At 44.8% G+C, this 117,500-nt stretch overlaps 4 protein-coding genes and 1 pseudogene across 5 annotated transcripts in view; all 5 read left to right on the forward strand.

Annotated features, from left to right (window-relative positions):
• Nucleotides 1-18,183, forward strand: part of dph6 (diphthamine biosynthesis 6) — a 61,361-nt gene extending 43,178 nt beyond the window's left edge. The window contains exons 13-15 of the mRNA XM_079751735.1: nucleotides 6,684-6,929; nucleotides 12,481-12,874; nucleotides 17,823-18,183. Coding sequence (XP_079607861.1) covers nucleotides 6,684-6,929; nucleotides 12,481-12,874; nucleotides 17,823-17,941 — 759 coding nt within the window. The 3' untranslated portion in view covers nucleotides 17,942-18,183. The remainder of the gene's footprint in view (nucleotides 1-6,683; nucleotides 6,930-12,480; nucleotides 12,875-17,822) is intronic.
• Nucleotides 18,184-20,173: 1,990 nt separating this feature from the next.
• On the forward strand, nucleotides 20,174-23,872 carry LOC307087444 (uncharacterized protein). The gene is made up of 2 exons (XM_079753033.1): nucleotides 20,174-20,312; nucleotides 20,667-23,872. Exon 2 carries the CDS (start codon nucleotides 20,715-20,717, stop codon nucleotides 23,718-23,720), a length of 3,006 nt encoding a protein of 1,001 aa, XP_079609159.1. The 5' UTR covers nucleotides 20,174-20,312; nucleotides 20,667-20,714; the 3' UTR covers nucleotides 23,721-23,872.
• A 372-nt stretch (nucleotides 23,873-24,244) lies between these two features.
• Nucleotides 24,245-76,946, forward strand: aqr (aquarius intron-binding spliceosomal factor). Its single transcript, XM_079751800.1, has 36 exons — nucleotides 24,245-24,343; nucleotides 25,031-25,139; nucleotides 25,602-25,658; nucleotides 26,018-26,058; nucleotides 26,159-26,194; nucleotides 26,280-26,400; nucleotides 26,838-26,978; nucleotides 27,815-27,883; nucleotides 28,094-28,194; nucleotides 28,322-28,398; nucleotides 29,539-29,603; nucleotides 31,434-31,550; nucleotides 31,698-31,811; nucleotides 33,169-33,272; nucleotides 36,512-36,614; nucleotides 38,554-38,674; nucleotides 39,166-39,307; nucleotides 39,816-39,994; nucleotides 41,089-41,256; nucleotides 44,659-44,828; nucleotides 46,307-46,548; nucleotides 47,001-47,150; nucleotides 48,065-48,134; nucleotides 49,937-50,047; nucleotides 50,790-50,899; nucleotides 53,548-53,683; nucleotides 55,571-55,780; nucleotides 58,858-58,995; nucleotides 59,127-59,198; nucleotides 61,131-61,318; nucleotides 62,158-62,329; nucleotides 65,942-66,112; nucleotides 70,042-70,127; nucleotides 73,664-73,838; nucleotides 75,363-75,467; nucleotides 76,458-76,946. The coding sequence occupies exons 2-36, from the start codon at nucleotides 25,065-25,067 to the stop codon at nucleotides 76,815-76,817; spliced, it is 4,497 nt and encodes a 1,498-aa protein (XP_079607926.1). The 5' UTR covers nucleotides 24,245-24,343; nucleotides 25,031-25,064; the 3' UTR covers nucleotides 76,818-76,946.
• An 8,286-nt stretch (nucleotides 76,947-85,232) lies between these two features.
• On the forward strand, nucleotides 85,233-89,293 carry LOC307086908 (actin, aortic smooth muscle-like; annotated as a pseudogene). Its single transcript has 6 exons — nucleotides 85,233-85,236; nucleotides 85,844-86,005; nucleotides 86,485-86,643; nucleotides 87,053-87,244; nucleotides 88,723-88,912; nucleotides 89,108-89,293. The product of its transcript is annotated as an actin, aortic smooth muscle-like (transcript).
• A 3,636-nt stretch (nucleotides 89,294-92,929) lies between these two features.
• Nucleotides 92,930-94,713, forward strand: LOC307087431 (gap junction delta-2 protein; the record flags this gene model as incomplete). Its single annotated transcript, XM_079753017.1, has 2 exons — nucleotides 92,930-93,000; nucleotides 93,870-94,713. 2 exons carry the CDS (start codon nucleotides 92,930-92,932, stop codon nucleotides 94,711-94,713), a joined length of 915 nt encoding a protein of 304 aa, XP_079609143.1.
• Nucleotides 94,714-117,500: the final 22,787 nt, after the last annotated feature.

A 117,500-nucleotide genomic window follows, 5' to 3' on the forward strand; every position in this document is an offset into this window, starting at 1 on the left:
TCTGTCTATTTGTCTTGTTTAGCTGTATGGTGTCTGAACTCTTCTACTCTACTATTTAATTCTGAATATAATATCATACCAGACAAATATAACACATTCACACATAACACACAGGATTAAAAACAAATTGAAGAGATTCAAATGAACAACAGCAACACAGTTGTGTGTGTGTGTGTGTGTGTGTTTTTGGGTGTGTGTGTGTGTGTGTGTGTGTGTGTGTGTGTGTGTGTGTGTGTGTCCATAGTTTAAGGCCTACTAGCCCAAATGAAAATACCAACGGGTACATATATCTGAACTGAAGAACAAGACAAAAAATGTAATAAGAAAATACGAGAAAACATCCTGTCCAAAAAGGACAGGGTGGTCGCAGCTGTACTGCAGGGAGGGGAGAGGACGGGGGGTGAGAAGGGTAACCGTTTCAACATCATTCAACCGGACAACATGCCCCTCAGCGGAGGTGGCTAGAGCCTACGCCATGTTCGCGAATTAGGGAGATTAGCAGCAATGCGCATAATGCAGGATGATGGAATTTGTCATAATTTAGCATTGTCCTGGAAAGATGCAGTTTGATAGAGCGATGCGTGGAGGCTCTTGTCATGTCCCGCGGGCAGGTCACACAGTGGATGCATGGCAGGAGGGTTTTTTTTTTTTGCGATATGTGCATCAGTCATAAAAAAGATAATGCAAAAAAAAAAACCTCACAACCAATTTGTCAGAAAATGTTAGGCAGAGACATTTGAAGCCGGTAGGGCATTTGGCCCGAACGCAACGCAACGTGCCCTTCCATCACTCCGCATTCACAGACTATGACTAACACTACAATACACTGGTGAGCTAAATATCCTGTATTACCATGCAACATGCAACTGTCACTATGGGCAGTCGATCAAGCAGCTGATCAAGTACTACGAATCTTTGCTTTTTTATTTTATATATTACAATCCGGCTCAAATATGAAACAATATTTATTTCTGTCTCATTCATATGCGTAACATTTGAACATTGAGTGATTCTCTCCAATGTGCTTGCGGTCAGACTTCTGTCTGACCTTGATGTGGGGGCAGAGGGGAGATGGGTGGGGGGATCATCAGCATTAAGTTGACCAGAGCAAACGTGACAGTGGTTCTCTTCCACTGCGCCGCTCACCTCCCCTCCATTGGCCACCACGGGGGAGGATGGACAGCCAATCAGATAGGCTCGGAAATATACAACTAAATACCATCCAATGAGAAAACGACAGTCTTGGGGGTGTCTAGGACAATTTCTCCCCCCCCCCCAGCACCAGACCACACGTCATGAAAATGCTTAATCGTCAGAATTACTGTGTGTGGGTGTGTGTCTGTGTGTAAAGGGGACAAATAACTCCTTGTGTTCCATCCCATACTTCATAATTGCGTTTTGTCCAAGTACTATTTTTAAATACCTAAAATAAATCTGTTGAGATTTTGGTTCTATTCGTCGTTGTTGTTGTTGTTGTTCTTATGCTGCGTGCACTTACTATGACTATTTGTGTCGCTGTGATGGTGATATTTTCTGACAGTTGAGCAATAACAAGGGTCAGGCTCCAACTGGAGCACAAAGAGAGCTGAGAATAGAACTTGCATACAAATACGCAAACTACGAACCAGGTAGATTCTCTCTCTCTCTACATTCCTGTGAAATCCCATGTTACAGGGAGAGTTGTAGCAGAAAGGGGGGTGATGAGGTTGGTTGTAGTGATGGTTGTGGTGATGGTGGTTGTTCTGGTGGGATAAGTGGGAGTGTTGTTAACAGTGGTGATGGTGGTTGTAGTGATGGGGGTAGTGGTGGTGATGGTGGTTGTAGTGATGGGGGTAGTGGTGGTGGCGATTATAGTGATTTTAGTGAGGGTGGTTAGAAGAGATGGGGGTGATGGCAGTAGAGGTGATGGTGATGGTGGGTGGAGGGGTTCTTCCGAAAGATTTGTATGTGTAGAAATAAATAAGGTGTCAGAAGAAGCAAGGATTTCCTTGCGGCGGGTTTGGGGGGGGGGGGGGGTGGCTGTCGTACAACATGAGCCAATCTCATACGGTTTCTCGCTCCCTGACGTGATCTGCTTTGAATCCGGCTAATGCTGAAGGAGAGCCTTAGACTGAAAGACAGTTTTTACCAGATCGAATCATGCACAGCACACAGAACTGACAAACTGCCATCCGCCACGCACAGATTAAACAGTCACCGCGCGTCAAATCCCTGGCCAAAAGATATATAAATATAAAAATATATATGAAGTAATGAATTAAACTCACACCCAATACATTTTTGCCTCCAAGAGATTTTTAATCCATTAAGGATTTAATAGAGAACATATATAAAATATTGTTTTTAACTTTAATACCTGTCATATTCTGGAAAGCCATGCCACTAGTGTCCAGGTGCACTAACCCCTTCCTTCCCCTTGTCTTTGACCACAAACACTTTCATAGGTCCTGTTGACCTGTCTTCATACTGTAAACACAGACAGAAAACCATTGATTCGCGGACAATTTAATACAAGGGCATGTATTTCGTGGGCACCGATTGCATACCCTTTCAGCTCGGTTACACGTGTCCTTGCATTAAGGAAAAGTAACACCATACTAATCTCAACCGTTTTACACATTTTGTATTATCATTTTCCCCCCCGCTTAAATTATGCATGAGGCCTCAGCGGGTGGGTGGGGTGGGGTGGGGAGGGTGAACGTGACTATTAGCATATCTGATCGGTAGCTCTAGAGTGGGTTTCCACCTCTCTCTGTCCTTGGGACGGTGCAGGGGGAGAACCTGACTGTTTATCGATACCACAGGTCATTCTACCCAGGCCCTGTCTGGTTCATCCATACCGTCGCACAGCCTTGCTAATGACCCTCCGAGACACCCCCTGGGTGAGACCGGGTGAGGGATGGCCTCCAGCACTGGTGTGAACACAGCCACATCCCGTCTGGTCCGGCCTTCAAGCTCTCTGATAACGTAAAGAAACAACCTGGAACCAGCAACTCAAAACTTCTTGTGTCTTCCAAAACACTTTTTGTTGAGGGCATGGTTGGCATTGTCCAACTGCATTTACATCTTATGTCCTACTGACTGGAGAGAGATATTGAGAGAGGGAGAGGGGCAGGAGAGGGAGAGAGAGATATTAGGAGAGGGGACTAGAGACAGAAATACAGATTGGTGCGGAGCAAGGAAGAGAGAGGGGAGAATGGAGTGATGGAAATAGAGAGAGACGGAGGGAGAGAAAAAGGAAAACAATGTCTTTTGGGCCCAAAGACCTTTTGACACACAATTGGGTTTATGGAGAATGATGGGGTTTAAACCATGAAATAAAGGTTGATAAAGCATGAAGACAAAATATAGTTTTAATTAATGCTTTGCAAGGCAAAGCGTTCTGCGATTGACAAGTTGTCGAGGTTGTTTAGCTTCGAGGGATTGTAGTGGAAATAAGGTTGTGGGAAATGCTGGTGTCAGAGTCAGTGTAATTGAACTATAGTTTTAAACTCTAAATGTACAATTAAAATTTTTGTCCTCCAAACGTTTGACAGAAAATAATTGTAGAATAACTTGTCAAACGAAAAAAAAAAACATGTAGTATTCTTTATACATTCATATTTAACATTGAAAAAATGATTGAATATTAATGAAATCCATTTCATAAATTCTACATGCGTGCGCTAGGTATCTTTGGAATGTTGTAATACACTGTTTCCCTTTCTGTTCTCTGTGGGCCATTTAGATTGCTAAAGCCCCAGCATTTAAAAAAATACTTATCTTGGTAAGGAAAGTTTAATGTCATATGCAATTGTTTGACCCTCATGAATATTAAGGGTTCCCATCTCCGTCTTATTAAAAATGTATGTGGCATTGTGTGGTTGTTGATCACGTTTAGAACGCCCATGCAAATTGGACTGTCTATGCTGTCAGGGCCCGGGATGAATAATGTAGTTATGTTGTATATTCAGGGACACGCCATTGACAGTCAATTAACAAGTTTGATTGGTGTGTGGACTCATTCTTTTGAACTGTTAATTTTATGTAAATAGAATTCACTCCTACCTTCGCCTTGCCCCCCACCATCCTTGCAGGTCTACTGTTGAAGGATACACCCCCCACAACTCCCAGCTCTGTTGCACTCCCTAGTCCTGTGTCCCACCTCCCACCAAGAGTAACCAGAGTGGGATCCTTAATAATTGATCATCACACACCTGCTTGCTGGATGCTGTAGGGAATTTAACTCTAACCGTCAAGGGGCCCGGCGCCAGACCCCTTTTGATATTCAAATCAACAAATGGCAGCACTTCTCTCTGAATTCCAAATCGAGGGAGAGGGTTCCCCTTCCTGATGGTTATTAGGGTGGGAGGGGGATCCTAGACCCTCACACACCCATCCTGATCAAGCATTTCTCAGTAGATAGTACTAGTAGATGTGATGGCTCATAGTACATATGATGGCTTATAGTTGGATGGCAGTAAAGTTTAACTTTTCGCTATTTCCTTATTTAGCCATAGTTGTAAGACAGCCACAGCTGTTATACTGCCGTTATTTAGACATTGTTATCCAAAGCGTCTCACAGGGAACCTCCCATTTATCTTAAAGATAAATTAATGAGCAGGCAGCTGTTAGGCCTCTTGCTGGAGGAGACTCTCTGCACCACTGGGATTCAAACCAAAACCTTTCAGCAGGGCAGAAGTAAAATGAGCACTAGAATATCTTGCCCCTTGTTGTTGCTAAGGTGCAGATGTCGGTGCCGTAAGGCCAGAGGCCTTATTGGGGAATTTGAAAGAAACTATTGGAAATCTTCAAGCCGCTCCATCCTTCCTCAAATCCCCTCCATCTCTCCCTCTCTCAACCCTTGCAGTTGTTAAGGTGGGTTGAACTAGGGTCCTGAGCTCAAGATCTGTGACCTCTGGAAGCCCAGAGTCTGAAGGGGGAGGGGGGGAGGGGGGAGGCCTACAGGTGGACACAGCGGTCCAAACCCTGAACCCTGACCCAGCCAACCACCCTCACCACTCCATTATCCTGTCCCAGCTGGGAGGTGCCAGCCTTGGTCTCCGTCGGTTTGACATCAACAAAAAATGGTTCCACATACAGGGTGTTAAAAGTTCCCCCTTCCTCAACATGCTACGCTTTAAGCGGCTGTCAGACACGGAGCGTGTTTGCCATGTTTAAAAGGGGTTTGATGTGTGTGTGTCGGGGGGAGTGTGTGTGTGTGTGTGTGGGGGGGGGGGGGGGCACATAAGAAGGTGCTAAATCTCCACTAATACCCCTGGTCAACTTTAGCCCTGGTAATCTGCACTGTGAAACGCGATACCCGTGAATGTGCCTCTGCTAATCAGCTAAGCGCGCTGTGTCGGACCGTGTATCCATCGATTTCAGAAGTGTGTGTGTGTGTGTTGGGGGGGGGGGGGAGGGGTCGGCTTGATCCTCTCTGGGGGTCTGAACGTGTTGCTCACATAGGGCACCAATTATCATTGTGTCACTCGCAGCTGTTTGCATTAGGCCGGGGTGGATGATCGGCGTCCTTACGCCGTCCCCACGTCCTTACCAGGGGGTCTCTGTGGACCCCTGACCCTCCCCAAGTGCCACCAGTCATTGCTGCTCTTCTTGCCCTTTGAATTAATCACATAGATTATTCTCTCTGGGGTGCATTATTTAGTTGAGGAAGTCGAGGATCCAACCAGGAATATTTACCCAAGGATATGGGCTAATTATCACATGGCTAATTATCACGATGAATAACAGACACACATTGGCACGCTAAACAACAAAAAAAGGGTTAGGTAGTATGCTCGTCTAATCAGCTTTATTGGTGATAGCAAACTGCCAAAATTGTAATGAAAGGGTGGAACTTGATAATTGATTCACGGCTGTTTAAATACGTGCTGCTAATTAATGTTAATTTGATTATTACACCTTTTCTGGGATGCTTTTTATTCTGTTATTTTATCTTCGACATCTCTAGTGCTGCCGATATTTCTAATTACGTTTGTTTGATGTGATGTGAAGAATGATTTACTTAGTAATTAATCTCTTGAAATAAACCAAAATGAATATCCAATGAACAGTATTCATAGCGCTTTGGATTTGTCATCCAAAAAATATTTGTGAACGCATAATGGGAATCTAGTATCTGCGTGAAATCTAGTGTGAAATGGAGTTTTGAAATACAATAAATACATAGCCTTAATTACTTTCTTAATACTGTATGAAATTACTGCTATGCAGCTGCATCATTGCTTCAGGAGATGATACCTTCATAGAATAGCCTGTAATTGAGTTCTAAACAATGAAATCATTTGGTGGAGATTACTTTGTGGCCTGTGCATTTCTGAATATGTGTAAGCAGAATTTCTTCAAGTGCGCCAGGAATATGTAGGCCTGGTATAGGATAAGAAAGTCTAGAGCTAAGGGACTTTAACTCAAAGGCAAAAGGATCTGTGTTCCGGACCATTCTCTGCAGACCTGATACCATAGCCCTGCTTTCTCTTGAATAAAATCGGAATCTACTGTTGCATACCAATAAACACTTATTTGCTTTGGAATAAATGGTCAGCTAAACGACTAAACAAAGCAAATATAATATTCTAATTCATATACAACATGTGTCATTATCCATAACCCTTGATATCATTGTTTTAATCTGTATCCTATTGTTGAGCTTGTTGTCCTGACCATATGCTTCCCCATACCAGGTGGGCGACTGTGTGTTCTGCGCGGGGCAGGTCGCTCTGGTTCCTTGCACCATGGAGCTAGTGAAGGCCTGCTCCAGGGCCCAGGCCCGCATGGCCTTCAGCCACATGAGGAAGGTGCTGGAGGCCGTCGCCAGCTGCCTCACCCTGGGACACATCCTCCAAGCCCACTGCTACGTCACCAAGCGGCAGGACGTCAAAGGGGTGCGGGACGTCTGGGACGACCTGCTACGGACCGCAAAAGAGGAGGTCAGCCATTTTTTGGATGTTTTTCAGAAATTCGACCTTGATACCTTGATACCATATTCATGGAATATGGAGTCGGGATGACTGTTGTTTCCGGTCTTAACTCTCTCAGATCTCTTGTTATCTGTCTCAAAGGAAAAATATCTGTTCCCTTTGATAAGCGGCGGAAGAGTTTTTGTCTTTATTGTAGTCTTGATTAGGGTGTTACTCCGAAGGGAATATGTTCTGGGTGCAATTCCCAAAGTCTGCAGTTAAGCTCTAGGTACCGTTGAACAAAATACCTAACCCCTACCGGCTCCTTAAGGACATGTCTAGTAGTAAATATTAAAATAATATAAAATAATAAAACAAAGGACGTAACCGAAATGAAAATAACATAAATTGAGCATGCAAAAAAACAACATGTCACCATAAAAAAAACCAAATGAACTGGAACACGGTATTCAAAATTGTAAAGATAAAAAAGGCCTTTCAGGATGATATGTGAGCACAGCGTAGTTGTTAAATAAAGCCAAAGTTCCCGTCTCGCTGGCCTCCTCTGAGACCCTGGCTGCTGGGGAGGATATTTACCAGCGAGTGCACTCATGAAATGTTGATGATGTGGGAAAACGCTGGCGTCTTTGATAATGCGGCACTTGGCACAGAAGCAGATGTCTTCCTCAGAACCCTCCCCCTGTCCCCCTCTTAATCCTTAGCCCCCACGCGCCATTTTGGAGCAGCTTATCCCCCATCCTCCTCCCCTCAACCTCCCCCTTTCCCCTGTCACCCCCCACTTCCAGAAGTCCCCTCCGTTCCTCCTCCTGCCCGGCTCTAACCCTCTGCTCCCCACGGCTAAGAGAGGAGCACTAGCCTCCCAGTCTGCCAGTCCTGCTCCTCCTTCAGTAATCTCTCCCCCAGCCGAGGGAGGAGGGGGCCTGGGGAGAGGGAGAGAGAGAGAGAGAGAGAGAGAGAGACCACCTCCTGTGTGGATCTGGTCTCTGTGTGGTGGAAGCTAGCTGGAGAGACTAGGGTAGGTTGGCAGTGGGTAGGTTGGCACCATTGCCCCTTTTAATGGATCTTGCCATGGATTTAAAAAAGATCCATTTAAAACAAACTTAAATGATTACTTTTGAAATGTCGTTTTATTCAGTGGAGGTAATTCAAAGTGCTATTATTAATGAAATATGCATTGTATTTTATATCAATGATTAATGAAGCAATTCATTATATTGACTTATTGGCACATTAATAGGCATCCCCCGGTGGTACAGAAGCCGTCCTGTCATTGGATGCTGGTGGTGTTGTGTTTGAGCTTCAGATCACGGTGTAATGTACATAGCTCTGGGAGACAACCCAGGACCCTCCTAGAGGGGCTCACAGAGCTCAATGGTGTCCCTTTCCACAAGCCTCGTCAATGCAAATCAAAATATTTGTTCGCGGCCTCACCTGAGTTTTCCCAAAGGAGGGGATAAATGGGCCTCTGAATTGAGCCCATTTCTTGATTGACAGCGCTGGGGATGGGGGCGTGTCACCTTGGTCACCAAACAGGTGAGCTGGCCTCCCCCTGAGCACAGCCTAACCCAAGGGGATCACTTCCTCCCTGACCTGATCTCCCACTCCCCCACTATCCTCACAACACTGAGGCAAGAGGGAGGAAAGGATGAGGTGGGGAGAGGAAGGGGGGCGAAAGTGGTTGTGGTGGTGGAGGTGTTGGTGGTGCTGGTGTTGGCAGTCGGGGCTTTCTGTTTCATTCAAACGCTCTCGTTCCCTGGGGTAGGGATTACACAAAGCGCCGGTACTCATTTGAAGTAGAGTATAGTGGGAATATTTAACTTGGGTCAAACGCCAGTAACACAGCTCCCACTGAGAGAGAGAGAGAGAGAGAGAGAGAGAGAGAGAGAGAGAGAGAGAGAGAGAGAGAGAGAGAGAGAGAGAGAGAGAGAGAGAGAGAGAGAGAGAGAGAGAGAGAGAGAGAGAGAGAGAGAGAGAGAGAGAGAGAGAGAGAAGGGAGTGGGGTTACCACAGATGGAGGCTCCAAACAAAATAAGAACTGTGCACTGATACACTGAATGGTGTAGATTTCTACTACTATATGATCATTATAATCATTTCATGATGACAAAGTTACAGTTTTACGCAAAATAATGATTGGAAAATAAGAAAATTATTACATTGTGATGTATTTAAATAATTTTTGCTTTTCTGTTTATGCATTACATTTACCATATGTTATCCAAACCGATCAAATAAATAACCGCAAAAATATGCCACATAACACTACACAGCTAAAAATCCTTAAAACCCCCCTTAAGACGCTTTCACATTTCACAGTTTGACAAAAGTGGCCGTGCTACCATTTTGTTTGCAGATCAAATTTCAAATGGAAATGTATATTTAATACGTCCACGTCTCTGTGCATGACTTTGCATGTGAAACAAAGAGACTGTCCACCACTGTGGATCCATCGGACAGGATGGATCCATGCTACGGATAATGGGTGAAGCGTTCTCGCTCAATACTGGACCAATGTGAAACATATATGTCCGCAATAGCCCCTTTGACCCAAAATGATCTCAAATCAGGCTCCAGGTTGAAAAGCCCCGAAGGTTTCCTTTAAGATAATCTTTTATATAAACGACACCCTCACAGATGCACGCACACACTTTTTTAAAGGTTAGTGAAGTGCATACGTCTGAAGTTAACTAGTGCTCCGAAAGTCATTTAACGTGACTTTGAGTCAAAGCATGAAGGGTTAATTGGGAGCATGCACGAGTTGCAGAGTTTAAAATTGTATTTATGGTGTTATTGAAATGTGTTGAGAGCACGTGTTTTTGTGTGTGTGTGTTTGTGCATGCGTGTGTCTGTTTGTGAACAGGTATGTATATTTGGCACTACTGCTCCTGCAAGGGGGTAGAAACAGGAAAGGTGTTTATGCGATCAGTCGATAATTGTTAAATTGACTTGTTGTTTCCGTGGCGATGATGTTTCTTTGACAACATGTCAGCGACACATGTTCATCTACAGGTGATTGTTTTTGTTTTTCCTCAAGCGTTTGAAAGTCGGGCTATTTATTATTATTGGAAACATTATTTGCAAGACAAAAAATATATAATTCTGTACTTACGGCTTTGATGGACACTTTTGACTCTTTTTTTTATTGGCAAGATTTATTTATTTATTCCACAAAATTGTTTTATCTGATCGTCTTTACAAACGTGGAAGCGATTAAGGCGGTTCCTCCCGCCCCCATGGCTCCTTTGCTCTCCTTATGCACTCAAATCGTGAGTCCCCCGCAGAGTCCCGCTTTCTCTAAATACATTTTTAACAAAATGGTTTGGACGAATGATGTGGCAGAGACTGATGGAGAGCGAGAGGGACAAAGTGAGAGAGGGTTGTAGAGAGTAAGAGAGAGAGAGGGAGGGATAGATTGCCAGAGGGGGGGTAGCTATAGAGAGAGAGGGAGGCATCGACAGGCAGGGAGTGCAGATATTTGAGAGTGAGAGAGAGAGTGTTTTTGTGGAGGTAGTAGCAAGAGGAGGGGCGGCCGGGGGACAGATCTACTGTAATGTGGACGGGCGGTGCAGTAGCGCGGAGGCACAGAGCCACATACTGAAGGCCCCCCCGCCGGGCAGGAAATGTAGGGGAACTGGCTAAACGGGCCGGCCCCATCAGCTCCCCGCTGCTCTCCGCCTTTACACCACTTCCTTATTACCGTGTTTACCGTTCGGCTTTCACGCCTCCCGGCCCACTGACCGGGACCCCGGCGCACGCTGCGGGCCCCCGCCACAGTGAGGGTTAGCGGGAGAGGGGAGGGAGGGGGAGGAAACAGGGGAGAGAAGAAAACAAACACAAAGAAGCAGGGTCACACCCCCTCCACCCTCCCTCCTCTCCTCCGCTGTGCAGCAGTGTGCCGAGCCCAGCAGACACCGGCTGCAGGTCTCTGGCTTTACCTGTCGGCCGTGCATTGGCTGGGGGTGGGTTGTGTGGGGGGAGAGAGGGAGAGGGAGAGAGACCACAGAGCAATTGCCGTACATCAAAACCTGCTTAATTTTATTGGATTCATCCATCGATGTCAGGCGCTACTATCTCTCTCTCTCTCTCTCTCTCTCTCTCTGTGAATCTCTCTCTCTCTCTCTGTGAATCTCTCAGGGCATACACAAACCCATAGGCCATGTAGTTGTCTGACTAGAGCCCCTCAGACAGGTGGGTTGGATCCGGCCTAGCAGGGGCTGGGACGGGTCGGCTCAGCCTGCTGGGAGCTCCTCAGATTCCTCCCCGCAGTGGACGCTTGGCTGCTCCTATAGTTCCCCAGCACCCAGGGCCTGCAGGGTGGCCTTTAAGCATGGCTGAGCAAGGCTCCTTCCACACACCCACCCCGCCGCCGACTTACATGTTGTCACTTCTCTCTCTCCTCTGCTCCCTGGGCAATCACTATTGACAAGCACATGAGTTCCCCCCCCCGCCCCCCGCCTCCTCTCTCCCTCCAGGAGAACACTGGAGGGTGTTTGCCCCGGAGTGCTAATCTCGCACGTATCAAAGCAAGAGGGCGTGTGCGCGCCCCACCTCAGTCCGTCAGGCAAAGCGCTCCATGCTGATAGCACTGTTGTTGTTCTGAGTGCTCCGCCGATGCCAACGCAGACCGGGTCACGCCGGGGTCGGTCTGGCGAAGTGCAACAAATACTAAAATCCTGCACCGTTCTGCGCCTCGTCTTGTCAATGATTTCTCTTTTCTTTTTTTTTTTTGTAAATTTCAAAATAAAAGCGCATGCACCCTGTTATTATTCTGCACTTACGAAGTGCGGTGTAAGTGGATGAAAATTGATCTGGCAAATTGAAAAGGGGGGTTAAGTGTTTTCGGCCAATCGACTCCAGCCGAAATGACAGTTGTATAAAACAACTAATTTCTCTCCCATTAGCCGATGAAGCCACCAGCAAGTATTATTAAAGGGCCACATTTTGAGGGCTGCTTTAGAACATTTCGTTACTGATAATGGCCCCAGAGGTCCGGAGGAAAAAAAAGAAAAGAGATATGTCTGCACTCCGAGGCAGGATTGCTCCTAAATGTATCGTGAAATGGTGTGAATCTGCCATAACATGTCAAGAAAGATCGTCTGGGAGGTGAAGAGCCCTGAAAGAAGCTGTCATGTTTGTAGATGCCGTGGCTCAAAATCAAATCATTTTGCGCATTTTGTTTACAGTTACCCGTATGCCGCATGCATTCTTCACGGCCCCCTTTCACTGCTATTATTGTACTACGCAATCTTAGCCGCTAATTGATATCCTGTCAGTCGGTGAGAAGGGCCTGCTCTGTTGGATGATTCAAGAGAGCTTTTATACTATGTTATTTATAATAACGTTCTGCGTTGATGGCCCAGCAGGCGGGGTCCCCAAGGCTTTACATTTAATTGTAGAGCTCGCCACGCACTGTGTGCAGTTTGCCATCTAGTTCATTTAAAAACGCTCTCTTTTTCTCTCTCTGTCTCTGTCTTTATGTCTCTCTCTCTCCCTCTGTCTCTGTCTTTATCTCTCTCTCTCTCTCTCTCTCTCTCTCTCTGTCTCTCGTCCATATCTACAGGATCTTCTGAGTGAGCAACATGGTGGCCGCTTATTGGTTGCCGTGGTGCCCGCCCTTCCCAGGGGAGCAGCAGTCGAGCTCCACGCCACCGCCGTCCGGGACAACCCCGTGGACAGGACTTCCTGTCAGCTGACCTCCAAGGTGGCGTGCATGTCGATAGAGAGCCACGCGGTGGTGTCTGGCGATAAACAGAACGCCACCCTCACTCTGTCAGTTTTCCCGACCGTGCCGGGCCCCGAGGCCACCGGGCCCCAGGCCGCCGGGGCCCTGCTGGAGGCTGTCGGGGCCACGCTCGGAGACGCCCTGAAGAAGATGACGGCCGATGGGCTCGTGGCGCTCTGTGCCAGGCTCTTCTACACACATGACCACCCTCTGGCCAATCAGGTTGCTGCAGGTATGTCGGTTGAAGTGACAAACGGCAGGGAAGCGTTTAAGTGGGGCGGCAGGGGATCAGGAGGTAGGGCGGGTTGATTTGTAACCAAAAATTTGTGCTAGTTCGAACCCCGGGTCCTCCCAGCTGAGGGTTGAGGTGTCCCAGAGCAAGACACCCAACCCTAAGTGCTCCCGACGAGTCGGGTTGTGAATGTGTGTATGATGGTCAGCTAAATGTTAAATGTAAATGTAATGTGAAGCTGCTTCAGAATCATTTTATTTAAAGAGCATGTAGGGCGTTATCTTGCGCAAGGATGCCTTCATATACCGGATCAAAACCAGTATCTTTCAGCTTGCCACTATACTGTATATGCTGGCCTCCAATGGTATAGGGAAGAAATATTGTGCAACTCGATGTAAATATAGTTGTTCTTTTGTTTTTGTTTGTGCAGCGGAAATATTATTCAAATAGTTTCTAAATCAATTGTGCGAATGTGTCCCCTGTGTGCAGGAGCAGCTGGCAGTGTATTTTGTCATCATTACAGATATATATATATATATGTGTCATTGTCTTCCTCAATGCTAGTATTCTCCAGCCTCCACCAAAAGGCAAACGAAGACGCTGTTTGTTTCAGAGGTTCCCTCTAGGTAACGACGGGACAGCGAGAGAATCAATCAGGCCGGCTGAGACGTCAAATCATCTCACACAACAATTCATTAACATTTTTGAATCTGCGCCAAACCCACCACCTCCCTGTCGTTACTTTAGCCTTGACATGCATCCTCTTTATGGGGGCACATCAAATTACAGTCAGCCGTGATGAAGAGGAATTAGCTGTTCAGTGTTCACACCGCTGCACCTATGTTCTACGCATCCGGCGAGAGCGTTCTTTGTTTCTTGTCGAGGGCCATAATTCACTGTTGTTTCAGACAGACAATCTCGGGGGGGGGGGGAGGGACATCATTCCTAATATAATTATGCTAAGGATACACATACAACATACATACACACACGCATGCACAGGCACGCGCAAACACGTACACAAACACACACAGACACACACACACGCACGCGGACAACCACACTTTCAAGGCACACACATGTCCCTTGATTGACACCCATGTCCTTACAGCGTCTCTGGGCATGCAGGGTGTGACCCCCAGCCACCGTGCTCATAACCATCGGTCGTTGGCGCGTCACTCAAGTGGAATCCTCCGTTACATCCCCCTGCCTGCCCAGCCGGGCCCCGCGGTGGGCCCACACACCCACAGGCCGCGTCTTCACGGGTCAAGGCCCTGGCTCGCCGGTCGAGCAAGCCCCCCAAAAGTCAAAGGGGAGGGAAAAGCAACACCTCTGGCTCTAACCGTCACAGCTAACGTGGCTACCGCTACTGTCAGAGAGCAGACTGCGCGCGACACTGCGGCAAATGTGACTGCACACGCACACACACACACCCAATTGCGCACACCCACCCCCCCTGTCATTCGATTATATGCGTTAGGATTCACAGCTGATAGACACGACATATGCTTCGCATGAGACACTAAAACATCTTGTCTCAACGTATTATTTACGACGCAAAGGTTTTGGGCCCAAAACCTCAACTTTGAACGGCGACAGCTGACAGTCTTGCAAGAACACTGTTTATAACAACAGAATGTTACTTTTTCTTTTAAGGAAGTTTTGTTTCCTTAAGAGAAAATAAATGTTTCTTTTCTCTTGAGGAAACAACACTCTTAAGTGTTGTTTATATAATGATCTTTCAAAATGTTGCTTGCAGACGCATTATTATACGGTTTTATATGCATGTTTAACCAAGTGCATCCATCATGAATACGACTTTCCTAATGGTATGCCCCCTCTAAGAACACACACACGTTGCTGGACTCTTGACCACAACGCACTCACAAACACACACAGACTCTTTATAGACACAGACCCCTTTACCATTACACACACAGAGACACAGACTCTTGACCAGAACACAAACACACACACACACACACACACACACACACACACACACCTGGACTCTTGACCAGAACACAACTCGATGTAAACACACACACCTGGACTCTTCACCATAACACTCACACACCTGGACTCTTGACCAGAACACACACACATTCCTTGGATTCCTGACCAGAGAACACACACACTTGGTCGTTTGGCCAAGTCGTGGTGGTTCTCCCTGACGCAAACGAAGTCTCTCCACGAACCATCGTTGGCTAATTGCTCCATCGTTTAGGGGTTGATTTGAACCAGTTTGAAAGGCAGCGCAGCTTGACCAAAGCACAGTGGCTCTGGCCTAATGCCCCGAGTCCTTCATGTCACCCAAAAATCCCCCATTCTGCACTTTGCACTGCGTCTTGCGGTAACAGCCCCTCGCTCCAATCCCTCCGCTTCTCAACAATAGCTTTACAGAATTCCTCCATTAATCAATTTGGAGGAGAAAAATCACTTTAGCATAAAAAGGATAAAATAAATGGTGTTTCTGGGGGGGTTTGGTAACACAGAACGATTTTAACTGCGTCCGTTCCCCACTGTTGTGTGTTCACCGTGAAGCAGAATAATGAGCGTGGATGGTTTAGTTCCATCCCAGTGCTAATGTGATTGCTTTTAGGATCTAGTGTAATGGCCTCTGTCCACCGGGGCCCCTCCTCTGTCTGAAGCCCCAACACGGGTTGCCAGGGTGTGTGTGTGTGTGTGTGTGTGTGTGTGTGGGGGGGGGGGGGGGAGTGCCTGAGTGTGTGTGTGGGACAAGAAGCACCCCACCCACTTGTACCACTGCTGCATGTGCTTTTTACCCCTTTGAACATGACAACCCCACCCTAATCGCGGAGCCACTCTGTAACTTCGCTATCGCACGTGTCACCTTCACCCTGTATTATGCACTACTAAGCGTGTGTGTGTGTGTGTGTCTGTGTGTGTGTGTGTGTGTGTGAGCGTCAGGCATCAGGCATCAGACGGATCCACTTAAATAGAAGAGATCCCATTTATTTCCTCTCTGGTAGCCTGAAGATAAAAGGGGCATTACATGAAACAGGGCCTCAATGTGCAAGGTGTCATAAAAGGTCATGTTTCTTCTTTCCTCCGCTACAGCCGTCACCTCTCTTGTGTTCTCTGTGGTCCGTCCAATTGCTCTGAACCGCATTTCCCAGGGTGCACCACATGCATTGATAAAATAACACACATATAGGCTTAAACACCCCCTCCCCCCCCATATTAAAAAGAGAGAGTGGGGGGGGGGGGGTTTAAAGCTGCAGTGCATATTAGCTAATTAGGCATGTTTGTGTGTCTGTGTGTGTGTGTATGCATGCTGCGTCTCCTCTTAATCGGAGAGCATGCAGCATTAATAAGGGCTGTTAAACCGCCCATGTGACCTGTCCTCATTTATCTCTGTATTAGTTGCCATAGCTAATGAAACGTGGCTCATCAACTCAACTGTGACCTGTCCACAGTTACCACAAAGGGAGATGATAATTTAGAAAGTCAGATGTATTTCAGTGGAGAAAGGGTTTGAAATGGCACATTGGGGCTTCACAGGCTGCAGGGTAGCCTTGCGTTAGGGTGTTTGACTCAGTCCTGGTGTCAAACCTTGATGTCTGCAGTCTACCTATGGACATCCTAGAGCTTATCCCCTACCAGCTCATTAATGACAAAAAAGTCACAAAAAAGCAACTAAAGTACTGAATAGCAAAGATATGTTTGACCTCCAAATGTGGGTTTCAATGACATTTGCATTCAAGCAATCAACAAGGAAAAGACCCACAACCCAAACCCTAAATTTAACCCGCCAGACACTGGATTTACTTCTCTGCCGCAGCCATGTTTGTTGTCCCCAAGTCTCTTGTTCAGAACCCCCCAAGTTGTTAGACTGGGTGGAGCAAGTTAGGACGGCCGAGCGTATGGCACACAACACTTGTGACCAATTAGAAGAAAAGAGAGCGGAGGACCATCCCTGCGGGCTCCTGCTAAATGGACAGGCTGTCATCAGGACCGGGGCTCACAGACGCTCGATGAATTCTCCCATGTCCACTGTCTGTCTGCCACACACACACACACACACACACACACACACACACACACACACACACAAACACATGTTCAGACTGAGACACACTCACACATGGTCAGACTAAAGCACACCCACACACCCAAACCCACATACACATTCAGACTGAAACACACACACATACACACAGCGGTACTGAGTGAAACGCACACACACACACACACACACACACACACACACACACACACACACACACACACACACACACACACACAGACAGGGTTTGTGTGTGTTTGCTCCAAGATGGATCTGCATGCTTTGTGTGAGGCCTTGCAGTAGCACACAAGTGACCAGTCCTTGTTGACCATATGCCTGCTCTGTGGGGGGTGAGACAGAGGGGGTAGTTCTGGATCCTGTCTGTCAAGCGTCGGAGATCGGGAATAATTGGTAAACACATCTAGTGTCTGATGGCAGATGAGCTTAAATCTCGGTGAACAGGGTGTTTCACCTTCCTTTGTTTCATATTTTTTTCGACCAATCATGTGGCTGGAAGCGGGCATTTTTAAGCTCATTCTTGGCGAACCCAAACTCGGCCAGCAGTAGTAAACTGTATAAAGTGTTTGTTAAGGTTTCAATATGAACATCATGTAGAGTGGCCACTGTAGAAATACACTTATTCAAATCCCCTTCTGAATGCTTTACCCACTTGTGCCTTTTAGGTTGATTATTGCCGTAACAAAACAGGAAACTTGAAAGTTGTTACTCTTTCCATTAAAGATTTTGGTTTTCGGCCCAGACTCTGTGCCTCCCCTCAAAGTTCTGTTAAATGACAGTAGGACTGCTGGATCCAAGATCACATCCTACTAAACTTTTATGAGGTTATCATCGGATCCTGCCCATATCCTAACTCTTTATCTTTCTGTTCTCAATCCTTCTAATGTCTCCTTCTACCAGGTCTCGGTGACTGCTTAAGAACCTCTCTCGACCAATCCAGTCCAGCGCTTGCCTTGGTTCCAGTTCTGGACTTGTCCGACTCCAGGATACTCCATCTGTCCTGCTGGCTTAGTGCGTAGCCGGAGAGGCCCTCTTCAGCCAGGCCACGGATCTTTACTGCTCAACCAAATAATCTGATTTCCTTGATGCCTTCTAACCAAACACACGCAAATGTGGAGGAAATGCTCAAGAAACTCCATGATATGGATTATCAATCATTTTGCTGGATGGTTGGCATGCACATATGTGTACATGCCCCAGTGGTACTTATGATGTGTGTCTATCAGTATGTGTTCAGTGCAGTGCCTGTCTGGGCAGCTATGGCAGGAATTCAACCGCTGCTCCAGCAGAGGTCCCTAATGCTGCAGCTGTTACTGCCGGGGGAGTAACAGGTCCGGGGGTCGATGGGTTGGGGGGTAGCTTATAGGATCTAAAACAAAGAGAGATACCTGCATTGTCCCAAAAAGACTGCATTAAAATGTATATTCCTGAACACCCCTACTGTGTCTGTTACACTCTTTTAACTCACCGCCTCTGCCCCCCCCCCCCCCCCCCCCCCCCCCCCCATCAACCCTTCCACCCTCATAAAGGCCCAACACCATCTGGTCACCGAGAGGTAAATCTATAGGTTTACTTGTTGACTGATGGTGGGTGGGTGCGTGGAGGGGGGGGGATATGTTGACTGTCCCTCCCTGTCGTGCTCCACAGGACCTGGGTGTGTCATTATCGCGTAATAGGCAATCAACACGGAGCACCTGAAAAGATTAATCGTCTTTATGCTCGCCATCGATTCTCGGGGGCTAGGTCGGTTAATGGTAGAGGGTGGCTACCACATACAGCTGCAGGGAAAGGGTGTGTGTGTCTGTGTGTGTGTATGGTTGCGTGAGACTGATAGGGGGGTGTGTTTGTATTGACATGGCGTGAGGGAGAAAACAACACTATTAGCCATTGCTCCTGGAGTATTTCTCCTTTCAAAGATCATGAACGGTATTGACGAGGTGAATTGGCGTGCATCTTCTCCACCCAGCTACGCCCCGTTATTCTGGTCATTGTGCTTCTGAAAGCAGCAACAGAGTGCTCTATTGATCTGTACCCGACTTGATGTGTTTACATTGTTGCTATCAAAAGAGGTTACAATAGATGGAGGCTCACAAGCCAGAGCAAAGGGAGTTTATCCAGGGTTGTAAAGAGTAGCAATGTGCTGTTTATGTATCGAACTAGTTCAACCTTAAATGTATGTGACATGTACTAATGTTTGTACATTTGGCTTTGAAGGACCTGAATGTTGTATGTGCTGAAATTGCACTTATGACCTGCTGGTTTTGGTCCATATCTTTTTTTGACTAGTTATTTAAATTCCACCTTTATTATAACAGTGCTACACATAATATCTGAGATGGTGCAGCCAGGAACAAAAACATTAAATATGTTGGTTTCGTTAACACATTGACTACTCAGAGACAAGGAGTTGCCTTTTTCAGTTTTTTCCCTAAACGAATGAAGACAGGGTGACATTTAGCTCTTGTTTTGTGTTTGTACAATGTACAGTTTATTCCATGTTGACCTGAAACCGCTGTATGCACAACGTTAGCGGTCGTGGCTAACATTGTCCCTTTGTGCATGCAGTCCCTGTCACCTCCCTGCGGCCCTTGTCATTGTGGCCTGGCACATGGACCTCAACTGAATGTGTCCTCCTCTGGGGCAACCCACGCTGATGTCTGTGGCTCCCTGTCCCTCTGGCAGTAGACTCATGGGGGAAGCCATACAGTCACTTTGTGCAGAGGTCTCCCAGGTCCAGACTCTTTTTGACATTGCTATGTATTGTGTGCGGGTTCGTGTACTACTGTGTAATTTTATGAAAGCCTGTTGTAATTTGTCTCCCTCTCCTCGCTATTGTGTGGTGTTTGTTGCCCCCCTGTGGTCAATTTAGTTTCTACAATTTAGTTTCTGTCTGAGCCTTCTTGAGTTGTCCTTCTTTTGTTGCATATATACGAAAGTATAGTTTTAAATGTTTTTACGATTCGTTATCATTAAATATGTATCTTAGATATGTTTTATGTATTTGGTGGTATTATCAATCATATTGATATATGAACCGAAAGGAGAAGCCTTCAATCTCTTACATTATTATTTTGCAGTAGTAAACATCTCAAAATACAAACGTTTTTCTTTCAAACAAATGGATTTCCAAAAAACAATTTATTTTATCTTTCTTCGTTGTGGTAAGAAATGTTGCTCAATGTGGAACTAAACTAACCTTGGTACTGAATATATTGTTTCCGACCGTGTTGTTCTAGAGGCGTACGTGAGGGATTTTGTACTTCGCAGTCAAGCTATCGCGAAGCTACAGCGACAATAATGAAAACGACAGTGGCATGATTATGTTATAACAAACAGCGAAACTCGATGATCATTTAAAATGCATGCTGTCATTCATAAAAGGCAGTAAAGGTATGGTTGTTTCATATTCAAATGAAGTGCTGACTAGAATAAGGTATAGGCGACCTATTAGACGCTATGTTAAGATACGTTAGCTTACTAGTTTGTTTGAATTGCCACTTTGAACACCAAACAACGATTATATTGCTATTAGGAAATGTATTTGCCTATTTATAATTGTGGTTATTTATTTGTAAACGAACTCTTACGTTGGATGTAAATCAAGTATTTGATTTACATCAAATACTTGATTTACATTTGATCAAGTATATTATATATTCCATTTATCCAGTGCAGTTACAGTGAGTTATTTGGGTAGTAGTATTGTCATGTATTAAAAATATCTATTTTACTTTCCTTGTCTAGGTCTGATGAGATTATCACAAACAAGAGGAAAAAACAAGAATAACAGACATGCATCGGTGCCCGGTTTGTCTGAAATATTTCCCTTCTCCTTCTAAACTCCAGAGACATAGTTTCATCCACACTGGCCTGAAACCTTACTGTTGCACGGACTGTGAGAAATCATTCAATCAGCCTGTCCATTTAAAAAGACATTTGCAGAAGTGGCATCAACATCCTTCTACAGAAACCTTGAAGGACAACATATTTGCTAAGGACATACCTTTTCTACCATCAAACCACATTGACCAAATAAGCCTAGATGGTGGTACTGAAAAAATATTGTCATCTGCTCAATCTGTTGTATTACCCCAGACCAAACAGAAAAGTGATACTCTACCAACGGAGGTGTGTATTTCGTCTTCAGAGAGTGAAGGTGAAACAGAATCCCCCCAACAAGTCAACGACAACTTAACACATTGGAACCATATTGCAATTGATGGATCATCACATTCGCAAGCTCAGTATGAAGTTAATTTTGCTTCAGATGAGGATTTATTCTATGTCCAACAGGAGAAGGCCTGCAAAGTGTGCTTCAGAACATTTAGTTCAGCACATCAACTTCAGATTCATTTGGAAGTTCATAACAAACATAAACATTTGGATGATGGATGCAAAGCAACTAAAAGCCACCAATGTCCCACCTGCCTTAAAGGATTTTGTGCACCTTCCAAGCTACAGCGCCATTTTTTGATTCATACTGGCCTGAAACCTTTTTCCTGCATGCAGTGTGGGAAAACATTTCGGCAAGAAACTCACTTGAAATCCCATCTTTACGCAGCGCATAGAACAGCGTCACCACTGAAAGATCCGGAGGTCGATCCAGGAAGTGCGAGAGACAACGATAAGGGTGCACTGTTTTGTCATGGACTTCCAGCTTCTCAGTCCCAGTCCTCGCTACACTCCTCCCGTCCCCAGGAGGTAAATCGGTCGGTGGAACTTGAGTTACAGTGTAAAATAAGCTTAAGTTCCCCCAAAGACCAGGACAACACAAAACAAGGAAAATGTGGAACAATTGCTACTCCTGGAGCAAGTGTGAGTGATGGTGGGAAAAACCACCAAAATATTGACTCAGACATGCAGAGTGAATCAGTTGGATGTGAACAGGTTCAAAAAAATAATGGCCGTAAAGTTGTAAAGCCTTTTCAATGTACTTTCTGCAGTAGATCCTTTCGCCTGGAGCTGAATCTACTACGACATTGGTACACGCAGCACAGGAAACAAAACAGATTCCAGAGCTGTGATTCAGTGTATGGAAACACAAACAGCACTGCATTACTATCAGCGGACCCAATAACCCTTAATTCTGAGGAAGCGACATCACGAGAACACTGCATCACAGATGGTTGTGATCCTGACGTTGTTGTTAAAGATGAGACATGGAGTGAGGATATTAAGGATTTCTTTCCAACTAATAATACCACAGCACCAGACCAGCACAGCGAAACATTGCAAGCCCCAAGCCACAGTCCGGGAATAATGAGTGGAAAAATTATACACCAGTGTAATTTATGCTCCAAAACATTTCCAGCCTCATCAAAACTTCAGAGGCACATGATGTCTCATACGGACCAAAGACCCTTCCGGTGTCAAATGTGTGAAAAGAGTTTCCGTCAGAAAACACACTTACGAGTCCACTCTCGTACCCACCTGTGGTCCAAATATCACAGACAACGGTCTTTTTATATTAGTAGGCCGCCTTCGCGCATGGCTGGATACAGCCCAAAGCCTGCAGTTGATGTCCTGTTCCCAAAAACATGTCTACAAATTGATGCTTTTGACAAGAAATCTGTGACACATGCATTTCCCAAAGTAAACCGTATTCAGACTCTGGCTTTACCAAATGTGGAAAATTCCAGTAGAGATCTTATGCCGAGTACTTCCTATATGAATACAACAGTCAACACAACTGTACATTCTAAAGGACTTCTGAAAAAGGCACATACTTATAAATGTGCACGCATAAGAAATGGCTCTCAGCACAGATGTCTAATTTGTTTAAAATGTTTTCCCTCCCCCTCCAAACTTAGAAGGCACGAGATGGTACACACTGGCTTGAAACCATTCAAGTGTCTAGTGTGTGATAAAAGATTTCGCCAGTCTCCACATCTGAAAGTCCATGAGAGAACTCATTCTGAGGAGAGGGTGGCCATGCCTGTTCCACAACACAATGGACACGGTCAAGAGCCTTCTAGTGGAGATTATAATCATGAAGATTACACTACAAACAGTCATGTGCAGTTTAAAAACAAAATCAAGGAATTCATGCCCAAACATGGCACCTATTCTGAGTTTATTGAAACTCCTGAAGAGGAAACAAGAAAGGGTCAACCACTTTATGACAGTGGCACTGACTTTTTATCCAATGGTCTGACCCCATCGTTTAAAATAACAGACACAAACTGGCAGCCAAAGTCGGAAGTAGATGGACTTGAAGAAGACGTGGATTTGGAGGGTGTGCAGAAGGAAACCTGTAATGACCTTGTGAACACATTTCCCTTTGAACTTGCCCCTGGCATTCAAAAACTGGTTCAAAACGAGGGAGCGATTCGCCCACCTTCACTGCAGCCAGAGATGGGGGCGAACACACAACCTTTTAGTACAGAGAAACTCTTTCAATCCAGCAGTTTTGCTAATTCTGATGATCATGTAGATGCACACATTGTGGGAACAGTAGGTTTAATGGCTGAGAAACAACCCTGGGAGGAAGCAGAAATGACAAACAATTACTGGTGCGCACCAGTGAACACTTTGGAATGCAAAAAATGCGCAATAACTTTTGAAACGCAGCAGGATTTTCAGTGCCATGCATGCGACAGAAGTGCCCAATCAGAAACCAATCAGCTGGCCCGAAAATATCACTGTGATGTTTGCTTGAAGGGTTTTGCCTCTCCCTCTAAACTTGAGAGACATTATATAATTCACACTGGTCAGAGGCCGTTCCGTTGTGAGATTTGTAGTAAAACTTTCACACAATCATCACACCTTAGAACACACCAAAAATCTCATAAATTATGAATATAGGCCTGATGATGTGGTTGATGCATTTTGGCTATGGTATAGACATGGTTTGGAGCATATTTTGTGATGTACATGTAATAGTATGTGTTTTAATGATTGCTGGGTATCTTTACAAATTGTACAGTTGTTTTTTTCAGGTCCCCTATATATGATGGTTTTATGCATTGTTTTTATGTATTGTTTTTATTGATTCAATGATTTTAAGGAGTGTTTTTTTCATTTGAGTATGAATAAAATATCCTCAATCAAATCTATTATGTTTCCTTATGAATTCTCTTTTATTATTTACTTAAGGGGGGTTATATATTTCCAAATAACTCACTCCAGTATTGCAATGTGGAAGTTGGGAAGATACATACTAAAATTGTTTTGATTACCTATAATTATGAATATCATGAATTATTTTTTATATGATAATTTGCATTTTATTTGTTGTAGCGGAGGTGGTAGCACATGTTAGTAGGAACCAGAGACATTGGATTTTGGTTACCGGGAGGAGAACTTACATTGGTGCACTCGTACAGGAAGTGAATTGAAATCGTGCTCAAAGCGTTTAACCGGGCAATGTGTTGCTAGTTGGCAAGCGGTGTTTACACAGATGTAAACAAGAACAAAACATTGTGAGTTATTTTAATTATCAATGAAGTAGCTTTACGTTTGAATACACATACACCTCATACCCATTTAACATTGCCTCGTGTTTACTAGCCTTAATTACTCAACATGTATTGCTATGTTAGCTGCGTCTTTATATCGATACGCACACATCATACTGAGATCGCATTTCAAATTAAAGTGAACTTAAGTGGGGTTGTAATTATAATTTAGATTAGTATTACGTGTGGGATTCATTTATTAGCTGTATAACTAGATCACATAGCCGTAAGCGAGTACGAATAAGTTCGCATTACTTTGATCTCTTGGAGGCAATTCCCTCCATAACGTAGCCTAACTTTGTGTATGACAATATAATTCGTATCCGATTGTATGCAAAGCGTTAAACTCTTCAATATTGTACGTGTACAGACAGCGATGGTTCTCATCCTTCTGTCGGCATCCAAGCGTTATGTTTTTGTGTGTAATGAAGTGATGGAACACTGGTGAAACCAAGTGCATAAGTAAGGGCACTCCATGATTGAATTGCGAAAAAGATGTTGCAGTAATGTCAACATCCTCTTACTCGCATGCTGTTAATGAAGAGCTGAAACACACAGATAAACTTTACATATTTACAGATCCGCTGCGATTATTTATACAACAAATAAATATACAGCTGTTTTAACCTTTTTCTGTTCTCTCTTCTTAAGACACCATTTTTCTAGTTGTTTCCTGGCAGTCATTATGGCGAAACAGCCACTTTCAAAAAAGGTTGCAGCACCATCTGTGTCTCAGATAAATGCAGAATATGTCACGCAGGTAACGTTTATGAAGTCACTTTGTTTAAAGAGGCATATCTTTTTATGTGTGTATACTGTAGTTCAATAATGTTATTTTGTCCGCATAGATAAAGACTTAAAGGTCCCATGACATGCCACCAGTTGTGGGTTGATTACCCGTTACAAGCTAATCAACCCACACCTGGTGGCATGTCATGGGACCTTTATCTCCCACCATCCTCACCTGATGGTGACCTAGAAAACCATCACAGAATATGACTAAACCCATATAACACACACATAGAATATTAACACAATGCAAGGTGGTACATGGTAACAAAACAGACAATACATATCATATTATACATACAATAATCATGTTATGTAATCATCATAATCACAGTTCCTCAACAACCTGCACATATTCACAATTTATTTAATCACATGGGAAAACCACAGGTAATATGTCTATTGAAACTCTTAATTTTTCTTTGTGTTTCAGTTGGCCAATAAATATTGGGCTCCCCATGTTAAGAACAAACTACCCTTTGACCCCAAGGTAAGTACATTTTTCGCATAGTAGTAATACCCACAAGCAAATCAAGAGCAGTGTAATGCATTAGTGTATAATTTAGCATTTTGATGGGATCTGCTGTTAGATAATGTCAGTATTTTGCTGGTGTTCCATGTCGGTAATAAAAGTTTAGCATAATTTGGAATTGTAAAACACCAATGCCAATCTTTTATGACCAAAGATATGTGTTGTAATAACTGGTTTTGAAGGCCTTTTAAGGTTCTCGAGTGAGAGATATAAGGACATCATATGTTGTACTAGGTTACTACCAAAGCTTCTATGTATATATTATTATGCTCTTTGTTATTTGCATACTTTTAAGGATGATGTTCTCCCTTGTTTAGGTGCTGGAAGATGTTTATGAAAAGGAGATTCTCAGTTCGAAGTAAGTTACTGTTAATGTTCCGTCTGGAACGGCTTCATTCTTCTCCATTGTGTGTTATTTCAGATGTAGAATATAACCAATTGTCTCCTTTCTGTTTTAGATTTGCCATTAGGAAAATCATGCTTCTGGAGTTCAGGTAGGTTATTTAAAAGGCTTTCTACTCAATAACCTGTGTCTTTGCTCATGAAAGGAAAAACTGATATTTTTTTCGTTGTCAACAGTCAGTATCTTGAGAACTACTTGTGGGTTAACTACACACCCAAGCGATCCAGCAACGCCTTTCTAATGTCCATCAGTTGCATTGTGAATGAGAAATTCAGAGAAAATGTCCCTGCTTGGGAGGTAAGAAGACAATTTTCTTATTTCTGTCCATATTATCACTCAACTTTGTGTGTGTGTGCATGTTGCATTTCCCTAGAACCCTTTGCTAGAACATGCAACATTTGTTTTTTGCTAGAACAGTGCATTTGAATATAAAGACACACAATATGTTGTACAAATGTATAATGATGTGAGTGTTATGGTAATTTGTGTTGTACTGCTGCAGTATAGGTCAAGATAAAAATAATTCTGAACATGTAAGGCAACATGTAACATTAACTATCAAGTCACACGCTTTTATCCAAAACGTTTTAACTATATTCAGAGGGAATATAGTAGGCATCCTGCTCAAGAATGCTCAAAAGTTAGGTCGGAATTACACAGCCACCTAACCACCCTAATGAGACCCTTCATTTCCGTTTTTGTTGTCTTCTCCATCTCTCTTTCACGCATCCCAGCCGTTCAAGAAGAACCCGGGTCATTTCCCCTTCTTCTTCAAGTGTGTGATGGAGGCGGTGCTGGCGGATGAGATGGCGGGGCTAACGCTGAGGGAACAGACGGTGCTTCTGGTCTTCCTGGACCACTGCTTCAACAGTCTGGTGTGTTCCACGCCTCCCTGATGTAGTCTGTGTTGACGCTCTGGATAAGCTTTGTCTTTGACTATTTTGCAAATAATTTCAATATGAAGTTATTTTGCTGAATTCAGTTCCATTATGGGGATGGGTCAAATCTGAATTACTTAATTTCATAACCAAAAAATTCATTGTCATTAATGATGTTCCTTAACTGAAGGTTTATTGTGCCGTTGACAACCTCGTGGACCAACTGAAAGGCAAATAGATATGGCAAATAGATATGCAAATAGATATGGAAGGTGGTTTGAAGGTTGAAATAAAAAAATGTACAGACACTTGAGGTGTTCAAATTCTGTTTGAAAATGTAACTAGTCCCTCGTTCCCTTCTGACTTTCGAGTGGCATGTTGTGAATAAACCAGCCGTTGAATTTGTTAAAAGTGAACAATAGAATATTATATATTATGCAAGAGAATAATTACTTCTGAATTACTAAGAAAGTCCCCGATCCATCATAAGAAATGCAGGCAATGAAGCCATTACGTGCAGCACCCACAAGGTGGCAGTGTGATACCACAAGACGGTGGTGTATTAGCAGCACAATCCGCATGAGGTGTCACTGCGGATATCTTCCCCGATGTCTGCTTCCATAGGTGGGAACACCTAAAATCTATCCTGTGGTGCTCTGTAAATGGTTTGTTTTTTTACAGACTATTATCAGGGCCTCAGGTGTCACAAAAAAAATCTTTCTCCAACAATTTTTATGACATTGTTATCTCTCCTCCTGTACTGTCTCTCTTGCATTTCTGTCTCTATCCCCCATCCCCTCTATCTCTCTATATCTCTGTGGTTCTTCTCCTAGGAGGTAGATTTGATCAGAGAGCAGGTGCAGCAGCTCATTTCTCTGCCCATGTGGATGGGCCTCATACCAGTAAGATCCAACCCCATTTTCTCAAACTTTCAAATATCCCCCCACCAAGACATTTTTGTAATTCTACCACTTTTCTTTACAATTTAATTAAACTTTGATTGATATTGATCAATGATTATACGCTGATTCCAGGATCATACTGAATCTGAACGTCCTCTGTCTCTCTCTATCTCTCCCTCTCTCCTTGCATCACTTTTCCTTTTGCCTCAGTCAAGACTACAGCACGAGCTGAAGAAAGTCCCGAAGCTGCAGAAGTTCTGGAATCTGATCAAGAGGAAATACGATAAGATGGATGCCGACGCAGCAGAGCAGTGAGTTATTATGTTTTTGTCGTCCCTTTCTCCGCATTCGGTTGCAACACAGAAAGAAGTAAGGAATGTAGGTGATATTCCACACACTCCTAAAAAAACATTGTTTTTCCTATTTTCATTCTTTTAGGGCCAAGAAGGAACAAACCTTCCTCTCGGCACTGATCGACAAATTCCTCGGCGTACTTGGATCCATTCCTCCGTCAGGTAACATTTGTATTCAGTTAAGTCTAAGATGTCTTGACTGACTCATGTGCTGTATCGCTGCCGTATGGAAATCCCTTTTGCACTACACAATGATTCTTGAAGCCTGAGGTGCTTCCCACACCCACACAGGATTAAGGTAATAACAGTGTGAGCTCAAAAGTAACCTGCCTGGGACCCTTGTGATGGCCCAAGCAGACCCTTTTCATCACGTGTTACCTGAACCACCCAACCTCCCTCCCATCACTGTGTTCTAGCACCATCCTCACTCTCAGCAGGAGGGGGCTTCCCTTCTACTCTGTGACCCCTCTTCTCGTACCACAGAATTTCAAACAATATTTCGCCCAATCATGTCCAACCCCGGTACGGCACGTGTGCTAGCACCCACTGCAGTCTCACGCTGCCCACACTGTACTGTAATGCAGGCCGACACTGGGCCGAGGTGGGAAGGGGGATGCATTCGAGCACCAAGAATAGAATGCGCGTGCATTCTTACACGCGTCCATGTGTATATATGCTGCTGCTGCTTCTCCTCCTTCAGAGGAGGAGGAGACCAGGCCTGACAGGGTAGATTACCATCCTGGGCCCAGCATGAAACCCTACCCCCCCCCCCCCACCAACACCACTAACACCCACCCACCCAATCCACAACCAACAACGCACCCGACCCATGCTACCTCCTCCCCATCATCATCATCTTCCTCCTTCTGTGCACATAGCCTTACCCCAGAGGAGAGCATGACCAACACACAAACATCCATTGAAGGTCTGTGTGATGGTGGCAGAAGGGGGGGGGGGGGTGGGGCAAGTGCTGTCCGATGCGTGTTCAGTGGCGGGTCACGCTCTCTGCGTGGTGCCGCAGGGCTGTCTACACGCGTTTGGTGCTCTCATGTCCCCAGCGAAAGACCCCCCACCGATGGTGCTGCCCCTTCCATCACCGCCCACTGTGTGGTATCCCCAGTGTGGCTGTGTGTCTGTGGGTGTTGTCTTTGTCATCTGCAGAGGTTTAATATCAACTTTAATCTCCTGGGTGTGAGATAATGCAGATGATGATATTAGTGATACATAATTTGATTATTGATGGTGGTAATAATAGTAATCCATTTGATTGAGTTAATGGTGATTCTCCCTGCTGCTGCCTAGGTCCGGTGTCAATGGACAAGGTGCACTACTGTGAGAGATTCGTTGAGCTCATGATCGACCTGGAGGTAAGATCCAATGTTTATAAATAACAAACCCTTAATGCGTCCCCTTTCGTCTTGCCATGTGGGGCGAATGAGATTCATGAATGAAAGCATTTGAGGCGGCCACTGAAGGAATACGCAAACAAATGCATTACTTGGTGTCGGAAACAAGACCATCGAGGGTACAAGCAAAATATCTGGCAACAATACCTGCAGTAAAAAGATAAAAGCATAAAAAAAGAGTAATGAATCTCAGAAGACTGAAAACTGGCAGAATAGGACCCCTTGATCCCTACCTTACTAAGATTAATTTTGAGTTTCTTTTCTCTTCTTTTCTCTCTTAGTTTTTGTGCTTCTATAAAAAAATCCCCATGATATCCATCTCTTTCCCCTTCATTTCATGGCAGGTTATGTGCTGGCTGGCATGATCAATGTTGTCCAGATCAAAGATGGCTCGAATCCCAGTGTCATAAAGTCCTTCACCTGATGAAGGGTTTATATGTCCTGTATAAGTTGCACTGGTATCCACTCCTAGTCCCCACACCTCTTGCCCATCCAACGGCCACACTGCCCCGTAGTCACGCGGGCAAGATGGCGGCTCCCCGCAGGTTCTCCTGTTACCAGCGGGAAGCGGGAACCTGAATAGATTACCTCTGGCGTTGTGTTGACAGGCCGGGGGCCTTGCTGTTCCTGGCAGCGGACAGTGGCCCTGGCCCGGCCTGCTGTCTCCAGAGATGGCTCCTCTCCGTTGATGCTATCGCCTTACAATCCCGCACCATATCCTCCCCCGTATTGATGTCTCTCCCAGAGGGGGAAGACATCTATACCCCCCCCCCCGCCTTTGCCAATGATTATTTCCCTTTACATTTCCATAGGGGAAAGAAAAAAAGGAATATTAAAATCAAACCTCACTCCCATCTCTTTCCACTTCATTTCATGGCAGGTTATGTGCCTTCTGTCATGATGAATGTTGGCCAGATCAAAGATGGCCGCGGGACATAAAGGTTATACACTCGATAGCCAGGCATCGGCTGTTGCACCTGCTGCCTTTGAAGTGCTCTTTTGTTTTTTAAATGTAAATGTACAATTGTTTTAATTGGAGTTCGGGGTATACTTCAACTTTTATTCATGCCTTTGTTTCTCCTTACTCCAACCTTTTTGGTTTTGAATATGAAGATAGCTTTTTCTCAATCATATTCACCCTTTAAGCTGCGTCAACATGTCAGAACCCCCCTTTTATCTAAGACTGACACCACAAGCATTTGCTGGTGACGTGCTTTAGCAATCCAGCCCCCATTACCACCTAGATGTACTTCCTTCTATTGTTCAGGCTGTCCCCGTTTACTATCAAATGTTTCCAAAAGCAACCTCTGAAAAAAAAATAAAGACAGTGGATCAATAAGGTGTATGGATAATCTCAGGATTGATGCAGGGAACTGTGGCTGTTCCTGGGTCTATCGATTCCCTTCTGACCCTCAGAAAGAATCCATACCGTGACCCGTGTGCTCTTTTCAGTGGTGGAGGGGGAAGTTTCAACTGGCACCAGACTGCTTTAGTGCTCAGGCCTGGCTCCGGGGTCACTATCCAAATGTCCACCGTTATCTCGCAGTCCTATACCAACTCATGGCATGCTTACCAGATCTATTCTCTGTGTTAGGTGCATTTTAAACTGAAGTGCGGCACTGTTGAGTGTCAATAAAGATATTCTATATCGTGTTTGCATATGTATTTTTCAAATTTTGCATATTCTTATTTCAAACGTTTCTTTTATAATTGTTATTCCTGCGCTGTGGCGCCCACATTTCCTGTCTGGAACTGACATAGCACGTGTGACTGTGTCCCCCCTGTCTCCAGGCCCTGCTTCCCACCCGGCGCTGGTTCAACACTGTGCTGGACAACTCCCACCTAGTGGTCAGCTGTCACCTGTCCAACCTAATCAAGAGGGAGAAGGAGGGTCACCTCTTCTCTCAGGTAAGGCAAACTCTCCCACACACATGTGCACCATCCAGTACACATGCTCACACTGAAAAATGCACCACCAACAGCACATTCCAGTAACCAAGTAAGTGAATGTGTGTGTGTGTGTGTGTGTTTGTTGTTGCTGCCTCATCCCTCTAGTTGCTGGACATGCTGAAGTTCTACACAGGCTTCGAGATCAATGACCAGACAGGAAACGCGCTGACGCAGAAAGAGATGACCACTTTGCACTATGATAGAATCACTTCCCTTCAGGTAAATGGAGGCAAACTGGCAGCCCGCACTCCAGTGCCACTTTGCCCTTCTTTCTTTACTGCCTTGGCTGCATCTCGCTTAGCAGATGCCCCCAGGAAACCCAGGTTTATTTATCGGCGGTGGATCCACTCACTGGATATTGATGTTCACCTGCAGTGTAGGATTATGTGGCTGGGAGGGCAGACAGAGAAAAAGGAGAGTATGGAGACAAAGTTGTTGCTTAGTTGTCAGTGCAAGATTCTGAAGAAACATTGTTTACCAAAATGTTGATTTTGTTTCCCTCGTTTAATTTTCAAAAGGTCACCCTCTGGTCAATATGTGCATAATTTGCAGCAGTATGTAAACGGTATGAGTTTTCTGTGCTGTTCAGTTTGATGTAATTCGGATTTTATGGCAACCGTTCTTTTCCGTTATGTAGGTTAGTCTGGAGAATACCTGTGGATACAAGCGTTTCCCAGACAGATTGAGATCACAGTGTTTTATCATAAAAGATATTCAGCACATTCAGTAATACAGGTGGGGTCGGTGACACAGGATACATGTATAAGTGATGTTGTGATAATGATTTGAGGTGTGGATGACATACCAGTCCAAACTATGATCAGGATGCTGCTATATTCAACACCAGACGCTGTATCAAATTATTTTGACACATGTAAAATGCCTCCAGGGCATTTCATTACATGTCCACCAAGCAAATATCCATACTGTATATCAGTGTTTTCCAAGCTTTTAAGGGCACACCAATTTAAATTTGCCGGAAATGATTATGACAACTTCAATATTATTATCATAACGGTTGTTATTAATACAATTTTTCTTAGCCGCAGCAATTGGATACATAAAGTCACATTGACACATGGTCTGAATGTGATTTAGAAAAAGAAAGTTCAATGTGCTGCGTCTGATGGAAAGGCTGTGGTTCTGATGGCCCGGCTGCAGCTAGCATAGGCCTTGTGCAGGCTCTGATATTGTGCCAGGCAATACAGACAGCTCTGTGCACTCACCTGGAATGGGTATTGTTTTCCCCACAGTGCCCCCTCTGTCTCATAGACCTGCTCTGTGACTAGCTGCCGTATAGGATCTGCATGGGGCAGGTCTGCTTGTTAGTACTCAGCCAGGAACATCCAAATGTCCCCTGACTGTCGGAGCTCCTCTATACTATGTGCATAGATGCTGCCAGGATTGAACAAAGAACTAAGAAGGAAACAGAACGTTTGAGAGAGCATTCAATAGACTGCATCCACATTTGAACATGCTCCTGCATGTGTTTTAATTTCTGCATGGAAACCTTTCTGCGTTTTCATATTTTTTAGTTTTCAATCGAATTTCAATCGTTTCTTTTTCCTTTTTTCAGAGAGCAGCCTTCGCCCATTTCCCCGAGCTTCTGGACTTTGCCCTGTCCAACGTGGCATCGGTGGACACCCGAGAGTCTCTGACCAAACAGTTTGGACGGCTCAGGTAGATACATGAGGATTCAACTGCCCCCACACATCTGAAAGGACCGTTACACAGGATCGTATAATACACAGGATCGTTTGAAACGTTCTGCCGGTGTTTTAGGCTAATGTGTCGTGAATAATGTGATGGGGATGTGTGTGTGTTGAATTGCTATCGGCCAGAGCCAGCCAAAGTGCTTCCAATTTGTGTCAACAGCTGTGAAGGAGGCTGTCATGGCTGCCGGGACAGTAACTATATGTATTTAGCAGTTGGAAGGCAAGTCCCCGCTGCTACTGTCATGCCCCCCCCCCCCCACTCGAAATGCAATCCGCATACCTTTCCCTGCGTCACGTTAAACGCTGCTCTCAGATGAGTGCAATACCCGACACTCTTGTTGTAAAAGCAACAGAACGGCAGATCATCCTCCAGCTCTCTCTCTGTTTTGGTCCTCATCCAGACAATTAAAAAGGAGGTCTTGTTATCGTGATGGTCATCCTTGAGGTTATCAGCGTCGCGTTAGCAGGGCTGTCTCTGCTCTGCTATACAGAAGCCAGCCAGCGTTTGAACAGGCAGCCGGTACCAGCCAGAGAGGGACACACGCCTCATTAATTGAATCGATTTCCCGCGGCTGGAGAGTAAACTCTTTGAACAGCTGTGTTTGTCAGATCGCCTTGGTCCAGTAGATCCGCTAAAAAGCCCTTGTTTGGATTGACAAACCTGCCCCGTGTATCTGTGGTGTTTGTTTGTTTACCGGTCGCAGTGATAGCCATCTCATTTTTCTTTTTTTCCTCTTGCTTTCTCTCACAAAAAGAAGGTTAATTTACCCATTTCCCTGCCATGAAAAAAGCCATTTTGCATCTTTTAGAAACGCGGATATAATAAAAGCGCGGACTTGCCATCTCCTTCTCCCTTGCTCAGTGCTCACTTCCTCTGCCTGCTTAAACCTCTGTTTTGGATTATGAACATCAAAACCCCTTTTTGGAGTCACCCAGCAGAATGTGAGCGAATTGGGCTAGGTATCGACTTAGCAGCGCTACACTTTTCCCCCTCCCTCACTGAATTAGCTAAATGACTTTTAGAAGTCCCTCCAATTGTTAGGATGTTCCTCAACTGTCACTAAGGCTGCATGGGGGGGTTTGTACTTCCCAAATTCCTGATCATATTCAACGAGGCACTTTCTCATACAAACATTTTGACGGTAATGGCGGTTTATTCCAAGTGCGTTTCCCTAGCGACTAAGCTCCCAGTCAGCCGCCACTCAGAATCTATTCGCTAAGTCCCCGGAATACACCGACACGGCATTACCACGAACACACATACACTCTCTTTTCAGTTGAATCAAACATGCTGGGTTCTCTCTATGCAATGGAAACGTGAAAAGGTTATGACACAAGCAACATTTTGAGAATATTTTCTGGTGTCACGGATCAGAGTACTTCGGGTTCCGTGTCAGGTTTTCCCAAATACACGATTTTTAGAACACACAAAAGATGCACGATCATGAGCATGTACACATCTTCAATGCCTCATTAGTGTGAAATCATTGCTGAGGGTGATACGGCTTGTGTCAAGGTGTTCTTCGGAGAGGAGCAACATTTCGTCCTGACGGGCACAATGTTTTGACATTTTACAGCGTAGGTTGCTGCGGGCATGGTCTCACCATTTAGTTCAAGTACTTGACTAAGGCAACCTGACACTGTTAACTACATCAGGTTCCTACATCAGGTACACGTACAAAGGCACTTCCCTTGTGTTAATATACAAAATACAGTATAATACAGATGTGGGATTAAGTAGCACATTATTCAATACAAATATTATAATATTGTATTTCATTGGGCCGTTTTCTGAAATGACTGAATGCTTGTTCTTTTGTTATTATCTCTGAATTATTGAGGAAAGGTGCTGTACCAGTAGGATCACAAGATTGCATTCTTTATTTACGACCTTGTCCATCGTATAAATGCTCTTCGGAAATGCCACAAATGTACAAATTCGATAAACAAGAGCTTTCCGACTGTAAAAGTTGTCCATCGACTGTGGGGGCAGATATCAGCGGAGGTCACACTAATGAGCCAGCCGGGAGGTCAGAGGAGAGAGGGGAGCGATTAGAAACCAGTGGCTCCCGAGGAGCCGCGTGTCCCGCTAGTTTACCTTCTTTCTGCCAGTGGCTCAGCTGTCATCCATGACCTGGTCCAGTCTCCTCTCATCTGCACCCCCCCCCAGTGAGCTACTGTGCCGCCATTGCCTCATAACCGAGAGGATAAAGAACCCATACCAGGGCCGGGCGCTTGAGTCACGCGGACTGCAGCATTTCACTTCCTCCTGCTCCACCATCACCACCAGCTCCACCCACAAGTGGTGGAGCTGGCCACACTCGGGCCACACTGGGGCCACACTCGCATGCAAACGGACACGTGTGCATGCAATCAAAAACACACAAAATAAATGCACACACAAATGAGCAACTGAGCATACACCGATCCCAATAATCCCACATGCATGCAAAACGCACACACGCTTGCTCAAACACACACACACACACACGCGCGCACGCGCGCAGTCAACTCAAGCACTGCGCGACCGCCCGCGTCGTCGCAGTGTGCGCGTGGGCGTGCCGCTGTCACAGCGTGTCAGCACGATGAAGACGGGCCTGCATGCGGAGAGCTGCGCCTAGCTGCTCCGAGACGGAGAGGGGCTTTGATTTTGGTAATCCACATCAATGGACCGCGGCCCCCCCCCCCCCAACACACGCGTGCTGACATGGCAGGATGGTGGCGGCGGTGGTGTCGGAGCGGAGCAGTGGAGCACCGCAGTACAAGGAGAATCCCCTTCTGGGGTTTCATGCTGCAGGACAAAGGAAAACCCTGGTGGTGGTTTTGTTTTGTCAATCAGCTGGCTTAATTGTTGGGGAATTGACAGTGTCAGTAGCTGAACATAGGCGGAAGCTTGATGACATACTAAATTAAGATGTACTAATGGAAAAGGTTCCATCCCCCCCCCCCGGTCGAAGCTTTAACATTTACCTTTTTAAATCATCAATACCTTTTCGCTTTTTGTGGGATTCTGTCGCCACAGAAATAACCCAAGTGCACTATCGATTTGTACCGTTTTATGGATTTAAAGTGCAGGACTTCAGTCGAAAAAACGGACTGCATGAGCGTGTTGATTTTTGCTTATTTTGTGCTTTTTTTTTTCCCCCCCCACCCCTTCAGTTAACCACACCCCTTTGTTGTCGTTGTCATGTCTTGTCTCTACAGTCCCGACACCCTCCACCGCGTGGCCTCATACCTGTGTCTGCTGCCAGAGCTGCCAGAAGGGCAGGGCACCACCTTTGAGTTGACTGTTCTCCTTGAGCTGCTGGTGAGTGCTGAAATATCCCCTCCGTCTCCTTCCACTGCCAATGCGTATTAAGGGGTGTCGTGGGATACCACTATTTTACTGCAGTTTTTCGGTTACCTTCAACGTTGTGTTTTGTGTGTCTAGACTTATGTTAGTGCCTTTAATCAGTCCGTGAACAAATAATCGTGGTTTGCTTAACATCGTCGGTTAACTGAGAAAGTCCTTTATGTGGATGAGTAACTGCCCAGCCAGCATAATGATATAATGGTGTGTTTTGTTTTGTTCGGTCACTAATTTATGCTGTTGCCCTTGGAATTTCTGCAGTCCCTCATTACTGCATGTACCCAGAGAGAGAGTGCGAGAGACCTCCTTTCCGAAAAACATTATAAATAAAATCGTAGGGCTCTTTCAATCCAATGTCCCACCACGTCCTCCCCCCCCCCCAATGCAATACACACACACGTGCACACGGCTGGGTGCCCTTCAAAGGTTGGGGAGTTGGCAGGCTGACCAGTGGTTACTCCTAATTACCTTCTCAGCGCCTCCTCGGGTCAGCGCTGAGAGGAGGAGAAGGAGGAGCCCTTCTTCATAATTAGCTGATTACGTTGTTGCAGGAGCCAACGTCAGGGTACTCAATTGGGCGAAACCCCGAGCCACCCCACCCCCCCCCCCCCCCCCCCCCCCCCCCCCCCCCGCTGTAACTGACAACAATAATCGGACTGGGAAATCTGGCTGCGTGCATCATGCTCTGTACCAGAAGAGCTTCACCCGCCTTAAGCTGACATAGGACAGAGAAGCCATGCATATTGAAGCCCACAGTGTGTGTGTCCTTTCGGTAGAGAGAGAAAGAGGGAGCCGTGGTGTAGTTTGACCAGTTAAGGCTGTTTATTTCCTATGCTGAATAGATGAGCTGGTCTATATTCAGCAAATATCCCTGGCTCTCATTTCCCCGATGAATAATTGAACAGCAGACTCTAAGACTGCACACAAAAAAACCATTGAGGTGTTGTGCCTGCCTGGTCATTGCCGAATGTAAATATATTTTTGTAAGGGAATTTGCTCGATTTACTCAAAATCCCTAGACTTGGGATCCCACTACTGACGCCCGATTGGTACGGTTTACTGAACGCAGCAGTTTTTTAAGGGAAAGTTTCAGATCCAACAAAATTATTATCACAGGAACAAATGTGCAATGGGAATTTTACATGTTGACCGTGTTTAAGTGTGCATGAGTCTGCGATGGACGACCAATGTGGTAAATTCTTCAACGACAGACATTTCAATCAAGGGATACTTTCGATCCCGAAATTCTGCAGTTCATCAACAGCCATTTATCACCAACATAGACTATCACAACAACTTCAACTATCAAATACATTTAAGAAAGAGTGGCCGAGGATCCCCTAACCACGTTTTTGTTAACGGCTCATGCCCTAGTTTTAGTGTGGGTTCATACTTGATTAAGACTCCCAAACAGTCCTAAGAGTGGTGACACCAACCTGGTTCTCCATCTTCTCGCAAGGGACCGCCACAACGACATATAGGCTGAACAGGAAGCAAGAGTATCACACCTCCAGGCTAGATAATGCGATTGTGCTTAGTTATGGTTGTACGTCAACGCAACGCAAGGGGGTTTACGAGACATTACGCCCTAGCGAACCCTCCTTGCATCCACCGCAAGGGTCTGACGTGCTGCTCCCAAAAATTGTATCCTTGCATCGAGGCGATGCAGCAGTAAGGGCTGTGATTGGTCCGCTAACATAAACCTGACGCAGAACCAAAACAGGTTCAACAGGTTCGAAGCGACTGTGTGGTCATTGCGTTACGTCAACGTCCAACCATAACTAAGCCTTAACATGGAAAGACTGAAGTTATATTGTTTCAATATCCCACATTTCCCTCACTTACTCTTTGTCATCCTCTCTCTCTCTACGTCTCTCCCCCCACGTCACTCCTCCAGGTCTCTCGGCATGAGCGCAGGATATCTCAGATCGAGCAGCTCAACCAGATGCCTCTTTATCCAACGGAGAAGATAATCTGGGATGAGAACATCGTCCCCACTGAGTACTACTCAGGCGAAGGTGTGTGTGGCAACTTGCACGCTCTCGAGATGAGAGTGTGTTTCTTTTTGTGTGTGCACAAAAGCCCGCCGTTTTGTTAGCGTGACTAATCGCTGCACTATCACAGAATGTGTTGTGCACAAACAAAGACACACGCACGCGACAAAACACACACACACATACACACGCACACTCAAGCCTGTTATCTCTTGTTGCAAAGGCACTTAACTTGCCGCAGATCACAAACACTCCTTACAGGGAATCCTCTTTAGCTGGCAGGGGCACCTTCACCTGAGACACCACCCATCTTTCAGAGCTGCACACTCTAAGCGCATTACTCGTGTAGCACTCTCCATTGTCTTTCAGAAGTAGGAGAAATGCATGTTCGTCTACAATGTCCGTGCCACGAGGAAAACATCATAGTGGTGTATCACTCGCAAAACATCTCATGGGAAGTCCATAAAAATGCAGTATTCAAACACAGCGTTTAGTTTTACCCTCCTCCCCCACAGGTTGTCTCGCTCTGCCCAAGTTGAACCTCCAGTTCCTGACCCTCCACGACTACCTGCTGAGGAACTTCAACCTCTTCCGCCTGGAGTCCACCTACGAGATCAGACAGGACATCGAGGACGTGGTGGCGCGCATGAAGCCATGGTGGGCCTCTTCCTTGTGATGTTTGCTTCCTGTTGTTAAAGTAGAATTGCATATGAGATAAAGGCTGCAGGATACTTTGGAGTGGATAGGGTGTTTAATTCCCAGCCATAAGGTAATTGGTTGATCCCTAATGGCCACAGTCTAGACTATCTGTAGGCATCCTTGTGCAAGAAACCTAACCCCTAAATGCTCCTTCATGACGTGTATCTAAAAATACTTTAAGTGACGACAACATTCATGTATGACTACTGCTCTGCTACTGATCTTTCAAATGAGAAAGTGATGTGGTAAACCAAGCACTGCCTAGGTGAAACTAACCATTGGCAATAACAGTGCATTGCAACACCTGACACACACAGTGTGCACAGGCTGCATAGCAGCAAAACTGTCCCACTAACTATTTGGTGCAGTGAACAGGAACTAAAAAATCCATCGAAACAAGCTTGTGGTAATGGAGCCAAATCCAACCTCCTAACAATTCTTGTTTGTGCGGCCCTCCCCTTCACAGGCAGTCTGAGTACGGGAGCACAGTGTTCGGGGGCTGGGCCAGGATGGCTCAGAACATCACCGCCTTCTCCATCGTGGAGGTGGCCAAGCCCAACATCGGGGAGAACTGGCCTGCCCGTGTGCGCGCTGACGTCACCATCAACCTCAACGTCCGAGACCACATCAAGCACGAATGGGAAGGTACGCGTGTGTTTATGAATTACATTATTCTCTATTTTGGTCCGAACATTGGAAGATTGATGATGCAACACACAACCGCTTACGAGATCCATTATTGACTTTCTCCAGAGTAGGGTCATCCCTTTTGGAATCTTACTTTATGATTCCTGCCTGCAACTTCCTCTTCCATGTTCCCTTTCCCTTTTCCGCCCCACCAGTCGGGTGTAGAGTTCATGGAACCTTCCTTGGCTATCCACCATGCAGACTTTCACTAATGCCTTTGGCTTCTCTCTGCTTGGCAGACCGGGACACTGTGCACAGTGTTGGGTGTAGCAGGTCAGCCTTGCTAATTTTGACTCGCACTAGAGCCCTATAGAACCTTCAAGCACAACAAAATATTACTAATGTTATTATCACGAGGACAATATATATATATCACTACATTACATTGCCAATTTATAGCAGTTGTGTGTGACAACCTGGAAAAACAAAGCTCCTATTTTGGCATGCTTCTCAGAAAATTTGATTCAACGAATATTTCCTATAATATTGCAACATCATTATATAAGGATATATTGTTATTTCTTTCATTCTACACCACCCTTGCACAAATCCCTATTGCCTTTTCCTTTCTTTTAGGTTATTACTTTGGTGGTTGTGGAGTGCGATGCAATTCTCTGCTTCCTTACCTCTGTCCCCATTGTACTATTTTAGCTTCATGTTTTAAACATCAGCTGAACACTGACTGACTGGGCAATTTATCTCCCTGTTTCACTATTCCTAACTCCTCCAACCCCCTTCCCTCTCTTCCTTTCTCCTCTCTCACTCTCAATTTCTCTATCCCTACTTTATTTCTATATATTTGTCCAATATATATCCATACTCTTCTTCTCTCTTTCTCTCTCTCACTATATTTATAAATCTTCTGTCCCACTGCTTTGTCTCTTTCTCTCTCTCGCTCCACCATCTCTCTCTCTCTCTCTCTCTCTCTCTCTCCGTCCCTGTCTCACCTGTTCTCCGTCCCTCTCTGCTCTCCTTCATCTGTGCTTCCCTAACTCCCCACTGTTGTGCCCTCCCCTCCCTGCCCACCCCCATCCACGTCTCTCCACCTCCAGGGCTGCGCAAGCACGACGTTTGCTTTCTGGTCACGGTGCGTCCCAACCTGCCCTACGGCACCCGCTTCGACCGGCGCCAGCCCTTTGTGGAGCAGACGGGCCTGGTGTACGTGAGGGGCTGCGAGGTGCAGGGCATGCTGGACGACAAAGGGCGCGTCATTGAGGAAGGTGCGTACCAATGTGTTGCCCATGACCTCGCTCGTACACGCATCAACACGTGGGCACATCCCTATAGGCGTCCATACGGACAAACTGTATTTTGTTTGTCTTTGAGACAACAAATAGAGGTGGAATATGTAACACGTTTACTGTGCGAAATATATACGTAAAATGACCAGGATACTGGTCATTTTAGAGCGAGATATCCATCTCTCTTATGCACAAGTGGGTACATGCGAATAGGCATACATACCTACAAACGGTATTTTGTTTGTCTTTTATTAAACGAATATAGGTGGAATAGGTAACGCCTTAACTGTACTAAATCATAAAATGTAATTGGAGATTAGGGAAACATGCTTATTAGAAATACCGGGATTCTCCGACGGCAATGCTCCAGTGTGTTCTCCTTTTTAGCCGCAGTTCCAGGGAAAAACATGTTTTAGTTCCGGCCTGTGTGTTACGATCCAGTATTCTCTGAGCTGCCTGATGTGAGACAAATTGGCACGCAAACCCCAGCGTGCTGTAGGGGGAGCAAGCAAATGAACATGATCCACTGAGATTGTACTAGATTCTCCCCGACCTATAAAGCCTCACTCTCTTTTTGACAAAGCTCCATGACCAAGCTGTGCTGGAACACTGGCCAATCTTGAAATTGCATTGCATGTTTTCAGAGCTGAGAGGATCTCAAGACGGATGCCGCATGAGCTTGTTTTTAATTGTACAAAAATAGAATTACGTTGACGATCAACACACTAGCACAATTGGCATTAATTATCGCTTGTCATTGTCTAAAATGAACTAAAAATATAACGTTGCGCTCCGCCCATCTTGCGTTCTGGTTCGATCATGGTTCCCTACCCGGCAACCAGTGAGCTTCATGTCGGGGGGCGGGGCGGCAACAACAACTCTCCAATGTGGTGAATTCCAACGGCAGTACCAATTTTAAACACTCGGTATCCGTCTGATGTGTTCCTATAACCAGGATCGTTAACAACACTTTCTCATTCACAATAATGGCCATACATGCTGAACACACAAGCGTGCTCTTTATTCATACGTACTCCTACATATGCACGTTGGGCTGCCATGTTGCTGTGTGCACATGGGACTGGCTTTTGTTTATTTTTTTAATGTGGAAAAAGCCACCAACACTCAAACTGACTCTCACACACACACACACTGGGGCCGCGGACACAAGTGGAGCACATCGCCCTCAATCCGGTCGGACCGCTTACATCACCCCTCTGCACTCCTCTTGAAGGGGTCGGAGAGGTGTTGTCATGGTGATGGTCACACGGTGACCTCACCTGTCTGTATTACCATTCCATTAACCTGGGGGGGTCGCCACGGACACCTGCGCACACTCTCTCTCTTTCTCTCTCTCTCTACATTCTGTATTGGATTTAAGAGCCGCATGCTTCTCTGACTGTTTGTTGGTTTGTTTAATGGCTGTGCTCGTCAGCGGACATGGAAGGGAGTGGATTGTTTAGGCAGGCAATACCTACCACCCATTACCAAACAAGCTGCTGCCAATATTATTACGTGGAAGGTGGGGTCTGTGACCTAGTATGAGCATACTACTTTGGTATTGCTACTGTAATAATGACCTATGTTTTGACTAAAGACATTATTATTACATTAGTATCGATTTACCTAGGATTTAGTTGAGGCGCGGGGGGGAATGGGGCTAGCCACATACATCTGTCTTAGCTTTTTATGGCAGACATGTTTAGCATCGGACAGATATCCAATTTAATTCTAAGTGCCAGAATCCGCGTTCGAATTCCCCTCCCCTACCTACCTCCCTCCAGATGCATATCTCATCCACAGCTGAGAACGTTCACTCCAAGGGGGACTGCTTGTATCCTATTCTAAGTAGTTGTCTTTTCAACCCCCCCCCTGTTGAAACATGTGTCCTTGTACCTTGATTTCCCCTGCCCCCCCCCCCATACCCTCTCAGGATACTAACTGCATACCTAAAATGGGGAAGAGATGCATCATATCCATGTCTCGTTGTTAGATTTCAGTTCAGGATCCATTGTTTTATTTACTATACTTTTGGCAACATTTAAAGGGGGCATATCATACCACCAGGTGTGAGTGTGATTAGCCATTACAAGCAGGTTTGAAAATGTGCAGCATTGTGACATCACAGGTTGGCGTGTCCATCTATCCGTCACACATCTAGATGGACACGCCCACCTGTGATGTCACAATGCTGCACATTTTGAAAACGGCTTGTAATGGCTAATCACATTCACACCTGGTGGTATGATATGTCCCCTTTAATTATTCAATAACAGCCCCGTCTACATATGAATGAGCAGAGGCATCGGGGCGATCCATGCGATTTACTGTATGCACGGATGCTTACACTAGGACCAGAGGAATGGGTTTGTCTGGCTTGCCGGTTCAGCTGCAGCGACACACGGCGAGCCGATCAGGATGTCTGCTTGAGCTTTCCGCCGCACCACACCGGCCTCCCATGGGAGCCAAGCCCTGCTTCTGTCTGTCCGCCCTGTCACCTCTAGTCACTGCAGCCGAAGCAAGGCCACGCTATGTTTGAGGGAGGTTTTTGTTGCTTGTTTTGTTTTCTGTGTGTGTATGTGTGTTCATTATTTTGACTATTTGTCTGTCTGTGTCTGTGTTGTCTTCTTCTTTTTCTTTTTTCTTCTGTTTTTGGTTGTTTATCTGTGTGCGTGTGCGTCTGTGTATTTCCCTCTGTGTTTATTTGTTGATGTGTTTCTTGTCAAGACGGTATTTTACATGCATATCCTCTCCGGACCGAGGTGCCTGCTTAATACCAGCCCCATCCTCTCTTTCCACTTGCTACACATTCAAGAAATCTGAATTATGCAACTCAGACTCTTAAGCCCAGGGTTAAACCTCCGTATGTGTCCTACATTTGGCAAGGTTCCTGAAGTCGCTTGGCATACAACACATGCCCCAATGTCAACACGTCTTTCAATGAAGGCGCCGCTACCACTTATGCTTATTCATAGTCTCTGTTGTTTTTTTATGTGTGACTATCTTTTGTTCTTTTTGCATCCGTCATGACTGTAAACGCGTCAGTCATCGTTTATTCTGACTTAATTCCAGTGATGCAATAAGCGGAGGGGTTAGGGGATTAAAAGGCACTGTGATGGGTAGAGGTTGGGGATAGGGGTCTGCATTGACCAGATGCTTGTGGACTTATGGGGGACTGCAAACTTGTTCTATGTGTGAAGCCAGTACTTTTAAAAGCTTCTCAGCAACTGGCAGATCAAGTTTTATTCCTCAAGCCGTCTGAATCTTGTGTTCGTATTGCCATATTTATTATTTTACTGCTGAATACTGGCATGCCATCCAGTGCAATATTGCATCCAGATGGTAATCTGTTATTGTCTTCCCAATCCCGTTTCTAATCAGGCCCTGATCCAAAGCCCAAGCTGCGGGGAGACTCCAGAACCTACCGAGTGTGGCTGGACCCCAACCAGTACCAGCAGGACATGACCAGCAGCATCCAGAACCGCACCGAGGACCCCTACGAGTCCTTCAACATCATCATGAGACGCAAACCCAAAGAGAACAACTTCAAGGTTTGTGGATGCGGTTGTTCAAGGAAGGTTTTCTGGTTCTCAGGCAGCCATGGTGCACCGCCCACAATTCCCCCCTCTCCATCACTTTTGTTCCTGATCACTCTTTCATCCCCACGTTTTTTTCTTTGTCATTCCCCAGCTTTCTTTAACCCAGTCCATTTTTTATACTACCTCTTTTCAGCCCCTTCCTTACATTCTAGACGCCTCCCTCTCAATTTTCAAAAGGAGACCGTTCTGCTTCTTTATCTCTCTCCCTTTTGACACAACCCATCTCTTCCAATCCCCCTATGTCTCTTTTACCCCCTCACTTCACCATAATCGCTTGCCTGCGCCCTTCCTATCTCGATCTCTCTTCATCTCCCTCTCTCTATCGCTCTCTCTCTCCCTCTCTCTCTCTTGCTCTCTCTCTCTGAATTGCCTGCCGAGGCCTTGAGCTCTCGCCCTGCCCACATCAGCCCTTGGTGATCACTCAGCTATATTGGACTGGTTGGGTCGCGCTGCACTGGGGTTGGGGGCAGGGCAGCTCCGGGGACTTCCGTCCCCACCCAAGGCCACTAGCAGCAACTACTAAGCAGCAGCACTCTGTGGGTGACCTTGTGATATACAACACCCTTCACCTTCCTTGCATTCTCCCCCCTCCCCCCCCCCATGCATACTGTAGGTTTGAGTTGCATCACTCAGGAGCCTGCTGTCTTACACGCTGGTGTTAAAATGACTTCCATGTCCTTCCTTTAAGAAGAGATGGTTATGTGGGTGTTAATGTTTAATTTGTGGCTACTGTAGCCTTGCTTTGATCTGTTTTTGCTTTGATCCATTTTCTGGCTGACTTCGTAGCACAACATTTCATTTGAAGGTTATTTCATTGAAAAATGAATATAGTGTTGTTTATGCCTAATGTGTTAAATCGCAATCATGTCTGTCAGAGCTGCTACAGTAGAGAACCCAAAGCTGTTTTGTCACACAGAAAATATGCTTGAGTAGAAAAAGTGAAGCACCTCTTACTCGTCGTTGACGGCGACCGACATCAAAGTTTTCATGTCCTCTGGCCATTAGAATGTTTAAGACTGGTACTGACTGCTTCCAAGAATATAATGGCCAGCATAAAATTCTCACATAACTCTCAATCAAAGTATTACTGGTACCAATTATATGAGCCATTGAAATTGGTACAGATGTCCTTTTTAGTTCTGCATCCAGCATTAAAGGCAGTTAGTGGTGGTAATGCACCATAATGTTTGCCAACCACCATGAAGATCAAGAAAAAGAACAGTGCGGAATAGGAATGAAAAATACCACTCTTTTGCACGATTTTCCGCGAGGATGTCAGGGCTACTTGGCTGTCTTTGTATCCTTCAAGGACATATTATATAAATGTGGGTAACAGCTAATCTCCTGGCGCAATTGGAGCCCTTGCTTTGCATACAGTTCAAAATGTACATCACATGGACCTTTTTGTTTCCTTTTTCCATCCACCCCAGGCTGTGCTGGAGACAATCAGGAACCTGATGAACACAGAGTGCGTGGTGCCCGACTGGCTCCATGACATCATCCTGGGCTACGGCGACCCTGGGAGTGCCCACTACTCCAAAATGCCCAATCAGATCTCCTCCCTTGACTTCAACGACACCTTCCTGTCCCTGGACCACCTGCGCTCCTGTTTCCCTGGTTACACGGTGGAGGTTGCCGAGGACAACCCCGAGCTGCAGGTGCCCCCGTTCAGGTGAGGAGTGGTGAAACTAAATTTGGTCACCTTGTCCCTCGGACCCATTGGGCCAGTGCTGAGCAAGCTTGCTTCAACCAGCTTCTTGATCTGTGCTGCAGTAGAATACATTGGCTAACTGCCCGCAATTAAAGGAGTTTGAGCATTTATTCTTTAATATAGGTATTTTGTACCTGTGTGGTTTGCCGGCATGAACAAAGGAATTTTTAAAGCAACATAGCCACACATGCAGTCTAAAGTGAATGAAAGTATCGTAACTTCCAAAGCTCGCTAGACATTGTCACCAATGAATGAATCGTTGGGCACTGCTGAGAATGGCTTTAATCAGTCACACCCTTAAACTGCTCCTTTTTCCCGTTGTATTGAATTATTCATTGGTCGTTATCAAGCCTAATTCTCTTTGTGCCCTTGGGCTTTCTTTGTGTGTGTGTGTCTGTGTCTGTGTGTTTTAGAATCAAGTTCCCTGTTCCCAACAAGGAGGACAAAGGCAAAAAGAGGAGGGCGGACGGGGAAGAGGAGGAATCGCCCGCTGACAAGACACTGGTGGTCTTGCCCCACGTGCCCCTCAACCGGGGTCCCTATCCTTACAACCAGCCCAAACGGTGAGACACACAGGGCACACCCCCCGCTGCCATAACTCGACTGCATTGGCGACAGGTATGGCGTAAGTCTCTCAACAGGTGTTCACCCTAGCCTTCGCTAAGTGAAGAGGGTCCACCTCCTGTTCCAACAAGGTCACACCTCATCGTCGACAGGTTATTCACATGCAATGCACACACACACAGGAGCTCTGATTAGAACCTCAGCCAGATGTGTTTAGCTTCCATTTCAATACATGGCCCATGGGCTCAATGCAATATAATCACAAATGAAAATACCTACGTTTTAGTATCGCCAACTTTAGCGCAACCGTGGCGCATCCCTTAGCATCACCACTGTTGGCACTGCCGTTGCGGTTTCTCTTTGATTTCATGTGAACATATAGTATAAATGATGCCAGTGCTTATCATCCTCACCATTAAAGCAACCCTTGCTGTTTGCATGTCTCTTGTTGCATATCTTAGCCATAGCAAACACATGCTTCTCATATTGGCTTCTTCACGCATGCTGGTGACTCGTATGGTTTGTTGGCTGTAGGCGGTTATGTTACTGCTCTTTTGGAACGGTTTAGTGATATGTTAAGTGATATATTTGAGTATGTGTGAAGCTGGATGCATGAGGGTGAATGTGGATGGCAAAAGGCTGGAAGAACATCTTGGAATTGCTGTCCTTTAGATAATGGAAATACGAATTTATTGACTGAAGCATATTTCTTAATGAAATATCACCATGATCTTATCAGCATGGTAACATATCTGATGAAAAGTTTGAGAATAGACACATCAGCAAGCTTACTATGTGAAGTAGCCTGTTTGGGTGGATATTTTCCAAATGTCAGTACCTGTCATGATATTGTATCATCACATTGTGCTAATGTTTAACATGATGGCTTTTCTGTTCACCGCTCTCCTTCCAGGAACACCATTCAATTCACTCCCACTCAGATAGAAGCAATCCGAGCTGGAATGCAGCCAGGATTAACCATGGTAAGAGTATCTCCCTACACTCATCCACACTTAAGATACACTGTAGGGCTAACATCATTCTACAGCCGCTTCTGTTAGCTAAAGTCATCAAAACTAGTTACACATGATCAGTATTTTACCTAAGTTACCTTTAAAGGACCTGTAACAGCAGGTTGAAAAGTCCACTGCATTTCCTTTGTCAAATGGAATTTTGTTCAAATGTGTAGCTGACAGATTATCGTGTATTAATTGGGAGTATTGGGACTAGTATTATTTGTCATTATTTGACTCTCCTGTAATGTAATAGCCATAGTTTGATGGCCTGCAAGGTGATCCCGTGTGAAGAATGGCAGGCTTTAAAGATTCATTGTCCGCACTGCCTGCTGCTGCTATCATCTGTACCTAATTCCTCATACAGATGTTAAAATGCACTTCGAGGATACGTCCTTTGTATAAATCGACCGTGTAGACAGCCAATACACAGGGCTGGCACACATACAGCCTATACGGGCATATCCCTATGGAGAAGTACGTAAGTGCTTGTTGCGTTCCAAACTTACGACCATAACCGTAGACATGTCATTCTGGCCCTGTATGGATTGCACTGGTGGTGGCAGCTCACCCAGGCTTGTTTGACAAACTGGCCATTCCCACTTGGTGAATGGTGGCTGGCGCTGGGCTCTCACTCTGTGCTGTTATTTATTGTCCAATGAGAGGTGGTAAATATAAATACGGCAGGCCGGCAGCAGTCGTAAAAACAAGTCGCTGCTTTGCGCGTATCACACTCTAGTTTCATCTCTCTCGCTCTCGCCCCTCTCTTCGCCTCCCCCACACACTTCCTCTCTCTCCTCACATTCCCTTGCTCATGTGTAGCTGCGATGAGTTTGTCTGTATCTCTTTCTCCACATCTCTATAATTCTCTTCTCCTCAATGTGTCTCTTTCATGTGTGTCTCTGAGTTGCTACGCTGTATCTCTCTCTGTATCTGCCCCCCTCCCCTTCTAACCCTTTCCCCTCCTCCTTTCCCGACACCCCTCCCTGGCATGTGTCAGTGTCGTTAGCAGCCAAGACAGACCGCCCCACAGACCTCCTCCTCCACCCCCCCACCCCCGCTCTCCCTGTTCGCCTGGTGTGCCTTTCATCTCGCTGAAATCAAGGAGCAGTTTATGTGGCGTGTTATACAGAGGAGTCTACTAATTGTACTCCCAACTTATTTTTAGCTCACCCCGGGTAACACTGCACAAGGCTAAAATGTTTCATAAATATTCACCTAGTAGATTAGACGAGCATTATGCCCATAGTTGAGTACAAGGAAGGTTGTTTTTGTTATTATAATTAAATATGCGTATGGATGCAGCGGTGTTATCTGGATAATGAGCACAAAAGGGATACCAACTATATTCTGCGGTATAATGCCCGGCCCCCTTCCTGTGTGAAGGTGGCTCTGTGTTCTTGCATCCCTTGGGCTCTGACCTGGTGCACCGTGCACATAGCATGCTCCCGGGCAGGCCTAAACTGCACATGCTTGGCTCACTTCACACAAAGTTTGACTTAAAGGCCCCATATTTTACCACAAGCTGTGAGAATGATTAACCGTTTCAAAATCGTCCCTGCCCTGTTACTTAGTGGCATCCCAAGTTGGCGTGTCCAACTTGGGATCCCATGTTAGTAAACTAATTGGGATTTCTAAATATTTCCTCAAATTACCTCAAATTGCCAGACACTTTAATATTCACAAGCATAAACAGTGGAAAAAATAAACCTATTTTTATTTTGTGTGAACTATTCTGTTCCCTACGTGATCCCCTCCGCTCCATCCCACAGGTCGTGGGTCCACCCGGCACAGGAAAGACCGACGTTGCGGTCCAGATCATCTCCAACCTCTACCACAACTTCCCCGAACAGAGGACGCTCATTGTCACACACTCTAACCAGGTAACACATGCTTCCACACTCCAGACACACCAACACATCGTTCAAATAACACCAAGGACAATAAATTGTACTTAGTCCAAGATGGCGAATTAGGATATTTTTTTTTTTTCAGCATTATCAGGCCTTATTATCCTATTTCAGATTTCTTTTTTCTAGAGGCGTTCAAATAAATGGTATAATCTTCTTAAAAAAACCTGGATGCAAGTCTGTAGCTCTGCATTGTTCCTTAATCAAGTGGAAAGCTGAATGCTATATCAAGCAGAGCTCCCCAACTTGTTTCCTCTCTATTCAATCATGAAGTAATCTGCTGGTGTTTTCACACTGGTGGCCGCTCAGTATCCAATATATGTCAAATGTATCCAGAGAAGGCATAGCTGAAAGCATTATGAAATATTTTGGTTGGTTTTTATTTGTCTTTCTTTATATAGTATGGCTTTTGTTTGACTATTTTTCATACAAGTAAGCAAAACTACTATGTTGTGTACCCCAGAATTTTCAATGGTTGTTAGTCCTCGGACATCAATGGCTCAAGAAACTTGGGTTTTTTCGGCGCACATAACCCAGTTGCTAGTGTGTGTGTGTGTGTGTGTGTGTGTGTGTGTGTGTGTGTGTGTGTGTGTGTGTTCGTCCTCATGCTCTTCTGCATGGATGAACAAGAGGTTTTTTCTGGTCACATAAACACATTCATAAGTCAAGTGGACCTTCCCTGTCTGAATGGGTTTCTGTGTACCTCGACCCCCAGGCGCTGAACCAGCTGTTTGAGAAGATCATAGCACTGGACATCGACGAGCGTCACCTCCTGCGTATGGGTCACGGAGAGGAGGCGCTAGAGACAGAGAAGGACTTCAGCAGGTGAGACTAGAGCCGGGTAGGGGGGCACACACACACACACACACACACACACACACACACACACAGACGCAGGACATGCTCAAACAAAGATGTACAGAAATGACGTAAATGCTTATAATAACTTATCAAATAGAATGTACTGACAGTGAAACTCAGAAGCCAGACTAAACACACAGAGACTACACACACAGAGCAACTACAAAGACACACAGGGACTACAAAGACAGCTGTTCAGAGCAGTGTGAGTGTAAGTGATCTCCCCCAGCAGTCAGTGGCATTGTCTCCCAGATTAACCCTTTGGACATGGGTGTGGCCAGGCTAGAGTAGACCTTGTACCCAGACTTAAAGACTCATTTGAAGCGGAGCAGGTGCCCCTGTGCCACACATGCCGATCACAGCCTGGGCAGCAGAGTCCTGCCTTTGTAGCCATCCCCAAAAGCCCTTAAGACATGGGGAGTTTGGAGCGTGTTCTAATATTCTATTTAAAATCGCGTGAAAAGTGCAGAAAGTTCAACCACTAAATAATCAAAACCAAAGTGGTTGAAAGCGTAGTTTTCTGCTCTTCTGATTCCCGTGAAATATATTGTGAGCCTAGTTTGGTGAGTATTTTGGATTTCTGTTTGAAATCGCATAAAAAATGAGATGCCCCAGTAAGCACAAAGTTCAACCACTGAATCATGAATACCACAGTGGTTGACAAAGTCGGTGGCTGCTGGTATGATATCTGTGTGCGTGTGTTCAAGTGTGTGTGAGAGATGCACCTTGAGGGACATGACACAGGCCTGGCTAGTGAGTCATCGAGGGGGCGAAGGAAGGGAAGCCTGTACACTTTACTCCCTCAACCTGAGAGAGATGCATACACAGACAATACCTCAGGATAACCTCAGCCTTAACTGACACATGGCTGCAATCATACCCCCATCGCATTTCTGCATGCATCAGCCAAAACACGTCTCCCCCTCCCCCGTAACTAACCACCCTCTCCTCAGAACAATTACGGGCCCTTTGAATATAAATTGCCCGTTATCATTGAATATTAATTTAGCATTTTCCATGCGGTTTCTATTTTTAAGTGCCTCGTAGCCTACATTCTTAATCACCATCTGTGGCACTGAAACACGAGTATAGCTCTTAGCGATGCTTGGAATAAGCAGACGCACAGCACCGCGCATGTCACTCAGATTTGCCACCCCGCCAGCAACCGGTGTGAAGCATGGCATGTGATGGATGGGGAACACCAATGCACGCAATGGCGCGCATCGCCATACCTGTAAATTATGCAGTGGCTACCGGCAGAACCTAAAGGGGAAGACGAAATGTAGGCGGAACAGAGATACCTTAGTGTTCGCCGAAATGCTAGCTTCCCTCACTGCCCCCTCCATCCTTCTCTTTATCTACTATACTGCGTACACCCACTTTTTTTATTGGCATCAAGAAAAAGGCAGGCAGAGCCGCCTGCCCTGCCTTGCAAAGGTGAAAGGCTGCGGCGGCATTAATTAGCCACATTTCCTCGACGGGGTGACAATGAATTTGTCACCCCTTTGAAGTTTTAGGGTTCCAGGGTTCTTTATTTTGACAGTGCGCCACTTTTAAGATAACGAAGAATCGTGTTCGTTGTATTTAGCAAAAGAAATGCGACTTTTTGTAGCTACAGTCTACTCCCACTCCCAGCCGCAGTCAGTGATTAAGTTTAACACCGCACCTTTCATTGTTTTATTTTGTTTTTTGGATTACAAACAAAACAATCGCTGCCAACGCATAATGCTGACAAACCAACATTTGTTTAAAAATGCAGACACATATACCGTTTTTATTTAAGTTCCTGTTCCGGTACTGACAGAGCGCATCACTGGCTTTGTCATACTGGGAAAGGTCACTCCACACACATATTGAATTGTACCCAAGCCAAGCCAGGCACGACCATGCCAGGAAGGGCCGTGTCATTGTGTCTGAGTAACCTGCTGACTTGGGGACCTTGGCGAGGAGTCTAAAAATAACGCGTTTAACATTTGAAACAGCATGTTCCCCTGTATTTGTGCATCATGGCATGGTTATTAGTGGCACCTTTGCATCCATCCCTACGTGATGTTATCCTAGTTTATCACACCTATAGGAAATATACTCCCCTTAGGTTTTACAATAGAACATGTATTGTCAGGCAGAATTAAAGGCGGTAAAGGAATACTACAGGCTAAAACATGTTAAGATTTGTCTATTGGTAATGTACAAAGCAATCCATGTTCTATTTCAGCCTTTTGTGTCGTATTTTCCTTTTCCTACATTTCTGAAGACGATACTATATCATAAGGAGACATTTCTGCAGTGGGGTTTAATTAGAGATGATGTTTTCAAATAGCTGGAGCATCAACCATAAGCATCAGATATTAGTTGAATTTGAAATTCAGTATCGACAACAACACATTCAATTGCGGTAGTCGTATCTTGTGCCTTTTACTAACCAAATCGAATGCGTTCACACTGGTGCTTACCTAGTTCGCTGCCTCGGCTGTGATACCTATCGCAGGGATTGCTATTCTAATGTGCTCACTCAGGGGATCACAGCAAGCTATTGCAGGTATGGCTTGGCTCATCTGTTCACACCGGTGCTAACCTAGGGGATGTGATGTGTGTGTGTGTGTGTCTTGCAGGTATGGCAGGGTGAACTACGTCCTGGCAAGAAGACTGGAGCTGCTCGGGGAGGTGGGAAGGCTGCAGGAGAGCCTGGGTGTGCCGGGAGATGTCTCCTACACATGTGAGACCGCCGGACACTTCTACCTCTACCAGGTAACCCATAGACTCCCTCAACTTACTCCTGTTAGCCTGGCACCTGCACATTCTTGGGTTGTTTGACCTCATGAGTGTCTAAACAATTAAAAGTCCTCAACCCAGGGAATTATTCCTCATTAAAATGAACATGTGACAATCCAATTTTGATTAAAACGACGGCTGCAGTGAATATATCGTATAGTGTAGGTCTCACTTTCATGAGGACAACTTCTCCCTACAGTGGTGTTACAACCTCAATTTAAATGAAGCAATGTCAAAGCGGATGGTTTGCAGTTCGGTCAAAGAAGGCCTGAAATGAATCTTTATGTATTTCATGTCACGTGAGCGTTTGCACTAGAGAGCAGTAGAAAATCTAATGCCTAGTCTAAGTCACACATTTCTTCATTGTGTTATGCCTTTCAATTCCTAGTCACCACAACATGGTGTAAAGCTGCTGTTCTGAGGACTAAAATAGTCCTCGGGCAATTCTACAGAGAACACTGCGATAGCTCTGTCACCCAACAATCCGCCAGCGGCTCTTATGGCACCGAGCAGACTTTTCCTGAATAGCTAAACATTGATAACCATATAGAGTGGTCTGCGAGAAGACAGAAGGCATCCCCATCGTAGATCTTGATACTGCTGATCCATGCGGTTTGGCCTGGTTTATTTATACCAGAGCACATCCAGTTACCCATACCAAACTTCCCTTTATCCAAAGGGGCCACCGCTGCTCCATCTGCCCAGTCGATGTACACCCGGATAATATCCTTCCGTGTTTATTCTCGTCACCTAATTATCACTCTCCTCTCGGGGCCCCGGGAAGAATAAAAAGCCATTGCAGACAATTGCTTCCTCCTGGTGCGCCGCATCATTAGAAGGCCCTTAAAATAGCCGTCTGTGGCAGAGGAGGAACTGCGGGTGTACCTTGTGTCTCCTCCTTGCCCGTCCCTGAGAGTGTGAGTCTTTTATGTAATGGCTCGCAGGCTGCGGCAGTAGGAGAATGCCACTGATGCAGTGCAGTCAGTTGAAATAAGATACGAGATTTGATTTAATAGAATTTCATAGTGTGTGTGTGTATGTGCCACTTGCGTTCAAAATAACATGGACGTTCATATTCATATGCTTTTGGCCTATGATGGCCGGGCTCTCATGATTCCTGCAGGACATGTTAATTAGGTAAACTAGTTATTAAGTGAGGTAATCTTCATCACGCATTACCAATATCATCCTAAATAATGGCACTCATTTGTACACTTTCAAATTCCCAATTATAACAATGGAGGTCACCTTCTTTCCTACAGTAACTGTTAACATTACATTATTATACATTACATTAAAAAAAAGGGTTAGGGTTAGAAAGAATTGGTGGATCATGATTCAATTTTCCACACACCATAAAACAGAAACTGGAATTCATGTTTCTTAATTGACATATCACAACAGTTTATGTATGCTCTGTTGGATTCATTTGCGCTCCTGCAAGTGTCGTTGTATGTGTTAAGGCGCAAATCGCTCTGTCAATTTCTCTCCACCATTGATCAGACCTTTTAGAAAGAGGTGTTGCCCGCCGGCCATAACAGCAACTTTGGGCAGATGGTAACCCGTTTGTCACACCAATTAACCACTGTTTGTTTTTAAGGTGCTGTTTAAGGTTATTTATAGAGCAAGGTTGTCGTGCACATCCTTTTTTCAGTTTGATCAGTTTTACTTTTATCAGTTTTACACTTGATGTTTGTGTGTGTGAGTGTGCGTGTGTGCGTGCGTACATTTGTGTTTGTACATTGTACACATTAGTGTAGCTTTCCAATTGAGAAAAGGTAGCCCGAGTAGTAATGTGTTGCCAGTTCAGACTCCTAACACCCTGGAGGGGGGGCTGCCGCCTCTACCCTATGCCCACCGCAGGTGATCTCTCGCTGGGAGCAGTACATGAGCAAGGTCCGGCCAAAGCAGGGCAAGCAGGTGGAGGCTGAGGCGGTGGCCGCCCACTTCCCCTTCCACGAGTACTTCTCCAACGCCCCGCAGCCTGTGTTCACGGGCCGCACGTATGAGGAGGACATGGACATCGCCGAGGGCTGCTACCGCCACATCAAGAAGATCTTCACTCAGCTTGAGGTAAACAAACACTAGAGCACAAGCACTAGCACATTTTCAAGTCTTCGAAAATAATGTACGTGAAATGAGAGTCTAAAGGTTCGAGAGTTTGGCTCCAAGCCGAGAGGTTCTGGGTTCCAGCCCAGATTTCCATAGTCTACCCGTTAACTGCCGAACCCTTTACCTACACTGCATGCAAAGTTGGTTTTGAAAAAGCATCTTCTGAATGACTGCTGTTATGAACGGTACAAATACACCGACACACATCAACATACCTGAAAACAGATGGAACTACACATACCTCCCCCGTAATTGTTTCACATAATCAAACAAACAGCCACAAATGTGCAAATTCTACGTCAGCTGGTTTTCCTTGCCGCTCCAGGACAGTTAGCTTAAACTTGGGTTTCTCGGGCAGGATAGTCTTGTTGTGGTCTAGCCCTGACATCTAACCTAGAGGTTTTCAATTCAAACACCAATGTCAGGAGACTACCTGTAGGCATCCATCCTTGAGCAAGCAGCCCAACCCCTACCTGCTCTGTAATGACTGAATATATCTCAAAATAGATTCACTGTACTTCGCTTTCGACGCAAGCGTCTGCTAAATCGCTTAACGGTGAATAGTTTGCAATTGTTCCCCTAGTCCCAAGGATGTACTGTCATTCCCGACTCAAGAAAGGCACAACAATAACGCAGCAGATTTATGGGGGATAGCGAAGGCCCCTAGAGAAGCAATATAAAAGTTATTGGCTGGATGTAATATCCCACACATGTGTTGACCTTGCTTTCTCCTGCCGTTCCCCCTCACCCAGCCGCCTCAACTTCTGTCCTCCTGCTGTATCACTGCATCAGACACCAGGCTCTAGAGCCAAGTCCATGCCCCGCCCCTGCAGCAGTGCATCCGTTTGTAGGGACGCCACTCCTGTCTCTCTGACACACACACACACACACACACACACACACACACACACACCTGCAGAGGAGAGGAAGTGGAATGCGGATGAATCTGCCCGCCCCTCCCCGTTCCCTCATCTTTTTTTTGTTGTTTTTTTTGCTAGCTAAACTCGATTTGGAACACGGCGCTTTTCGATGAGCCCGCAAGAACATTCTGGCTCTCTGTTTTTGAGTGCAGTCGTGGCATACGGGTAGAGAAGGCACATACCGGGGACGGAAGGACATACTGTGTCTGCTGCTGCTAGACATTCCTCCCCCCCCCCCAGCAGTCACTCTGTCTTCTTACTGTCATTATTCGCCACTCTTCAAGAACACTTTCTCCCTATCTCTCCTGGCCCACTTGTATTGTGTGTGTGTGTGTGTGTGTGTGTGTGTGTGTGTGTGTGTGTGTGTGTGTGTGTGAGAATCCTTCCATTCTCATGGTTTCACTTCACCCTTCATCTGCTCTGGAGCCTCCAGGGTGGTAAAAATAGAGCTCATCAATGTTGCATGTTTTGATCGGTTTAATATTTATGTTAAAATAGTAACACATCAAATATTTATGCCCTGACATCCTCAGAGACTATCGCTCTCTTTCCACTGCTCTCTCTCTCTCTCTCTCTCTCTCTCTCTCTCTCTCTCTCTCTCTCTCTCTCTCTCTCTCTCTCTCTCTCTCTCTCTCTCTCTCTCTCTCTCTCTCTCTCTCTCTCTCTCTTTTTTTTTTTTTTTTTTCCCGCAGCCCCCTACACCCCTCTTTCAACCCACATTCCCTAATCACAGCATGAGTTTCATGGTGCTATGATATGAGCAAACTCCCTTTTCTGAAGGCAGCAGGCATCCTTTTTAGTGTGGCTGGATGGGATGAATAGCAGGGTAAACAGCCTGCCCCCCACCTCACCCGACCCCAATATGCCTGGTAAGAGGATCCGCCTTGAAGTGCGTTCAGGGCTCGTATCGAACGGTAACCCACACCCTGTACTCCTCCCTTTCTCCTCCCAACCTCCCACCCCAGGCAGCCGCCGAGGATATGGGAAAGGGAAGAGCATGGAGTCCCATTAGGTGGAGAGATTGGGTTCATGATTGGGATGGGGGGGGGTGGGGACTCAGGACCCCCGCTCAAATAACTGGGCTTGAGGAGTGTATTATTCAGAGGCTGGAGTGTGTTCCAGGGGCATCTTCTAAGACAGACACCTGCCGCCACCCTGTACTCATGCATACACATACTTCCTTTTGTTCATGTCTTCATGCTTTGCCAACCCCTTGTTGCTATGTATAGCTTTTCTGACCCATACAAGATGCATCCTTCAAACATGCTCTGCACATGTTAACACATGTTGCATGTTGTTCACAAAATCTGGGAGGCCTGAATCGTTCTTACCCTTATGGTTCTAGCTTTCAGCGCTGGAATAGAGAGCGCTGAATCAAAGTGCTGTCTTTCCAAGCATACATGTCATGGAAGGGTCCGATTTATTTTTTTCACGATTGGGTGACAACGATGTCATAATTAGATTGGTCATTGTCAATTAAAGCCGCTTCCCTGTATGCACTAACAGTGTTTAGTTTGGGAACTTGTGGGCATTGATGTATGGGTTGTGTTTTAATCCAAATACTGAGGTGAACCTCTCTTCTATGACGATCTGCTGCTATTACTTTACCTAGCCTCAGATAATGACACTATCCATCACTTTTACAGGGTGTCAAACATAATCAGCTACAAATGGTTGGAGGAATGGCACTGTAAATGCAATTAACGTTCTCTAAACCCCATTCATACGCGAGTTGGGGCCAAACAGAAACCATGTCACTTTTTGTAAGAGGATTGAGTGTGGTGCAGATTTCTGACCCCATTAACTAAAACATTTTTTTCAGAGGAAGATTTGTCGGCTACTTTGCAGCTGGGTTGTAGTTCACATACCTTTCGTATCAAACCCATTGACGCTCCATCTAAGATGTGTTAAGTAGCAAACACATTTATTTCCAGTGCTAGTGTTAAGCACTAGAGATAACACTTTAAATGCCAGGCGGGAAGTGGAGGCGTTACAGGACCAAAAAGTTGACACTGCGAGATTCTGAAATCACTTTAGATAGAATACAATCATACCGATCATTATTGCTTCTTACTCATAGTCCCTCTACCCTTCCATCTCTTCCTTCACACCCTGCAGGAGTTCAGGGCCTTTGAGTTGCTGAGGAGTGGTTTGGACCGTTCCAAGTATCTGCTTGTGAAGGAGGCCAAAATCATCGCCATGACCTGCACGCACGCCGCCCTTAAGCGCCATGACCTGGTGGAGCTGGGCTTCAAGGTAGGTCTCCAGCAACCCACCAACAACCCCTGACACAACCAACTTTAGACTGCATTACTTATGTTTAAACGTCTTTTAAATCCCGTTAGTTCGATTTTTTTTATTCAATCCTATGTTTTTGACCCCTTCAGTACGACAACATCCTGATGGAAGAATCGGCTCAGATTCTGGAGATCGAGACCTTCATCCCTCTCCTCCTACAGGTAATTAAAATTTGAGGCCTCTGTCATATACAAAATGACAACATGCAAGCTTAAGTACTAAAACCTCTTTTAAAATCATAATCATAAACTGTCTTCGCCCGCTAGACAAACACTGCTTGTCTAGGGCTGACAAAACCCGCTTTCCTGACGATAAAGTGCACTAAATGTACTGGCGTGCAGATATCACTTCCTAGCTCCCTCCTCCCCCACTCAGCGTGACGCCATCTCTGCCACCTCTCTCTGCAGATGATGTTCTGATTAATGAAGCTTGAGCCGAGTAATGGGGCCTGTCTTTGGCGCTGGGCCCTTAATTGTGTGAGATAGTCCAAATGCATGTTTACCGACGAGGGTATTAAGCACACTAGCCAGTCCAAGGACCTCGACGGCTACCCCCCCCCTCTTCTCCCCCCTCCATCGCCACCTCTCCTCCTTCCTCCCCTCCCTCCGCCCCCCTCCCCAACCCCCCCACCAATACAATTTCCCCCATCCCTCCCTCCCCCCCACCTCCTTTCAGAGTGGGAGACGATGCCACGCTACAAAGCACTTATTCCTTCTCCTCCTCCTTCTGTTGCATCACATTGTACTCCCTCTCTGTGAGCTCTTATCGGTGATTAAAACCAGTGCAGGGCTTATTAAGGTTTGTGTGTGTGCCGTTTGTCTGGGGTCACACTCCAATTAACCCTTACATTAAATTAGCAACAGCACTGCAGCAGTTACATGGTGGCCTGTCTGTCGAACTCAATAAGCGGACAATGTGCACTTGCCTTGAAAAACATTGGTTCACTTTAGCTCAAATGGAAAAAAATCAAAAAACTATCAAGGTTTCTCAGTTGATACAGAGCTAGATGGGACACATACACACATGCTGTCCGCATACACATGCCTGCATATTAAACAGTAAATGAATGACTGAATGAAAAGTAAGACTCAACACCACCGTCCACTGCAGAAATAAGTCAATGTACTTATTTAAACAGCAGCAGAAGAAAAACATTACAGTTTTGGTAAATTGTGTGAACTGAACCATCGTCTTAATTCACCCCAATCTCCAAAGATTGATTGCATATTTCCCTCTTAATTAAACCCATGCGTGGCTGTGCGGCCGCTTGTGTCTTTGGAAAGACCACGCACGAGTAACAAACCAGATGCTCGCGGCACGGTTGACAATGAAAACAGCAGAGCGAGTAGAACAGGTGGTGCAGCTGCGACGTGATAACTGGCATCTCGTGTCGGTTGAAACTCGGAACTGCTCGCCACCAACAGCTGCCCATATAGGTCAACCTTAGTCAGAAAATATTTTAGAAAGGGAGCAAAAGGGATGAAGACACTCATGTGAAGAAGTGGGAAGAGTGATCAGAGATGCATAATGTGTCGTCCTCCCCCCCATCCCATCCCACCCTCATTAATGGTTAGTTCCTGTTAAAATGGAAATGTGATGATTTAATTATTCAGCAAGTCATGAAGGAGCACTAAAATACCCCATGACTCTGCTGAGGTGTCAAATAGCAAGGCACGGAATATGTCACAGAAATGGAGAAATGTCTCTTTGCATTCTGTGTCCATCTTCCCCCCAACCCCCTCACTGCTTCCTTATTAACGATCCCAAAAAATGAGGGGTCTAGTCTATAATGTGTTCACCCACCAGAGACGGGTTTGGAATCGACAGGTAAAAAGATCATTAATTTCCCACAGGCCCCCTGATGTGCTCATTTGTCCAGAAGCAGATTGTTCATTAGAAGCTTACAGAGAAGCCTGTTTTTGTATCTTATTCCATGGAACAAAGTCATTATAAAGACAATGGAGAAAAAAAAAGATGGCTCTCTATCAATTTACTGCTTTTGAAGAGTAGCAATACAATCATTGAGGCCTTGATGTTTTCGCACTGGATACGACCACACATCTAGACTCACTGTACAAATCGACTTCTACTAGAACCCAGCAGACGGCTACAGCCGGCTGAAGCGGTGGATCATGATCGGGGACCACCACCAGCTGCCCCCCGTCATCAAGAACATGGCCTTCCAGAAGTACTCCAACATGGAGCAGTCCCTCTTCACCCGCTTCGTCCGCCTTGGGGTGCCCACCGTGGACCTGGACGCCCAGGGCCGTGCTCGCGCCAGGTCGGTCATATCGTGATTGATTCTTCAACGCCGTCAGGGCTAATGGTCCTTATTGATTCTCAATGATTGGTTGTAGGACATGGAGGCCAGTGTCCCTGGGGGGCGGGGGATGGGTAAGTGGCTAGGTTGTGTTGGCTTCCAGCCAAAATATACTGGGTCATCACCCAAATGTATTTCTTGGGCAAGATACCCTCAGCGCTACTTGCTCTGATGTCTGAATTCATTGCAATGTTTTTGGATAGAATCCCATGAATAACTATTTGGTGATACTGAAATACTGTCTTTCCAAAGGAACTTTGAAATGATCATTTTTAAAGCTGCCACATCGAAACAGTTCTAGAAGGAACTTGTTCTTTATAAGTAATAGCAATAAGACTAGAGCAACATCGATCAGATAAACTTGACTTTGTCTTTATTAGTCAGACCGTGAACTGGAGACTATTATCTGTAAATGATGTCTTGGCAACAGAAGGTCCGGGGGGGTTTGGTGTAACGGCGATGTGTACCATTAACTCTCAAGCCCTCTTATTATATTATGATATAAAATCGCCGATTGCCAGCAAGCCGTAAAATAAAGAACAATAAATTGGCTCATTTAGGGGATCAAAAATAAATATAACGATAAAATAAATATATACGTAACGTATGTAGGGTTTCATGCTTACACACAGTGTAATCATGTTTGATCAACTTAAAATTAGATGGTGATTAATTAAGTTTGTTTGAACCCTAGAAAACGACGTCACCTAACAGAATGAATGTTTTACATCCTTTCTAAAGAAGGGAGCTTTTTCGTCAGTCTGGCTGAATGTTCATGATTCCCCCCCATGTCCTCACAGCCTGTGTAAACTGTACAACTGGCGCTACAAGCAGCTGGGGAACCTTCCCCACGTCCAGCAGCTGCCCCAGTTCCAGGTGCCCAACCCCGGCCTGACCTACGACTTCCAGCTGGTCAACGTGGAGGACTTCAACGGAGTGGGAGAGTCTGAGCCCAACCCCTACTTCTATCAGGTCAGTTACAGTCTTTAATGTGGACGCACACATGTGTACACACACATCTGTACCATGTTCGCACAGTGCTATTTCTAAAACAAACACACACACACAAATTGTGTAGACTGAGCACACATCTGTAATATGAGGAGATATACATAATACCATTTCAACGTCCGCACATTATATCAACTGTTAACAATATATCAGGCATACAACGACACACCTTTTTGGGATGAAAGTCTACGGCTGCAATGCATTCAAAGGTCCGGTATCCGTTCAAACTCACTCTGTACTCCACTGCGGCATGAAACCACCACTCTCTCTTTCCCTCTCCTTACTCTCTCTTTAGGTTGTAATAAAAGTCCTCATTAATTTTTCAAAAGGGTGCAGCATGTGATATGTACTTATCTCTGATAGCGTAGCGCCCATTGATTGCTGCTGATGCTAAGTCACCAGGTTGGTCCTCTGATGATGTAACTTCTACTACGCTAGACTCCAAACTCAAAACAGTTTTTTGGGGAAATCATGAAATCATTCATTGATTCATTGATTTGACTGATGTAAGCGTTAATGTACAATCAATCAATTGGTAAATACAATAGATACAATATTGTGAAGAAATGGGTAGGAAAACCAATGCATTGATGGCAAGTGGCCATGTTTAAGCTGCAGTTCTGCTTAAAGTACATCACAGTACTGCTTGAACACTAGCATAGGGATCTCTCATTCCCCAGTGACTTGGTGTTCTCAAATACTGTGTGTGTGTGTGTGTGTGTGTGTGTGTGTGTGTGTGTGTGCGTTTGTGTCGACAAAAAAGATCACATTAACCACTCTCCATTTGCCTGTTGCCATTTTCAGTTCCTCAAGGGGCCGGCATCATTCAAATGTTCCCCAACAGTACACACACGTAGGCTTATTCAAACACACCAACACATACACACTTATCTTAAAACCCACAGATACAAAAGCCCACACACCAACACACACACTTTTTAAGGAATCCAGGGAGGTAAATTGGACACGTCAGATGCAATCGCCGCCAGTGAATTCTATCACAGCTGTACAAATACTCCCATGACCTCTCCATGCATTCACATTACCCCACATGCACACAACATCAACAGAACACACATATATACACCCACCTTGGCTAGTGCTATTAGCCCCCAAGAATAAATCAAGACACTTCATTGGCCACTAGCAACAGGAGTCGACCAGTGGCCATCTATGGCTCATTTGCCAGAACTCATTTTACACCCCCTCTCTCTCCACTGTGAACAGCACACTGTAAGCCCCTCCCTGAATGGTGCTTAAGGAATCATGATTCTCTTAGACCATGTCTTCTCATTCAATACCAATATAACTATTTGTTTATTAATCTAAATTATTAAACCACGCAACAGACAAAAATGTGCAGTATCACCCCTGCCTCTTCCATCCTCCATTTTGCAAAGCATTAACTTCACTCTGAGAGAGTAAGTGTGGACAGAGATACCCCCAGAGCCTCTCTCTCTCTCTCTCTCTCTCTCTCTCTCCCCCCCCATACACGCACACACACTTTTGCTCTTTGTCAGCCTCGGTTCTCCTCTCACTCGCTCCTCTTTGACACTCTCTGTCCCCGCAGACCGCGACACGTTGCCCGGGGTCATTAAGCCTTAGCAGCATCCAGAGGAGCAGGCACCGAGCCTGGGCCTGATCTGTCGGTTGTCATGGTTACCAGGGTTCTCCCGGGGTTGCCGGGGCATTGATCGCGTCCATGTTAAACAGAGTCGCGGGACAGACGCCGCTGAAATGGCGGCAGTGCCAAATCATGTAGATGGTAGTATGATACTCACACATAGATCTGTGTGTGTCTTTGTGTTTCCTCCCAGTATTTTATATCTTACACAGAGGCAGTCACAACAGCTTCTCTTCTGTATTGAGGTCCAGAAATCGGCGCTGGTAATCATGGCTATGTTTAGGGGGTTTTCTGTGGGGGGTTTATTGCACCAGGTAATTGAGGGCCGTAGGAACAAAGGCGAGTGTGGTTTTGATGTGTCCTCTGATGTGGCTGGCTCTGGGTCTGTTGACCACGGCCCATGAATTATTCTAAAGCCCAAATGAGACGCTGTGGCGTGGGCCTTAATTGAAACTATGTGAATAATGCATAATGTTTTGGGGGTTTTAGGAAAAAAAGATTGAAGGGGGCAGAGGTCAAATTATATCTCCGCTATGTTGACCGGGTGTAAGAGGAGGGGTTGAGTTAGGATCCACCTTTTTCGGTTGGATACTTTTAATATCTAGCTCACCCTGGCTGGGGTCTCAAAATTGCCTACCCTTGCTTTTATATTATCATGTAAGTATAGATGACAGGATGTTTGTAAAGGATGATTCACCAAATATGTGATTCAATCGTATTTTAATCAACCCTTTTGAAATTAAAATTACTGTAAAAATAATGATGTAATGAGATTTGGCACCCCTGTTACTTTGAAATCCGTCACAAGATAATTTCTGATCATTGATGCATAAATTAAAGGGACAAAATACTGCCGAAGAATGTAGTGATGAAACGGTTTGCAAGACCTAATCGTTTGAAACCGTTTGAAAATCAGCTCATTGCAAATCTTTCCTTCATAAAAATCACTGGAAAAATGTCAAAGCTTAACCAGCTTTTCAATAGGCCTTTACGTCATTCTCCTTACCTAAAATGAGAAACTGTTTCCCAGCTATGCAACAAAAAAGAGGGAGTTTCCATTGTGTTGTTGAGCCAATATCTGGATAAGAAACCCTTGACTAAGGGGGCGCAGGCTTTGTCGAGAGAGTAAGTCAATGTTTGGGTTCAGCCTGTTGGAAGGTGAAAATTAGACTGTGCCATTAGGGGATTAGGACGCCAGCAGGGAAAACAGGACTTGGTGCACAGCTGGCCTTGGTGTGCAGCTGGCGAACATGACTGGGTTGTTTGTATGTGTTGGGTTATTTGTTCCTTGTGTGTTTGTGTGTGTTTAAACGCTCAACCAAGCAGTGGCGGCCCAACCCTACCAATGCATTTGAATGGCTGCTGAAGCCACCCTGAGGTTCAGGCATGGTCCAACAAGCTTAGAATAATACTGTATAGGTATTACGTCCACACAAGAACCAACAAAGGGGCTTATTACTCCCACTTTCCCTGCAGTATTTCTCTAAAAGCATGAGCAGAACTTTTTTTGTACAAACCCTTTTAAGTTCCCACAAATTGTAAAAGGAGCTCTCTTGGCGCCAAATGTGGTTCCCTATCATTTAATTACTTCAATGCTACAATGCAGACAGAAGCCCTTCCGCAATTTGAAAAACTATTCAGACTTCTCACAAAGGACATTTGAAAAGTACAATTTGCTGTGCGTTGGACAGGACCTTTGAATCATTCCAAAAAGGCACCATTCTAATCAACTCATTTTATGCATATCTGAAAGACCGAGGTAAATACCAATCTAACTTGGTAACCAATTCCAATATAGAACCGGATTAAACTGCAGCACGCACACCCACACACATCACCATCTCAGAGAAGAAGCACTGCTCCCGATCTCCCCTACTTTACATGACCCGTAACCACCTACCGTAGCGACACGTCTCCCCCGACGTCTTCCTTTGTCCCCCGGTCTACAGAACCTGGCAGAGGCGGAGTACACGGTGGCCCTCTTCATGTACCTGCGCCTGCTGGGCTACCCCGCCGACCGCATCAGCGTGCTCACCACCTACAACGGGCAGAAGCACCTGATCAGGGATGTCATCAACCAGCGCTGTGCCGGTAACCCCTTCTTCGGTCAGCCCAACAAGGTAAGCGGGCGTCGAAAGTCAAGCAAAGAGTTGGGAGTAGCTGAGCCTTGTGTTTGTAAGGAAATAAGAATGAAACGGAGAGAGGCACGTGAGCGTTTTCTATTTCTTATCGTAAAGTTGTTGGTAATTAACATGATGTTATGTGCGTCATGTTCATAACTATGTCCTGGTGGCCTCATCAATGAAAGAAAATAAACTCGCGAAACGGGTGTTGTCATCACATCATATTTTAGAAGGATATCACTTGAAGACAAACACAAATACCCACACACAAGCATGTCACTCAAAGAGCTACACAAACAGACAACATAATACACATGTCCAACATGTATGTGTTTGAAGAACGCATGAAACTACACAACACTAACGAACACACACTAACAGTCACACACAAACAAATTCCTAACACCTCATGAGAGTTGTGCATGTGTTGCATCCTGTCAAGGAGCTATGCTAACTCCCCCCTGTGCTGTTTGAAGCTTTTAGACAGGCAAGTGTAGCAGGAGAATGAAAGACACACAAACAACATCTACAGACCTCAGTGTCTGCAGTCTCCCCACATTTACCGCCAAACCTCTGATCCTCTGATATGCTCCTCCTCCAGTTCCACACTCTTGTGTATACAGGTAAGACACATATGAGCTGGAAGTGTGAGTGTGGAGTATTATCTATTCCAATAAAATACATTTGGTTAAATTCATTATGTCATTGTTTTATCATGACCAACATCTTCCAAAATGTGTCAACCAGAGAGATACAGTATGCAGTGCATCCAACGGAAAAACCACCACACAGACTTATGGACAGGTTCCTCCTCTTGCAACACGCAGCAGACACGTTGCTCCCCTCCCACTGGTAGGATCAGGGGAGGGTGGAGAGAACTCCCTCTAAGAGCCTTCCAGAACCAGAGAGAACGAGTTGGAGAGATGGTTAACCTTATGGCTCAAATCGGAAGCCAAGCACCCTGTTAATCAAGTCTCCATAGGGAGCTCGTCGGGGGGGGGGGGGGGTCGTGGGTTAATTACTTTGACTGATAGAATCGGAAGTGAGCGTGATAAAATGAATGACTTCTTATTTCAGCATAAGAACTAAGTCAAGCAGCGTTAGTGTGAAAATGTATGGAGGCGGCTAGCCTCATGGCGACAGGGTCGTCTGACTCGCAGCCGCAAGGTTCTGGGTTGGAAACCCCAATCTCATGTCTTCCTGCAGGCCTCATTGAGCCTGATGCCTAAACCCCTTCCCTGCTCAGTAATGTTTGATGTAAGTCGCTTTGGATCAAAGCTTAATCACTAAATAGTGCTGTTAGATCTCAGCTTATTTCTAAACTGTTCGTATAGACTGTTATCTTTTTTTTGTGCAGATATATTGCAATATACTCGTGGTGAACAGGACAGCGTGATAAGGATATACCTGAGATGAAGGTGGCATAAGCCCACCAACCCAACACGACTGCACCCCTTCAGCCTTAGCCAACCCATGGGCAGTTAGTAAAAAAGTGTCATCTTTGTGGATTACATTATGGCTGTCAAATGATCAATTTCCACCTGTATAAAGGGTATGAAAGTTTGTAGTAGGGCGTCATGGCAAACGCTGAGACAGAGTTCAGTTCAAGAACAGATAGCCGCTTCTGCTATCACAAGGAATCAACTCGTGTCCGTGTAAATAGTAAATAAATAGTAAGTCGAGTCCAAGAAAGAGTGGGGGTGATGCATCAATGGGGAAATCCACTCAAACACCTGCATCATCCTCCTTCTCCAATCTTCTGTCACACTCAAAGGACAACGTATCCCGCTCCTTGAGTCCCAATTAGCAGTGGTAGCAGGGGAACAACACCCCTGCTGAGATGACAGGAACCCTGGGCACATACACACTTGCTCTCGCTGTCAGACAAGTTCACTGATCCTTTAGATGCCTCGTTTCAGCACACCAGGCCACGTGCTTCCTCAACCCTTCAAAAGATAACAAGGTGGAAAGTAATGACTTTTTTTTTTTTTTTTTAAGTAAATTTGAACCGCGTATGTCCTTTTGTATAGTCTTTTCGGAACAAGGATATAGATCATTGGAGTCCTATCCTTCCTTAATTGTAATAGCCATTGTTCAAGCTAAACCAGACCAAGGGATTGCGATCTGGAAATGAAACAAAGAGAGAAAGGTGTTGAATATTCAATCACAAGGTCCTTCACTGACAAAGGGAGCGTTATTGTCCAAGTTGCAACCGACCATTTTCACCTTGCAGCCATCTTGATTCTAAATGCTAGCTAGCTGGGGGGAACTAACACGTTCAGTTCCCCCAAACCAGCTTACCTCTAGGATCCAGATGGAACCAAGATGGCTCCAGGTGAATAAGGCTTTTGTAGAAGAAAAGGGCAAAGTGGAAAAGGTAGAATGCTTCTATTAGTCTGGCACGGGCTTTAATGAGAGCAAATCTTTGGGATTACCTACATATATAACATTTTGCGCAGTACACAAGTTCTCTATGTGCCTTTGTATTCAAAATGGTGATCTTGTATCCATAGACATGCATCTGCTGCTGCTGGGACATGACCTCTGCAATTCACTCGCAGGAAGATTTCACATAAATAACTAAACACCATGCAAAACGCTATGCCCTGAGGGCCCCTCTATCTGGGCCCCTCGTCGTCTCCGTTCTCTCACACTCTCTCTATCTCTCCCTCCCCAACTCTCTTTTCTCTCTCTGACTCCTTCAAGCTGTCTGTCTCTGCCTGTCTGTCTGTCTCTTCTCTGTGTTCTCTATATTTGTCTCTCTCTGACTCTGTCTTTCTACTCCAAAGTGTACACCCAGTAGCTGAAATCATTGTGCTCTTCCTAACTAAACCAGCACCATCTGGTTGAATCCCTCCCAATGTCCATGCATGCATTACCAGAGATGGGGTGGGGGGTTGGGGGGCTAATTTTAAGGTCAGATGCTGAGCGTGGTGGTGCTGCTTGATTCTTGTGCAGAGAGACGTCCGCCTCACGCTACTGCAAAACCAACATACTGTTGCCCCCGGTGCTGCACCTGTTCTACATGGCAACAGGAGGTCCAAAATAAATATGTCTGTACTTGCGCAGAACCAACCCATCACTCTCTTTCAATCTCTGTACCGCTCCCTCTTCGCTTTTCTTGCTCTATCTTTTTTCTCTGTTCTCTCTTCCAGTCCCTTGCTGCCTCTCGCATGCAAAGCGTTCACACTGCAGCTCTCCAGCCCTGTCCTCTACAGCTGGGAGCAGTATGCCAATGAGCGTCCACTGCTGCATTAGACCAGTGGAAAAGGGCCATGACCGTGGGGTGATTTATGTAGCACGGCTGTGTGTCGCTGTGGTGTTTTGATGCGTGGTACCTGGGCACGGTGTGTACCACGAACACGAAGGGTTTCTTCGCATTGGGTCCAAATGGACAACCTGTTAAGCTGAAACATTTATTGTACATACCAACTTTCCACGAGATGCGAATATCGCTGCACTCACTCACAAATTCATACCAAAGCACAATGAGGCGGTGCTTTTTAAGAGGTGTAGCGCAGATCACCACATTAAAGATGCATACAAAGCTGTTTCCGCTGAAGGGATAGTGATCCAAGGCTTTTAGCCGCTTGCTATTTGATCAGTTTAGTTTGCTTTTATTATATATATTCTTGCCTTCCCCCTTAATATGTATGCTCTAGTGAGAACAGGGACAACCGAAAGCTTCAGTGCAACACAAGCAAATCTCAGACTTTTTCAGATATGAGTTTATTATTAAATGTAATAGATTGACAAAATGCAATGTATGAAGTAATGTATATATATTTAATATAGTGTGTGTGTTTGCTTGACTGTATGTGCCTCTGGGGGCTTGTGCGTGTGTGCGCTCATGCACCTGTGCATGTGTGTGCGTGCCTGTGTGTGTTAAATAAGGGATATTCATCCATCTGCATGTGCTTGTGTAGGTGACAACGGTGGACAGATTCCAGGGTCAGCAGAATGACTACATCATCCTCTCACTGGTCCGCACCAAAGCTGTAGGACACCTAAGGTAAGCACTTCAAGTGATACAGCTTCCTGTTCCTCACACACACACACACACACACACACACACACTGCAGGAACCGAACGGATCCTAAATATATACCGTACGTCACGGGGACATTGGTTAAGATGCACATCCCCAGAGGAAACAAGCACAGAAGAGTGGGCTCTGGGGCCCTAGGAGACAGCCAATCACAGGTTCCCTATTCCTGTTTCCTAACTGTGGAGTTGGCTGAAAAGGGATGGGAGCTCTCTTTATTCTTTGTGTTTTTAAGGGTTTAATTTCAGCCACCATTGGTCTGGGGGAGAGGGGTTGATGTGGGACTGCGGTAACAGGGTAGGTTTAGGGAAGCCATTGTGGAGCGATGATTGGGGTGAGAGCGCCGAACAAAGACACACGTTTGGATCAAAGGCAAACCTTGGAGCGGAGCTATTAGGGACTATTAACAGCCCCGTACCTGTACAGTACCGTTACCCCTACCTTCCCATCGCCGTCGCTCAGCTTGACTTTCTTCTCCTCCCTCCTCCTCAGGTCTTCCTCTTTCGTACTTGATGTTCCCAATCAACCCATTCTTCCCCTCCATTCTTATAATTCCCTCTCTTTCTTCCGGCCTTCCCTCTGTCCTTATTTGGTCATTAGAGCTGATTAGCAGGTTCCCAATGGCTCCGAGGACTTTGTGTTCATCCTGCTTTTATTCCGCTGATGAATGTCTTTGAAACTTTATAAGACAAACCGGAGCCCAACGACCAGTGCACTGTACTGTACAGTTGCCTGTGCCATTATGCAGGCTTTGATGTATGAACCCTGCTTGTGGAACTGGCTCCTTTACAGATGCACCACCAGAGCATCACTGCCCCCCAAAGGTCGTAGCAAAAGGTCTCGGTTGCGTGAAGGCATATGCAAATGATGGCCCTGGTATCCTAATAACCCGCCTTTTACACCAGCCTGTTCACAGAAGTGGTTCTTAAAGGGAAGAAAGAAACATGGAAACCTCCATTTTTGTGCGTGTTTCTATTTCTTGGGTGTGTGTGTGTGTGTGTGTGTGTGTGTGTGTGTGTGTGTGTGTATAAAGTGCAGCGGGCAGCGCAAAGCAGTGATTTATCTTGTTGACAGCACCTTGCCTGCCCTCGTCTCCGGTATCATTCATTTGATCTTGTCTCACGTCAAATTAAAAACATCTTGGCCAGCTCGCGATGTACTATCGGCCAACCTCTGTGCCCGAGATGGCTTGTGGCTTTTGCTTTGTTGTCATCGTTCATACAAGAATACGTATTTGTTGCTCTTATCTTTACACTGTTCTTTCCTAACGTTCTTTCCTGGCTATTCCCATACCCCTAGTCATGTTTATCTGTCACGCTCTGTTTTTATAGTCTTTTGTATTTATTTACAAGCAGGGAAATTGTCGTGGTTGGGAGCTGAATGACTTTGACACATTGTGATCTATCGTTGAGCAATTTTGGTGTATGTGATTAATAACAAGGGTATAATAACGCATGCAAAAAGACCCCATATTGTTTAAATTCTACGATATTTCGAAACTAACACCCCTTGTAATTCATTGAACCTCTGTATCCCATTTATTTTTCAATGGCTTTCGGAAGCACAGCGATTCATAAGGAAAGAATCCTGATCCACACAGCTCACTGTGGTTCACCAGTTGGCACACCTCAACCCCCCCATCCCCCAACACACCATATACTTTACTCCTCCCCTGCCTTTCTCCCCATGGCAACCGGCTTCCTTGACAACCAAATAGGGAGCCGGCTGACCGTATCAAATGCTGACCCTCACTCTTTGATTGAGAAATATTTCCCTGTGATGCTGACACGCACCGAGGGTTTATATCCATGCCCATGTGTTTGGGGATGCACACATGCATTAACATGCACACACGCACACATACACCCACACACAGGGACATAGATGTGTGTTAATCAACTTTGCCCTGCCATGTCCCGAGTGACCCTAGTGTCTCAACAGAGCCATGTGTACAGGTGTAGAGTTATGATTGGTTCCCTTCTTCTTAAGCCCGTGCTCATTGGTCGCCTGCTGTTGCGATATCTATTTGGCAATGTAATTATGCTTTGGAATTCCCTTTTAGTTATAATGCATCGTGTTAAGCAGCATATTTAAAGGACACACTCACAGATGTTCCCGATGTATAATTGTGCATATTTTTTAAATAGAACACATTTTATACATATTTGTGTGCACATTATGCATATTGCATTGATTAGTCTTCTTAAGCCCATTCTCTGCCGGTGTCCTTGTGCTATTTTACATATTTGGATTTTGGTGGGCAATGGAGAAAGACTGTGCATGTTATAAGCATGAATTTGAGCCAATTGATTCCCCATCAAAACAGTTTTTGAATCTTGCCCAAAGCTGCTTAAATAAGACAAAGATGAGTATTTCCACTTGTGTTCCTCCATGATATTCAGCTTTCCTTGAGCCAAGTTGAAGACGCCCAACAAACTGTGAAATATTGTGGGGCAGCAATATACAGCCAATAGAAAAACCTTGAATCTCCCTTTCAATAAAACAGTATAAAACACTGTATAAAATTCTATATTCACCCAACACTCGTGGACGCAAGGAGCCATGCAAAGCCACCCCCTTCCCTCTTATCTGCACACCATTACCCCACTACCACAAGCGTCAACGTATGAGAGCAGAGAATAACAGCCGCGTGTTGAACCTCAAAATGGTAGCCTGTAGCGTTAGCCTCCGCCGTCCAGAATGGCTAAAGTGATTTGATTCAATGGATAACAATGGGTTCTATCAGGTCCGATTAAGCCAGGCGTACAGGACTCCCAATGGATTCTCTGTGCTGCGGGAGCTAGCCCGCGGACAGATGACTATATTTTATTAAACATTTAGCCTGTTACAGCCATCCGAGCATGTGCCTGACTTCCAAAAAAGCCAGCCCCTCTCCTCACTCTAATACTTTAATTCTAGTGGATTGCAGAAATAAAAAGATGGGGGGGGGGGGGGGGGGAGAAAGCTCAGCCAGTATCTCTGCCTTCAAGCCCATCCCCTCTCTCTCTTTCCATCTCCCTCCATTCTTCTATGTCTCCCCCTCACCTGGTGTAGCTTATCCTCTTCTAAACCCCTCTGCTCGTCCAACAACCTGCCTTCTCCCCCTATCTGATCCCTTCCCTCTCCAGCGCTCTGCTGACACCCATCTCACCTTCCCTTCTCATGCCTGAACCCAACCCCGTTTTTTAATCTTTGAAGGCAAGCATAATGTAGTGGTTGCCTGGCAGCCGAAAGGTTTTGGGTTTGAGTCCCAGTGTACACTATTGACCTGTAGCCATCCTCAAAGGGGATACCTAACCTACCTACGTGCTCCTTAATGAAATGCAGCAGAATTCAATGCATTCCATTACTTTGCCAATTTGGCTTTGTATGTATTTTTTGTATTTCACGATTTTTTTAATGGTAGAGCTTCCTTTATATAGGAACAGACTCTCAATTTGGATGATGTGCCATTCATCACCATGCCCCCCCCCCGCCCCTCCCCGGTCTCTCTGTGTCCACAGGGATGTGAGGCGTCTGGTGGTGGCCATGTCCCGAGCCAGGCTGGGCCTCTATGTCTTTGGCCGGGTCGCCCTGTTCCAGAACTGCTTTGAGCTCACCCCCGCATTCAATCAGCTGACCGCCCGCCCGCTACAGCTGCACATCCGACCGCACGAATACTACAACCAGGAGCAGCCTGTAAGTAACGCCCTCTCACTCACTGACTCACTCACCTGACCACAGATGTTTCGAAGAAATACAATATACTTAAAGAATTGAACAACGTTCGTTTGTTTGCCAGGACAACAAGCCAACGAAAAAGTTCGTAATATGTGGAACGATGAGAAAGCGAGACCTTGGAAAGAAATGCTTTTGCACCACGCCTTTAGCATCTTGTGATGTGTTCCTCAGCCCTTTCTGATCCCAGGGGTGTTGGTGTCCTAACACCGACGTCCTACCATCCGCATCCACCACCGTCCACCACAGACTGGTAACAGCCAAAACGCCCAGCCTAATCCTGCCTCTGAATTCTGAATGGAATCTTCATTCCCCACTTGGCCCCTAACCCTGCGGTCCTAGTCTGCATAGGGGGCTCTGTCTGCAGGCCAGGGCTATAATTAATCAGCGTAGGTCAGTAGGCAAAGCATCTCGCGCCCCCCACCAACAATCCCTGCCAGGCCTGGTCGGCGCTAGACGGATTCAGTCTGGCCGCGGTGCCAGCATCTCTGGGGGTTGGGGATGGGCATTTAGGAAAAAAAGGTTGCCCACAGACCACGCCTCTCTTATCTTCCTTAGAGCCCGGACACTTCCTCTGGCACCAGGGCTGGGATTCCCCCTGTTGGGGACAGCTCTTCTGGGCCCCGGCATCAATCTGATTAGCCCTCGCTTTAGGAACAGTCCAAATGAAACCCACGGCCCTTCCGTTGTATACACGCGGGCATAGCGAGGCTCAATGACATCGCTGAAACGGTGGCAAACACGTCAAGTACGGGCATGCACTTTATACATGCAGGTACGCTGACGCGATTTGCAAGGTGCAGTCGGCTCTGTCGGGGGTATTGGACAAGCAAGGATGTCCTCTAATCGCAGAAGTGATTAAAGTGTCACGTCTCTCTTTGATAACCTCCCCAGCAATAAAACCTCAAGCACAGTTTAGCTCTGAAGCTCCGTAAACCACCCAGACCTGTTTTAACACCCTGCTCAATGAGCCACTGTGAGAGCAGCACATTACTGCTCAATTTCAGAGGCAACCGACCAGTTGAATTAATATTCGACGCATCCCTAGTTTTTTAATTCCACTCGTATATCAAATCGCCGAAACATCCCACAGCGTTTAATGTCGCACGACCGCTTACACTCAGACAGGCAACGGGTGAACGGTTATCATTTTCTCCACCGAGCAGAGCCAGCAATGGTGACGTCGACGATACATTTGCGCCAGATGTTTCCGAAGCACATGATTTGGGACATTTTAACACAAGGAAGTGTCTGAAACAACCCACAGGTTCACGAAGCAGAGGTCTTTGACTGCGCCGCTATACTCCTGGATATATATATTTACCTACGACAACGTGGCAGTTCAACCATTTGACTGTCTTACATCGACCTACACCTCCTGTCCTGTGTGGGGGTCAGCCTCAGACCCCCCTCCCTACCGGTCCATAGCTCTCTCACGCTCTCATGCACCCCCCCCCCCGCCTCCCTGCTTTTGTCCCCCACCAGAGAGAGGCGTCGAAGCAGCCCGACCACGTCGTGAAGGACATGCCAGAGATGGCCAACCTGGCGTACACCATGTACATGAGGATGATGCAGCAGCAGCAGAGACAGGTAACCAGGAACCAGACCAACTGGGCACATGTTGGAGAGAAGCCAATCACTGAAGTCAAAACTCAAGGCATCACATGACACTATTTTCAGCTCAGCATCTAATGAACAGTAAAACAGTAACTTTTGGAGGCCGTGGGTAATGTCTCCAGTCATTTGATGTTGGTTGTAATGTAGGTTACACTTGAATATGCACATCCACAACTTAATTAGTGTGTATACTGTAAGTGGGTATGGCCAAGAATATACACAGCAGGTTTTTTTAATAATTATAGTGTAAAGGCATTATTGCGAATACCGCAACAGTCGGATCAGCAGTTTACCAAGTTTATCAAGCCCACTGCTACTAAACCACAACACTCAAGTTTTCTACTCCAGGGCTCTTGAGAGATTCAAACATAGACACATCCAACACACACAACAAGCCTCCCAGACTCTTACTCTGCTCTGTTACAGTAAGACATCAAGCATCTGGATGAGTTGTTTTTTTTTCTCTCTCTCTATTTCCCTCGTAGCTATTTTGAAAATGCTTCAACCTTTAAACTTTAATGCAGCATGGGAAACATGTCAGATGAGAGGAAATCGCTTCAGTTCAGTGCATGGGAAAGCAAATGGGAAACAAGGATGTGTATATCTGAGGAAGCAATCTGAGGTGTCTGAACATGGATACTTTACCAACAGCGAGAGACAGAATGATGTCACGATTAAGGAAGGGGAAAAACAATATTTGGGAATGGGTAGTCTAAATTCGGTCTACATTTAGCACCGATAACATGCCTAATCTTTCACAGTTCCCATTTTCCTTTTCCTTTTAGACAGGGTTTAGACGGCTTAGTGACTACTAAAAGTGGGTTGAGAACAACAAAGATGTTGTCAACCCTCTTGGAAGACCAAGGATGAATATAGTTTGTTTGTTCTTTTCACTTATCCCTACGTTGCTTAAGGGTTGTCGTTGTCTCAACCATGTCTTGCTCTCTTCTGCGATTTCCACAGCAACAGCAAAGGCTAGCTCTGCCCCCTAAGCAGACCCTGAAGCAGGCTCCTGTCGTCCAGGCTGAGGAGCCCCGCTCTATGGAACAGGAGGAGGAGGAGAAGGAGGACAAGGAGAAGGAGGGGGACAAGGACAAGGAGAAGGAGGGGGACAAGGACAAGGAGAAGGAGGGGGACAAGGAGACCCCCATGGAGCAGGAGAATGCAGAGGAGGCTGCGAGCGCTGAGGCAAAACCAGCAGAGGCTGCGGCCGAAGAAAAAGAGGAAAGCCAGAAACCAGAGGAGCGTCCAAAAATGCCGGAGCACCCCGGCCGGGACAGCGACAGCGACGGGGAGGAGAGTGGAGAGGAGCAGGGGCCATAGGGAGGGCTTTCTCTCTCTGGGGTAACCCTGGCGAACTAGGAGCCTCGGTTTTTTCTTATCTGAAACTGATTTTGTAAACGTTATGTCTTTTTGTTTTTTTGAATAAAATGCAATGTTTTTTCACACACAGCAAGCCTTTTACATTTTTATCAAGTAATTTCCTCCTTCTTTCAGATCTATTTTCAGACGTTATATTTACATAATCATTGTCTTCTAAAGATTTCCGTAAAACTCCCCGGTCATGATTATCCAGGCCATTCGTCCACCTCCTGCCCCCCTCGTTAAGCACATCTGGAGTCTGACAATCTGATTGGCTGGTGTCTGCAGCCCGCGGGACACGCCTCGGCTAAGCTGCTTTTATAGGTCAGTCAGCCAACCCTGGGGCCACCATACCGGTGAAGGATTTGAACTGGCACACGAAGATGTACAGTCGTCTCTCTTTTAGACATATTCATATCTTCACATACTGACTTGGCTGTGGTGTACTTGAACCGAAGTGAAGGTGAAAACTGGCTTCAGAGTACCACGTTGGTTTTATCAAGCATAGTGGAAAATGCATATAATTATTTAAAGAAGAAGAATAAATCCAGCATGGACGTTTTTTATTGCACCAACCTTTTACGTAACATTACTCGGTTCACAGCACATGGCCTTCTAGGCATTTCTCTGCATATGTCCTCCGTCTGCAGGCTGCCACACAGACTTTTAACTCTGGTTGTAGTCATGCACCAGAGGTCAGCTTGTTCCAGTGTACCTCAGGCGGCTACTTCCACTGCTCCCCAGCACGTCCGGTATGAGTGGGCCAGCCGTGCAGCGCCTAGGCCGGTTGCGGGTCGGAGCTGGTCCACAGGCATCTCGCTCTCTGCTGGTTCTGGTTGTTGTGATAGACCTACAGTGGATGGTGTGTTTAAGGAGGATCTCATTTCTGGGGGGATTATTTCGGAGGGCTTGTATATCAATTGCAAGGGCGTCAGGGAGGGTAATCTAGTTTAGGGTGTTGACTTCTGGGTTCAAACCCCAATGTCCCCAGTAGGCATCCTTCAGCAAGATGCTTAAACACATCTCTCCACAATATTGGCATTGTATCGAATCAAAAAGACCATAACTTGCTTCAGATACAAGAGTCTCATAAATATATTGTGGCTTTATCATGCTTTTCCTTAACAATAATCTCCAAGTAAACAATTTATATTATTGACACAGTTCTTGATTTGTATAATTGATGATTGATTAATTTTATAGATTTGTCCTAACAAAACAAGATTCTGGAGAAGGATCACTCACTCATTTGTACAGTGTGTTCAGATCAGGAGGAGGCTAGGCTGACGATGAAGCTTCTGTGTTCCTTAACACACGAGTTCTGCTATTTCCACAAACCCATGACACACTTTCACTGCAGTCACACAAACGGTCACATTGTGTAATATCATTTGTGTGGTATGCTTGCTGCCAAATTGCTAAATGCCTCTTTCCTTACAGCTTGGCCTCTCAGGAATCCAGCCGTCTGTGGTACCTTGTTGTTGTGCTTGTGAATAGGGGGCTGGAACTGCTGGGGTAGTGGTGAAGCCGGACAATCTGTGAGCTACCGTGTAGGACACTTTGGAACCGAAGGGAAATCTGTCCAGACGGGAGAGAAGAAACGCTGCTCACTTTCTTGGGAAACTTTCCAGCGCTGAAGGTGAACATGTCTTTTTTAATCCCACGGCAGGTATTCATTAGGCTTAATAGCTACTTTGCTCTGTACTCTAACCCCCTCACTGTAGTGTTTATATATGTGTGTGTGTTTGAGGAACTAATTCCATGCAGAATAACTTTTCGGTTATATTCCAAATTTTGGAAGCAAATATGTATTGGTGAAGTCATATCTCTAAATATTCTTGACCTTACTTTTTCATAAGGAGTTTATATTTGGTGAATTTCAGTATTACTTGTTTGTAGATGTATATTTCCTCTTAATACTTGTGTTGCCTGTAGAAGGAAGACAATTTTCAAGTCAAATGTAATTGTGATATAAGGTAGTTGAGTATGAAACGCCTTGAAGGCTACCACAGGGAAGGAATAGCTGATCTTGATGGACCATGTGTTCTGTATTTCGTAATTACCTTGTGGTTTAGTAGTGACTGAAAGCACAAGACAAACTCGTGTTTGTGATTCAGGATCGGAACAGCACAAGGAGAAATTACCACATTTGTCAGTGACAAATCAGGAACACTAGACATCCAGTCTTAAAACAGTTCTTTAGATTTATCTGAAGACTATAGGTACTTTATAGATGACATCTTTAGTTTATCGATTTTAGTAGATCGCAAATACTACAATTACTTAATAAAATCTGTGTATCCAAAACTCATACATTTGATCCACTATCCAATTTCTTTGGGGCGGGGGGGTGGGGGGTGTTAAGGCTTTTAAGTCGGTGGCCGGTTGATCTCATTGGCCAGATGTGAACACGGTGGTCACTGCAAAAGGCAGGCTTACGATGCTTTCAGACTGCCGTGGTTAAACCCTGACCAGTATGTCCAGATCAACGACAGGGCCACTCCACAATCTCATAATCTCTCATCTCAGAGGGGGGTCTGGTTGGGCTGTGGCCAGGCATGCAGTTCAGTTGGTTTCAACCGCAACCTCAATTCTAGATGCCACTAAATCACTAAATGATTTGTACTTCACCACCTGTAACACACCAGTCCATACGCATGCCAATCTTTGTCCTTGAGGCATTTTCTTCTTTCTATCTTCCCCCCCCCCCCCCCCCCCCCCCAGACTAGGATGGCCACTTGTGGGTCATGTTTCTGGAGCATCATGTGGCTGGTGATCCTGCTGATAATCGGCTGGCCCATCAGCATCACCCTGGGCGGTCTCTACGGCCTGTTCAGCCCCCTCACCACCTGCGTGGGCCTGGACCGGCTGTCCGACCTGCTCCTGGAGGGGGCCAACGTTGGCCGGAGATGTGCCCAGAACATGAGACACGGCAAGCCCCTGTGTTAAGGATAACCAGCCTCCCTTGGCCCTGGAGCCCACAAAAAAGATTTGTCCGTTTTTTTGTGAACATGTTCAGTAATGGACTTTGTAGATTTTCTAATCTTTCTTTTCTTTTCTTTTTTTTTTTTACAAAATGTCCAGAGAAGTGAAGTTCTATTGTGTCTATAATGAAACATGGATATCGAATTTGTTTTGGGGTTGTCTGAAATCAAATAGACTGTGTTTTGCTATTCAATTCAGGATGACACTGCCTCGGAAAGATAAGAAATGGAAATGGCGGTTTAACAATCGAAATGCTTAGAGTCGTAAAAAAAAACTTATAATGCGATTAAAGCGATGCTTTGAACTTGTCCTCGTTTTGTTTGCAGAGTCATTGTTCTGTTTTGACGCGCGGCTGTGAATGTTTTTTTCTTTGTCAGGTTTCATGACAAAGGTGGAAAAACATGAAAGCCCCCCGATAAAAACCGACAAACTGGGAACCGCTGACGGGGAGAAATAGCAACATTGATGAATAGCTTGGTTTGAGTGGGTTAAAATCAAATTAAATTCATTCCTTTCTGTTGTTAGATTAAATGGCATTCTTTCAGATTCCGTAAAATAAATGTAAAAAAATAACTTTTTAATATCTTTTGTTTTTATATTATGCTAAATCTCAGAGGAATGTTTGATGACTTTATGGATTTCTGAGCTAGCATGACTCAGCCTGTTGGTCTGTAATCTACCATGCCCTTGAAATCACTACAGTGGATAAATATTACAGATTAACTTTTGTGAACCAAATAGTAATAGCGTGACCTTTATTTTTTCACACCTATGCACATCAAGATTGTAAGTAGCAGCAGGAGTCAAGACATTAATAGTCAAACTATTTTGGAGCGCACTGAATACCTTCAAGTCAGTATAAAAGTATGAACATTTTGCTTGATTATTAGCAATACAGTTCAATGTTGGCAATAATAATAATTGTCTTATTAGATAAACAAAAACAAAAGGATATAAAACCATTTTTACTGGTATTAGCCATTTAAAGTGTCTCTTAAAGAGTCCACCTCATCATTAATTTATCTGAAGGTGTCTGACTGTGCAATGTCTACTACAATGTCTAGGTGCCCAGTTATTTACTGACTTGCCCAAGGGCACTTAAGTAGTTTTCTGAGAAAACTTCTTCAGACTTTACAATCTTTTACACTTTCTTGAATGATTAAATATATATTAAATGACTAAGAGAATACATGAATGTTTAACATGAATTATTAACATGACAAAACACTGTGCTTGTAGTCACCAAATCGCAGTTGAGCTGACTCATCCAATAACTTTATACCTCCGTCTAGAACTCAAAACTCTTTCCCTCAGTTTTGAACATCACAATACAATGTTGAGCTACTTATTATAAACTATTTTGGGACACGGTACTTATTTAACACTTTATTAAATCCTGATGAGGACTTGACTAATGTAGTCTTGCTGAGCAGCCCTAAAACTGGTGTATCTGCCCGTTTTTCAGAACATATTCAAATTTTATTCATGAATATTTCATTTGCAGATCCAAAGCGCGACTTAGCCTCATTCCCTGGCTCTGTGGTTGTGTTGGCAAAAAAATGACAGCAGAAGAACACAAACAGCAAGGTTATGTATAACAACAGTTGTGTTGTAATATTGTGCTACAATGTTGCTCTCTAATCCTGGACCAATACCGTTGGTTTAGTTCAAGGTTGTCATGGTTACAGTGTATATATCTCAAGTTTCCAATTAAAATGGTTCTAGTGTGTTCCTGTCCTCATCAGCAGAGGAAACCTTTTGGTAGGACCTTGGTGTGGTATTTAATGTGAACTTTGGTTCTCTCTCTCTTCTCAGGAGTTTTGACCGGATGTGCTTACGTCCCGGTCTGAGCGGGTGGGTGGGTGGAGAGAGGGGGTGGAGAGAGGGGGGGAGAGAAGGGAAAGCAACCATAGAGAGAAGGCAGGAGACAGATTTGAAGGGAGTGTAGAAAGAGAAGGGGGAGAGAGTGAGGAGAGAAATAGTGTTGGCCTGGTGAATATTATATGAGGTGCACAAATTGGGGATGGAACCCCGTTGGCTCGGAGCAGACCTTGGAGGGAGGATATGTAGGCCTCCACATCCAATTAACCACATGCTGCTTTGTAATTTCACTCTCACGATGCCAGTACACAGGGACACACATACACTATTACACGCACATACGCAAACACACACATACAGATAAACAAATGTGCACGCACGCACACAAACAAAATAGACTTGTTGTGTATACTGTTGCGTGTGGTGAATTGAGTAAGGGATACAGAATGATGGCTTCTAGCTAACGTTTATTTTTTCTACAGGAGCAGCAGGCGATCCGGCATTAAAGATTGTGTTATGATAATGTGAGACCAGGGATGTATCGTAATATTGCTTGATTTTAAATAATACTGTGTGTGTGTCTATGTACATCTTTTTGTGTGCGTGTGTGTGTGTGTGTGTGTGTGTGTGTGTGTTTGTGTGCCTAGTTGTGCAGGAAATATGCTTGCACACGGCATCGGTAATCTGTTTGCACCCAAAGGGACTTTTAACTTTCCCGTTCCTCTTCTGCTGTCCTCTACTGTCTCCTTCCTTTCGTTCTTGCTTCCTCCCTCCTGTCCCTTCCTTGGAGTTCTGCAGCGCTGGCCTTCTGTCAGTCCTTCAGCACATACCCAGGGGGCACAGTCTGGCCCTGATTGTTTGAATAACGCCAATCTCACCCACAGGACCGAGTTCCTAAGAGTTCACTACCAATGTTAATTAACGCCACCCTTCTGCATTCGCAGCGAATGAAGATGTTTGACTCTGAACACAGAGACACACCTATGCATCACACACACACATACACATATGCAAGGACACACACAAACACACACAGGCACCTCCACATTCATTTACATGGGATGAGATACAGTATAATATTATGAATCGGGTACTCAGTTAAACCGATCAGTTGTAGATTGTTCTCAGTGGTTTGTCACACGCTTTGCAACACAAAATGATATTATGACAGAAATGCAATTATGTACGACAAAGTGTGTAGCCAATCAATATCTGACAAAATGACATATCCCAAGAACTCCTGAGTCCAGAGAGTCACTGCTTGACCTGTTTGGTGCTTATATATCATGATATCATGAATATATGTATATACATATATTCATGTATGCAATTTAATTTAAATGCTGATGTAAGCCTGAAGCTTAATCAATTTAACCTTGTTTAATTACTCCCATCAGATTTCCAGAATCAGGACTTAAACAATGTTTATTTTCACTCAATAGTCTGGCTGGAATTAGACAACACCCACCCAACATATGCACCAAAACAAACAAAGCAATTTATTAATCCATGTGTTACATGTTGTCGTTCAGTTTCGACCTTTTAATGAGTTTCTTCGCCGATCAAACATACAACGGCAATGTGATGTCAAAAAAAAAGGCTTCTCGTAATTTTTCATTAACTGGATATGGGAAAACCCTAGCATAGGGAATATTTCTACTTAACCATACTGTATATATACTGTATATGTGTGTGCGTGTGTGTGTGTGCGTGTGCGTGTGTGTCTGTGTGTGTGTTTTATCGATTGACGTACAGAAGCCCTGACCCACACCAGGCAAATAGCCAACAATCTGGCTTTTTAAAGGGCTTGCGTTCTGCTTATGATCTGAAATTCCCATTAGAAATCAATCACGTCGTTCTTTTTCCGTAGCAGGCAGTTTTTCCCTCATTGTCCCATCCCGGCTGTTGAATAATGCAGAGTACCACCTCAACTGGGGATTAAGGAGAGTTATAGGGGGTATCGTAAAATAATTAAAGTCATGTAGGGTTGCTTTTAAAACCTACTCACTCTGGTACGGGGAGACTACAAGACCTGGGCACTATATAACACCATGACTACAATCTGACCATCGATGTGTCTTCGTGCGTGCATGCTTTTGTGTGTTTGTGTTTGTTTTTGTGTGTGTTTTTGTGTTTGTGTGTATGTATGAGTGTACATCTGTTCTCCTGTCGTAGATAAATCATGGTGCGTACCTGAAATATAATTCATATCTATTTCAAATGGTTTCTACTCCAGGTGGATCACAAGGAGAGCGTTGTAGTTTGCATTAGCGTTAATAATGAGCTTGCGTTAGCTGAACGATGTTGGGCCAAAGGATGCAAAGAGCATCGTCTGTGACATAAGATGAGAACAAAGAGTCAGCCCGGCATAGGGGTTTGGCTGCGGGTCGGATTGGGTGACAGCCACGTATGATTCATGGCCGGCCGTGCCCTTTTGTATTGTCCTCGTATGAGAGGGGACCACTCGCTGCGCTATGAGCCAATGTTGTTAAACAGCCTTTAGACTTTGCTGTTCTCTGTTTCACTGAACCGGGAATGTCACCCGGAACGTCCTTTCCTTTGTTATTATCTTTTGGGCAGGATACTTAAAGTGTACCGCACATATCGCATCTAACTGATGTTATTGGCTGCTCATGTGTTCCTCATGGCTGTGATGCTGAACGCAGGCTTATATTAACCCAAAGAGTTGTCTCGTGTAAAGGAAAATGTTTTATTCATTAATTGTTTGAATAAGTAAAGACACAACAAAGAAATTGCTGAATCTGAGATTAAGTTGCAGGTATTGTTAAACTAATATGTACACATTACATAGGCCTATTGTAATTTGACAACAACACATAGCTGAAGTACACTTTGTTTACATTATGCATGATGATACTATACTTTGAAGATATAGTAGATAGAGTAGACTTAGTAGTACGTTACGTCCATTAGTCATGTCACGATACCAGCACATCCATTAAAGAGTCGTTCCCGAGCTCTTCATGAGGTTATGGATAAGAGTAGATATGATCCAATTCAACACAAAGGGCAGGAGAAGAGTGTGTGTGTGTGTGTGCGTGCGTGCGTGTGTGTGCGTGCGTGTGCGTGTGTGTGTGTGTGTGTGTGTGTGTGTGTGTGTGTGTGTGTGTGTGTGTGTGTGTGTGTGTGTGTGTGTGCGTGCGTGCGTGCGTGCGTGCGTGTGTGCGTGTGCGGACTCCCGCCCCCTCCTTGAGAGGGGTTGATCCACAGTAAGGCCTCTTGGAACGGGTTCTTGTGATAGCGGGCAGCAGCTGCTCTGGCCAGCTGCGGTGGAAACAGCAGCCTCTTCATGCAGAGCGCCTCTCCACACACTAAGTGGATATATTGTTTTGGAGCTCCTGACGCTGATGTACTAACTCAAAAGAGAAAAAAAAAAGTTTTATTTGTTCAAAGTATAACTATGGAACCTTTTTTTTTTTTTTCCATTTTGAGGTAATCTCGGCGTTTGCTTTTTGATAAATTGCCCATTGCAATTCAGCAACAACAAAAAAAGTAAAAATAAGCAGCGGAGTTGTGTAGTTGTATTGCTAATTGTGTCATTAGCGTAAAATGAGTGAGACCTTCCTATTTCATGAATGGACTTGACGGAAGCCGGCAAATATGGAGATCGGAGTGGGGGTTTGTGGAAGACATCCCACACGCAAACGGGTGAGAGTATAAATAGCCTCATTGGTGCTATTCGGCCCCCATCAGTTTTCAGACTCAAGGTCCCGCACCAGCACAGATCTGTATGAGTCCACTGAAGAACTGACCCGGATTTGCCCTGGAATGGATTTATCAGGGATGAAGGATTTTTAAACACGACTGACCAATGAGGGTTACATTGGAGCGCTCTCTTGTTTGACTCACCATCATCAATTTGTTTAGTTACTTAATTTAATTCTGTTCTCTTTTCACATGTTTTAAATTACTGTTTTAATTACAAATCCAACAATATATTCAACGGTCCGACTAATCTTTAGAGATTTTATTCATTCATCATAATAATACTAAACATTTGTATTTAAATTAAATGTAATTCTAAACTAATCCCATTTATAAAAAAACAAATAATATCCATAGTCCTTGGTCCGAGCTTCACAAAATAATATAAAACACCCAATATAACATCACTTAACCACCCTGTTCAATCCTGTTCCTGCTCCTAACCCCCCCAGCAGGGTGGGGCGAGAAGCACCCCACCCTGCTGAGGGGGGCCCCTCTCAACCCCAAGGCCAACCGGGAGAAGATGACCCAGATCATGTTGGACACCTTCAACGTGCCCGCCACGTACGTTGCCATCCAGGCCGTGCTGTCTCTCTACGTCTCTGGGCACACGACAGGTAGGGTCGAGTCAAGGCTATTGGATTTGGATAGTCCTTAATCCCGGCTCCACAGGGCCCACATCATAGGATAGTACATAACCCTGGGCCAAGGTTGGGCTTCCTTGTGGAAACCTTGAGAAGGAACAAAGAAGAGGGATCCTTGCTTCCAGGGATGTTTAGGAGTGCAATGGCTGCCATAATGGGAAATGTCTGTAGACAATCTCCTGGGTGTGCATGAGAGAGAGAGAGAGGAGGGGGGGAGGGGAGAGAGAGAGAGAGAGAGAGAGAGAGAGAGGGGGGGGGGGGGGAGAGAGAGATGGCTACAGAGAGAGAGGGGGAGAGAGAAAGACAGAGGGAGAGAGAGAAAGAGGATAGCCCATATTTTAATAATAATGAATGACCATATATATTCAGCACCAACATATTGACAACATATGTTGGTGTTGAAAAGACAACATCATGTGTGAAAAGACAACATCATGTGTGATTGCCTCCAGGTATTGTGATGGACTCTGGTGGTGGTGTGTCCCACAACATGCCCATATACTAGGGCTATGCTCTGCCCCACGCCATCATGCCCTTGGACCTGGCCAGCCGAGACCTCACTGACTACCTCTTGAAGATCCTCTCTGAGTGAGGATACTCCTTTGTCAGCGGTGGGCCCAGAGCTCCTCTTTGATTCAACTTGTTATAATACTTGTACTATACAAACATCATCATATATAATAATACCTCTTTAAATAACTCAAGTATAACGTTATATTAATCAAATGGCATCGCTATGGCCATACTGCTGTGCATTGGTGTATATCTGGGGACGTTACAGGCATAATAAATGCCATTTGTTGACTACCTATTTAAACACTATTTATTTCACCAAATGGCATATATTATGATATGGCATACAAGAAATATATGCACTTGAGGTATGTTAGTGCATACATGAGTATGTTTGAGCCTGAACTGCCGCGCCTTACCCGTTGAGCTAGACACACTAGCTAGTCACAGTTTTAACGCCCAACACAAGGAATGATTGAACTGACCGTTAACATGTGGTCATAACAGCCGAGCGTGAGATTGTGTGCGACATCAAGGAGAAGCTGTGCTACGTGGCACTGGACTTTGAGGACAAGTATGCCACAGCCGCGTCCTCCTCCTCCCTGGAGAAGAGCTACGAGCTGCCCTACATTCAGGTCATCACCATCGGCAACGAGCGCTTCCCCTGCCCAGAGACCCCCTTCCAGCCATCCTTCATCGGTGCGTAAAAAACACCTGCTAGATACTCACTAAACACTGGCTAGACACTCCCTGGACACTGGCTGGACACTGGCTGGACGACCCGCTAGACACAGGCAAGACACTGGTAAGTGAAGACGCTCGCTGGACCCTTCCTAGACACTGGCAAGACACTGGTAAGTGAAGACACTTGCTGGACCCTTCCTAGGCACTGGCTAGACACTGGCTCGAGAAGACACTTGCTATACTCTGGCTAGACACTGGCTAGACACTCGCTAGACACACCCGTGAGTGGGTCCGTGCAGGGGGACAGAGCGGGAACATTTTGATCAACTTTATTCTTCAAAAATGATTGTATGCATTGCCTACATGCCTTGTGTGTTTCATTTGACAGAAATGGGGAATATGTAATTGAAAAACAACATATACATAGGATTCATCTTATCGATCTGTCTTATTGTGACATGGTAATGAGAATATATTGCTTATTCAAAATATTTGGTAGGTCCTGGGGCACAAGAACCTCCACAGATGGGGCTATGGTTCGGCATGGAAAAGCTTGTTGAATCCCTGGGACAATACTCTATAACGAGACTTGAGACTATATGACTATATATAGAGGCCTATCTCTGATCAGGGAACCTTTGATCTGTAATCCACCCACCTGCTCTCCTATGGCTTCTAAGGGGAGAGTATCTTTGACTTGATGACAGCTGCTGGCCCAAGCACAGCTGTCACGGGCCACTTGGACACCTGTTTAGCTGTCAACAGGACCCAGCCCCTTTGAATAACACATCAGAAAACAAAAACAGTGTGTCATGTCATATCATTAAACAAAAACAGGTGCACAGGTGCGCAAGAGAGCCTGCATTAGAACATCTCTTACCGTCTAGGGATCAGGGTTTTGTGGATCTTGATGGGTTCAGAGTTTGAAACCCGAAGAAACAGTCAATCTGCTGTATATGTTGCTGTCTAACCGCAAGAGACTCCAGACTCACTTGTTCAGAGTTCACCTGGACTCTGCATAGCCTCCTGCCCTACCCCCCAACGGCCCTTCTCCTCCCTTACTCTCCTCAAAACACCCCTCTTAGGCACTTATCTTACGTTGTACACCCTGGCCCTTAATGTATGCACTTATTGTGTGTTGTACGTCCTGGCACTTATAAAATAGTACTCAGCATTGTATAGCATCTTATCCTAGCTTTCTTGTTGTATACAGGGAATGAGTAAATCTAGCAATTGTAAGTGCTCGGCACTTGTTTCAATGAATATTTTTACTATGCCGACAGCGATATGTTGTTTCTCTTTCTTATTTAAGTATAAGTCGCTTTGGAAAAAAAGCATCTGCTAAATGCCCTAAATGTAAATGTCAATGTACAGGCTACCCATTACATGTTCCTTTAAATTATATAAACAAAGATATATAAGCCGCTTTGCACAAAAAAAACCTCTACGAAATGACTCAATATGTCTCAACTAGCAAAGCGGACCTTCAGCAGGTATGGAGTCAGCCGGCATCCATGAAACCACCTACAACAGCCCCATGAAGTGTGACATCGACATCCGCTCCTGAACGCCAACAACATCCTGTCGGGGGGCACAACCATGTACCCAGGCATCGCTGACCACATGTGATGATGACCACAGGAGATCACCGCCCTGGCGCCCAGCACCATGAAGATCAAGACGGCTTATTGATCTGTTGTAGTATTTCATGTAATAGTTTGTTATGTAGACGGTTTTTATTCGGTCAGTTACCTTACCACGCTTATCAAAGGTAGATAAGTAAAGTACAAATGCAGGACCGAAATAAGAATGAAAGGTTTAGACAAATATGCAAATAACCCCTACAAAATATAAACGGTGAATATATAAACACAACACTTCGCTCCCCCAGAGAGGCAGTACTCTGTGTGGATCGGAGGCTCCATCCTGGCATTTCTCTCCACCTTCCAGATGTGGATCAGCAAGCAGTACGATGAGGCTTGGCCCACCATCATCCACAGTAAGTGCTTCTCAAACCTTTTATTCGAGTGGTTCAGTTCAACTACCAGTATTTGTTTGAACTAAGATAAAGTTTATATGTGGATGTGTATAGATTTATAAATAAACAAGACTACTGATTTCCATTGAACTCTTTTTTTGCAAGGAAAGCCTTCCTTTCGCCGTACAGGTGCCTACCATCAAGAAGTCTCCTGCTACAGTAAGAATTACATTAAGTGGTAATAGTTAGAGTTTCTACCTATCTATCTCCATCCATCTATCTTTAATAATCAATTTATCCATCAATCGATTCATCAATCAATTTATTTTTTTATAACCCTAACCAATTGCTGTATCTATATATCGATATGTCTATCTATCTTTCTAGCTATCTCTCTATCTATCTGTCTATCTCTCTCTCTATCTGTCTGTCTGTCTGTCTGTCTGTCTGTCTGTCTGTCTGTCTGTCTGTCTGTCTGTCTATCTATCCATCTATATAACCTTGTGTCTGTCTATTTATCTGTTTGCTATATTTTCTTTTTCATGATGAAGTCAGCCCTCTGCCCTTCAATCATGTGATAGCTGAGTAAAGGTTATAAATGATTTTAATAAGAAGAGATTAACACTGTGAGCGCAGGAGAGCTAAGCCACTTTATTGGAAGTTAACCTTGCATACTTTGATTGAGTGAAAACACAGAACAGTAATCATGGATTACCTAGAAAGTTATCCCCAAACATAAAACATTTTGATATATGAATTAAATATTTATTCATATTTGTTAAATATACTACCAGGGAGAAAGCTCATGTAGCTTGAACGAAAGGATCGAAAAACACCATCTCAGTTTAAAGGGAATGTGTCATTATTTGTATATTTGTGTATTTTAATGAATTAGCCACCCAGACAGCAAGCTATCATTGAAAAAATATTGATTTTCCATCTGAATCGTCATTATAGTTGATATTGAAATTTCAATGCAAAATAAATGTTGAATCACAATTACCATATAGATGAAACCTGATGTTATTAATGTTGATGGCAACAACATTAGAACAACATTAATCTATTTTTATCTTTATGATTGAATAAGCATTGATATTTGGGTTACTGGGCGATATTGCCAATGTGTTGAAAAGTCATTGAATTAGAGTTGACCGGGAAACAACCGTGGTTGAAAAGCCATCGACATATAGTTGACCGGGAAATATGATTGAAAATACATTGATATATAGTTGACGGGGAAATATGATTGAAAATGCATCGACATATAGTTGACCGGGAAATATGATTGAAAATGCATTGATATATAGTTGACCGGGAATTATGATTGAAAATGCGTCGAAATATGATTGAAAATGAATCGATATATAGTTGACCGGGAAATATGATTGAAAATCCATTGATTTTTGGTTGACCGTGAGATCATCGGGTGGTAGACCAATGTACTGCACAGGACACATCTCATTTCTGGACCCTTGACCCATACGATCAGGTAAGCTTGCTTATGTAATGTTTGATATGAATGAATTGTACCAAATCAAATACTGTTACTCGTTAACACGGTGGTAACCCACGCAGTACTACAGTCATTGAAATAGATTTTGTTAAATCAATGTCAAAATCGGCCAAAATTAATGTAACTTTGTGCTGATGGCTATCGTCGTTATCTTCCAACGGGGTCATCCCTATGTTCCCCAGGTCCTATATTCTCTGGGTGCAAAGGGTTAGGGTCAGGGTTAGGGTTAGGGTTAGGGTTAGGGTGAGGGTTAACCCTAAACCTAACCCCAACCATAACCAATCGGAGGAGAGCCATTCTAACCAATCACAGGCGAATCAGAGGCGAAAAAGGCGGTACTTGCCCCTACCATCCTACGAAAAAAAGATTTGCTCACAGGGTCCTATGGTCCCCGGTCACATACAAAGGGGGGAACATAGGACCTGGGGAACATAGGACCTGGGGAACATAGGACCTGGGGAACATAGGTAAGCTCCCCTTCCAACAGGTTACAATAAGTTAGCAAAACCTAAATTCAAGAAGATGCATAGGTACAATCGCCTTGTGGTCAAGTGTCATTTAATAGACATCTGATTATAGCAATGAAAAGAGAGTTTTTACCTTAAGCAGTGTGGTGTGGTCAGTGTTTTAGGCTAGGCTATAGGCATACAAGATTTCAAATGTCCCATCACTTTTTAACATCTGTCGATAAAGCAGGATATTCATTATAGGCTATTTAATTTAGTGCATTACATTTTCGTATGCCTAGCAATCATTTTCTATGCTTAATAACGATTGAAATTCCATTGAAATCACGTTGATCCTTAGTATAGTTGAAACTTCAACATTGTTTCAAAATTCCTGATAATTGAAAAACCATTGAAATTCCGTTGATCTATGGACAGGATTTCAACGTTTTTTCAATATTAAAAAAGCGTGCAAAACGATGTAGAATCAACATCAGAGTTCGATGTTGATTCAATGATTTAATGTTGACGACGGAATGTTGATTTGACATAGTTTCAATGACTGTTTGCTATCTGGGCATCCAGCATCTGAGGGCAACAGGGCGGGGTCATAGAGGCTGCTCGTATTTCACTTCCGCGCGGCCAGACATGCGCGTGCAGGCAAACTGCAAGGCGATTCGATTGGGACATTCATTCAGTAGCGAAAACCGTAGCCATAGACAACACCTATACCCCGTTAGAAAAATAAAGCCGGGACATCGAGGTATCGCCAACGCAGTTCACCCGTTTGGATATACACATAGCTTACGAACAGGACGAGTTTGGTTTAGAGCTCTATCCTCTTGTCATTGTGCCGCGCGTAAAAACCAACGCCCTGTGCCTTCGCCGCTGCCGCCGCGCAAAGACGCGGTCAATCATGTGATAGCTGCTCTCCATACGTCCTCTACGTCCGGAGTTTGCACCAAAATAGTAAATACTCCCAAATAGTTCAACATGCGGTTCAAGAAGCGCCGTCAGGATAGCCAGGATTACTCATTGTGAACTATTTTGGCTGTCTGTGCGACGCGTGACGCAGGGGGGGTGGGGGGGTGGGGGTCGGGGTGATAGTGTGTGTGTGTGGGGGGGGGGGGGGACTACTTAAAGGCGGATTAACGCGCTGGCAACACATTCCGTACAACCTCCCTCCAGCGTCCACCCAGACGCAGCGCGCTACCCATCAACCTGATCTGAAGATCGAAAATAGGAGGAGGGCTTATAGCCATCAGCCCCACCCTCCCCCTAAAACCCTCCCATCCAAACCCTCCCATCCAGCCCCCACCCCCCAGCCCCCACCCCCCTCACACACACACACACACACACACTCACACACACACACACACACACACACACACACACACACACACGCATACATTCTCATGACAAGAAGAAAAAAGTGTGGGGCAACCTCGCGCGAGCGCTCGCAGCCACGGCAGAGCGCTCAAAACAGTCTGCGCCCACAACGCGCCACGAGAGCACACAGAGAGGAAGAGGACGGCAGCGCAGCATCAGCATCAGCATCAGCATCTCTTCTTCGCCGCTGCGTTTTCTCGAACCAACCGGACATTATTAAGGGACACTTTAACAGAGACGCACGCGGAGAGAGGGAGCAGGGGAGAGAGCAAGACAGAGACCGGAGAACACAGAGCAGGGGGAATAATAAAAGCCCATTTTTGGTGGGATTTGAGTGCCGTTGTGCCCTCGCCTTCTCCGGATGATCAGAAATGGGGGAATGGACTATACTAGAGAGGCTCCTGGAGGCTGCTGTCCAGCAGCACTCGACTATGATAGGAAGGTAAGATTCACGTCCAGACAGACGAGAGAGACGTGACGAAGGGAAGACATGCAGCAGCCTCCAGGATCCTCTTTAGCATGGTCCCCAGTCCCCCGTTTCTGTGTTGTGGATTTTTTTTCTTGTTTCACAGGATTTTTCCTTCCTCATCGAACCAGCGTAATTCTTGGTGCCAGCTAACTCTCCAGGACGTGGGATGGTGCTGCCAAACTATGATCACCTTAAACTTAACTAAGATCATGTGTCACTCATTTACTCATTATTTCACCCATTCATTGTTATCGGTGGTATTGAGTAGGTATCAAACACTTATTGGGGGGGGGGGGGGGGTTGGTGGGCGGGAGGGGTTGGTGTGTGGCGAAGAGCTGGTGTAATTAACCAATTTACCGTGGCCGCATTGTTAAAGATGCGTGGATCCAGGGCGCATTCATACACGGTATCCCATAGGATTGTAGCCTAACGGGAAACACGTTAGGCTACACACACACACACACACACACACACACACACACACACACACACACACACACACACACACACACACACACACACACATATATTTGAAAACGCACGCTGTCATTTCTAACGGATAAACACACACACAGGCACACAAACATACACAAACACGCACACACACGCGCGCGCGCACACACACACACACACACACACACACACACATTCAGCACTGGACAGCTCCTTAAACCAACGCGCGAGCGAATTCGGTTGTAAACGAGCGCAACAGCATGAAAAAAGAAGAACACACTCACACACTCGTATACAATGAAAAATCGCACCACACATAGACATATACATTATTAACCCCTCCATATCCTCTCATTCTCTTTTACATTGTTTGTTTGCTTGCTTTTTAGGATCCTACTCACTGTGGTGGTCATCTTCCGGATCTTAATCGTAGCGATAGTCGGAGAGACTGTCTATGATGACGAGCAAACCATGTTTGTGTGTAACACCTTACAACCGGGCTGCAACCAGGCATGTTACGACAAGGCATTTCCCATTTCACACATCCGATACTGGGTGTTTCAAATTATCATGGTGTGCACGCCTAGCCTGTGCTTCATCACCTACTCGGTGCACCAGTCGGCCAAGCAGAAGGAGCGGCGCTTCTCAACGGTGTACCTGACGCTGGACAAGGACCAAGACTCCATGAAGAGGGAAGAGAGCAAAAAGATCACCAAGAACACCATCGTGAACGGAGTACTGCAGAACACGGAGAACACCACCAAAGAGGCCGAGCCGGACTGCTTGGAGGTCAAGGAGATCCAGAACTCGGCCATGAGAACTAAGTCGAAATTAAGGCGCCAGGAGGGAATCTCGAGGTTCTACATCATCCAAGTGGTGTTCAGAAACGCGTTGGAGATCGGTTTTCTGGTGGGGCAATATTTCTTGTACGGATTCAACGTGCCGTCCGTGTACGAGTGCGATCGATACCCGTGCATCAAAGACGTCGAGTGCTACGTCTCCAGGCCCACGGAGAAGACCGTGTTCCTGGTGTTCATGTTCGCCGTCAGCGGGTTCTGTGTGATTCTGAATCTGGCGGAACTCAATCACCTGGGCTGGCGAAAGATTAAGACGGCCGTGCGAGGCGTGCAGGCGCGACGAAAGTCCATCTATGAGATCCGAAACAAAGACTTGCCGAGAATGAGCGTGCCCAATTTCGGACGCACTCAGTCCAGTGACTCCGCTTATGTGTAACGCACGAGAAAAAAAAAACAAACAGTGATAGATGAGAGAGATGTGCAGTAAACAAAAATGAAAAAAAAAAAAAAATGTTAAAAATGAATGAAAGACCATTATGGACATGATGGGACAGCTCCGCACGCCTAGATATGTGTTACGATGACATACGAGTGGGCGATTTAGTTCTGGTTCTGTTTTTTTGTTCTTGTTTGTTTGTTTATGTCTGATGATGACTTCACGGCGAGGGGGTGAATTGACAAGCTTGTCGACGTATATTTATGATTGCACTGATGCAACTTTTTGGTCACGTTTCTACTCTGTAACGCTCTGAAGAATGGAGACACGTCTGACCCGTGTTCACACCTTTACTCTTGGTGGGCTCGTGTTCATGTTGTGCTTAAAGAGAGTCAATGCAAAATTGCACTAAGAGGTGAACACTTGAGAGCCCAAACCTAATCCGATATGTGTGATATTGATGGTGTTTTAGGTCAACCCTTTCTTTTCCCCCCAACTGTGTTACGAGCAAAAAAAAACAACAAACAACGTCCTAACCACTCCCTCTTTAAGTGACTCCATCCAACCCCACAGTGGCTATGGGGGTAAAAAACCCACCATTCGAGATTTATATATATAGATATATATACATACATATATATGCACAGATATATAAATGACTACGGATACAACCCTAGTTGAATACATCAGCGTCTTTCATGTATTCAGTGGCCTGTGTCGCACCACGTGACCTTAACATATGTAACCATTCCATCGCTCTCTAGCTGACTCTAGCGATACATTATTGGTGGACTGCTGCATACGCAAAACGTCTGTGACTACCTTAATCATTTCTCTCTCTGACACACCAAAGCGCCCACTGCTTTTCATTTGTGAAAAAGTGTTTTTCTTCTTATTATTATTATTGCTTTTTTGTGTAATCAAGTGCCATACTTGTATATAAACATAATATATATGTAAACATATAAATATATAAATATATAATATTCATCATAAAGCTTAATTCCCTGCTTGGATTATGCTAAATGCCGCCCGATTTTGATTTGCTTTAAATGTATTTGTTGTGGTTAAAATGCAAAAAGGATATACAGTTTTCTCTATTTTGTTTTGCAAAATGACTGGAAAAAGAAATGAAGTGCTAGTTTTTTTTACATACAAGAACGAAAATGTCTCTCCACAATCAGTACTGATCAAAAACTCAAAAAATAGCACAAATTGACATTTTTAAACAAAGAATGGGCAATAAAAGCCGCTCTCTGGTGCTACAGTTTTTCATAAGAAAAAAAAGATGGTTTTAAATGTAACCAAAAACAGACCAGAAAAAAACAAAACATCGTTTTTCTGTCTACAATAAATGTGGGATTCATGTACACCAGAAACGTGTGGTGGAATACTTTCTTTCCTTTGCATGCAGTTATCGGCCCCATCCCCAGACATAGAGTGAGATATTTATTATTATTATTATTATTATATCCTTTATTTAACCAGGTTTAGTCTCATCGAGATTCAAATCTCTTTTACAAGAGAGACCTGGCCAAGATTGACAGCAGTACACAGATAGATGAGTGAGAGAGAGAGAGAGAGAGAGAGAGAGAGAGAGAGAGAGAGAGAGAGAGAGAGAGAGAGAGAGAGAGAGAGGAGAGAGAGAGAATAGAGGGAGGGGCTAGTTTGTAGCTTGGTGCAGTGAAGGCGTTATGAGGCCACACCCACTTTGTCATTTCTCCACCAGGACAAACCACAGCAACAGCAAGACCCGCCCTTAATAGGCTTCACTCAGAAGAGACCGCAACATATATAGAACACCATTCCTTTACTATTGCTCCATTAAAGTTAATGCACATGAACCGAGAATACTAATTTCTAATCATAATTACAATATAAAAAGGGTGACCAGTATTAACCATTTACTTTGGCCAGGGAGAAAGAAAAGAGGACCTTGTTTGTAAGTTTATTATGATACAGAATATGGGTTATACTTATAGAGTTTGCTCTGCTCTGCGTCTTGGTTTATGTAAAGGATAGCACCTGCTTTGTGTGTGTAGGGGAGTTTCAGAGACATTCTCTCTTCCTGAGGGTCAGTGAGAGATGAAAAAATAGAAACCCAGGCATGAAGAGAACAGTTAATGTGCTGAACAATACGCCTACACTTCTAAGAGAGAGCAGTAGAGAGAGAGCGAGCGAGAAGGAGTCAGAGGGAGAGACAATATGATCATAAAGAACAACAGGGAGAAGAACGGGAGAAATGATGTTGGGTCTGACCGTTATGGGGCGGTCTGGGAAAGGATTACTGAACCAGGATGACTCTGCAATGAGAGAGGGAAAGAGAGAGAGAGAGAGAGAGAGAGAGAGAGAAGTAGAGGTCCACCGCATCCTCATTCTCTAGCCCAGCATGGACCCAAGATGTTCCCCTAACAAACCTAAAAAAAAATGAAAAGGAAGCGAGACAAAATAAAAAGAACAGTTTGTCGACTTGGGCCTGATGCAATGCGGTACCTTTTTCTTCCTCCGCTCCCTCTCTTTGCCACTATCCCTCCCTCTCTCCATTCAGCCTATTGCTCATGGTTGACGTTCTCTCTGTTGAACTTTCTAACCCTCATCTCCGTCTCCTTTTCCTCACTTTTGGTCTCAAACTTTGCTTGACAAAATAAAAGTATGGATGAGTAAAAAGAGTTCCCTGTTGACTCTGACTCTGCACCCTTTCACTGCCCTAGGCGTTCTACGGTCCGGGTGTATATTTTAGTTATTAGTTATACATATACTAATAAAAAAAAAAATATATATATATATATATATATATATATATATTATAGTATAATGATAATATTAATGAATATTATGACATATTTAAAGATTGTTAGAGAAACTTGAACACACAGTAAAGTATGCAGTAACCAACACACAACTTGGTTACTGCATACTTTACCTAACTTCATCTGTCTCTCCCTCTGTATGCCGAAGTAATTGGGTTTGGTACAAAGCAATTGTGCATGCATTAACATCATGCAAGTGTTTGAGGGCTTAGGTAAGGTAGCCAGTTCACAAGGGAAAAGGGCAAAAGCTCACTGCTGTGATATATATAGTGCACATCAACTGGTCAGGGGTTTACTCAACTAAAATAAACTAGCAACACACACACACACACACACACACACACACACACACACACACACACACACGCACATACACAAACACACATGCATACACAGAGCAAGAGATCACACAACACACAAACCAATGGACCTATGCAGTAATCTGTTGCCCGAACCCTCTTTGAAAAAAAACAGTTTAGCAAACCCTGACTGGAGCAGGGCTATTTACAGAGTACAAAAGCGAAAGGCTGGATAAGGACACCTCCAATTTTCTATGATTGCAGGTACTCAGGGTTTTGAAAGAAGGGAATTGAAGAAGCTATCTCTTAAGCTGTCCTTTCAGGTAGGAGGCCTTTACAAGAGAAGACACACATGCGTTATAGCATCGTCTTTGTGGGTGTAGGCAGGTATAAGTAAGTAGGTAGGTGGGCAATTACCTTTCGGACTGAGCTGCTTTATCTTTAATTAAAGGGAGATTAATTAGTTCACCAGCAGTGATGTATATTTGACCTATTGTAGACACACAGAAGAAACGTTTAAATTCCTGATGAATCATCTGATGAGGTATGATTCATTATTTAACCAAATAATGAATCTCCATGCTGCATACAAAAGTAGCACAATTCAAGTTGTTTTCTAAAGAATGTCATCAAACTCTGCTTTTGCACTTAGCTTGTACAAACCATTTTCTTCACTGCACATATTTAACTCTGTGCAGTGGAGACAGCTGAACGACAACAAGCCATCCCTGGAAAGCTGGATTTTGCATTCAGCGGTAGTAAACTGTTCAAATCCCATGGCTGTGGAAACGCACGTGAGCCGTGGCTGCTCGGAGGGATTAGATTTTACCAAAGCTTCCTCCCCAAACCCACCTCCCCACCCCCCCCCCCCCTCGGTTAATGGCTCCTCCCCGCCCCCTCCATGCAACCTGATAACACAAAATATCACTAAACATTTTCTTTAACTTTCCCCTATTTTTGAATACCAGCAAACCATATGCCATATCATACCCACCTTTGGGTTAGGCTTAGGTAAGCTAACCCTATTAAATCATTTGTAAAGGAATACTTTAGTTTATATTAGCACAATTACCTTAATTAACATGAACACCGTTAGAAAACATAAACATAATTTATAAATGATTACTAATCCAAATTGTCTTTTGCTACAACTCTGCTTTATTCACAAATGACCATTCTCATAATTGCATTACATTTTTGTCACAGATTCATATCCAATTTGTGATTAATCACTGTGTATTTGAAAGCATGTATACAAGGCACCCACCATAACAAACCTGATGACCCGGAACCAATATGTTTAGGTTTTTATTTTCTTAACAGTACTCTAACAGTTATAACCCAAAAAGTACATCCCACTATCCCCTCAGCACCCCTGCCCCCCGCCATACAGTAAGCATGTCCTCCCAATTCCTGCTCCCTTGCAGATCAGAGAGGAGAAGACTTAGCAGCGCAGGACTGCTATAATTCTGCCTTTTGTGCAGATTACAGCATGAAAGGCTGAAAGAGCTAACAGCAGGAAAAAATGAAAAAGTTAAATGCGGCGAATGCAGTTCTTTTTGAAACCGCCTAGCCGCGAGCGATGAAATTAGCCCGGGTCTGCAGCACATATGCACAGCATGGCATGGCTTGGAAAGATATGGCAAAAGTTGAAACAAACACACACTTGCTGGTTTGGCATGTGGGGGAGGATGCAGCCATGGCTTAGTGTCTAACTAATGGCCCTATATGGTGAGAACTTTTCCCTCTGTTCTAGCTGCATAGCAGGCTGAATCTCTCCAGACTCAACCATTTCTGTCCCTGTTGTTTTTCCTATTGTCCCGCTGCTGTTGTTTTGTTTAGTCCCGGAAAATCTTTATCGAAGCCATTTGATATTTGTTTGAGATCAACTAACCATAACTTTCCTTTGCAGTAATTACAACTAAAGAGTGTCTGCTCATAAGGTAGAACTACTCTGTGCTAACGCTGTACTGTGTTGCTAGTGGATGTGAAACGGGCCCTAGTAACAGGGATTTGATTGGTTGGATCGGTGTGTGGGATGATGAGATAGCCAGGTGGAAATAAGAGGTGAACAACTAGGTGACGGTCCTGATGGCGGATTCATTTTTGATCAATTTTTTCATTTTTTTGGGTGACCTCGGATTATGAACGTCAGTGGATTATGTGCAGATTTGTCAAACCAAAGTTAAAAGTGGGACAACCAGCACCTGTGTGAGAATGAATTACAATCAAACAAAATTGCAATCCCTAACGTCATCCAGCCAGTTAAGACACATAAGCCAATAGTTTGAATAAAGAAGATACAATTATTAAGAAGTCAAGCAAGGGTGCAGATGAATTGCGTAGTTCTTCTTCAATTCATTCGTTCCACAAACCCCAATTTTATGAGAAACCCGGTATAGGTTACATAGTACAGTGATGCTAACATTTACCCTAATATACGCCAGGACACCAAATTTTCCCCAAAAAAATTGCTTTCCTTGAATGCAATACAGACACAGCTAAGTAGCCTTGTTAGTCTCTTATTCAGGTCATGTTTAATTAAAAAAAAAGAGTCTCCAAGCGGAGGTAAAGCGCAGACCACCCTGTACTGCTGTACAGGCGCTTACTTCATATCCACCGTTCCCCTCTATTTCATTCCCTAATGGCCTCTTCTGCTGCTGCCACACTGGCACCACCGCCAAGTCCATCCAGTCCAATAAATGTTTAGGTTCCGCACCGTCGAACAGCCAATAAAAATCAATGACCAACAATAACCCTTTATCGGACACAGAGGTGTTGGCCTGCCTAGCTGGCGGGACTCGTGGTCTGAATGTGTGAATCAATTGGGAGCAGATACATTGCACATGATGGATTGCACATTTTGCATGATTGCCAAAAATCGATTTGTTAAATGACTGTAACCACAATGCACTTAAATATTTGTTTGGAAGGGGGGGAGAGAGAGAGAGAGAGAGAGAGAGAGAGAGAGAGAGAGAGAGAGAGAGAGGGAGAGAGAGAGAGAGATAATGCTAGAGAGAGTGATAGAGAGAATGAATGAATGGTAGAGAGAGAGAGATAGAGAGAGAAAGAGGTAGGGGTGTAGCTCCACTAGTCTCCTGACTGGCTCCAGCATGGGCCTGCCTGTCATCCAATCTGTTCCTGTTCTGTGGTTTCGACTCCTGCCCTTCCTGTCCTTTACCTTTCACTTATTTACTCCCTGCAGCCCCCCTCATGCAACAATTATTCTCTGGGGTTTGCTCCTGGTTCCTCCTTTCCCATGCAATCTATCAATCTCTCTCTTTCGCTCAATCTCTCTCTCTCTCTCTCTCTCTCTCTCTCTCTCTCTCTCTCTGTCTCTCTATCCCCCCCTCTCTTTGATTTGTCCCATTACCACTCGGCCACACACACACACACACACACATACATATACACACTTTTAATTATGTGTTTAATTTATGTGTAATTGATGTGACACTTGTTTGGTGTGAAGCAGGTGATATTGTATGTTGCGTATAAATAATACATTTATAATCAAATAATAAAATTCAATAAAACGAGGATCAGATTAGTGCGGCTGTTATTGCTATAGTGATTATTGTGTCTGCTATTGTGATGTTGAAGCAGTATTCTATTACGTTCAGTTTTCAGTATCAGTATTATCTGCTTTGATTTGAACAGATAAGACTGCCTTTGTGCGATCTTTGTGCTTACTGCGAACTTTAGCTTACATTGAGGCTATATTTGTAGCCTTAATGTAATTATTATAATGACATGTTTATTAAAAATGGAATTGGAGAGGGGCTAGAATATGCCCACCCCCTCACTGCTCCTTAATGAGCCTGTATATACAATCAATGTTGGTCGCTGGTGGCTTACACATACTAAATCCAGGGAAATTGTGAATATACAAACCATTGTTCTTATGCTTGATGAAAAACTCTGGAGGAGATGGGGAGTCCATATTTCAACATTTCAATCCATCACATATTCATGCATCAAAACAAGTGGAAACGTTATCCTGTTGATGTCCTTTCCAGCCTTCAAACTTTCTGTGGGTACTGTGGCTCTCTGTCGATGGCCACTGGGCTGCAGATGGTTTGTCTGACCCCTCTAGTTGCCCACAGGGCTCCAACCCACAAACAATCACAACAATGAGTCAGAAGGTAGCAATCCCCAAAGATGGATGACGAGGGGATAGCTGATACACAAGCTTGCAAACAAAGCAAAGTGCACAAACACACACACACACATACACAGACAGAAAGACACACACACACAAAACACTCACATACAGACTAACAAATAGCCACCCACAAAAACTCACACACAATCACATACACAATCACACGCAAACGGATGTACATGCAGACAGGCGCACATATGCGCACAACAACATTCACACACACACACACACACACACACACACACACACACACACACACGCAGTCTGCTGGGATGTACAAGTGAAGGAGACGTTTGGTGAGCCCGCTGCAGGACAGGTGTTAATTACATCGAGAAATGTGCTGTGTTTGTGCCTTCCTCCCATACTTCTACAAACAGCACACGTCCATGCAAATGTACAACAAGTATACACAAACACAGTCAACACACACACCCACACACACACACACAGGCAGCACAAACAAGCCCTATGCTAAGCAGGCTCTGCTGGCTCTATCTGTCACAAGTCGCCTTAGCCTTGCTGTAAGCCTCTTGAAATGTGTGCATCAGACTGCAGTAGATCAGAAGAGGCTGAGTCTAATCCACCCGTGTCTTGCACCAATCACTTGAGGTTCTCTGTCATTTAGTGCTAAGAAGGACAAGAAGTGCTAACACAATAGAGCCTACAAGTGCAGCATGGTGCTCAGTACTGATTTAGGCAACTTTTGCTCGCTAGCAAATGTGATCAGTGTGAATGCTATACTATTCTGAAGAATATAATATAGCATACTTAAACAGAACAGAAAACAATAGAGTAGAATAAAACATAATGAAATAGAAAAGAATAGTGAACAGAATGCAGCTATGTGTGACATCAATTGAAGGTATGATTGTATGTAACTGTCGTATTTACGTAATACCAGGTTTTTCTTTATGGTCACACCATTGATTGGTAAAACAACCAAGTGGTGGCACATCTGAGACAATAACATGGTTGGTGGAGATGGTGGTTGAGGACATTGGCAAAGCACAAAAGGTGAGTTTGGTACTGCTGACACAGTGGAAAATAAAGAAATGGCTTAATGATATTCACAAATCAATGGAGCACATGCTAGCAGAGGCTCCACCTGCTGAATGTCCATTTCTCCCTGACTCTGGTGGATTTAGGTCCCCTTCACTTCCCCTTCACTGAATGGCTGCCCTCACCAACTGCTGAGCCCCACGCTGATCAATGCTGGTGCAGATGGTGCTGGAGGTGGTGGTGGAAGTGGAGGTGGGGGCGGAGGCGTGGTGGAGTTTTAGCTCATAGAAGCTGCACAAAGATTGGAGCAACAATGGTTCTACTCCGCTTGACGATTGGCTATTTTGTCGTTGAGCAGAGTCTTTATCCGAAGCGACTGAAGCATGCGGGGATGTTCTACGTGTGTTGTTCCCCCAGGGATGGTCATTGGTAGTGGGGATGGTGTGGGAGCTCCTCTACGCTGGTGCCGGACGACACAACCGGAGAGGAGCTGGGTGCACTCCAATGTGAGATTTGGGCTCAAGTGACCTCAGATAGCAGCTGTCCACTTAGTGTCCTTCACCACCCACACACACGCACATACAGGCAAACACACACACACACACACACACACACACACACACACACACACACACACACACACACGCACACACACACACACACACACACGGAAACATACAAGCACAAACAGACACACACACACACACACTCACACATGCACACACACACAAACACTCTCGCATGTGTTTGTAGGTGTGTGTTTGTTACAAAGATAATTTCATACACAGTACTGCTTTTCAGTATGGTATGATAATTGATTGACATAGCTATTTAGCTTATATAGCTAAATAGGGTTAGGTTTAACCCAATTAAAGCTAGGGTAGGACATTTATTTTATAAATGCCTTTCTGAAATGATTGAAAAAGACGTACCTACCCGCCGTGCTCACAATGTTAGCACTCTGCCCGTGCTCACATTGTGCATGAGCGGAGTATTCATCAAGGCTAGGCCGACCGATTGCTAAAGCTGGAAAAGCTTTTATGGGGAGTAGCTTTGGAATGAGGACCGAAGGGATACTCAAAATCAAAATCTTTGCAAATTGCCTATCCTAGTTTTAAGGCACAGTGATTCTCATTGGCTGCGCCCTACGCCCAGCGATGTATACAAAGGCTTGGTTTTATCTCCAGCTTCTCTCGTATTAATGTGTGGCCCTATTGAATAAATGGCCTGCCTGCCCAGTCCTTACTGGGATTATATTGGAGCCAGTTTAATTTCTCAGAAGGATTTAACCCTGGAAAAATATCCATAGCATATATACAAAAGCATATCTATAGCATGTACACTGTACATGAAAATAAAATGTATGCCTGTTTCTCTCGGTCTCTTCCTTTCTCTTTGCCTCTCAATTTTTGTTGTCAATGATGAGGAATTACCTGCATTTGACAAAAGAGAATTACAGAGTGCATAAGGAAGGGTTAAAGGGCTAAAATATGAGGCTTTATTCTCAACATGGCCATTTTGTTAAGTGTAGCCCCTTGAGAAGCCTGTGGGCGCATGATTAACTTCCACTATGGCTCCCTAGTGAAAGACAGCCAATCAGCGGAGAGCAGGAGACAGGAGACCACTACGCACCAGTGAGACCTTGAGTGAAGTCAGCCCCAATGACTAATCCCATACCCCAGTCGCTGGAGGTCGTTGCCAACCTTGCTCCCTTCGACTCCGCCCTATATCCTCTCTCCACCTCCGTCCCTTTGCTCTAAGCAGAGCTAGGCATCAATTGTGTTATCCTGGTCGCATGTGCAGTATGTCAGCCGAAGGGATGGGTGGGTGGCTGGCTGGCAGTGAGGTGTGGGGGTGGTAGTTTCGCAGGGGGTGGGGGGGTCATTGTCTATCATGTCTCTATCTCCTGCCGTCCCTTTTTTTTATCTCCCTCTCCTTTCGTTGTGATTGCCTGAGCACCACGGTGGGAGGCTTTAATTCAGCTGTCCTTTATTTGACGATTAATCGTGGACCGTTGTTGCGCCAGGGTTGGGGGTGGGGGGGGATAACCCCTTGGGACCTCTGCACACACATCTGGCGGACACGGTTCCATTATCAACACTCCAACCCCCCGACATCAACACCACGGCCGTCCTCACACCCTCCGCCCTCCCCTCATTCCCTGGGTCCCTCTGATGATTTCATTAGGTGCCTTCATATGCCCACCGGTCAAACGTGTGTTTACAGTTCAAAGTTCCTGGCCTCCACCAACGATCCCTGAAGAGTCGTTTCTAATTATTAACAAATCATTGAAGCTGAATCTCTGTCGTCACATGTACATTAATGCAAGTAATAATATGTTTCATTCACAGCTCTTCTCCATCGTGGGTTTTTTATACTCAGTATTATGGTTGGGGTTAGGGTTAGGTTAATACTCACAGCTAATGTTAGGGTTTAATACTCAGCACTAAGGCAAGGGTTTATTAATAGGGTTAGGTTACTCAGTACTAGGGTTTTGGTTCAATTTGATGGTTATGGTTTAATACTCAGCCCTATGGTTAGGGTTTAATAATAGGGTTAGGTTACTCAGTACTAGGGTTAGGGTTATTTACTCAGCCCTAAGGTTAGGGTTTAATACTAGGGCTAGGTTACTCAGTTCTAGGGTTAGGATTTAATAGTCAGCACGACGGTTAGGGATGTGGCCTTATTCACACATTACATCAACGCACATTCCTTTGTGTTTCCGCCATGGGTAAAATCCAATCCCGTCACTCTGCCCTCACATGACTGAATTAGAGTGTGAAATTTCTGCTAAATTATTCATGAGATTTGCAAACCTTACATCCTTACATCACCACCTCCATTATGGCCCCCATGGTAGCGGCCATGAATAAAGCCCCATAAGAAGCAGAAAACAATGCAAATGGTTGCACAAGCAAAAACAAACAAAAGAAAACACAAGCAAGGCATGATAGAAAAGAACGGGAGGAGAAAGTGGAATATTGTAGTGTTGGCTGGAGGTTCTCATCTGAAAGGTTCTAGGATTAGCCTCTTAGGTCCCCAGGCTACCTGCTGTTATCGCTGAGCAAGATGCTAAACCCTAAGCTGTCAATGACACATCCGGAAAATGAAATAACAAAAATAAATTGTTTCAACAGCCACAACAAATATAACTGTAGTTGCTATCTCATCTTCCTCTATAGTTGTGGTCGAGCCATGTAGGTTTATATGGGAGTTGTACGGGTATTTCCTTTGAAGCAATCTCCCCCAATTGTATTCTACATATAAATGTGCCTAATTCTGTGGCTGCATCCTTTCTCTGTAAATAAATTGGTTGTACTATTTGTTGTGTGAGAGGAAGAAGCACACAGACACTTACAACATTTTAGAATGTTACATCGGTTGTGGTTGATTACAAACGGTGGCCGCTGTGATTTGCACCCCATCTCCCTCACCTCAGATGTCCTCTCACTCTCTTGTGGAGACTGACACAGTTTAGCAGACCTTGTTTGTGGTGTCCCCATTCCGGAGGTTGCTTTGGATGTTCTAACCAAACTCACACCATAGTGCTCATGCACTGCCAGCCACAGCAGAACGCTGTCAATCAGCCCACCCGGATCAAACACACATGAAACAGCATGCTCACTGAACCAACCACATTCTGAACCAAACACACACACACACACACACACACACACACACACACACACACACACACACACACACACACACACACACACACACACACACACGCGCACACACTTCAGCCATATCCAATCATTAATGATTCATGGGTGACTCCAATTAGAGCCAAATGGGATTCCTTCGTGGAATTGTTTGTACTACGAATACTACTAGATCGTGTATTTTTTTGGGTTACTTGACGAGAAAGAAGTTAGGATCTGGACAGAAGAAACAAGCTAGGGTCAAGGAAATGAAAGGGGTGATGTTCTCAAGAGAAGACTCTTAAGAACATCACCTCTTTCATTTCCTCTTCAGTGGCGAACCAATGTTGAATCGTTGGGGGCCTAACAGTAGCAACAAGAGCACATACACTGGGCACAATGTCCTACATCAGAGATTCTGTTTGATCATTCTGCTTGCCCCTAACCCTGGACACACTGCTGTGTGACTGAACATTGATGCCTGGTTGGATTCCAAACTATTTTTACGATTGAAATGATTAGACTTCATCAACATTCCGCCCCATCCCTTTTCTGTGTTACTCCAGTCTATACATCACCGCCTTCTCAACCGTAGAGTCCGCCCAATGTTTCTTATCTAATTCATGGCAACTTTAACACCCACTGAATCATTCAGTAGCTGACACGTCCCAAACACATGTGTCACCCTTGCTTGATGGCCTCAGTAATGCATGGCTCAGCTAGCTGCCATTGAGGTGAAAGGGGGAAGTGTTTGCCTGCAATGACTAGACATGCTAGCCTTTTGAGACAATCCCAGGTTCACATTCTGTGAATATCAGGATGGTCTTACGAGGGTACAGACAACCACCTACAGGAAATGAAAGATAAGGCTGGCATCATTTTCTTAAGGCTTCAGACTTAAGATCTGTGCTCTTATTTGGTATGCTTTTTTTATTTTACTCTGGCCACTGCAATGACACACTGTACCAATGACAGAAAGAAGGCACAGTGGCTTACATGGTTCAAACTCCATACACTCAAGCATACATATACACACACACACACACACACACAAACACACACACACAAACAGATCTCCAGAGCCACTCCTCTTCCTTGTGTCTCTTTGATGATCAGTTTGCTTATCATCAGCAGAGCTCAGCTGGGGCTAGTGTTCCATCCCTTGCCACAGGCTCCTCATTCTGCAAGTCCTCTGTGTGGAGCACACTGCCACATACTGGCACACACACTCTCATTCATACAACATGCATGCATACAGACACAGACAAAAGCACACACACACACACACACACACACACACACACACACACACCCACACCCACACCATCACACTCACACTCACACATAGAAACACACAACATTCACACATATTAACACATGTATGTACATGGACGCTTACACACACACACACACAGACACAAACCACCCACGCATACACAAAATATGCAGGAATACGTAATGCATGCAAATATCATCAAGCCAAAATACATGAAGGCATATGTGCACACACACAAACAATACATACTTAAAAACACACACACAAACCGTAACACACATACATATAGAACCCACATACATACACATACACACGTATGAGAAAAGCCATTTCAATTGGTTCATTTTATAATCAATAATTTGTTTATTTGTGACAAATATAGCCATTGTATGACCTTATGAAGTGCTTATAAGCCTCAGAAAAATCTGCAAGAAAACTGATTTTAAATTCAAATGTATTCCTTTAAGATTTATGTTACAATATCCTCTTGTGAGAATTCAGATGATTGTCCAAAACTCACCCTTGACGTTACAGTAAAGTAATGAAAAATGACTTTATAACGTGATGGTGCGAGTTTATTTCTCTAATCCTGCGGCTGTTACTCAATAAGGGACAGTTCAAATTGTTCAATTTGTGTATCCCCCATTTGGCATATTGTATATATGTAGCTTTCACAATTAATAATAATGTCTGTTATACACACTGATACTGAGAGAGGGAAGCGAAAGTAATTCTGTAGTAATTAGTTTGAAATAGCAGACTTGATTAGATCACGGGACACAACAGATTGTGACATAAAATAGATAGTTATAGATAGTTACATTTTATTTCGCTGTCAAAGTGTTTTAGACTTTTAAAGATTAGCCATTTTCTATGAGGTAGGTTTTCCAATTGCCTCTATATTTGCGTGTGTGGGCTTGCGTGAGTGCATTGTGCAGTGTATGTTTGTCTGTGTGTGTCTGTCTGTGTGTGTGTGTCTGTCTGTGTGTGTGGTCTGTGTGTGTGTGTGTGTGTCTGTGTGTGTGTGTGTGTGTGTGTGTGTGTATTTGTGTGTGTGTCTGTGTGTGTGTCTGTGTGTGTGTGTGTGTGGGGGGGGGGGGGTCTGTGTGTGTGTGTGTGTGTGTGTGTATTTGTGTGTGTGTCTGTGTCTGTGTGTGTGTGGGGGGGGGGGGGGGGGGTCTGTGTGTGTGTGTGTGTGTGTGTGTGTGTGTGTGTGTGTGTGTGTGTGTGTGTGTGTGTTTGCCCACCTGCTAGAGATTGAAGACTGATGGTTGTGGGATTTTCAGGACACATTCAGCCCACTTTCCTTCAGTACACCTGGAGGTGGTCAATCTCTGCTCCTCATTCTCCATGTTCACATTACCGCCTCTTCACCTGTTTGGTTGGTAGACGGGAGGGTATGTAGGTAGTTCTAGGTACAGTAGGGAGGTAAATAGATATACAGATAGACAGATAGATAGATAGATAGATAGATAGATAGATAGATAGATAGATAGATAGATAGATAGATAGATAGATAGACAGACAGACAGACAGACAGACAGACAGACAGACAGACAGACAGACAGACAGACAGACAGATAGATAGATAGATAGATAAATAGACAGATATATAGAAAAATAGAGAGAGCTAAAGGCATATAAAGATATATCGATGGAGAGTAGGTACGTGGGAAACAAAGGTCACATTCAACCAGGAATTGACAGTGTTTGCGCAGTATCAGCAAAGAAAATTTAAATAGGAAATTAACATGGTGCCGCCCATGCTGTGCAATGCATGAACTACCAGTTGAAGCCATATATTATTCATATAGCATCTAACTACCCAAAAAGGTCATGCTGAAGGAATTCTTGAACCTCTTAATTTCTATTCCACACAGTTCAATATAAATGTACCGTTCCTTGAATAAAGTAATAACAGAAATGTGCATGTGTGTGTGTGCCTGCATGCTTGAGTGCGTGTGAGTGTGTGTGTGTGTGTGTGTGTGTGTGTGTGTGTGTGTGTGTGTGTGTGTGTGTGTGTGTGTGTGTGTGTGTGTGTGTGTGTGTGTGTGTGTGTGTGTGTGTGTGGGTGGCCTAATTTTTTTCCAACGACACCTAATAGAGCCTTGGATTAAAATATTAAATAACCCTTTATCACTGTAATCACATGCAATTGCCTATAGAAATATAACCCCGACCCCGAGTCAAACACAGAACCATAGGGTCATGGTTTTTGTTGAGATTGTGAACTCATTGTTGCAAAACATATGTTCTGTCTGGCGACCATAAGCCTCAGGAACTGCATGGCAAGACTATTGTCGGCGCACCAGATGTGTCCTCATTTCGCGCATGTCCTATTTCTGACATTTTCTTCCTAGATCCCGGAGTAATGTCTGTAACAGTAACAACCCCGCCCCGACGGCTGAAATCCTTTGTGTGATTCAGAGCTTTCTCTCCCTGCATGACCCCCCCCTGCCACACGCATCCCAACGATTTGCAAAAATGATGAATTGGTTGTACACCGTCACGGGTTTAGCATTCATCCACGATGACCTTCTCCACTCCCAATCACCTAGCACATGTCACACATCACACATAGCATGTGTGTAGCTTGTGGAGTGATACTCAATGTGTTTGGTGCATCCAGTTGCCTAATTTAATCATTTAATTAAGTTAATTAAATCATTTAATTGGAGCGTGATGCATAGAATCCATCACTATCAGCCTGTCGGTGGATGTGTTGAGCTCCATCGGGCCAGAGGTGGATGTTGATGGCCCTGTCTGAGAGAGGTTGAAGTTTCTCAGATTCTCAGTCTGTGTGTAGATTCGGTATGCTTTATTATCGTTCAAAGGCCACCGCAATGACAACCTGTACCAATGACAGAAGTAAAGGCACAGTGGCACAGATTCAAACTCCATACACTCAAACACACATACACACACACAGACGCAAACAGACACACACACACACACACACACACACAAAGAGCTTTGTCTGGCCAGTGGATGATGTTGATGGCCATGTCCAAAAGAGGGTTCCGTTTAGTGGACACTTAAAGTAAAACACCACAGTGTTTTTTTGGATATGTGGAGCTCCGTCTGGCCTGTGGTTGAGAGTTAGGTTTCCTGGACACTTATGCGTTTGGCGAATGTCATATACAACATGGGTCATTTTAGCGCTCATACACAACGACAGCGCTTAAAAAAGTGTCACAAATCTGGTGACGGTTGTAGCCATGCATGCTGATAACACTCTCTCCCCTGCCTTGTTGGACTATATTAATATGAAATCCACCACACACTTTGGTGTTGTATTATAAGTGTCAGAGAAGTTTAACCATCTTGTGGACATGTTGACATAGACCGGCAGAAATAAACGATTATAACCATTATTATTTTCTCTAAGTGACAGTCTTCTTTAAGCCACCTTGATGACAATATACGACATCACCATTATTAAAATAAAAAATACTATTTTAATGTTCCGTAAACCAGACAAAAAAACTGTTATTTGGTAGGATGAAATCGTATGAAGGAAACTTTGTTAACGGGATTGTTCTCTGAGGTTAGAAAGGTCATGTTCATCCTTAAAGCCAAATTCCATCATCATCCCTCAAAACTGCCCACCAAAACAGTAGACAGAGAAATTGAGCGTTTTCTTTGTATTTATTTTATGGTGTTTGGTATCTCGGGGTATTTTGGGGTGAGGTAGGATTTAACGAAACAACAGTTTCATCAGCTGTATCTCCCATTTGTGGCTAAGCTTGGCTAAGATGAGACAAAATCGCCACTGTCTTATTGTTTCCAAAGCAGATTATCTGTGAATCCATAACCAGAAGTCCCACTTCTAGCCATGCAACACATTGATGAGCTGTGCTGTTGCCCATTATCTGTTTCCCACCATCCCAAAGAGAATAAAGGGAACTAGAGAGAGAGAGAGAGAGAGAGAGAGAGAGAGAGAGAGAGAGAGAGAGAGAGAGAGAGAGAGAGAGAGAGAGAGAGAGAGAGAGAGAGAGAGAGAGAGAGAGAGAGAGAGAGAGAGAGAGAGAGAGAGAGAGAGAGAGAGAGAGAGAGGGACAGGGGGTGTTAATCTCTTTTTCAAAGGAAACCCGCTTGTGGAAAGAAGGAATCGGCCTGTATTGATGTTGCTCTCTCTCTCTCTGTCTCTCTGTCTCTCTGTCTCTCTCTGTCTCTCTCTCGCTCTCTAATGTGTGTTTGTTCTTGTGAGTCGGTTTGGGTGTTAGCGTTTAGTGTGCAAAGAGGATCAACAGATTCACATTTAACATTAAACCACTTCCTCACGAAATTCGTGGAGCGAGGGTGACAAGGTAACGGGAGAAGCGAGAAGAGTTTGTTTGCGGGTGCAGCATTTAGTCAGGAAGGTGTGACATTTCACATCTGCAACTGTGAGTGCCAAAAAGAGGGCCCACAATGGAACTTCACTTTCTCTTCTCCTCCCTCATAGATTCTCATGGCATCTCTCCTGTGTCTCCCTCCAGTTCATTTCCATATTCTCGTATTTATTACGAGTGCGTCAGGAAAATGCCTTTAAGCAACCTAGCTCCCATTCCCACTAACATTCCCTCTCTCTATCCGCCGTCCTGTTGGTACTCACTGTCATGTCCCTGAAAGCGGAGAGAGAGAGAGAGAGAGAGAGAGAGAGAGAGAGAGAGAGAGAGAGAGAGAGGGAGAGAGAGAGAGGCACAAATTATGTTTGATTTATGCTTACAACTATATCAGTGACTGTCCAAAACATTTAAACCCCATTATTATCGTGCTGTGAAAGTTCCTCTGCTGCAGACAGTCCACTCTGAAATAGTTATTGGATTGTGCCGTCTCATTGTTTATCTGCGCCTCAAGACTGTGAACTTTTCCCAACATAAGATCCGATACGTCTTCATTCAGACCTGCTCTCAACAAGCGAGACGCATTAGTCATCTGTGTGTGTGTCTGTGTGTGTTTGTGTCTGTGTGCGTTGGGGGTTCTCGGCTCTGCACTGTGCTCCTCCACCACCACTTACAGTAGTCACTGTCTCTGTTATTGTTCTCTCAGGCCCTCTCTTTCTCTCTCTCTCTCTCTCTCTCTCTCTCTGTCGCCCTCTCTCTCTCTCTCTCTCCCTCTGTCTCTCTCTGTCTCCCTTTTTCTCTCTCTCTCTCTCTCTGTCGCCCTCTCTCTCTCTCTCTCTCCCTCTGTCTCTCTCTGTCTCCCTTTTTCTCTCTCTCTCTCTCTCTGTCGCCCTCTCTCTCTCTCTTTCTCTCTCTCTCTCTCTCTCTCTGTCGCCCTCTCTCTCTCTCTCTCTCCCTCTGTCTCTCTCTGTCTCCCTTTTTCTCTCTCTCTCTCTCTCTGTCGCCCTCTCTCTCTCTCTCTCTCTCTCTCTCTCTCTCTCTCCCCTCTGTCTCTCTCTGTCTCCCTTTCTCTCTCTCTCTCTCTCTCCCTCTGTCTCTCTCTGTCTCCCTCTCTCTCTCTCTCTCTCTTTCTCTCTCTCTATCTTTGTCGCTCCCTTTCTCTCTTTCTCTCTCCCTGCTATTTTTCCTCTGTGCTATGAAACCATGGTTCATTTATCGTAACCCAATTATTATCGAGTCCTTGCCGAGCTGCATGATGGATGGCGCTTTGTTAAATCTAGACAACACTGACACACACACACACACACACACAGACACACACACACACAAAAAGACGCACGCACAATTGCACACATTCAAACACACACCCATGCTAAGGCACTGACACAAGCATAACACTGACAAGGAAGAAGACAGTCAGACAGACACAGTCGGTTAGACTCACTCACTCTTTATAAGCCATGTGTGATTCATGGTGGTGGTATTAATCAGGATGGCCGTGTTTGGCAATAATAAAGAAGTGATCACGTAAAGCGTTTGACTAATTGGACACTGAGTGGGGACTATTTAATTGTGGCTTATGAGCCTGGGAAGCTGGCAAATCTGGCAAGCTCATGTTTCTATTGCTCTGCAGATAAGGTCTGGCTCCCCTCCCATGCAAAAACATTTTGGGCTCCAGGTGTGAAATAGACTGACAATCCCAACCCTTCATCTAACATAAAGGCAGGATAAATACGTCGACAGTACAGAGGAGCGCCTTGAGGCATTTTCAACAACAAGATAGATGGCGTCAGCCGCTGTACAACACTCTGTTGATTCCGCCATTGAGACAGTATTCAACAAACTGGAAGGTTGATTTTCACAAAAAGAACAAACGACTGCTCCTAAAGATTTTGTTTGGGAAAAGGATGTCTTTGCCGTACTTCCTACAGGATGTGGTCGCTCAGGTTGCTATGATTGGTTGAAGTGTGGTTCGAGACTGGTGATGCCTTGCTGGTGGTTGATGGTTCCCCCTATGCACGCCTGAAGATGATATTTGTTCTTCCTGTGTTTTTCTAAACAGCTCTCATTGTACATGAGTGCATTACACAGGGAGGGGGGGGGGGATGTCTCAGATATTCAAGACATCCTTTTGAAACTGCAGATTGTCGAGATCAAAGGCAAAAGCAACCACTTCAACCACTGAATGAATGGCTGGAGCTATACCCTTGTCTTGTACACCGCTCTGTACTGTCTTCTCACTGGTGTCATTTACATTAAATGATGGCTCTTATGACCTTGACAGTCTTATCATATTCTCTCTCTCCCACTCCTTCACTGAGGTGTAGCTTTATGATGTGAATGCAGCATACCCTGTAGAACTTTATTATCCCTCAAACATGTTGATATACAATCTAGCCTATGGTCATCTGTACATGTTTGGCATACACAAATTGCACATTCAAGGGAATGTTTTATTTTTTAAGAAGGATAGATTAATGAATGGGTAGAGGTACACGAATTATATATGTATCTGTGCTTTGGCCTATAGACGCAAAAAAAGCCTTTATCTGTTTTTTTGAAGGACTTTGAGCACTTTAAGTCATTTCGTAGAATGACATACTTGGGATTCGGCTCTAGTCATCTAGCATGTAAAAAACACAAACACACACAAACACACACACACACACACAAACACACACATACACACATATGCATGCACACACACACACACACACACACGCACATACACACACAAAAACAAACAAATATACATACACATACATGCACACAAACACACACACACACACACACACACACACACACACACACACACACACACACACACACACACACACACACACACACACAGAAGCTGCCATCTGCACCCTGAATGGGCCCCATCTCTGGGTCTGAGTGGTTTTGTGACTGGATGCATGGTGTGTGTGTGTGTGTGTGTGTGTGTGTGTGTGTGTGTGTGTGTGTGTGTGTGTGTGTGTGTGTGTTTGTGTGTGTGTGTGTGTGTGTGTGTGTGTGTGTGTGTGTGTGTGTGTGCGTGTGTGTGTGTGTGTGTATAAGGGTTGGTGTGTATGTGTGTTCAGCAGGTCGGGAGAATTATATTAAACACAGGAAAGGAAAGGCGAGGACCAAAAAAATGAGAAGGAAAGATGAAAAGAAAGAAAGCAATAAGGAATGAAAGAATAGAGAGCGAGAGCGAAATAGAGAGAGATCGACAGAGCATTGGGCCGTGCATATGCCCTTCCCAGAGCTCTCTGCTTTGAGAGATCATTGAGAAAAGATCTATTTTTAGACATGAAAAATGAAGGGGGATAATCGTCTGTCTGAATGTGTGTGTGTGTGTGTGTGTGTGTGTGTGTGTGTGTGTGTGCGTGTGTGTGTGTGTGTGTTTGTTTGTGTTTGTGTGTATGAGTGTGAAGGTTTGCGAGTGTGTGTGTGTGAGTGTATGCATGTGTCTGTTTGTGCATGTTTTTGTTTGTGCATGGGTGCTTGCATGTACGTGTGTGTGTGTGTGTGTGTGTGTGTGTGTGTGTGTGTGTGTGTGTTTGTATGTGTAGTTGGTGGGTGTGTGCCTGTGTTGGTTATATGGGTGAAAATGATTCAGGGTGATCTTCTGTTCTAAAACAACAGAGCAAAGAAGGCACAAGCTATCGTACACTTCAGATGCAATCATTCAAGCTACATGTTAGTCCTGGAATCACACACACACACACACGTACACACACACACACACACGTGTATCACACGCACACACATAAACACCAGGATGGAGCGCACACTCACACTCACCCTGCACACACTTAATAACAATTTAGAAAGTGCCCGCAGCTAGGCAACACACACACACGCACACACACATACACACACACAAACAAACAATGTTTTAGGCTCAACATGCAAACAGTAACATATGCAGATACAAATTCTAACAGACAAAGACATGCAGACAACCTGCCCTATTTTTATAACTTGCGATATATTTAGGAATGTGCATCCTCTCTTTTATCACTTTTAACACTTACTATCCGTTCAAGCTATCCCTCTCTCTCTCTGTCGCTCTCTCTCACTCTCTTTCTCTCTCTCTCTCTCTCCTACACATAACCTCTCTCACTTAGGTCCCAATCTCAATGTGCATTTGTTTTTCTCCCCTGGTGTACTAAAGGGCTGCAGCTTGATTTACTGTCAGTCCTCCTCCACCTTTCCTATTGGTTGCTTGGTGACCCTTCAGAGGCACACCATGAGATGCTGTCCATCTTAATTATTCATGTGTGGTGGGAGAGACTCTGGCTCCTCGCCTGTCCTCTGCCGGTCGCTTCTAGGAAAGGAAGAAGGGAAGGAAGGAAGGGGAGAAGGAAGGAGTGTGGTGAATTTGTCCATTCGTCTAAATTAGTGTAAATCTGTGTGTGTGCGTGTATGCGAGCGTCCGTGCAGGCATCCGTGCTTGCTTGCTTGTGTGCATGAGTGGGTGTGATTGTTTTAGGTTACGTTTGTGAGGGTTTCTGTTTGTGCGTCAGTGGTAAAGTGTTTGTTTGTTTGTTTGCGTGTGTGTGCGTTTCCACATCGGCCCGTATATATGTGCAGATATATCTGTGCGTGTTTGTGTGTCAAAAAAAGGCAATATGTGTTGTTCTGTTTATCATGCATTAATGGTAAGACTTGGCAATGAATTGTATTGTGATGCAACACTTTCCTTATCCACACTACACCTAAATAGCGGGCTCCAATGACAACAACAGGCCTTCACATGGTGCACGGACCAAGCTCTGAAAGCAACATCCACGCTTGACTCCAAGCAAATTCCCCTCACACTGTCTTCGGCAACCCCTATCTCCCCTCTCCTCCACCGGCAGCCCTCACATCCCAGCACACTGGCTGACACCTCCAGGATAGCTTTGGATATTAAACTCCTGACACGCATCTCACTATTAGGCTGAAGAGTGAAGCGCAGGCTTTAAGTTGCAGCAGAGCTCTGCATGGCTTTAGAGTTACCACAGAGAGAATAGCGTGTAGGGAGTTAATGGGATGGCCCTCATCTGAGGATGGGAAGGGGGCTGTGGGGACAGAAGTGGTTGACAGTGGAGGCGCTGGACAGTGTTGCCATGGAAATTAACAGAGAGCCTGGAGATTTGTTTGTGCGGATCCAGGAGAATGCACTTTTGGAAAGGACCCCCCAAAGAGCCCATTTTACCTGTCTATCTCTCTATTACTCTCTCTCTCTCTCTCTCTCTACCGATAACTCTCTGCCCATTTCTCTCTTTCTCATTCTTTC

This window comes from Pollachius pollachius (genome assembly GCF_949987615.1).
Source record: "Pollachius pollachius genome assembly, chromosome: 15".
In the NCBI taxonomy this organism is placed as follows: domain Eukaryota; kingdom Metazoa; phylum Chordata; class Actinopteri; order Gadiformes; family Gadidae; genus Pollachius; species Pollachius pollachius.

Excerpts from the sequence above, each read along its gene's own strand:
- LOC307087444 (XM_079753033.1), top strand. The coding sequence starts at position 20,715 with ATGCATCGGTGCCCGGTTTGTCTGAAATATTTCCCTTCTCCTTCTAAA.
- aqr (XM_079751800.1), top strand. The coding sequence starts at position 25,065 with ATGGCGAAACAGCCACTTTCAAAAAAGGTTGCAGCACCATCTGTGTCT. Across the intron at positions 33,273-36,511 it reads AAACAGTTTGGACGGCTCAG|TCCCGACACCCTCCACCGCG; the intron begins GTAGATACATGA and ends TTGTCTCTACAG. Across the intron at positions 48,135-49,936 it reads TGCAGCCAGGATTAACCATG|GTCGTGGGTCCACCCGGCAC; the intron begins GTAAGAGTATCT and ends TCCATCCCACAG.